The 142,305-nt window shown below is 50.3% G+C and overlaps 1 protein-coding gene across 9 annotated transcripts; it reads right to left on the bottom strand.

Moving 5' to 3' along the window:
- Window positions 1–70,498: 70,498 nt before the first annotated feature.
- Window positions 70,499–133,551, bottom strand: VWA5B1 (von Willebrand factor A domain containing 5B1). 9 transcript variants are annotated; one of them, XR_014807178.1, is made up of 22 exons: window positions 124,838–124,991; window positions 116,359–116,523; window positions 114,454–114,606; window positions 112,365–112,575; window positions 108,895–109,040; window positions 107,909–108,040; window positions 106,682–106,806; window positions 102,952–103,128; window positions 98,678–98,788; window positions 96,748–96,950; window positions 96,160–96,274; window positions 94,293–94,478; window positions 92,015–92,198; window positions 90,995–91,185; window positions 86,466–86,667; window positions 85,680–85,994; window positions 83,592–83,729; window positions 82,210–82,341; window positions 79,046–79,115; window positions 78,415–78,532; window positions 73,959–74,250; window positions 70,499–70,714 (listed from the first exon to the last, which is right to left on the bottom strand). XR_014807178.1 is itself a non-coding variant. In XM_084963138.1 (22 exons), the coding sequence occupies exons 2-21, from the start codon at window positions 116,495–116,497 to the stop codon at window positions 75,065–75,067; spliced, it is 3,126 nt and encodes a 1,041-aa protein (XP_084819264.1). In that variant the 5' UTR covers window positions 116,498–116,523; window positions 133,333–133,551; the 3' UTR covers window positions 73,884–74,250; window positions 75,023–75,064. The 9 variants fall into 9 exon arrangements, 8 of the variants coding, with proteins under 8 accessions (XP_084819267.1, XP_084819264.1, XP_084819262.1 ...); XM_084963138.1 differs by lacking the exons at window positions 70,499–70,714; window positions 124,838–124,991 and adding exons at window positions 75,023–75,142; window positions 133,333–133,551 and having other exon boundaries at window positions 73,884–74,250; XM_084963136.1 differs by lacking the exon at window positions 70,499–70,714 and adding an exon at window positions 75,023–75,183 and having other exon boundaries at window positions 73,884–74,250.
- Between the last annotated feature and the right edge of the window lie 8,754 nt (window positions 133,552–142,305).

Here is a 142,305-nt window from a genome sequence, read left to right as displayed (position 1 = left end):
GTGTTTGTGTGTGTGTGTGTGTGTGTGTGTGTGTGTGTGTGTGTGTGTGTGTGTGTCTGTTTAGGCTCATGCCCGAGGCATAAGGAAGTCCCCAGGCTAGGAGGTGAATCAGAACTGTAGCTGCTGGCCTATGCTGCAGACACAGCAACACCAGATCTGAGCCACATCCATGAACTATGCCACGGCTTGTGGCAATCCTGGATCCTTAACTCACTGAACAAGGCTAGGGATTGAACCCGCATGTACTGCTGAGCCACAGGGGAATTCCCTCAGAATTCTTATCAGGCCCATTGTGAATCCCCCCCAAAGGAGGATATAGCAAGCAGTGTTTCTCAGGCTTGTTTGACCATACAATCCTTTTTATTAAGTGAGATTGTTGAAGAATTTGTGTTTAGAGAACCATATTTGGGGAGATTCTAGGAACACAAGGATTAGCATGGACCAGGGTGATCAGGGAAGGCTTATTGGAGGAGGAGGCACCTCAGTGACATTCAAAGATAGGAGGATTAGGAGAATTAGATGAGAGCAGGGAAGGCATCCCAAAAGTATCACAGGAGAAAGCATTAAATATTGTAGCACATATGCACAGAAAGACTTGTGTAGGTCAAGACTCCACTGGAGACAAGCATCAGAAGTACAATTCAGACTGGTTTAGGCAAAAAGGGAACTTCTTGGTCCATGTAACTGATTTCAGGTGTGGCTGGATCCAGGTGCTTGAACCATGCCTTCGGGGATCTGTATGGACTTTGTTCAAAGACAGTTTCTTTTCTGGGGGAGGGGAGCCTGGCATTTCTAGGCTCACATGCTGCCAGCTGGCAACCTCAGCAGGACGTGAGATGCTTTTGTACAACAGTTTCCACCAAAGTCCCAGGATGGGCTCTCATTGGTTCAGCTTGGGCCATGTGCTCACCGTGGTACCAATCACTGTATCCTAGAAGATTTGGTGCTCTGATTGCCAGATCCTTAGGAATCAAAGCGCCCCAGCCTCTCATTGACAGATGGAGAAACTGGAGGTCAGAGAGGAACAGTGACTTTCTCAAGGTGGCAGAGTAAGCGAATGTCTGAGAGGGATGTTTAGTTCAGGGCTCTGCCTGTTGCAGCTGATGTCTGGGGGCTGCTTAGGTCAGTGTGAACCAAGCAGAATGCCTGCTAACATTTTTTTATTGAGGGCTGTGGTGGTGTCCTGCCTGGAGAAGAGGCTGGAAAGGACAATATTTCCAAGGCCTTGAAGGACCAGACAGGCTGGGGGAGCAGCCCTGTGACTGAGTTGGCTCTTTTCCCTCTTCCTCTGGTTAAATCTTGATCTTCCTTCAGATTTTAGGTCAATGTTCCTTCCTTCCCTTTAAGAAATCTTTCCAAGTGTTTCTTCAAGACAGAACGGGGTCCATCTACTCAGGTCCCCAGAGAGCCACCTTCTTAGGAGGACGTGAGGAAACTGAGATTCAGAGAAAGAAGGGACCCATCAGAGGTCACATGACTGGTAAATGGCAGAGCTGAATTCAATTCAATTCACAATAAATACGCACTGAGCATTTACTGTGGGCCAGGCTCCATGGTTACCATGGATGACAAACCAAACCAGGTCTCCTGCCCTAGAGGTGCTCTCAGAATAGGCAGCGAGACAGACCTGTGACAATGGGCGAGGACAGGGGTCGAGGGAGCTGAGAGTTGGAGCTCCAGACCAAACCTCAGAGGGACATGGAAAGCTCTGGGATGGAGTGATGTCTGAGCTGAGATTTGATGGAAAGATGCCCAAGCCTAGTGCGGTAATCCAATGACTGAATGAATATGCACACCTGCATCTTTTGGGATGTAGGTGTCAGGGGTGTGTGCCTGTGTGTGAGTAGACATTAGAAGGAATAGACCTCCATACACTTGTAACTGATATGATATTGTACAACAACTGTACTTCAACCAAAAATCAAACATCATAAATGAATGGACATCCACTCAGGTGCATGTGATAGTCAAATAGGTGCAAAAAATGCTGCGTATGTAGTTACACACATAAACAGGTGCATTCACAAGACTATGTATATGTGAGTAAAATTATGGATTTACACTCTGCCTAGAAGCACATCTAGGCAGCATTATGTAGTGGAACCGGGCTACCTGTTTGAATCTTGGTTGTGTCATTCGTCGGTCCTGGGCAAGTTAACCTCTTGGTCAGTTCCTTCCTTAATCAAGTGGGGAAGATAATAGTATCTCTCTGACTAGGCTGGGTTCCTTGGAAGCAGAGCCTGAGGCAGGCCTTTGTACACACGTGATTTATTTGGTGGTGGCGGGGGAGAGGGGTACTTGAAAGGGAGTAAGAGGAACAGGATCATGTCGGAGGAGATGCTGAGCTGAGATGGTGGTTCAGCCAAAGTCTAGTCTCAGCCTGATCCCATGGGGAGCTCTGGAACATGAAGGACCCCACAGAGTTGGTCGCCCTTGAGGGGAGGAGGCTGGCTCTGACACGCCAGTAAGGGACAGTGCCACAGCAGCTGGGGCATCAGGGCACCCAGAGCCTTTCTTTCTCAAAATGAAGTCCTGGGGGCCAATGGCATCAGCCTCCTCCTGGAGCTTGTTAGAAATGCCCCAGTCCAGACCTGCTGACTCAGATACTGCAAAAGGATCCCCAGCCCTGGGCACATGAAAGTTCCAGAAACACTGGATAAAACGGCCTCATAGGGTTGTCGTGAGGGTTAAATAAGGTGAAAGCATAGAATGCACTTAAAGAAGCATCTAGTCTTCAGTAGGTGCTATTTTTCTGATTTGCATGATGGTACATTGTGCTTGTATTCTTACCCAGATTCATTTTTTTTGGGTTTTTGTTTTTTTTGTTTTTGTTTTTGTTTTGGTCTTTTAGGGCTGTACTTGCGACATAGGATGTTCCCAGGCTAGTGGTCAAATTGGAGCTACAGCTGCTAGCCTACGCCAGAGCCACAGCAACACCAGATCTGAGCTGTGTCTGTGACATACACCATAACTCATGGCAACGCCGGATCCTTAACCCACTGAGCGAGGCCAGGGATCAAACCTGCAACCTCATGGTTCCTAGTCGGGTTCGTTTCTGCTGCACCATGATGGGAAGTCCCAGATTCTTAATATGTATAAATAAATGAGTGCCAGGAAGAGAGGCTATATAATTTGCAGGATCCAGTATGAAAATGAGATGTAGGCCCCTGTTCAAAAATTCAGTCATGGGATAAAGTCTTAGACCAAGCATGTGCCTCTTGTGACTGCGGGGCACTGGGTGACCACACAGGTGGTGGAAGCCAGCAATCTGGGTGCAGGCCTGTGGGTGTGGATGCACCTGTTTGAGGCCCTGATGATTCTGGGGTTTTCTCTCCACGGTGATTTGGTTTTCTAGATGAGGAAAGCCTGGGTGAGCAGTGCGGAGCTGGGGGATTGAACTCCAATCTCGCATTTCCCTGGTTTGGAAGGGCACCCTGGACCAGCACTGGTATGAGTGTCTGAGCTTGACTTTGGGGAATGGTGGAGAACTCACAGCCCAGAAATGTTCTCTCGCATTTGCACGTGGTGAAGAGACATTTGAGTACATTCCCCCATGAATCCCGGGTCTCCATTCCCAGGGAGCGCTCTCTGCTCGGGAAGGGGTGTGAAATTTAATTTGCACTAATTATCCCAAAGTGAGAGGAGCGGGAAATGAGTTGGCTCTGCACATTCGGCCTCTTCCAGCAGCTCCAATTCCCTGGATGGCAGTTTATTTATGTGCAAGGGGTGGGGGGCGGGGTGGGGGTGCTGTTGCCGAGGCAACGGCAGCTGCTGGGATTTGGGGGTGGCTGGGTGGGGGAGGGAAGCGGGGGAGGGTTGGGGCGGATCCGAGGCACGTGCCCCTCTGATTAAGGGGGGGCCTTCTGCACAGACCCCCTACCCCGCCTTGTCTTTGATGGGGGGAGGGGAGAAGAGGGGGAGGAGAGGGAAGGAATTCCTTCTTGGCGCAGTGGCTGGGCGAGGGCTAAAGCAGCTCTAACCCAGAAGACAGAGGGACTGCCCCAGTCTGGAGGGAGAGAAGGTTTCAGATGTTTCAGTGATTCCCTGGGGCAGGGGTGCCCCTCTGAGGTCCCCAGGGCCTAGGCTGACCTGCGGTGCAGATACCCAGAGAGGTAGCTGGCAGAAGGATCCCTGGAGGGGGGAGAAAGCAGGACTCTGGAGCCAAGGCCAAATGCCACCACTCTCCTCTTGTTCTTGTCCAGTCCTTTCCTCTGCGCCAACTCTCTTCCCTCTCCCCCACTCCCCGTCCCCGCTCTCTCCCAGCCCTTTCCCCCCTCCCCTCCCCCCGTCCTCTTCCCCCGCCCTCCCGTCCTCTCCCCTCCCCCTCTGCCCTCTCCCCCTTCCTCTCTCCCTATAGACACTCTGTCCTTCCACCACTAGAGGGCGCTGCGGCGCCGCGGTCGTCCTGGGTTTATCAGCCTAGGCCTGGCTTGGGGCTCCTTGATGGGGTGGGTGGGACCGGTGAAGAAGCCCCATGGCGACTGGGTAGTCACTAGAGCTGGGCTGATTCTAGCCTGTTTAGAGCCTGGGGCCAGACTGGGCTGCCCTCAAGGACAGAGGCTGTCCCAAAGATCTCCCCCTAACAACGGTCAGGGGAAGGGGTTTTGAGAGCTGGAAGGAAAGAGCCTGGGTTTCCACCCCAGCGCTCTCACCTCTTGGCGTGAGGTGTGACCTGGGGCAAGTGACATCACCTCGTCAAGCTACTGTTGTCTCTTCCATAAAGTGAGGTCAACCAGCCCACTTCAGTAGTGAGGACTGGATAGAATATAACATACAAGAATGCAGGCACAGTAGGTACTCAAATGGGAGCTCGGAAAACTTAAGTGACTTTCTCAAGGTCACATAGGTATCAAATGTCAGATCCAGAATGAGATGCTAAGCTCAGAATCCAGACTTGTCCTCCTCACTGCTAATGGTGTGTGTGGACCTGGTACCACTTTTCCTGGTCGTCATTGCAGCAATAATTGAGTGGCAACTGAGCATCAGGTGGAGAGGGAGAGGGATTCTAAGTTTTCTTTTCTTTTTTTTAAGGGCCACACCTGGCATGTGGAAGTTCCTGGTCTAGGGTCAAATTGGAGCTGCAGCTGCAGGCCTACATCACAGCCACTGCCACGACACTGGATCTGAGCCACCTCTGTGACTAGAGCTTGTGGCAATGCCAGACCCTTAACCCACTGAGCAAGGCTAGGGATTGAACCCACACCTTCACAGAGACAGTGTTGGGTTCTTAACCTGCTGAGCCACAATGGGAACTTCCTACATTTCTTTTAATATACGAACACTGGGAGAAGTGGGTACCTATCAGTCACTCACTCTATAGTGCAAATTAGTAGCATCTTTCCTGGCCCTGAGATTGGGTGTAAGAGGAGAAAGTAATAAGGGAGCATGTGACTAAGGAGGGAGGGTGTCCAGGCTAGGAGTGTTGGTGTGGGCTGCAGGAGGGCCCTGGCACTGGCAGCAAGGAGGGAGGCATCATGGGTAATGCTCTGGTTAAAGAGCTGACCCTGCTCCAAACTTGTTGTGTGACCCCAGCCAGCCCTTTCTCTTGAAGGGTATTGTCTTCTTTTTATACGATAAGGATAGTGGAACCAGGACCTCTTTCAGATTAGGAATTGATGAAGACTCTTTCTCCTGGGAGTTCGATGTGGGGCAGCCATAACTGGCATCAGAGGTCCAAGAGTAGCCCTAGAGTCCTGGTCCACATCTGGGCGAGCCCACATGGAAGTAACCAGGGAGGAGCTGAGCTGTCTAGTGGCTGGGTTGTTGGGGGATCCAGGGGGCTGGACCAGCCTGTTCTGAGCAGCTTCAGGGCCCAGGCTTGTTGAGTTATCCTTATTGCTTTTGATTGCCACTCTTCATCATCTCATGATTAATTTGGGCTTTTACCGTGACCCACCCGGAAGCAAAGACAGAGACTCCTGGAGTAAGCTGGGCTCAAATGTGGCCTCAGTTGCCCTGGGAGGAAGGGGCTGGCCTTTCTCAAACTCCTTCCCTACCTCCTCCCCAGCCTTGGAAAGCCCTGGAGGCAGGGAGAACTAGACTTGGAGACAGAAGCCAGATCTGGGATTTAAGCCCGGCTCACTTTAGCTTTGTAGCTTCAGATAAACTGAGCCTCCCTTTCTTCATCTGGAGTACAGGGGTAATAAACCCATCTGCCCTCCAGGGCCCTTGGAAGGATTACAGGAGGACTCTGTGGAGGTGCCTGGTACACAGTAGGTGTTCAGCAAATGCCAGGGGATTCTGGGTCAGTGCCAGCCCTGCTAGACTTTGACAGTCTCCCTGGCAATGGCCCTGTTTCCTTTAGACCATTACGCAGTCTCTGGAGGATTTGTTCTTGGAGCAGAGGCTTAGATCTGCCAGGCAGTGGGCAGGGTCAGGCAGTGTCTGCAGCCTCAGAACAATGCTGTGTCCCCACTTGTTTCTCTGCTTTGAGGCCAGACCCCAGCCCTAGGCCAAATGTACAAGCTTTCAATTCTGTAAACTCGCATTTTAGGTACCTGGTCTGCTTCCCTTCCCCATCCTGCCTCCAAACTCTCTTTCTCCTGCAGGGTCTGTAAAGGGATGATTTTGACGCCCAGACCAGAGGTTTTTTGTTTTTTTCTTCTTTGGCCGCCCCGAGGCATGCGGAGTTCCTGGGCCAGGGATCAGATCTGAGCCGTAGCTGCCACCTAAGCCGCAGCGGTGGCAATGCTGGATCTTTAACCCACTGTGCCGGGGCAGGGGTCGAACAAGATGCTACCCATCCCTTTGCACCACAGTGGTAACTCTGAGGTTTTATGTTTAAGTCTACAAGTTTTTTTTTTTTTTGTTTTTGTTTTTTTTTTTTGTTGTTGTTGTTGCTATTTCTTGGGCCGCTCCCGTGGCATATGAAGGTTCCCAGGCTAGGGGTTGAATCGGAGCTGTAGCCACCGGCCTACGCCAGAGCCACAGCAACGCGGGATCCGAGCTGCGTCTGCAACCTACACCACAGCTCACGGCAACGCCGGATCTTTAACCCACTGAGCAAGGGCAGGGACCGAACCCGCAACCTCATGGTTCCTAGTCGGATTCATTAACCACTGCGCCACGACGGGAACTCCTAAGTCTACAAGTTTTAATTCCCATCAACATTATGTAAGCATACATTTTAAAGAATCGAACAGTTCTATGAGGCACATGAATAAAAATCGACAGTTCCCTAATCTTACTCCAGTTCCCCCACCCAGAGAGGCAAACATTTTGCTTTCTTTTTGATAGTTATTTTGGTCTTTCTATTCACACTTCTAAATAATAGACATATCACTACTTCTTGAATTTTCTTTTTTTTTTGGTTAGTTTTTTTGACTTTTTGGGGAACAATTTTGAGGTATAGTCCACATGGAAGATAATTTGCCTGTTTCAAGTGTACAATTCAGTGGTTACTGGTATATTCCACTATCGGGTGAGTATCGCCATAATCAATTGTAGAGTATTTTTATCACCTCAAAAAGAAATCCCAGGAGTTCCCGCTCTGGGTGAAGGATCTGACAGCAGTGGCTTAGCTCGCTGCAGAGATGTGGGTCTGTTCCCTGGCTGGACACAGTGGGTTAAGGATCTGGTGTTGCCACAGCTGTGGCATAGGTTCCAGCTGCGGCTTGGATTCGATTCCTGGCCTGGGAACTTCCATATACTGTGGGTGTGGCCAAAAAATTAAAAAAAGAAATTCCATGTCCTTTAGCTGTCACCAGTTGCCACATTGCCTCAAGTCCTCAGCAACCACTCATCTATTTTTTGTTTCTGTATATTTGCTTATTCTGGACATTTCCTGTAAATGGATCATCCAGTATGTGGTCTTTCATGACTGGCTTCTTTCAATTAGTCTAATATTTTCAAGGTTCATTCATGCCGAAACATGTGTCCATCCTTTAATCCCCCCCCCCTTTTTTTTGCTGTGCCGTGGGGATCAAACCTGTATGACAGCAGTGACAATGTTGGAACCTTAAACCACTAGGCCACCAGGGAATTCCATTCCTTTTCATAGCTGAATACTATTCCAGTGGCTAGATATACCACATTTTGTTTATCCATTTATTAGTTGATGAACATTTGGGTTGTTTTTACATTTTGGATATTATGAATAGTGTGATTATGTACAAGTTTTTGTGTGGACGTATATTTTCATTTCTCTTAGGTATGTTGTACCTAGGAGTGAAACTGCCAAATTGTAGGATAACTTTATGTTTAGACTTTTGAGGAACAGCAAGACTGTTTTCCACAGCAAGGTGGCACCATTTTACATTCCCACTAGTAATGTGTGAGATTTCCATTTTCCATATCTTTGTCAACATTTGTTATTATCTGACTCTTTGATTATAGCCAGGTTAAAAAGGCTATCACACTGTAGTTTCCATTTGCATTGCCATGATTGCTAATTTTGTTGATTATAATTTTGTACTTTTTTACAAAATATGGAGAAATATCTATTCAGATCCTTTGCCCAATTTTAATTTGGATTACTTGGTTTTTTAATATTGAGGTGTAAGTTCTTTATATATTCTAGATACAAGTCCCTTATCAGTTGTATAGTTTACAAAGATTTTTCTCCCATTCTGTGAGTTTCTTCACTTTTTTTTTCTTTTTATGGCTGCACTTGCAACGTATGGAAGTTCTTGGGCTAGGGGTGGAACTGGAGCTACAGCTGCAGTCCTGTGCCACAGCCACAGCAATGCTAGATCCAAGATGCATCTGTGATCTGTGACACAGCTTGCAGCAATGCTGGTTTCTTAACCCATTGAGCAAGGCCAGGGATGGAATCTGCATCTTCATGGACACTGTGTTGGGTTCTTAACCCACTGAGCCACAATGGAAACTCTGAAGTACGAAAATTTTTAATAGAAGTCCAATTTATCTATTTTTCTTATTTTTTGGCTGCATCTATAGCATATGGAAGTTCTAGGCCTGGGATCAAACCTGTGTCTCAGCAGTGAACCAAACCAATGCAGAAATAATGCTGGATCCTTAACCCACTGCACCACAGTGGGAACTCCAATTTCTATATACCTGTGAGTATGTTTCTTTTTTGTTATATTCACTATTTTATTTTATTTTTTTAGATTATACATATAAGTGATATACAGTATTTGTCTTTGACTTATTTCACTTAGTATAAAACTCTCTAAATCTAGATGATCATGCAGTTTTTAAAAATTCTATTGATATAATATAGTACATTAATTGATTTTCAGATGTTGTACTGGCATTGCATTCCTGAGATAAATCCCACTTGGTTGTGATGTATACTTCTTTTTATACATTGCAGGATTTTGTTTGCTAGCATTTTCTATAGAATTTTGAATCTGTATGCATAAGAGCTATTGGTCTGTACTGTTCTTTTTATGTGGCGTGTTTATCTGGTTTTGGAATTGGAGTAACACTGGGAACATCTTTATTTCTGCTTCCTTTTTTGAAAGATAGTTTTTCTGGGTATGGGATTCTTGGTTGGCAGTTTTTTCCCCCTTTAAGCACTTTGAATACGTTATCCCAGTGCCTTCTGGTCCCTATTGTGTCTGATGAGAAGTCAGCTGCTAGTTGGATTCCCTTGTAAGTGACGCTTCATTTTTCTCTTCTGTTTTGAAGATTTTCTCCATGTATTTGGCTTTCAGCATTTTTGCTACTTGGCACTTATCCTACTTAGATTTTTTTTGAGCATCTTAAATCTGTAGATTAAAGTTTTTCAACAAATTTGAGAAGTTTTCAGCCATTATTTCTTTCTGCTCATCTGTTTGTCTCCTTTCCTTCTGATACTCCCCTTATACATACATTGATTCACTTAAGAGTGTTCTTCACATCTCTGAGGCTCTTTGTTTTCTTTCATTCTCTTTTCTTGTCTGTTCTTTGGATTCCACAATCCCTAACAATCTGTCTTCAGGTTTGTTAATTTTTTATTCTGCCAGTTCATATTTACTGTTGAGGCTGTCTAGTGAATTTTTCATTTCAGTTACTGTACCTTTCAGCTCCAAAATTTCCATTAAAAACCCCTTCTATTTCTTTATCTTCTCTATTCATGAGATGTTATCAAACCTCTCTTTACTTTTTTAAGAATGATTTTTAGCTCTTTGATCATATTTACAGTAGCTACATTGAGTTCTTTATTAAATCTGACATCCGGTCACCCTCATAGGCAGTTTCTGTTGCTTGTTGTTTTTTTCATGTGTGGATCAAACTTTCTTATGTCTTTGCATGTCCCTTTTTTTTTTTTTTTGAATTTGACTTTTAAAATAGTGGAGCAATTTGGCCTCCTTTGTGGGTATAGTTTTTGAGGTTATTGTTTGATTCTGATCCCAGAAGTGCTCTTATCTGTCTCCTTCACTGATTATTTCTGGTAAACTAGTCAGTTTATGGTTTATTTTGTGTCTCAAATGAATGTACCGGTCTCCTCTTAGTTGTGTAAAATCTCCAAGCAAAGGCTGTGGAGCTGGGGGTGGGACAATGGAATTCTTCTCTCTGGTTGACATCCTGCCTTAGGAGTTGGGCACTTGGTGGAGTGTGGGGTGGCTGTAGCCTTTGATCTTCTCAGCCTGCCTCTCCTAGCATGGAACATCTGCTTTATGAATGAGCCAGGATGAGGGTGATTGGGGTCCAAGTATTTCTCAGCATGCCACTACTAAGGTAGATCCTGCATTCCACTGATGAGGCCGGGAAGAAGAAGGGAGTCCCCAGCTCTGAGCTGTATTTACCTGGAACATAGCCTTTTCAAAAGTAATCTGAGGTAGGAAGAGAAATACTGATATCTTGCCCTTCCTAAGATACTGCAGGCCTCCAACTTGGGGTGAGGAGGAGAGAGAGAATACAGCTAATTGCTGCATTCATCTGGAGTGGAGTTTCCATAATGCTGAGCTGGGAGAGGATAGAGGGGAAGTAAATTATAGTTCAAATACCATAGCTTCTTGCTGTTTTTATGGAGTTTGATTAGGTTTTCTTGAATAAGTGTTTCTTCATTTGCTATATGCCCTTAGAACCATTTCCAGAGTCTTTAAATGGTTCCAGAGACTTAAAATAATTTTCAGCAGTTTCACTGGGGAGCAAGTCTGCAGAACTCTTCACATTGCCATGCCAGAAGTAGAACGCTAGCTATTTGACTTTACACTAAGGAAGATGAGGATTAACTCTCTTTGCTCTCTTCGCGATCCTTACCTCACTCTTCCCATTCCCCTATCTTCCCAGTAATGCTAGGAATATTTCCTTTTCTGTGCAAGTTTTTATTTTCCCCAATTGCCTTTTACAAAAAGTTCTTTGGGACTTCCCATCATGGCTCAGTGGTAGCGAACCTGACTAGGATCCGTGAGGACATGAGTTCAATCCCTGACCTCACTTAGTGGGTTAAGGATCTGGTGTTGCTGTAAGCTGTGGTGTAGGTCTCAGATGCGACTTGGATCTGGCATTGCTGTGGCTGTGGTGTAGGCTGGTGGTTGCAGCTGCAATTCAACTCTTAGCCTAGGAACTTCCATATGCTGCAAGTGCAGCCCTAAAAAGACAAAAATAAAATAAAATGACATGAAATAAAATGTATCTTTGTTTGCTTATACTTATAACTAAACAAACCCAAAACTCTTGGCCAATAGTGTGAATCTCCCCTCAAGACATCTGGATGCATCAGGTTTTCTATCAATTTCATCATCCCAACAAAGTCTTCTAAGGCCTTTTGATCTGCCTTAGGTTGGATGGGTTGCTTTGGATAGTTGGTGCACAGGTGTCATTTTGGGATCCACTGCTATCAGCCTAGAGGACTTCTCTGTCTCTCTCACCTTCCTGCATATTGTGTCTTCCTCTCTTTTGGTTTATTTCTTTGTTTTGGTGGAACACATCCTCTAGTCAATCCTGAGAAAAGATATATGGGATGAAGTTTTTGAGACTTTGTACAACTGAAAATGTCTCATCCTTGATTGGCTGTTAGTCTAGGTATAGAATTCCAGGTTGGAAATTATTTTCCTCCAGAAAATTTGAAGACTTTTCTCTATTGCCTTCTGGCTTCTAATATTACTGGAAGGAGAAAGAAGCTGTTCTCACTCCTTATCTTTTCCTTTTTTTTTTTTGCTTTTTAGGGCTGCACCTGCAGCATATGGAGGTTTCCAGGCTAGGGGTCTAGTTGGAGCTACAGCTACCAGCCTACGCCATAGCCACAGCAATGTGGGATCCAAGCCAAGTCTGCGACCTACACCACAGTTAACAGCAATGCCGGGTCCTTAACCCACTGAGCGAGGCCAGTGATCGAACCCATAACCTCATGGTTCCTAGTCAGATTTGTTTCTGCTGCACCACTACAGGAACTCCTCATTCCTTATCTTTTCAGTCTGGAAGCTCAGAGAATCTTCTCTTAGTTCCCAGAATAGTGCCATTTCAGAACAGTGTGCCTTGGCATGGGTCTATTTTTATTTATTGCACTGGACCTTCTGTGAGTCCTTGAAATCTCAAAAGCTGTTCTTCGGGTCTGTGAAATTTTCTTAAGTTATCTTATTGATGAACCACCCCCAAACACCACCCCCCCCTTTTTTTTCCTATTCTTTCTGGAACTGTTATTCTTTGAAAATGGAACACTTGGACAAGTTCTCTGGTTTTCTTTCTTTTTCTTCCCTATTTTCCTTATCTGTCATCTAGGAAACATAAACCTTATCTTCCAAGTTTTGATTTTTAATTTGTCACCATATTTTAATTTTTTTAAATTTAAAATTTTTTATTTTTTGCCTTTAAAATTTTTCATTGAAGTATAGTTAATTTATGAAGTTGTGTTAATTTCTTCAGTACAACAAATTGATTCAATTATACATATACATATACTTGTTCTTTCTCAGATTCTTTTCCCATATAGGTTATCAGAGAATATTGAGTAGAGTTCCCTGTGCTATACAGCAGGTCCCCATTGACCCATTCCATATACAATGGTGTGTATATGCAAATCCCAAATCCCCATTTTTAGTTTTTAAAAACTTTTAATTTTGTGCTCTTTTAAAAAAATGAGAGTCCTACTTTAATTTCTTATGTCTTTTGTTTCCTTTTTGATGATATTAAGATAAGATTGTTTTTTTCCTTGCCATTCTCTCTTATTTTCAGTTTGGTCTTTTTTTTTTGGTTTATTTTTATCTTTCAGGTTAGAGGCATTCTTTTGATGTCCAGTAAACTTCAGTTATCTGTGCATATAAAAATAGGAAAGTAGGAGCAGGCTGAAAACTGTGAGTACATGGGTAGTTGTTACAGGCTCTGGACATCTTTGAAGGGTGATCTAGCAGGGCTGTTTAGTTGGAAAATTTCCAACATTGGTATCTCTAGGGTTTCTGTAGGTTTTCTCCTTGGTCCATCATGTTCCCCCAGAGAAAGCTCTTCCAGCTGTCTGCCTGGAGGGTGTAATTCTGGCTGCCAGTGTCCTGAGAGCAGAGCAGTGGGAGAGGATTGGGGTCTTGACCTCCAGCCCGCTCATATTCCCTGAATCTCCCTGTCACCAGTGGAGTACCATCCCATGCCCCTAATCTAGAAGCGTCTGGTCTGTGGCAACAGCTTCTAAAAACAGCTCCTCAAAGAATCTTCTTTATTTGAACTGCCCTTCACCCCAACTTCCAGAGGTAGCTGATGTGGCCAGTTCCTTTGGAGATTATTTTTTTCCTGAATCATTTTCCTCAATTGTCCATTTATTTTCCAGCTCCTGAAATTTTGTTGCTGTTTTTTCCTCTCCCATGCTCCCCATCCTGCTGGGCTCATACCTTCAAACATTTAAAGAAAGCCCCTTACTCTTGTTTTAGCATCCAAGAGGTGGGGAGAACCAAAGTAGTTTTGTGTGTCCAATCTGCCCTCTTGCCATGGACATCTTCTCTTCTTCTTGCCTTTCCTGTTGCAGTAAATAGAGACTCTGCACTTTCAGTGGCTGGCATCTACAAATTCCCAGACGAGGGGTAGAATTGGAGCTGCAGCTGTTGGCCTACACCACAGCCACAGCCATGCTGATCCGAGCCGAGTCTGTGGCCTACACCACATGGATAATCTGGCATGGCAATGCTGGGTCCTTAACCCCCTGAGTGGGGCCAGGGATTGAACCTACGTCCTCATGAATACTAGTCAGGTTCGTTACTGCTGAGCCACGACAGGAACTCCCTCTCAGCCAATCTTATGAGCTTTACCTTCAAAATATTTCCAGAATTCACCATGTCCATGGCTACCATCCAGGGCCAAATCACATCGTGTCTCACCTCGACTCTGTAAGAAGGTCCTCACTAACCTCCCTCTTTCTTGTCTTTTCATCCCCTACAGTCTGCTTTCCACAGAGCAAGTTTTTTCTCTGTCGTATCCTGTCACTCCTCTTCCTAAAGCTTTCCTGTGGCTCCCCCGAATAAGAGCTCAAATCCCAAAGAGGCCCACAAGAGGCTGCGTGATCAGGTCCCACACATCTTCCCGCTCACACCGGCTGCTTGGCCATCTTGCTGCATGTGAACCAGCTCCTTCCTTGGCTCTTCCCTTTGCGTGGAGTGCTCTCCCTCTAGAAACCTGCAGGGCTCACTCCCTCACTTCCTGCAGGTCACCCAAGAGCCTTTCCTGACCATTCTACGTAAGAGTCGGTCCCACTATATCCGACTGCTTGTGATGGAACATGATGGAGGATAATGTGAGAAAAAGCATGTATATATATATATAACTGGGTCACTTTGCCGTACAGCAGAAATCGACAGAACACTGTAAATCAACTATAAGAAAAAAAAAGAAAAAAAAAAAAGGTCAGTCCCCCTTTCTCCCTGGGTCCTCTCCATCTTTGTTATCTTACTTTATCTTTCTCTGTAACAACTCTCGAGATCGGACATATTTATATTTCCTTGTTTAGTTATGTATCTCTTATCTTCCCTCTCTAGAATGGATGGCCTTGAAGGCAGGTATTTGGGCTTGTTTTGTTCAGTGCCACCTCCCCTGTATCTAGAACAGTTCCTGGCATATAGTAGGTGTTCAACAAATACGCGTTGCACGCATGCATGACTGAATGCTCGGCCCCAGCCCCCGACTCTGGGACTGACCTTATTCTGGGCAGGAGATCTAAAGCACTCTGGGTCTTCCCTCCATTTATTCATTCATTAATTCATTTATCCTCCAAGCATTATTATTGCTGTTGTGAGTATTAATATTTAACAGCAGGAATTAGCCCCAGCCTGTCTGACTCCAAAGCCCTGGCTCCCAAGCATGCTGCTAAGACAGGCCCTCTGCTAGGTTGGGAGGAGAAGGCTAAGACCCAGAAGGCTAAGAAGTTAGAACAGATCCTGGCCTGAGGCTGCCCGTGCTTATGGGTGTCTCCCTGCTGGATGGGCAGTCCCTTGAGAGGGTCTGGCAAGGTCCAGTTCCAATGATGCTGCCTCATGGAAGCCCCCGGGGACTGCCCAGGGCAGATCAGCTGCTCCTTGCCTGCTCCGCCAGGGTTGTGCACCTCCTTCTATCAAGATGAACATCTGGCTTCTTATAACTGGCTCCATGCTCTGACTACTCTCAACTGTGACCTCTTTTGAGACAGGGGCTGGTCTTGTTCACCTCGGTGTCCTAAGAGCCCAGTGCAAGTCTTGCAGCAGGGGAAGCCCTAAAGGAGTGGAATGAACGAGGCAGACCAGGGAAGTGGTGGAAAGGGGGGCCCGAGTTGTACACCAAACCCTATCCCTCACCAGCTGTGAGTGTGACCTGGGGAACTTCCTCAACTCTCTGGGCCTCAATCTCTTAGCTACCAAATGGGGAGAAAAGTATCCCCCCCAATCCATGAGGATTCAGTGAGTTAATGAATGAAATCGCTTTGCATATTGCCTGCCACAGAGTAGGCATATGATTAGAAATCACTGCTTTTATCTGCAGCCTCCACCCCCAACAGGAGGGACCCTCACCCAACTTCTTTCTGGTGCCCAGGGCCATTGGCTGGGTTCCTGGTCCACCAGATTGGTCCTCTGCCAGTTAGGGATTGGCCTATCTGCACTTGGTTTTTGGCCTCTAAACAGCCCGGCCCTGACACATCATGTCCATGCTTGCTGGCCAAACTGGAGACAGTCGTCCTTGGGGCATCTGAGGCCACCCCTGGTGTAGCAGCAGGGCAGCAGCACTGGAAGAGGAGTGGTACCTGTGGTGCCCACAGGACCAGGGCTGCTGCAGGAGCAAATGCAGGCGGGGGTGTCGGGCAGGGACGGAAGCGACGGGGAGAAGCCTGATTTGGGGGCAGGGGTGTGTGAGGCCTGCATTCAGGATTTGGGGAGGGGGGGATTCTGTATTTTTGTTGTTAAAGGTCAAAAAGGAGTTATCGTCGTGGTGCAGTGGATTAATAATCTGACCGCAGCAGCTTTGGTCACTGCAGAAGCGAGGGTTCCATCCTCAGCCTGGTGCAATGGTTAAAGGATCCGGTGTTGCCATAGCTGCAGCTCGGATTCAATCCTTGGCCCAGGAACATCCACAGGCTGTGGGCAAAAAGAGTTTTCTCTAATCAAGGCATGTGGAATTAAAATGCTAGTCTTTGGCTAGTCATCAACTGCAATTCAAGTCAGGGTCCTTAGGAGTTCCCATTGTGCTCAGCGATAGTGAAACCGAGTAGTATCCATGAGGACCAGGGTTCGATCTCTGGCCACACTCGGTGGGTTAAGGATCCGGCGTTACCATGAGTTGTGGTGTAGGTGGCAGATGCTACTTGGATCTGGCTGTGGCTGTGGCTGTGCCAGGTGGCTACAGCTCCAATTCGACCCCTGGCCTGGGAACTTCCATATGCCATGGGTGCGGCCCTAAAAAGCAAAAAAAAAAAAAAAAGTCAGAGTCCTTCAACTCTTGGAGAGGAGACCCTGTGATTCCTTCTTTGAAGCTTTGAGATACGGGGCTGGGGCCGCAGTGGGCTTTCCGTGGCCTAAGAGACACTCCCAATTATACTCTTCTCCTGTACAGTTGTTAGTTGTTAAATGCCTGACTTTCCTTCAAAAGCATATCAGGGTCAGCTCTATTTTACTTTGTGCCCCCTTTGTGTCCAGAGCAGTGCTTGCAACACGAGAGTAATTATTTTTAGGTTTTTTTTTTTTTTTTTTTTTTTTAGGGTCACACCAGAGGCACATGGGAGTTCCCAGGCTAGGGGTTGAATTGGAGCTGCAGCTGCCGGCCTACACCGAAGCCACAGCAACGTGAGATCCAAGCCACATCTGTGACCTACACCATACCTTGTAGCAACGCTGGATCTTTAACCCACTGAGCAAAGCCAGGGATCAAACCACATCCTCATGTATACTGGCTGGGTTCCTTATCCCTGAGCCGCTATGGGACTGTCAGAGTTATCTTTTTTCCTCAGGTTTTTGAGAAAGAATTGACTTACATCACTGTCTGAGCTTAAGGCGTCCAGCAGGATGCTTTGCTTTACATTAAATTATCTTTTTAATGAGCATTTATACCAATCCTGGAGTGGGTGCTATTGTTTTCCCTATTTAAGGCTGAGGAAATGTGTTCCTCAGAGAGGCTGAAAGGTCCAGCAAGAGGTGGCACAGCTGGGATCTGAACCCCACCCCCGCCCCTGCCGTCATCCGAGAGCTGTTTTATGAACTGTGTCAGCCTCCCTCTGCCTCCTGAGCCAGGGTTTGTTGAATGATGGACAGTGTTGATATGCAGTGATGGGTGGATGGGTTCGAACAGCTGGCTTTTGCCAGCTCCAGATGTTTGTCAGCAACAGGAAGGGAGAGGCTGAGCTGGGGCCAACCCACCTGGGGGCTGAGGTCAGGCTTGGAGATGGACCAGAGATTTAGATGTTCTGCTGGGGACTTAGAGCCCCCCAGGGTCATTTGTAGCCTCCTCTTTGGATGTAGGATCTGGTCCGCAAGGCAGAAGGTTCTCCAGCCTCTGTTCAAGCCCTTCCCATGCTGGAGAAGCACCCTCCTCAGGGATGAATAGCTCGGCTTACTAGGGAACTCCTGCTTTCCAGCCCTTGTTCCTCCCCTAGGAATGTTGTACAATAAACAGAGCTAGAGTGAGGCTTCTTTATATGTTTGTTGAATAAAGAGTATAAAGATACCAGTTAGGCCCTTCAGGAGTTTAGCATGAGCTAATATTTCCACCCCCTTACCTCGTTTTCCCTGTTGTGAGCATCTCACACAACTGTCATATACTTGTCAAAACTAAGAGACCGACATTGGCACGTGACTATCAGCCCCACTCCAGACTTTCTTTGGGCTTCACCGGTTTTTCCATCAGTGTCCTTTTCCTGTTCCAGGACCCCTTCCGGGACCCCCCATGGCCTGTAGTTATCACGTCTCCTCGGTGTCCTTTGGTCTGTGACTGTTTCTCAGCCTTTCCTTGGTATCCATTTCAAGAGTGTTGAGGGGTATGGTCAGAGATTTTACAGAAAGTCCCTTAATCTGGGCTTGTCTGATGGTCTTCACATGATGAGACTGGGTTATGGGCTTTTGGAAAGTGTACCACCGTGGGGACGTGCCCTTCTCATCACATGACGTCAGGGGTACGTGACACCCCACATGACCTCACTGGTGATGGGAACCTTGGCTGCTTGGTTAAGGTGGTGTCCGCCAGGTCTCTCCCCTGTAAGGTAAAGAGATGGCATTTAAGGGCTTACCATGTATCGGACACTGCCATGGGGGTTCACTTGTTTAATCCTCACAGCCAGGCTCAGAAGGAAGATATTCTTCCTGTGTCCATCTTAACATGAGGAAACTGGGGCCCAGAAAGCTAAAGTAACCTGTGCAAGGTTATGTAGCTGCTAAGTCTTGATCCCAACAACCTGGTTCTAGAGCCCACTCCTCCATGTGTCTGCCCTGGTCTGGCCACTCCTATTGGCCACCTGGATTCCTGTAGGGGCCTCTTCTCATTTCCCCTCTGCCCTCGTCTACTACCCCACACCCCTTGGTCCCTCTATTCCATCCAGCCACACTGGCCTCCTTGCTGCCCCATGAACATGCCAGGCATACTCCCACCCCAGGGCCTTTGCACATGCTTCTCCATTGTTCAGAATGCACCGTGTGACTCGGGTGGTTTGCCTGATTTGCCTTCCCTCTTTCAGGACTTTGCTGAAGTGCTGTCTTCTCAGTGAGGTCTTCCTTGATCATCTTTTTAAAAATTCAAACACTACTTCCCAGTACTCTCTAGCCCCCCTGCCTCTGTTTTCTTTTTTTTCTTTCTTTTTTCTTTTCTTGCTTTTTATAACTACACCTGGGGCATATGGAGGTTCTCAGGCTAGGGGTCGATTCAGAGCTGTAGCTGCTGGCCTACGTCACAGCCACAGCAACACAGGATCAGAGCCGCGTCTGTGACCTATACCACAGCTCACAACAATGCTAGATCCTTAACCCACTGAGCAAGGCCAAGAATTGAACCTTTGGCTTCATGGATGCTAGTCAGATTCGTTAACCACTGAGCCATGAAGAGAACTCCCTGTTTTACTTTTTTCCATAGCACTTATTTACATCTCAGCATCTGACATTTTTTTTTGGCCACACCCACACCATATGAAAGTTCCCAGGCCAGGGATCAAGTCCAAGCCACAACTACAACCTATGCTACAGCTTCGGCAATGCTGGATCCTTAACCTGCTGTGACACAGCGGGAACTCCCTGACATTCTTTTTATTTTCCTTGTCCTTGGTTGATTACCTGTTTCCCTCGACTAGAATGTTAAGTCCCATGAGCACAAGAGAATTTGATCTGTCTTGTTCATGGCTGTGTCTTTAGTGCCTAGAATGGTACCTGGCCCAGAGTCGGCTTTTTTAAACATCTGTGTGTGAAGTTACCACGCTCGCTTGGTCCAGGACCTCTCCATCATCATGTCCTTGAGGAGAAGGTCCAACGACAGACTCCCGTGGACTCTTATCAGAGACCTCCTGCAGGCTGACATTGATTCATTCACCAGCATCCCTCAAATTATTTGACAGATTATGGGTCTACTTAACTGTCCAGTGCCTCAGTCCTGACATGTCAGCTTCAAGAAGAGAGAAGGTGGATCTCTTTTGTTTGCTCTTATGAACAAAATATATTTAATACATTGCCTTGCACACTCTAAGTGTTCAATACATGTTCGTTGGAAAAAAAGCAACAAACACACATCGAAAAGAGCTGGCAGGGACAAGGTCTCTTTTGGAACAATCCACACATGATCTTGTTTTCTTATGATGCTTGTCAATTCCCACCGACCCTGCCTGCCCCTACTCCCACCCCCACCCCCAATCTCTGGGGGGAAACAGGGGGTGTTTACATGTAAATATCACGGTGGTGGAAAGGCATGAATAGAGAGAAATCAGGTGATGCTCTTCAGGGGAAGCAGTGAAAATATCATGCCATTTAATGTATTTATGCAAAAATAATTAGCTCTGACCAGAGGCTCTGGGGGAACTGGAGAGAATCCTGGCTTGTGAGTAGGGAAGAGAAAAACAGAGAGATTCCAGCCCTCTTTCTCGGTGGAGGTTATGTGAAAAATGGGCTCCAGGTGCCTTTAAGAATGTTATTTACGGGGGAGTTCCTGTCCTGGCGCAGCAGAAACGAATCCAAGTAGGAACCATGAAGTTTCAGGTTTGATCCCTGGCCCTGCTCAGTGGGTTAAGAATCCGGTGTTGCTGTGAGCTGTGGTGTAGGTCGCAGACATGGCTTGGATCTGGTGTTGCTGTGGCTGTTTTGTAGACCGGCTGCTGTAGCTCCGATTCTACCCCCAGCCTGGGAACCTCCATATGCTGCTGGTGTGGCCCTAAAAGGACAGAAGACAAAAGACACACACACACACACACACACACACACACACACACACACACACACACACACACAAACATACACAAAAGAATGTTATTTATGGGAATTCCCATTGTGGCTCAGTGGTTATGAACCCAACTAGTATCCATGAGGATGCCAGTTCAATCCCTGGCCTCACTCAGTGGGTTGCCATGAGCTGTGGTGTAGTCTGCAGAGGTGGCTCAGATCCCGAGTTGCTGTAGCTGTGGCATAGGCTGGCAGCTGCAGCTCCAGTTTGACCCCTAGCCTGGGAACTTCCATATTCCCTGGGTGTGGCTTTCAAAAGTAAAATAAAATAAAATAGGAGTTCCCGTTGTGGCTCAGTGATTAATGAATCTGACTAGGAACCATGAGGTTGTGGGTTCGATCTGTGGCCTCGCTCACAGGGTTAAGGATCCAGTGTTGCCGTGAGCTGTGGTGTAGGCTGCAGACACGCCTTGGATCCTGTGTTGCTGCGGCTGTGGCGTAGGCCAGCGGCTATAGCTCCGATTAGACCCCTAGCCTGGGAACCTCCATATGCCACGGAAAAGACAAAAAGACAATAAAAATAAAATAAAATAAAATAATAAAATAAAATAAAATAAAATGTTGTTTATTTGGTGCCTACTATGCCCAGGAGCTTTATAGCAGAAGTCTCAATCATTCTGGCAATGGTCATTTCCTCTCTTTTACAGCAGGGGAATCAGAGGCACACAGTGGACCTGTGACTTCCCTAAGGCTGCAGAGCTGGGGACGGGGCAAGAGTCAGAAGGGCCCCAGGCTGTCTGGTTTCCACGGTTCCCCTGCCCTGACCTTATCCGGAGCTGCCCACTCTGTGTTTGGGACCTGCTCTCTCGTGGTTGAGGCAGTCAAGCCCGGAGACGGGGGATGGACTAAATGACCTCCCAGACACCTCCCGCCTGGCCTTCCTCCCCCAGAATCCCTTCTGGATCCTTGATTCCTGACCAGGTGCCTCACCATGTGGCCCAGGAGGTCCCGCATCACTGAGTAAGCTGCGACCCTGGCCAGTGGGGCTGGCACCGCCGACTGAGGCTGGGGACAAGGGAGGGGGAGGGGAGGAAAGCAGAGAGACGCGCGTTCTTGATCTGCACGTGTCAGCCTCGGCTCTGGAAATGAAATGCCTTTTAATTTCATCGTCTGCTTTTCTTTCTTCCCCACTTTGATGCCGTCTGGTGCCAGGAGGCCCTTGGCCACAGGATGTGTGTTTAACAAATCCAATAAAGCCTTTATTTGGCTGGCTGCTTGCTCCCTGGAGCTGGGCTGGCCTGGGAGATGTTATTTCATTCATTGCTTCTTACCTGCGCTCAGGGCAGGGCAGGGACAGCAAGCAGGGTTGGCGGGAAGGCTGGGAGAAAGGGGTGGGGGGCTTGCACTGATCACAAGGGGTGACAAATGGTGCCTGGGGCAGTGTCCCCAGACTTGAGTGCTGGTCCCAGCTCTGCCACTGAGTCTCGGTTTGACCTTAGTCCATCCCTGGACACACTGATCTTCTGTGAGGTGGCAGGATAACTAGGGCAGTGGGTTTCACACTTTTTTAAAGCAGTAAGACCCAATTTCCTTGAGCGGAATGAGCTATGAAAGTCTCCCCTGGTAATGTTCTGGCCCTTGGTTATTGCTTCCCTGATCTGTGTGTGTGTTTTAAGATGGCAGGCTTGGAGTTCTCGTTGTGGCTCAGCAGGTTAAGAACCCAACTAGTATCCATGAGGATGTGGGTTTGATCCCTGGCCTCACCTAGAGGATTAAGGATCTGGTGTTGCTATGAGCTGTGGTGTAGGTTGCAGAGGTGGCTCAGACCTGGTGTGGCTGTGGCTGTGGCTGTGGCTGGCAGCTGCAGCTCTGGCTCAACCCCTAGCCGGGGAATGGTGCAGGTGCAGCCCTAAAAAGCAAAAAATAAAATAAAAATAAAAATAAGGAGTTCCCGTCATGGCGCAGTGGTTAACGAATCCGACTAGGAACCATGAGGTTGCAGGTTCGGTCCCTGTACTTGCTCAGTGGGTTAAGGATCTGGCGTTGCCGTGAGCTGTGGTGTAGGTTGCAGACGTGGCTCGGATCCCGCGTTGCTGTGGCTCTGGTGTAGGCCCGTGGCTATAGCTCCGATTGGACCCCTAGCCTGGGAACCTCCATATGCCGTGGGAGCGGCCTAAGAAATAGCAAAAAGACAAAATAAATAAATAAATAAATAAATGAATGAATAAAAAATAATAAAAAAATAAAAAAGAGGGCAGGCTTGTTTCTGTCTCAGGACCTTTGCACTGATTTTCCTTTGGCATGCGTACCCTTACCCGAGAATGATCTGTGAGCAGCTGGCCCTTCTCTTGTCTTTCAGGAGTTAGCTCAGAGGTTACTCCCTCAGAGAGCCTTCTCACACCAGCTTGTCTAATGACGTCCTGCCCCCCGCCCACGGCTTCTGTACCCGATCCCTATTTTACGGGGTCCTCAGCACTGATCCCTCCTTGATATTTACTTGTGTGTTTCCTTGTTAACATGTCTACGGTCTCTTTTCCCCACTAGCTCCCAGGCTTCACGAGGATAACTTGGCCTCTCTCGCTGCTCTGTTCCTAGCAGCAAACACAGCGAAGATCCTCAATAAATCGCTGATGCCTGGATGAACGAATAAGTGGGTGATTCTCTTCAACAGGTGAAGGGGAGGCTGCTCTGCTTGGGGCAGGTGTGGAGGGCTCGGTTCCCCACCAGCTAGACCATCTCCTGATGACTTTTATCCTCCCACCGTCTTGGAGGTCTCTCCCCGAAAAGCCCACTTTGAAAACCACGTGGATTTGGTTCTCTTTAAGCCTCTGCTAGCAGCTCTGACCCTCCACCACCAACTCTGAAAACGTGGCGCAGCCAAGAAGGGCTGCGGTTTCAGAGGAGGGCAAGGTGAAGGCTGGTTTCAGTTGCCTCTGAGGAGCTGGCCTTAAATTGATTTGGAGATTTAGAGCTGGTGCGGAGGGCCTTTGAGGAGGAGGAAGAGAAGCAGAGGCCAGGGCGTGGGGAGGAGGTGGGGCATGTGAACCAACCAGGTTGGCAGGGTTTAGGGGAGATTAAACAGGAAATGTGGGATGGGGCCAGCTCTCAGAGGGCCTTGAGGCTAAGGGGATGCCCGTACCTGACTCGTGATGTGTGGGAGTTAGTCCTGAAGCTTTGGGCGGGACAGAGGATTCGGCAGGGCCTTGCATGTGGGCTGTAAAAGGGAGAAGGCAGAAATGGAGGCAGGGAGGCTGGGGAGGAGGCTGAGAGATGATGAGGCCCAGGCCTTGGCAGCGGGGATGGAGAGAGGGATGGGATTCAGGAGAGAAGGGGAACTAAGAGTGGAGCTGATTTGGTAGCGGGGGCGGGGAAAGAAGAGGGAAGAGGCTAAGACGGTCTGAAGTTTCCTGGTGGCTTATGGAGATGAGGCTCTGGCCCAGGAATCGTCCAGAAGAACCATGTTGGCAGGGGTGTTGGGGGAGGACTGGGTTTTGGACAGCCCCTTCACCCATCCCAGGCTTTGCAACTCAGCTGCTCCCCACCCCGGGGGGGGGTTGCCTGGGCAAAGAAGAGCCTTTGGGGGAAGATCTGCCGTTTGAACCCTGCCCCTGAGGCCCCAGGATTAATGTGCTAATGGTCACCCAGGCAGAGACTGGGGATGACTCATGTCGACTCATCCTCCTGCAGAGAGCAAGGCTCACCGGGGAATTCACTGAAAGCAATGCCCTTGGGGGGTGGGTGGGGGAGGGGAACTTTGGCAACAACAGCTGGCATGTCCCTAGCACGTCAGTGTTGGTCCGCATTTCCCAAGGGATGAGGACAAGGTCATCTTCTCAACCCCACAGGTCACCCCCTGGCCCTCTTCTCCAACATGAGCCCTGAGCCCACCACAGTCCTCACGGTTCAGACAGCAAAGGGATAAGAATTTAAGGGCAGGAATTACTGTTTGTGGCTTAGTGGAAATGAACCTGACTAGTATCCTGAGGACATGGGTTCCATTCCTGGCCCTGCTCAATGGGTTGAGGATCTGGTGTTGCCGCGAGCTGTGGTGTAGGTCTAACCGAGGCTTGGATCCCAAATTGCTACGGCTGTGGTGTAGGCTGGCAGCTACAGCTCTGATGCGACCTCTAGCCTGGGAACTTTCATATGATGTGGGTATGGCCCTAAAAAAAAAAAAGAAAGAAAGAAAAAAAAAGAAATTAAGGGCATGGTCTATTTAGAGGCATGTGTTAAAGTTTGGGGTTGCTGCCTGGAGAGTGTGCCTAGACGGCCAGAAAGGGAGGGTATCCTTTGGATGTCTAGAGTGAATTCCGGACCTTGGGGAAAATAATCTGGAATTCGAGGACAGACTTCAGAATTCTAGGCTTGTTCCAGAACTCTGGGCTCTGTTCCAGAATTCTCAGGAATGTTTCAGAAGCCTAGGGTGTGTACTGGAATTCTGGGACATATTTCTGGGCTGTTCCCCATCATTCACCTCCTTGGACTTGTCTTATCTGCTGTGATCTGCCTGTACACTGGGTTACAGGGAGGCAGTTGCTATGGCAACAGTAACTGTGGGGTGTATCAACTCCCAGAATTTACTCTGAGAGCCTGTGACATTTTAGCTGGTGGGAAACCGCAGTTAGTTCCCGAGAGCCTGATGAGCAGGGATTCCTGCCAAACCTGTCTTTGTGCTTCCCTCCCCCCCAACCTCAAATAACCTCCCTCTGGGCCCAGGGATCTGGCTGCCCGACACTCCCTTGGGCAAATGAATATTCAAAAGCAGCCAAAAAGTGTATTCAAATCTTATAAACTTCCGCCTGCCTTGCTCCATTTAAATGCAACACCATCTTCTGTTCTGCCCCATTTATCTGCCAGGAAAGTGAAGGGTAATTCCAGGAGCTGAGAATAAGTGCTTTTCTAAGTTGCTTTAACCTCCTAAGTGGGCTAACAGAGAGGTGGGGCTGGGTTTCTTGCTCTATATGTAAATTGGGCCCCTCGGACAAGTCTCCCAGAATCCTAAAATGCTGGAATGCATCTGCTGAAACTGTGGTCCAGGGAGGGGGAGTGACTGCAGATGAGCAACAGAGGCTGAAACTCAGGTTTTCTGGCCCTTGGCTGAGACTCTTCCCAAGAGTCACTGTGCTCTTAACTGGCTTCCCCCCACCTCCACCCCTTGGTGGGGGGGGCGCTACCTGAGTGGGCTCTCTTGCTTGAGTCCTTGTCTCTATCTACAAAATCATAGACAATCATGTATGGTGGACCCTTGAGAATCACCTGAGTTCTATGGATGGGGAAACTGACACCCAGAGGCATCTCTCAAGTGGTTGATCAGTGGCGGAGCAGGGACCGGAATTCAGGCTCCCAATTTGCAGCCCAGAGCCCTTGCTGTCACGCTCACTTCTCCCACCCCATATTATTAATTTATCATTTGTTCATCCATCATCTGTTTATTCATCCATCCAACCATCCATCTATCCATCCATCCATCCATCCATTCATCCATCCATCCATCTATTCATCCACCCATCCATCTATTCATCCACCCAGTTAGTAAGTATCTGCTGAATGTCCTGTACCACCTTGAGTCTGAACAGGACAGGAAGCCCGTGATTGTCTCACCTGGGCCCTCTCTTTAGGATTGCGGCCACTCAGTCCACCCCATCTTATTCTTCTGTTTTACTAGAAAGACGTACTCCTATTTAGACTGAGTTCCCCTCCCTGCCACCCGCCCACTGCCCACACATCAAGCTCCTTCTAGTCTCTGCCCCTTTGCTCCTGATGTCTCTTCTGCCTGGGGCCCCATACCTCACAGTGTACCTGAACACTAAGGTAGCTATTGATACATTACAGTTGGGCAGTGCTGTGATATAAAGAAAATACCACGAGTTGTGGAGTCAGGTTTTAGTGTCACACATGAAATGCTGTGTGATCTTGAGCAAGTTGCTGAACCTCTCTGAACTGCAGAGGTATGTGAGTGGATTTCTGAGATGATGACTCCGAGAATTTTAAAGTGCTGTAGAGACATTTCAGGATCTGTTTTCCTCTGCACTATTTGGGCTTGTGGTCTCGCATGACTGCTGGGCGCTTGGGGGACAGACACTTTCCTCTCCCCGTTCCCAGGACAGTGTCCCAAGGGGCATCTTGCTAGCAGCCTTTTTTTTCTTTTTTTTTTCTTTTTAGGGCCACACCTGCAGCATCTGGAAGCTCCCAGGCTAAGGGTCAATTCAGAGCTGTGGCTGCTGGCCTACACCACAGCCACAGCAATGTAAGCCATGTCTGTGATCTACACTATAGGTCAGGGCAATACCAGATCCTTAACCCACTGAGCAAGGCCAGGGACTGAACCCGCAACCTCATGGTTCCTAGTCGGATTCGTTAACCACTGCGCCACAACGGGACCTCCTAAGCAGCCTTTTCTTTTCAGTCTCTTCTCTGCAGGCGAGATCAAAGGCAGTGGTGGGATATTTTTTCTCCCAAGAAGATGCGATTCCTTGATTGTCTGAGGATGAGCAGAACCTGGACAGGCCTTTGAACATTTCTGAGCGGGTGTGGCTTCCTTGGGGACCGCCTCCTGTCTGCAAAACCCAGAAAGCACTTGGCAGCATCTTGACTCGTGCTCTGTGGGCTCCTGACTTTAATTGTCACCATGTTTCTCTTTCCTGAAGTGCGGATTTAACGCTTCCTGGGGGGGTCTGTGGGAGGAGGTTTATGCCTTAAGCACCCTTTTCACCCCTAGCGATTGATCTGCATTTTCCAGCACTGAGAGGTCTTTCTGTCCCTGTGCTTCCAGGAGACAAACTCAGCCAGTTCCTTCCTCCCTTCGACATAAATCAAAACACATCTGTGTGACATGTGTCGGCCTCGGCATGTGCCCACCACATAGACAGGCCCGGGTGTGCACACAGAGAGGTGCGTATTCACGCAGGGCTGGGCGCCCATAGGCTTGGCAGAGACAGGTGCACAGCGGGTGTCCGCACGCTGAGCCTCTGTGCTTCACTGCATCTCCCTCCCGCCTCTCATCACGGTGTCCACTCGTGGGTAGATTTACACACGTGCTGGCATAGAGAGGGCGGCTCTGCCCTGGGTGTGCATTCACCGTGTGCACCGGCTAGGACACGCACATGCACCTATCTGTGTAAAAATGTTGGCCCGTGTGCGCCCACGTGCCAGAGAGATAATCATGACCGCAGCAGGTTATGCACCATCTGTGCCAGATGCTGTGAACCTTGGGGTATTTACAGCCGAGGCCTGGAAATGACGCTCTGACATACATACATGTGACGGTGTTATTAACCCCATTTCTGTGGATGTAGAACCTGAGGCTCAGGGAGGTTACAGAACTTGCCCAGGTTCCCACAGCGGGGAGGTAGCAGGGCTGGGGATTGAACCCAGGCAAGACTCCACAATCCACACTCATAGCCACTACACAAACTTGGTGCTTAAATTCTGGTTTTGCAGACACCGCAAGGATTAAGCCAGTCTCTAGCCCAGGTTCTCCTTCTCACAGGGGTGTAAGCGCAGGGCAGTTAGTATAGGGTGTCAAAATGGGCATGTGGCATGAAGCTGCCTCCTAGGAGCCACCAGGAGCATTTCTGCTTCTCAGGAGGCCAGCGCCTTGAGGCTCCCAAGCCTAGAGAGATCCCTCGGGCAAGAATTAGAGAGCCAGGAGTTTCTGTTGTGGCTCAGCGGGTTAAGAACCTGACTAGTACCCATGAGGATGCAGGTTCGATCCCTCCTCACTTAGTGGGTTAAGGATCCCGTGTTGCCCCAGCTGCCAGTGTAGTTCCCAGACATGAATCGGATCCCGCATTGCTGTGGCTCTGATGTAGGCCTGCAGCTCTAGTTCCAAATCGATCCCTAGCCTGGGAACTTCCATATGCTGAAGGTGCAGCCCTAAAAACAAAAAACAAAAAACAAAAAACAAGGAAGCAGAGAACCAGGCCACTCCCCTCAGTACTGGGTCTTTCCTGGCAGTCAGGAAGCCCTTGGAGGCCCTTCCCCACTGTAATCCTGTCCCCATCCTTATCTCCTCCTGTTAAGGTCACTTTTTTTTTTTTTTTAGGGCCTCACCTGCGGCATATGGAGGTTCCCAGGCTAGGGGTTGAATTGGGGCTACAGCTGCTGGCCTATGCCACAGCCACAGCAAGGCAGGATCCGGAGCTGCTTCTGTGATGTACACCACAGCTCACGGCAATGCTGGATCCCTGACCCACTGAGTGAGGCCAGGGATGGAACCCCATCCTCATGGATAGTAGTCAGATTTGTTTCCGCTGCGCCACAACAGGAACTCCCTGTTCAGATCCCTTTTGAGGATCGATGCTTTCCGTAGCAATGCACCTGGCCCCATCTGATAGAATTGGGGGCCACTTCCCTGTGCATTTACAGTGTGGCTTGGGAGGTCCCTGGGTCCTACCTCTGGCTCTGCTGCTTCTGAGCTGTGTGACTTTGGGCAAGTTTCTTAACCTCTCTGAGCCTCAGTTGCCTCATCTGTAAAATGAGGATAACACTGACACCTACACCGAGAGTTAATGGGAAGATTCCATGAGTTAATACTTGGAAAGGGCTTAGAATTACGCCTAGCACTCAGCTACTTTCATCATCATCACTGCTGTTCCAGCCCTTCCTGTGCTTGTGCCTTGTTATTCGTCAGCTTTCGTGGGCAGGTGGGTGCTCCCAAAGGGCAGGATCACAACTTATTTCCCCTATTCTAGGGCCTGGCTGGGTCCCGGGGGCATTGTTGGTTCTACTCGAAGTTGATTGCATGTTTGAATGAGGGAGTCTGTTCTTACCTCTGTGGGACCACTGCTCTCCCTGAGTGGGATAAACCCCATCTCTCACTATCCTAGGGGGTGGAGCAAGGCCGCCTGCTCTATGCCAGGGATGCGAAGTAGGGCAGGCCTCCCTAGGGGGGTTGCCGTGGCAACAGGGAAAGTTCTGCTTAGAGGCACAGACTTGCGCGCGTGCACACACACACACACAGTGTTGGTTGGGGGAGGCATGGCAGTGTGGCCTGCCTAGGGTAGAGAGACAGGCTGTTGAAATAGCTTTCAAGTCTCAGTGACTCATCTGTAAAATGGGGACTAAACTCCCAGATCATGATGAGGGTGATATTTAAGGGCATCATTGGTGGGGAAGGCTGTTAAGGACCGTGCCTCTCTGCTGTGACTCTCTTTCCCACCAGCACAGAAGCATCCCAAGAGAAAGGACATTGCTTTATTCACTGACGTACCCCCAACCCCTAAAACACGCCCTGACACATAGAGGCTGCTTGTACGTATTTGCTAAATGAAGAATGAGTCAAATAAGAAGATGGGGGCATCTCACGATCCTGCCCCAACCCAACATCTAGAATTCTAGCAGGCCCTGATGCTGAGCTGTGGTCTACATAGAGACCTCTCAGTGCCGTCCCTGACCTACCCCAGACCCCCACGGGCCCCTGAGTACCACCTCCCACCCTAGATGGGACCTCCGTGTTGGCAGGCAGGGGACTGGGTTCCACCTGGCCCTTGGGAAGATTGTCCTAGATTAGGATTCTTGGACTTGGCTGATGATGGAAGCTTGGGGGTGGAGGGGTGGGAGGTGGTTGTGGTGGATGAATGCAGGTTCCCAGGCCCCTTCCCTGTCTTACGAAACCAGCTCTCCAGGGTGTGGCTCAGCATTCCGGTTGTACCACGCTCCCAGCAGATCCTGGAGACTTTGACTCAGGACACAGCCTCCTGCAGTAGGGGGAGATTTAATGGGTCTCCCTGACCAACACAGGGTCTGGCGTGTCTTGTACACTTGGGGAGACTGAGGTCCAGAGACGGACATGACTTGGCCTGGTCCTAACCCCAGTGCTCCTCTGCCCTATGGGCAAACAACTTCCCCATCAACACTCATGGCTTCTCTTGAGGGCTGCCTATTACAGCTCCAATCCATGCAGCATGGTCCAGACACCAAGCGGCCTGGAGGTAGCAAGTCTACTGCACCAGACAGCCCTGAGTTTGCAGCCTGGCTCTTTGGAGCCTCCTGGGCAAGCGCTTTAACCCTCTCGAACATCTTCCTCTGCAAAATGGGCGTAACACCACCCATTTCACGAAGAGGTGGCTTAGTCAGGCAGTTAAGAGTGTGGACCCAGCAAGATAAAAAAAAAAAAAAAAAAAAAAAGAACAACAACAAAAGAGTACAGCCAGAGTACTGGTTTGAATTCTGGTTCTACCAGGTGGACAGCTGTGTGACCCCAGGCAAATGACTTCACCTCTCTGAGCTTTAGCCTCCTCGTCTGTAAAACGGGGGAGGTGAATCCCAGCTTCGTGGAGGTCCTCGTGAGGATTAAGAGCGTAGGCGCCCATGAAGCACAGAGTTGGGGGCTCAGCTGAAATGAATGCTTTTTAAAAGACAAGACAAGATGGTGGTGACTCAGGGGTCCAGCCTGATCCATGCCGGTGCTGGAGAGAAGCTAGCGAGAAGGCTGGACGTTTTCCAAAGGGCAGTCTGGAGCAGGGGCAGTGGAGGGGAGAGGTGTTTGTTTGAATAGCCAGGGATGCTGAGAGGCCCCTGGTGTCTGTCCATTAGCTGGTTCCTGCTGAGTCGGAGGGAGTCGGAGGCTGGGGAAGTGATGAGCCGTCGCAGCTGTGCAGAACTTTCTCCGCTGAAAAGCAGTTTCCAACTCGTTATCTTAATGCGTCCTCGCAATAACCCTGGTAATTGTTAGCACAGGGATCAGGCTTCCTGTTTCAGATGGAGAGATGAGAGCCCAAGAGGTCTGCTGGCTTGGCCAAGGTCATATAACACAGCAGTGGCTGGAGACAGGAAAGGTGGAGGGTGACAGAGTTTCTCAAGGAGGGTGACAAGCACAGGGGCGTCCTTCCTGACGTCTGTCCAGCTTAACTGCTCCTTGCTGCAGTGCTCTGAGGCCAGATGTCTGACCTCAAATCCTAGCTCTGCTACTTCTTCAGGGTGTGCCTTGAGGATGCCACTTAGCCCCTGTTAGCCTGGCTTCTTCATCTGTCGAATGGGAAGAATAATACTAGCACCTATTCCTCAGGGTTGTTTTGGGAAGTAGACCAGCCAATGTGTGTAAACATGTGCCTCTATCTGAGGCATAACTTTCCTGCTCCCAGAGGTGTGCCCCTAAAGTCACATCACCTGTTGGGGTCTCAGTTTTTTCATCTGCCAAATGGGCACTTATCTGGTGCCAGGCTTTGGGCTAGGTCCCTGTGCATCAGAATCTTATTTAAGACTAGCAGCGACCAATGAGGCCGGTCCATTTGGTCCTCACGTTCTCAGATAAGGCAACCAAGCTGCAGAGAAGTAGATTGATATGTGGGTAGGTACTTGGCCAGTGACCACGATAATCCGACTCAAGCTCAGACCTGAGATTCCAGCCTCCATGGTCCCTAACTGTGCCTGCCTCTAGGTTTTCCTCCAGGGAATTCTTTAGGGCTGCTAAGCTTTCCTGGGACTTTGTACTCTGGGAGCTGGTGCCTCCCTCCCCCCCGTCCCCATGCTGGAGCAGCAAAATCCAGCCTCACCCCTGCAGGCAGTGACCTCCTTCTGTGTCCAGTCCTGGCCTGGGGCTCTGGTCCTAACTGGGCCTTTCCACTTTCCAGGGGCTGGGCGGGGGCCGGGGGAGGCTGGCAGGCCCCAGGCCGTGGTGGGAAGGCCATTAGCTGGCACTGGAGCCTGAGTGCCAGTAATGACCCTATTTTCATATGGACGGTCTCTCCCCACGCTCCAATCTGCTCCCGGAGCTCCCATTCTGGAAAGAAGCAGCAGCAGATTATGTAATGGGAAGCAGGTTATGTAAGGCTGTAGCCGGCCCTGGTGGGATTTGGGGGAACAGAGTGGCCCCACCGCCCCAGCCCCTGCTCCCAGCCCCCAGTGGAAGCTTTGGGAGTCAGGCCAGGTGCCTGTCCACCCTGGGACCCAGACCCGCAGCCAGGACGGGGGCAGAAGGATGAGGCAGTGGGGTGGAATGAGACGCGCTGGTCAGGGATCAGGCCACCCTTGCCTCAGTCCCAGCTCTCTCGTGAGTTAGACAAATCTCTTCCCCTCTCTGGGATGCAGTTTCCTTTTCTGGAAAACTCAGAAGGGGTGGCTTGGGCCATCTCTAAGGGTCCCCCTGGTACTAGGGGTGCTGTTTCTCTCACCCTGGAGCGTGAGGTCCAGATTTCTGGGTTCTGACCCCTGCTGTTGCCAGCTTGCTGCGTTACAAGTGCTCTCTCTGATGTGCCTGTTTGTATAACAGGAAGATGAACTCCACTGCCAGCTTCGTTAGTGCCGGATGTGCCCAGACTTGGGGTTCTGCAGGTGGGCAGCAGAGCGCTGCCAGGACCTCCCATCCCCAACTCTCTCCTTTGTGCCCTGATCGGGTCCCAGCAGAGACCAGCCCCTCCGTATAATCATAAAGGTGACTAGGGAGACAACGACCACTGGGTGATCAGGCCCTGTGCTCAGCCTCCTTTCATGCATGAGCCCATCTAATTCTCACGAGAGCCCTAAGACCTGTGTACCTGCATTATCTCTGTTTTACAGAGAGAGGGGCTGAGGCTCAGAGAAGGCAAGCAAGCTGCCCATGTTCGCACAGCTAGTCAGTGGCCGAGCCAGGATTCGATTCCAGGATTGTCCAGCTCTAGAGCCCCTGACACTGAGTCTGCGCAGAACTAGCCTGGTTCTTTCCGGAGTCCAGAGAACCCGCTATGGCCAGATGGTGTAAACAGCTCTGTTCTGTGGTCTAGGCTCTGAGGAATGTCCATCCCCCTCACCAGCCGCCCCCGGGTCTTTCTGGCTCCCCCCCACCCCCAGTCGTTCCCTTTGTGCCACCCACGGTGGCCACGATGGCATCTGCGAGGTGGGCAGCACAGCCTGCAGGCTGTGTGGGCAGTTGGCACTGAGGGTTCATGGGCACTTGTATTTTTAAACCCCGGCTCTGGCCAGCTTCTGAAGTCAGCTGGGGATGGGGGGTTTTCTTTGGACACCACTCGCCCTGAGTTGGGGGAGGCAGTGCCCTTGGCATTGGGAGGGGCCCTGCTGACACGTGGGGCTCTTACCAGCTGAGAAGGTGCTCAGCACTGGCCAGGGTCTGTGTCCCTTGGGTCCGGGGAGACCCAGGCAGCCTGAGCACATCCTGGGAGCGGCAGGCAGGTGGGAGGCTTGGGTGGAGAAATCCAGGGTGAACAGGAGAGCGGGGGAGGAGGGTGGAACTGGATGTAGGGGGCAGGGCCCTTAAAAACTGAGGTCTCAAGAAGGAAAATAACCAGGTCACACCATGTGTTAGAGGCAGATTCAGGGCTCAGACCCAAAGCTCTTTGGAGTTCCTGTTGTGGTTCAGAGGAAACAAGCCCGACTAGTAGCCATGAGGACGCAGGTTTGATCCCTGGCTGGGCTCAGTGGGTTAAGGATCAGGTGTTGCTGTGAGCTGCATGTAGGCTGCAGACGTGGCTCGGATCCTGCTTTGCTGTGCCTGTGGTGTAGGCCTGCAGCTACAGCTCTGATCAGACCTCTAGCCTGGGAACCTCCATATGCCGCAGGTGCAGCCCTAAAAAGCAGAACAAACAAACAAACAAAAACGAGCTCTAGATTCCCACAAAGGAGCAATTTTGGACCAAATTTTTATCTTGGCTCCCAGGGAAGTTTGGCTCCTGGGGGCTCTGATCCTGGGTAGGGGAGTTGAAACTGCCCTGGAAGTAGATGACAGAGGAGGCCCCGTTCTGGGCCTGCTGAATGCTGCCTTGTTGAAAGTCAGGGCATGGTTTCAGGATCGAGGCCAGATGACAGCGGAAGATGTGACTGGGGAGTGAAGGAGAGTTCGCTACACCCACTGGGCCCCACTGCCCCCCCCTCCCAGCTCCCGACCCCGGTGCTGCCCCTGCTCCTTCCCTTCTGATACTTGGCATCAGCCAATTTCCATGCCCCTGCCCCCTGGCACCAGGAGGGTCTTTCATACCATAGTACAAAGCAGGAGACAGGAGTTCCCGTCATGGCTCAGTGGAAACGAACCTGACTAGCATCCATGGGGACACAAGTTCGATCCTTGGCCTCACTAAGTGGGTTAAGGATCTGGTGTTGCCGTGAACTGTGGTGTGGGTCAGACATGGCTCCAATCTGACGTTGCTGTGGCTGTGGTGTAGGCAGGCAGCTGCAGCTCCAATTTGATGCCTAGCCTGGAAACCTCCGTATGCCGTGGGTGTGCCCCCCACCCCACCAAAAAAAAAGCAGGAAACAGGGCATCAGGAGGCCACGTGCAGGGAAAACAGACAGCGTGAAAAGACCCGGCCCGCATCCTGCTTGGATGCTCTCAAGCTGTGTAACTTTGTCACAGCATCTTTCTGGGCTTCAGTTCCTTCATTTGTCAAATGGGTACAATCATCAGCACGTGCAAAGTACTGGTTTTATGCCAGGTGCTGGACCAAATGCCTTCTTAGGTTATTTTATTCAAGCTTAGCATGACCCATTTTTCAGATGAGAAAACCGAGGCTTAAGGTTAAGTTGCATGTCCAGGATCCCTCAGCCACTAAACAGCAGAACCTGGGCCTGGCTTTAGAACCTGGGCACTTAACCCGGGTGCAGTGCCTCCATCTCGGGTGTCAGGGGCTTGAATGAAAGGCAAGTGGTGACAGAAAGGGATCTGAGAGGACAGCAGGAGGCGAACACAAGCAGCGAGTCTCCTCGTCTTCACTGGCCTCCTAAGGCCGGGTGGGGGCGGGGGGAGGAGGCCCAGACCCATTCCAGGCCTCTCTCCAGATTCGTTCTTACCCACCCTGCCTAAGCCTTTCTCTGCACCCCTGCCGTCAGTGCCAGGCTTCTGAAAACACAAACCCTTGAGACTTTTCCGTGGCCCTTCGCTGCCTCTGGGGAAAGTCTAACCAGCCTAGTTGGCATTCAGGGCCCTTTTGTAATCCAGTCCTTTCCCATTTGGCTCTCGCAGTTCCCTCTGCCATTTTTACATTTTCCACAATCTCCTAGTCCTCTTTTTTTTTTTTTCTTTTTTGTCTTTTTAGGGCCACACCTGTGGCATATGGAGGTTCCCAGGCTAGGGGTCAAATCGATGCTGTAGCTGCTGGCCTGCACCACAGCCACAGCAATGCCAGATCCAAGCCACGTCTGTGACCCACACCACAGTTCACGGCAACGCTGGATCCTTAACCCACTGAGCGAGGCCAAGGATTGAAACTGTGTCCTCATGGATACTAGTCAGATTCATTTCCACTGTGCCCCGAAGGGAACTCCCCCCACTTTTTTTTTTTTTTTTTTAATGGCTGCACCCATGGTATTTGGAAGTTCCCAGGCCAGGGACCAAATCCTAGCTGCAGCTGCTATCTACACCATATTTAACCCACTGTGCTGGGCCAGGGATTGAACCCAACACCTCTTCAGTGACCTGAGCTGCTGCAGTCAGTTTCCTAACCCACTGTGCCACAGTGGGAACTCCCCCCTTTGTCCCTTGAAACCAGCCCAAAGTCACTGGTTCTGAGAAACTTTCTGTGCCTGTCCCTGGAGGGAGGTTACTTCTTCTTGGTGTTCCTGTCACCCTGAGCATGATTCTCATCATCAAGTCTTGTAGTAAGTTGCTCTGTGGCCCCCTCCCCCACTCACCTGACACCATCTGATGATCCCTGGAGAAGAACTCGGAGCTACTTCAAGGTCATGCTGGGCACGGTGAACGTTTGTTGCTGAGTGAATGAATCAAGGGAGTGGATCAGGAAGTTACAGAGGGAGGTAGATCAGAAAAAGTTCTTTTGGGCTAGAAGCCAAGTCTCGAGTTCCAGATCAGCAGGCAGGTGGACTGCCTCCCACTCGCGAAGAGTAGTTCAGGTTGAGAGCTAGTGTCTCAGAGTTGGACAGGTGTGGACTTGTGCTAGGTGACTTTGGACGGAACCTCTTGGAGGCTCTGGTTCCTTGTCTGTGAAATGGGCTAACAGTATGGCTGATGCGAGGATTCAGTATGGGAGTGCCTGGGAAGTGGCTAGAACAGAGCCTAACCTGCAATAGGGTAGGTGCTCAGTGGAAGTTCTCTCTTTTCCTGCTCTCATCCCCATCCTCGTCACTGACAACTTCATGAGCCTCTCCAGCAAAAGCATCCCCCCATCACTATAACCCTCATCACCCCAGCATCGTCTCCATCTAAATATCCTCGTCATCCGCCTCGTCATTATCACCACCATGGCCACCATCATCCCCATCAACAAACCACCACCATCTCCCATATCACCATAACACTATCATCATCACCATCATTCTTTGGGTCTCACTTCTTCTTTCTCAGATACCTGCCCCGGTCCTGGAGATTCTGCAACTATGAAGTGTCAGCCATGGGCCAGGAACCAGGCTAAGGTTTTTCCTTTCTTCATTCTATTTAATTTTCACCCTGAAATAAAAATGCAAATAAAAATCTCTTCTTCCCTGTGGAGGATCTTTACAGATTCTACAACGAGCCCCACTTTACAGATAGATAAACTGAGGCTCAGAGAGGTGAAATAGCTTGCTAAGACCATATTGCAACTAGTAATCAGAGAGCCCCGTTCAAACCTTGGTCTGTGATTTCAGCAACACCAAGCTGTGTGGGGACCCTGATTCAGCAGTCCTTGGAGTTTTCCAGACTTGCCTCCTGCTGCTAGTACTCCCTGCAAAGTATCAGTATGAGTTTTCAGTTCCTTCCTGGGTCTCCTGGGTCCCTCAGAGAAACACCAGCATTTTCACTGAGAGTTCTACTCAGAATCAAGGGAAACTAAATGGGACACGAGCAAAGATGCCAGGAAGCCAGATGAAGATTTGCAGGCTCAGAGTCAGGAAGTCAACTGTTCACAGATCCACTAACCCATCCATTCATCTACATATCCAGGGTTGGGGCCAGATGTGGCAAGTTTTCATACCCAGAGGGGTGAGCCCATGAGAAAGGAGAAGTGGGGAGAGAGTTAACATTTCAGCCATTCATCCATCCATCTACCCACCCATCCATCCATCTACCTATCCATTCCTGTATCCACCCGTGTATCCATGCATCCATCCATAATCCAGGGTTGGGGTCTGACTGCTCATGGTTGATAAATGCCAGCTTAGGACTTTAGACTGAAAGCTACTTTTTGGTGACAGCTGTCAAAGAGGGGAAGTTAATTTGCATGAACAGTCCAAGTGCCTGTAGGAAGTTAATTAGGGCTTAAGCAGGGATAGTCCACAGATCCTGGAGGAAGCGGAGCCCAGGCATTTCAGGAAGAGACCTCTTCACTCCTCATGCCAGTTTTAGAGAAAGATGGGGACCAGATGGGATGCAGCTACTCTCATAAACAAAACACCTGGATTATGTACTTGTTCACCAGTTTCCACTAACTCTAGGGTACAGGGCAGCAGATGGAATGATCTGAATTGGCTGTAATCAAAAATTCTTGAAAGAGAGAGTACCCAGTTAGGCTGTCTGGCATCCCTGTTGCATTTGGGTAACAAATACTTTTTGAATGAATAAACAATCTGGGAGGTGGCGATTTTCAAATGCTCCTGCCTTTCAGTAGAGACCCCAAGTGTCTCCTCAAGGTGAAAGCCAAGACTGGGGCTGTGAGAGGGGTCAGGCCTCTTAGAGGAAGCATCACCTTTCATGTTATCTTTGCGTCTGTGCTCTACCCTCTCCATAGGCTGTGTGCCTGGCTTCTCCGTGTGCCCAGCGTCTGAAACACAGTAGATAATAATGCTTACTTATGGTAAGTAAGTAATGCTTACTTATGTCCATTAATAAGTCCATTAATCAACACCTATCTGTTATGTGCCAGGCAGTGTCCTAGGAACCGAAGGTACAACAGTAGACAAGAGAGATGTTTAGTGTTCAATATATTTAAAAAATATGAGTCCTACATCTTACAGGGCATACGCTACTGCTGTTTTTCCCTGAAGGCCTGTGCCAAGTGGTACTTGCAGGTGCCGGTGGGTGATTATGTCTTGGAGCCAAGGCCAGGTGGTTGTTTCTGGGGGAAAAAGGTGAAAAGAGGGGACTACCTATTGAGGAGTCAAATTGGTGGAAAATTGTAAGGGTTGTTTATTGAGCATCATACATGCCGATATATGGGGTAACTCCCTGAGGTTTCTACCCCAGGAAATAGCTTTGTTTTTTTGATTTTAGGGCCACACCTGAGGCACATGGAAGTTCCCAGGCTAGGGATCAAATTGGAGCTGCAGCTGCCTGCCTACACCACAGGCACAGCAACACCAGATCCTTAACCCACTGAGTGAAGCCAGGGACTAAACCCTTGTCCTCATGGATACTAGTCGGGTTTGTTTCCACTGAGCCACAACAGGAACTCCCCATGTGGCTTATTTTTTGATCCCCCACCTCCTGGGTCGGACAGGGAGCTCAGGCATGGCAGTCAGAGTCACTGTGACCGGTTCAAGCAGCTGAACCAAGGGGCTCAGGAGAAGCATCTGAGGGTAGTTCAGTGTTACTGAAAGCATGGTCGGCAGATGGCAGCACCACATTCCCGGACCCCTGCCCCAACCCCCCCGAATCAGGAATCTGCTCCCACAAGCCCTCCAGCTGACACTTGTGCAGTTAAGAATTGGGACCTTGAAGCTAAACTGCCTGAGTGGGGGCTAGGATTCCAGCTCTGCCACTCTCAACTATGGACAAGTTATATAAGCTTTCTGTGCCTCAGTTTCCTCATCTGTGAAATGGAAATAATGGGTCGGACACTTTTGAGGACTCAATTTTGGAATATACAAGTGGACTCCGGCTTGTGACTAGTTGCTGGAAGCTTTCCTGTCACTGTTATCGCTCAGGAACAGGCATGAGCTTGATGGGACCCAGTCCTGCCTGGTGAGCATCTGCCCTGAGACCTTTGCTGATGCCATTAGGAAAAGTCTCTGTCGATATGGGATGTTAGCCTGCAGCTGCTGGTGACAGCTCACCGCCTCCTGGGGAGAGCTGCCTGGGAAGAAAGCAGCAAAAGAGAAAGCTCAAGGGAGCGGGGTCCCTGAGGACATTTGGGGAGCACGCAGTCCATGTCTAAAGCCACTGGATTTGTCAGTCTCACGAGCTAATGCGTTTCCTTTTGGCTTTAGCCACTTGGAGTCGGGCTCCTGTCCTCAAACATGAAGACCTCTTGCCAAGTGTCTAATCGACCCAAATGTTTTACAAAGAAGTGAGTTCAAGGCCAGACAGTGAGTTGGGTCAGTACTCCGACATCTGACCCCCAGTCTAGCATCTCTTTCTGGCTGTCCCGTCCCAACAGGGCATCTCTAGGCATCACCCCTCAATGCTTGGGCCTCTCTGGTGGGCACGTGTGTAGGAAGTGCCCTGACGTTTCTCTGCCAGGCATCACCATTGGCCTGAGAAGGGTGTCAGAGATTCCGGAGATAGCTCTGCACCGGTCATCTTTACCATGGGCCTGGGCACGTTAGCCATGTGGGAACTTTTTCGATGAATGCTTTGGCCTTTCCAAGTCAAGGAGATCTTCCCTCTGCAGGTCTGCTCATTGGTGATGCCAAAGCCCCAAGCCTGGAGATGGGCTGAGGTCAGAGGCGCAGGATGGGCAGTGGCTGTGCCCATCTCCTTCCTTCCTTATTCGAGGTGTGGGGTGGGCCAGAGGCCATTTTTTGCCTTAGCTTCCCTGGCCAGTGTGCCTCTGCATCCTGCTTCTGCCCCCAGCCTGATGAGGCTCTCTTCTGCCCTCAGCAGTCACCCCCATGGGTCTCCCTTGATCGTGCCCTCCTCCCCTCCATTCCCAGCCTTCCCCTGTCTCTCGGTTTCAAGTTCTCACCATCTCCTCATCTCCCCAGTTCTGCCAGTCTCTGTCTCCCTGTGTCCCTCAGCTTCATCAAATCGCCCCAGCCTCCTTTAACTGCCTCCCAGCCTCCTCAGCTCACCCCCCCCTTGCCCCGGGGTCCCCATGATCCCCGGCTTTTCCCTCCTCTCAGGGCTCTCCTGATCTTGCCATCCTCTCTGAATCTCCCTCCCTCCTGCCTCAGGCAGCAGCTCCACACCTGTCTCCCCCTCCTCCCTCTCTTTCCTCCAGGTGGCCCACTGCCAGTTGGGTACCAGTTGGGTTGCCATGGGAACCACTGAGCTGCTTAGGAAGCTGCCATAGATCTAATCACGGCTGTGAGGTTTTAAGGAACAGCTCAGTTTCTGCACGAAAGACAGTGCTGACAGCCGATTAGCCTGATGCCATGGAGGGGGGAGGAGAAGGGGAAGCAGGAGCTGTGGAAAAAGGCAGCCAAGGCAGGGCCAGGCTTCCGGAGCACCTGGGGGCAGGAGGCTGGGTCCACCCAGGCCACACTGCACTGTCCGACGCCCCACTGGCATCCTCAGACCTGGGATTTTCCTGAAGGGATCACGGATGCTCCATTTATTCACCCATGGCTCACATCCACTCACCAAGGTGTTCCCTTCTTCTGGTCAGGTGCTCCCAGGGCCTTTCCAGCACAGTGGGAGAGACAGATTCTTACACAGGAAGGTTCTTCCAGGGGGCTGGGCTCTGCTGGAGGGCCTCTGGGAGCCAGGAGAGAGCGGAGGGGGGCAGGGGGGCATGCCGAGTGGGCATAGAGAGGGGCCTAAGGGGTGGCCTTCACGGGGATCCTGGAGTCTCAAGGAGGAACAGGGATGTGTCAGCTAAGCACAATTTCTGTCTCTGAGAATGGGCCATGGGATCTGCTTGAGTGATGCTGTGAGGAGCTGCTACCTACTGTCTGAGCCATTTCCATGGTGGTTCCTGCAGAGCAGACCCCTTACAGCTGTGCCAAAGATGGGTGGCCAGTGAGGAGGACCCCACTCCTGAAAAAAAATGGCAGCTGTTGGTTGGTCCCTTGAGAACAGACCCTTCTTAACAGCTGTGCCAAGCATGGGTGGCCAGGGAGGTGACCCCATTCCTGGAAAAAGAACCCCAAATTCCCCACACCCACGACCTGGGAGGTTGAGGGTCTGTGTGTGGGGAGGGCAGGAGGGGAGGGGGGTTATTTAGGGGGAGATATTCCCACCTGCAAAGTCCCCCAGCCCCTTTAGTTGTGTAGCCAACAGGGCTGCGTCAGAGCTTTATAGCCAGAAGGGCCTGCCAGCTTGGGCTAGTCTCAGATGGCTCTCCCTGTTACCAGGCTTTTCATCTCTCTCATCCAAGCCAGAGACTGTGTTTGCACATAATTTGCATACATTTGCATGTGGTGAAAGCAGGGCCCAGCCTAACATGGAAAAACACATTTTTCTCACTAGGGTGTTTGCAGCCTGAACTAGACAGAGCTCAGGTGTGCAGAGACCAGGCCTAGAAAATTCTTCTCTCCTTTGGTGCTTGAGCCTGGGGCATCACGTTCTGCTCCCATCCTCCTCCCACTGTGGTGCTTGGACCCCAAGTCAGCAGGTGGGAAGGTGTCCAGCAGGGAGCCTGGGTTCTCCCGGTTCTGAATCAGCCTCATACTTGGCTGTGTGACTTCACAAGCCTCTTTTCCTCTCAGTGTCTCCACCTGCCATCAGGTTACAGAAGATGGAGAAGTGGAGGGTGTGTCCCCGAAAAATTGTCACATCCTCCATTCATTCATCATTTGATTCTACTCATTGTATGCTTACAATGTGTCAATGCCCTCGATTCCGAAATGAACAAAGTCTGCCTTTGCAGAGTTTCAGGGAGTCTGGCATTATTCAAATGACTGCACAAATAAATGTACAATTGCCACTGTGGTAAGTGCTGTACTTTAGAGACACACGTGGTGCTTTATGGGAACGTGGAGTTAGTCGGCAAAGTCATAGAAGACTTCCTGGAGGAAGTGTCCTTCAGGTGAATGGTTAAATGTAAGATGTTATTTAGGTAAAGAGGGGCCAAAGAGACTTCTGAGCCTTCCAAGCCTTCCAAGGAGAAGAAAAAGCATGTGCAAAGGCCCTGGGGTGGGAAGGAGCAGAGTGAGTGTGCAGGAGGGAGAGGAAGGTGCTGTGTCTGAGTGAGAGGGGTATGAAGTGAAAATAGACAGAAAGGTGGGGCAACCCCCCCCCCCCAGGGCCTTTCTGACCCATTAGGGAAGGTCATCCTTTATTCTAAGAGCAATAGAATCATTAAGCAAGGAAGTGACATAGTCAGGTCTGCATTTTACAAAGATAGCCTGGCCTATGCTATGAAGAATGAGTAGAGTGAAAGCAGGAACACTGGTCAGAAGGCTAAGGGATGTCCAGGTGAGAGGAAGCAGGGGCTGGGGTTAGGTCATGAAGGTGGGGATGGAGAGAAGAAAAAGAAGCTGTGAGACCATCAGGTGGTACCCTAGACATAGCTTGTTGTTTGATGGGGTGTAGGGACCCAGGGTGGAGGCAGGGTATTGACAATGACCTCTGGATTTCTAAACAGGCAGTGAGCCATTGACCAAAGAGGTAGACATGGAGCTGGGAGAAGCCCAGGTCTGGGGATGAAGAGCAGGATTTGAGTCATGAGCCTATTGAGTCTGCATTGCCTTTGAGACACCCAGAGGGTCTGGAGGTCAGGGCAGATGTGGATAGGGGGTGTTATGTCCTCCCAGCCCCCAGCCCCAATAGGAGGGACCCTCAGAACTCCTCTGCATCTAGCACCTTCCAGAAGCTGTTGCAGGAAGGGGGACCCCTTCCAGGGCCTGAGAAAGGGCTCTTGTCTAACACTTGGAAATGAATTGTCCGAGGAGACACACATGCTGACAAAGCAAGAAAGTTTGTTGGGAAGGGGTGCCTGGGTGGAGAGCAGCAGGGGAAGGGAACCCAGGAGAATGGCTCTGCCACGGGGCTCAAAGTCTCAGCTTTTATGGGTATGGGGTTAGTTTCCGGGTTGGCCCTGGCCAATCGTCTTGCTTGGCGTGTACTTATTCTGACTCAGGGTCCTTCTTGGTGGCTCACACATCTCTCGGCCAAGATGGGTTCCAGCGCCAAGGATCCTGGGAGGTTGGTTGTCTCTTCCCTCCTATCGGCCCCTCCCACATCCTCCCAGTCAGTCTTCAAGGTGGCACCATGTTCCTTATCAGGGCCTCCTGTTGTGAGACCGCTCATGCAAGTGGCTATTGCCACGCTTGGCCAAGGTGGGCAGTTTTGGTCAGTGGTCCCCCAACAAAGCCACCAACCTCATCTATCTCTAGATCAGTATTTTAGGCTTATTTCAAACCCCAGGGTAGAGAGAGCATTGAGGAATGTGATAAGCATCTTAACCTTGCATCTTCCCCATATGAGGAAGGAAGTTTTGAACCCTAAGCCAGCACCTGCAAAGGAATTCCAGGCTCGTTCCAGGAGTGGTACACATTCTGGAGGACATGGCTTGGATGAAAAAATTTTATGGTCCCGGGGATCTTCTGAAGGTGTGGGGATGGAGGGGCAGAATATTTGAAATCAGGACAATCTTAGAACACTGGGGCTGTGTGGCTTTACCCCAGAAGACAAGAAAGGGAAAAGAAAAGAGGAGCTATTATTTCGGAACATCTACGGGATGCCAGACCCCAGGATCTTTTTTCATTTTTATTTTTTAGATAGTGTCATACTATTTTCTTCTCATGAAAGTGAGGTAGGTCTTAATCAACCCATTTTACAGATGAAAAAGGCTCAGAGAGGCTAGATAACGTGCTCCAAGTTGCACAGATAGTATGGCTTGGAGCTGGAGTTCCAACCCAGGCTTGTGCTTTTCCCCCATCAGCTATATCTGAAAGTGGAGCTTTTATCTGAAGCCCAGGAGGGTTTGGCTTTCCTTTCCTTTCCCCTTCCTCCCTCCTTCCCTTCCCTTCCCTTCCTTCCTTCCTTCCTTCCTTCCTTCCTTCCTTCCTTCCTTCCTTTCTTTCTTTCTTTCTTTCGTTCTTTCCTTCTTTCCTTCTTTCCTTCTTTCTTTCTTTCTTCCCTCCCTCCCTCTGTTCGTTCATATTTTTAAGGCCACAGCTGTGGCATATGGAAGTTCCCAGGGTAGGGGTCAAATCAGAGCTACAGCTGCCAGCCTATACCACAGCCACAGCAACTCAGGATCCAAGGCGCATCTTTGGCCTATGCTGCAACTTGCAGCAACGCTGGATCCTTAACCTACTGAACAAGGCCAGGAATCAAACCCACATACTCATGGATACTAGTCAGGTTCTTAACCCACTGAGACTTTCTTGAGGACCAGGTGTCAGGAGGATATGGAGACACACTTCCTCACACCCTTCCCTGCAGGAGCCCAGAGCTCAGCTGTGGGCTGTTTTGGGGTCTCAACTGTTTTGCCCCCCTGTCCAGGAGTCTGCACGGGCTCTCACCCCTCACTAAGTGGTCTTGCTTCCCCTTCCCGGCAGGAACTTTCACCCCAGCACCCTTGCTCTGCTCACTGTCCTCTGGGAATGCCCCATGCTTTCTCACCCCCATGCTGTGGTCTCACCGTGACTCCCTTTAAAAAGCTGGGTCTGCCCAAGCCCCACCCACCGCATCCCAGGCCCTGGCACACTCCTCCTTGTCCTTGGATACTCAGCCCACGGGCCTCTTCTGAACCCTCCCTGATTCTCTGGGCAGAGCTGAGGTCCTCCCTCTCCTGGGCCAGGATACCTAAGAGCCCAAGGCCAGGTTCAAATCCTGACTCCTCCACTTAGGAGTTCTGTGACTTAGGGCAAGAGCTTAAGCTCTGGGGTCGGGGTCCCAGTCTTCTCCTCTATGAAGTGGGGATCCTAAGGGTCCTGACTTGACATGCTCATGGTAAGATTAACTACATGAGATGATGGAAGTAAGACCTTTAGCCCAGCGCTTGGCTCATAGTGAGCCCTCAGTGAGAGATGCTCATTGTATGGCCAGGGATCCACTCTTTTGTGCTTTTATGTGCTTGTCTGGCTTCTCTACCAGGCTGGGAACTGTTTGAGGACTGAGCCTTTTTCAAAAAGTATTCCCAGGCCTGATACATACTTGGTGTTCAGTGGACATTTGTTGAATAAATGGACAGATTCTAGCGTCTGTTTTCTGTGTATCTTGCTTCCCTTCCCTGCACCTGGCTTTTTAAGGTAACACTTGGGTTTCATGGTCAGTTTTGTCCTTTGCAGAGCCCAGCCTATACACGCAGGCCTCGGCTAAGGTCTGTGCTTTATTTCGTAATCAGCCCTTCCCCAGACAAACGGAATCCAACCTCTGATCCACACAGGCAGCAGCCGTCCTCTTGGGTGTAATGAATACATATTTCTTATTGCCCACGTGTCTCGCCTTCCCTGCTGAGTGCTGTATGAAATGGCTGTTCAGCAGCTCAAGTGCACAAATATCCCCTTCAAAATTATTACATTCACCTTTTGTTGGCAGAACATGCCATCCGAAACACCCAACCTCGTATCGACTGTGGGTGTACGCTTTCTGCTTCCGCCTCAATAGCAGTGCTGGAGGCCAAAAGGCTTGTCAGAGTTCCAAGTGCCTGCTCTGCCAAGTACTGGCTGCACTCAGGGGGCCAGTGGGGCAGCTGATTCTGGGTAACCTGAACTGACACGAGCAAGGCTGTCGTCACTGCCATATTTTCATTGTTTTCATCATTGACACCACCACCACCACCACTAACTACCATTACTATCATCACCACCATCACCACCACCACCACCAACCACAATTACTACCACCATCACCATCACCACCATCACTAACTACCATTACTACCACTACCACTAACTAACCATTACTCCCACCACCACCACCATCACTACTGTCACCACCACCACTGTCACCAACACCACCAACCACAATTACTATCACCATAACCATCACCACCATCACTAACTACCATTACTACCACCACCACCACCATCACCGTCACCACCATCACTACCATTACTACCAACACCGTCACCACCATCACCACCACCACCAACCACAATTACTACCACCATCACCATCACCACCATCACTAACTACCATTATTACCACTACCACTAACTAACCATTACTCCCACCACCACCACCATCACCACCATCACCACCACCACCACCTCACCAACACCACTACCATTACTACCACAACGGCCAGGAATATTGCCGCCATCACTACCACCATCACCACTACCACCACCTTCACCACGACTATCACCACCCTTACTCTGCCATCACCTCCAGCACCACCGATTTTGCCACCCCGATCACCACCGCCATCCATACAACCACTGTCATCACCACCATTATCACTATTGCCACCATCACCACCACCGTCACTACCACAATTACCAATCCTATTAACTGTCAACATTTATTGAGAACGTTATCTGTGATAGACTTAGAGCTAAACACCTTATGTACATAATTTTATTGGATCCTCAAAAAGACCCTGTAGGTAGATGCATTTTTTAATTTTCATCTTACAGATGAGAAAGCTGAACTCAGAGAGGTTAAGAAACGTGTCTGACATCACACAGCCAGGAGCGGCAAAGTGGTTTTATTTTGTTTTTTGTTTTGTTTTTAAGAACTCAAGTCAACAGATAGTTAATCAGTGTCCATTGGTACATAGGATACAGGGTCTCTTATTACCAGGGACACAAAAGCAAGGGTGCTTCCTGACTAGGAGGTATCTTTACAGCTCTCTCAGGAAGACTGGACACACAATTGATACAAAGCAGACAAAAGGTGTGTCTTAGGGAACACAGACAAATCACCGGGTGGGCCATGGGAAAGGAAGATATTATATGGTTAAGACCCCTGCCTAAAGGCGCTGCCCTATGACCAATGCTTTGATAAAAGCTTCCTAGGAGTTTTGGTCACTTAAGAACCTCGAGGTCTTTATGACTGGCCCTAGGCGTGTGGCCAGCTCAGGGGACATCTTGGCTGTCTCTCAAATTCCACTTGGCGAAGCCCTGGGCCAATGTCTCTTGCTGCTCTAAGCTCACCAGGATCCCACCTTCGTTTCCAGCCTGAAGGGATTTAGCCGCCCCCTTGTCGGTGGAGAAAACAGAAGCCCTGAGAAGGGAAGGGCCTTCGTGAAGGCTCAGAGTGAACCTCCTTTTCTGTCAAGTTCCCTGACAGCTCAGACGCTCTGTGAGGACTCTGTGGACTTTAAGTTCACCAAGAATGAAAGGGGCAGCGCCCACAGGAAGAGGTCTTTCCTCCTCGGCTGGTTTATGCAGCCAGTGGTGGGGGTTCCCCACTCAGTCCCTTCCAATCCGACCTCGGCACATGCTGGCTGGGCCTGGGGGAAGGAGGCTGAGGGCTCTTTGTCCTATCAGTCCTGCAGGGGCTCATATTGCCCCTGGCTGACCAGGAGTCCTTCCCTTGGAGAAGGAAGGTTCCAGAGCTCGTGGTGTGGTCTCCAGATCCCTCATCAGAAGAAAAGGTGAGCAGCACCTCAGTCTGGGGTTCCTTCCTGGAGTGGCAGCCTGACCCCTTCTCCTGAGAGACTGGAGCAGTCCAGAGAGAGAGCAGAAGGGATTTCAAGGGGTGGGGTCTGCGTAATTACTGTATCGCCCCCAATCTATCTGCTTTTTGCCCGTCTCCCTGCCAGGAGACTACAGTAAAGCTGCCTTGAATGTTGCCTTGGGTCTAAGACTGTTTCTTTGACTTCGACTCATGCTAAGGTTGATTTGAAGGAGGAGGCAGGATGGCTTGGGCTTTGTCTTTTGTTTTGTTTTTTGTTTTTTTGGGGGCCGCACCTGCAGCATATGGAAGTTCCCAGGCTAGGGGTCAAATTGGAGCTGCAGCTGCCAGCCTACACCGTAGCCACAGCAATGCCAGATCTGAGCCACATCTGTGACCTATGCCGCAGAGGCAACGTCAGATTTTTAACCCACTGAGCGAGGCCAGGGATTGAACCCCCATCCTCAGGGACATTATGTTGGGTTCTTAACCTGCTGACAGGAACTCCAAGGACGAACTGGGCTTGAAAAAGGTTACTTTTGATTCCTTCATTTGCTCAGGCAACAAATAATTTCCAATGTCCCATGAAGCATCAGGCACTGGGCTGGGAGTGGGGTCCAGCCATGAGGGCGAAGTAGAAGCCGTCTTTGCCCTCATGGGGAGACAGACACAACTCCCTCCAATAGTTATGAATGGAAATGAAATAATAGTTTTAAGCTTCAGGCCCCAAAGCAGGAAGTGCTAAAACAAACAAACAAACAAACAAACAAAAAAGAAAAAAAAAAAAAACAAAAACCCAAAACCATGAAACAGAGAACTAGGAGTTGGGGCTTCCTTGAGGACATAATGACCAGTCATTATTTTACAGACTGGGCACCTGAGGCACAGGAAGATTGAGTAAATAGCCCAATATACACAACTAGTAAGTAGCGGATAGGGATTTGTTGTTCGTTTGTTTGTTTTTTAGGGCCACACTCCAGGGATATGAAGGTTCCCAGGCTAGGGGTCGAACTGGAGCTACAGCTGCTGGCTTACACCACATCCACAGCAATGCAGGATCCGAGCTGCATCTGCAACCTACACCAGAGCTCACAGCAATGCTGGATCCTTAACCCGCTGAGTGAGGCCAGGAATCAAACCTGCATCCTCATAGATCCTAGTCAGATTCGTTTCCACTGAGCCACGACAGAAACTCTGGGATAGGGATTTGAACCCAGGTCCTCTGGCTTTGGAATCCAGCATTTTAATCCATTTTATTCCCAATGTTTCTGGTGGATGAGCAGGTTTAACAAGGCAAGGATGGGTGGGCAGGGGGATAAGAGTGAGTTCTGGGCAGACGGGACAGAGCTGTGTGGAAAGTATCTGGAGGTATAAAGTGTGAAGAGTATTCCAGGAGCCAGTCAATGTCCAGGGCAGCTGGCATGAGGGGGACGAGTGGCAGGAGGGCTGGGGTGAGATGTGCAGGACCAGACTACCTAGGGCCTAGTAGGAGCATTAGGGTTTGGGTCAGGGTCCCCATAGACTGAGCCCCATGGGGCAGGGTCTGTGTTTCCTTCACCCATGAATCCCCAGCTCTGAGTGCACTGCCTGGCACAGAGTGGGAGATGGTGAATGGTGGAATGGTTGACTGAATAAGATCTCCCCTCGCTCCAGCCCCACCCAGCTTGCTTCCTTAGTTCCTACTGTCCATCAAAATCCCCAGGGATCTTGTTAAAAATATAAACGCTGGATCTCCAGCCCTGAAAAACCCAGTTTAGTCATTCTTGGCTGGACCTTCGGGTCTGTATTTTCAACATGCTCTCCAGGTGCTTCTGATGTCACCTGGCTGTCCCCCGGGCACCAAGGAAGTTCCTGGTTCAGCTTGTAATGGGCAGCATGGAGACCAGGGTTCTGTCCTGCAGACACGTGGTGGAGACACACCTTGAAGTCACTGCCTCCCACTGCAGTCTTTATTTACAGCACCCTGGACAGAAACATTCTTGGGAGAGGGTCTTCCCATGACCAGCAGCCCCCTCTTCCTGCAGAAAAAGAGATGTCAGCTCCTGGACAGAGCCTGACCACTCCACCACCTGAGAACCTGGACTGGATCATTGTTGACCTTGAGTTTTAGGGCAGGGCTGGGGGAAATGTGGTCCCCACCGGCCCCCGCAGCTGGCACCTGGAGGCCCTGGGAGGATGCTCCACCTGAAGGATGCACGCGAGAAAACATGGCCCTTCAAAACCACTTGGGCTTACTTTCCAGCCAGAAAACCTGCTTTATCCCCAGTGGTACAGGGCAGCCTATGCGACAGAGGTTCCTTACCTTTGTGGGCAGCAGAGGAGTACCACATATGCCCTGAGGCTGCAGGAATGGGCTTCATCCGTCACCCGTCAGGAGTGGCTGGCACCTCTGAGAACCACTGAGCTGAGGTTTATCATGGTCAAGAGGCGAGAACTATCCAGGTCTGGATTCAAGTCCTAGCTCTTCCACTAACTAGCTGTGTGTGTGACACCAGGCAAGTCACATCATACTCTGAGCCTCAGCTTCCCTGTTGTACAGAGGACAGTGCTGAGCAAAGTGCGTGGCCTGTAGCGAGTCACATGAGAAGCATCATTGGCTCACCATCTGGCCATGCTCTCACTTGAGGCCACCCCGGGTCGGTTCCTCCTCCCTTGCCTTTGCACGCCTTGTTCTCTGCCTAGAGGTCTTGCCCTGCTTTGTCTGCTGGACAAAAAGTTCTCATCCTTCTGCATGGCAGGCACCTCTCAGCGAAGCCTTCCCAGGCACTCCCGGGCTGGTCAGTCCAGTGGTCTGGAGTGATGGGGTTGTAAGGGTCAGTGTCCTCGAGGATTCAGGCCGTGTTTTGTTCTTTTGTGCTCCCAGTGCCCAGCACAGGACTCAGCACAAAACAGGAGCAAAAGGAATATCACTTAAATAGACAGAAGAGGAATTAAAGATAGGAATGAGTTGGAGTTCCCTGGTGGCTGAGCCGGTTAAGGACCCAACATTGTCTCCGTGTGGATGCAGGTTGGATCCCTGACCTTGCTCAGTGTGTTAAGGATCTGGTGTTGCTGTGAGCTGTGGTGTAGGTTGCAGATGTGGCTCAGATCTGGTCTTGCTGTTGCTGTGGCATAGGCCTCAGCTGTAGCTCTGATTCAGCCCCTAGACTGGGAGCCTCCATCTGCCTCAGGTGCGGCTTTAAAAAAAAAAGAAAAAAGAAAAGGAATGAATTGGAATTCCCTGGTGGCTCAGTGTGTTAAGGACCTGGTGTTATCACTGCTGCAGCATGGGTTTGATCCCTGGCCCAGGATTTGCATGCTGCAGGTCCAACCCTCCAAAATAGGAATGATTTAATGAGCAAAGGAAGGAATGAAGGAAAGAAAAGAGGAGGAAAAAAAGGAAGAGAGAAAAAAGAAAAAATCAAGGAAAAGAAGGAAGGACAGAAGAGAAGAAAACAAAAGGAAAACAGAAGAAATGAGAGCAAAAGAAGGCAGGGAGGGAGGATGGATTTCAGGCTCCTGTCCCTCGGGGGCCCCCTTCTTCCCAACCCCTCAGTGCTGACACCTCTCCCCTGCCTGTTTTCAGCAGAGATCTTCAGTTGCCTCTGGCTCCTGCAAAATATTCATTGTTCTCTTGCCTGCTCTGCTCTGTCTCTCCCTGCCTCTTAGGTGCCAAAAGTGGCGGAATTATCAGAGATAAAACACGTCTGTCACCAGGCATGGTGGGTGGGGTGCTGCTACCGGCTGATTCATCGGAAGATGCTCCTCTCCCCGGGATCAGGGTGCAGGGGCTGACTCGGCCCGACTCTTCTCCCCAGATGACCCAGAGAAAGTGGAAAAGGCTATAAAAAGGGATAACTCCTGGAACTGAAGAATTCCTGGGATCAAGAATCCTTGGCCAAGGGGTGGACCCCAGCCCACGGGGCTGGAAGGGGCTGGGGAGTGGTCCAGCCTTGGCGGGGGGTGGAGGGGGCCTGGGGGGAGCATGAACCCAGCTGGCCATCCTGGAGGAACCCCATGGGGGTGGCTGGTGTCTTGGAATGTGCTGGTGCCGAGGGCAGGGGACAGACTCTGCAAATGGGGCTGGACACGGGGCTGAGAGAGCAGGAGAGAGTTAAGACTGCAGGCTTCATGGCAGAGGCCAAGATTCCGAAAGGCCTCTGAGGCCTCAGCCACCCAATGTCTGAGCCGATGGCCACGGGCAATCAGCTAATTGATGCTGTTACTGCACACCTACTATGTGCCAGGTCCTATGCTAGGAGCTCTAGGTGCCTTGTCTCATTGCATCTTCACACTAGTGCCATCCCCAGGTGAGGAGACCCTGGCACAGAGGTCAAGGAAATCATCAGGCCTGTGGCTAGAGAACATCAGAGTCAGGATTTGAACCTAGAGCTGTCACATTCTGTTGCCTCCCTGTTAAGGCCCACTTTAATAGTGACTTATTAATCTTTCGAGAACATAATAATACATGCTAGCTGTAGAGATTTGGAAAGTAGAATTCAAGAAATAAAATAGGAGTTCCCGTCGTGGCGCAATGGTTAACGAATCTGACTAGGAACCATGAGGTTGCGGGTTCGGTCCCTGCCCTTGCTCAGTGGGTTAACGATCCGGTGTTGCCGTGAGCTGTGGTGTAGGTCGCAGACGCGGCTCAGATCCTGCATTGCTGTGGCTCTGGCGTAGGCTGGCAGCTACAGCTCCGATTAGACACCTAGCCTGGGAACCTCCATAAGCCACGGCAGCGGCCCAAGAAAAGGCAAAAAAAGACAAAAAAAAAAAAAAAAAAAAAAAAAGAAAGAAATAAAATAGAGGAGTTCCCACTGTGACGCACTGGGTTAAGTATCCGACTGCAGTGGCTGCAGCTGCTGTGGAGGTGTGGGTTCAATCTCCAGTCAGGTGCAGTGGGTTAAAGAATCTGGCGTGCCACAGCTGCAGGGTAGGCTGCAGCTGCTGCTTGGGTTCATATACCTGGCCTGGGAACTTCCATGTTCTGTGGGTGTGGCTATAAGATTAAAAAAAGAAAAAAGTAAAATAGAATTTGCTCCAAACAAAAAAATTTTTTTCTGTGTCTTAAAAAAAAAAATCAACATGTAAGGATAACCTGACCCCCTTGCTGTACAGTGGGAAAAAAAAAAGAAAAAAAAATCATACAAGGAGTTCCTATTGTGGCTCAGCAGGTGAAGAGTCCAACTAGTATCCATGAGTATTCAGGTTCGATTCCTGGCAGCTGTAGCTCTGATTTGACCCCTAGCCTGGGAACTTCCACATGCCATAGGTGTGGCCATAAAAAAGCAAAAAAAAAAAAAAAATTCATACAACACACACCACTTGGTGTGTTGTTTTTCTTAACATTAGCGCATAAGCAATTTCTCATGTGAGTAAAAACTCAGTAAGCATAATTGTTAATGACTGTCGCTATATTCTGGTTGGGGACGTGCACCCTGATTTCCTTAGCCATTCCTTGCTCAGTGGGTTAACGATCTGGTGTTGCTGGATGGCCTCTTAAGTCTTCTCTATTGTAAGTAGCATAGTGATACATTTCTTTGTGTTCAAGCTTTCTCTGTGCTTTAGATGATTTTCTGAGCATAGATTTCTGGAAGGGGAATTCCCGAATCAAAGGAAGGGATTCTTTTAGGGACGGGTAGTTGGGAAGAGGACCAAAGGTTTTTGGCAGCTCCAGAGAGGGTGGTTTCTTTCTAAGAGAAACCAACTCATGAGAGAAATTGGTTCCCTTTGGATGAACATGTTTCTGATTTCTGGCTGTGGGAGTTAGAACTGAAACAGAGCTTTTTTTTTCTTTTTAAAGTGTAGTTGATTTACAATGTTGTGCCAATTTCTGCTGTATAGCAAAGTGACCCAGTCATACACACACACACACAGACACATGCTCTTTTTGTCTTTCCATCCCCCATCCTGTTCTATCCCGAGACTGGACACAGTTCCCTGTGCTGTACAGCAGGACCCCATTGCCCACCCATTCTAAAGGTAATAGTTTGTATCTACCAATCCCAAACTTCCAGTCCATCCCACTCCCTCCCCCCTCCCCCTTGGCAACCACAAGTCTGTTCTCCATGTCTGGGAGCCTGTGAAACAGAGCTTTGGATGATACCCTGGGGACAGTTTTTGTCACCCTCTCCTGGGAGCTGGTAGGTGGGTGTTGGCGAGAACTTCACGCAATCGCCTAGCTATGGGAGGCATCTACCAATTTAGGGATCCTGGGGATCATCTCATCTAGCCCTCCCCACACTCATGTGGGTGTGCATTTGACAGGTGGGACAGCTGAGTGTTAGCAAGGACAGGTAATTTGTCAGAGTCACTTTGCTTGATGGTGAGTTTGGGGTGTCCAGAAGCGGGGCCCCTGACTTCCAGTCTGTTGCTCTTTCCACGATGTCAGCTGCTTCTCATTTTAAAATTCCAGGTCATATAATTCTATGAGCCGAGTATAATGAGTAACAATCTCTGGTGCCATGGTTACCGTGGCAACATTGGCCCTGAATTTCCTCCCAGAGATGCCTTGGGCTGTGAGAGGCCTAAGGCTGGGGTGGGGGCTGACCTGGATGGGGCTGGAGTCCACCAGCATCTCAAGCCACTGAGGTGACATCACCTGATGCCCTCAAGGAAGCCACTGGGGCTGGGCCCTGAGCGGGGACTGTCACCAATGATGCTCTAATTTGGTGCTGATGCTCTGAGTGAGAAGAGAAGAGAAGCAGGATCTGTGTTTCAACTTTTTTTTTTTTAAAGACAAAGATGAGAGGCACAGCTGAGTCCTAGAGCTCATTGAGCCACCTAAGCAGGGAGGAGCTGCTGGAGAGAAACTGCGGCAGGTCCTTTTGAAGTCCCAGGGAGAGAGCAAGGGAGCAGAGATGCCCGGCAGTGGTGGGTGATAAGCAGGCTGGTTTGCTCTGGAGAAACTACACAGAAAAGTGCCTGGAGAGAGGGCTAGGCCCAGATTGGGATTCTGTGGAGGGGAGGGGTGCCAAGATGTAGTTCCGAAGCTCCTGGGTAGGACCAGCTCCAGATCCTGCTCCCCAGGGCTCCTCAGAGCACTGCCCAGAGAGGCCAGCTCGCACCTGGGATGTGGAGAAGGGAGGTGCTCTCATGGGGAAAAATAAGGGAAAGGGGGGGCTTAGGAGGAAGTGGGGGAGGACCCCAGGTACAGGAGCCTAGGGGAGGAGGTCTTTTTCTGCTTCCCTCTTTTCTCCCCTCTTCGTCCGTCTCCATCTCGCTCTCCCCTACGTCCTTTCCTTTCTTCCTTTTCTTGCCATCATTCTTTCTCCTCTGTCCCCTTCTTTCTCTCTCCATCTCCTCTATTTTTCCTTCCCTCCCTTCTCCAGCCACTCTCCTCTTCCTCCCCTTTCCCTTGCCACTGTTTGCTCAGGGAATTAAAACATCAGCCCAAAGCCAGCAAGACTGAAAGGGAAAAATCTACTGCTAAAATTTTCCAAAGCTAAATAGACATGCATTTCCCAAACAGTGGCCTCTGAACGGCAGACCCTCCAGGTGAGAGATGCAGCTCGGTGATATGGTTACAGTACAGATTCTGGAGCTGTCTGCCTACGTTCAAATCCCGGTTCTGAAACGGGAACCCTCCTACACTGATGGTGGGAATGTAAATTGGTAAAACTACTATGGAAAACAGTATGGAGGTGCCTCAAAAAACTGAAAATAGAACTACCATACGATCCAGCAGTCCCACTCCTGGGCATCTATCTGGAGAAAACCATAATTCAAAAAGATACATGCCCCCCAATATTCATTGCAGCACTGTCACAATAGCTAAGACAACCTAAATGTGCATTGACAGAGGTCTGGATAAAGAAGATGTGGTATATACATATGTATATGAATATATATATGTGTGTTTATATACAAGTGGATAATTTTATGTTACATATTATATTTTGCTTAAGAAACTTGTCTGTCACACTTTATTGGGAAAAACAACCATATTTTACTTCCTGTAGGAGCAAAAAAATGCTCCTACACCCACACACATATACGTATATATATGTATACGCACAGACACACACAAAATAGAATTATTCAGCCATTACAAAGAATGAAATAATGCCATTTGCAGCAACATGAGTGGACCTAGAGATGATTACACCAAGTGAAGTAAGTCTGACAAAGACAAATATCATAGGATACACTTATATGTGGAATCCAAAAAGAATACAAATGCACTTATTTGCAAAACAGAAACAGACTCACGGACTTTGAAAACAGACTTATGGTTATCAAAGGGGACAAGTGGCGGAGAGGGCTAGATTGGGGGTTGGGGACTGGCATATGCACACTGTGGGAGATGAAATGACTGGCCAACAGGAGACGGCTGTACAGCACAGGGACCTCTACCCAGTATTCTGTGATAATCTGTATGGGAAAATAATCTGTAAAAGAATGCATGTGTGTATAGATAACACTGAATCACTGTGTTGTAGAGCAGAAACCATCACACCTTGTAAATCAGCCATAATTCAATACAACTTAAACAAACAAACACCCCCCCCCAAGCCCCAAATCCTTGCTCTATAGCACACCCGCCATGTGACCTTGGAGAAGTATACCATCCCTCTGTGCCTCAGTTTCCCATTATGCAAAGTGGTAATAATAATAATAACACTTGCTTCAGAGGTTGTTATGAAGAATAAATGCCTTCAAATGGAAAGATCTCAGAGGAGTGCTCGGTGCACAGTAAGTGCCATACAACTGTTAGCTATTCCTATAGTGTTCCATGAAAGAAATTCTGAGAGGAGTTCCTGCCATGGCTCAGTGGTTAACAAATCCAACTAGGAACCATGAGGTTGAGGGTTCAATCCCTGGCCTTGCTCAGTGGGTTGAGGTCCCAGCATTGCCATGAGCTGTGGTGTATATAGGTCGAAGACAGTTTGGATCTGGCATTGCTGTGGCTGTGGCTGTGGCTGGCAGCTACATCTCTGATTAGACCCCTAGCCTGGGAACCTCCATATGCCATGGAAATGGCCCTAAAAAAGGCAAAAAGACAAAAAAAAAGAAAGAAAGAAAGAAAGAAAGAAATTCTGAGAAACCCTGGGTATTTCTCCCCTATTATCTTGGAAATAATCAAAACACAATAGTGCATTAGAGGCCCCAGAAGTCCTAGAGCAAAGAGATCTGTTTGCCACATTTATGCATCTCTAAGTACTCCCCCTTTGTTCTTTACAAGCACCAAACCTGATCTTTTAGGACACACCCACTTTTGGAGGTCATAGAAAAACGGGTTTGGAATTGCTCACTGTTTTGAGACCATGGTGAGTGAGGCAGTGGGAGGAGGCATCAGCTGAGTCCTCAAGGAGATCTGAAGTCAAACCCCAGCTTTACCCGACCAGCCACAGGGCTCAGGACATGTCACAGTTGGCTCCAGAGAGGGGAAGCGACTTGCCCAAGGCTGGACTGTTAGCTCGAGGGAAACCCAAGACTCATACAGAGAACTCCCTGCCCAGGACGCCTCTACTTCCCTCCTCCCTCCTCCCTCATTGTCAAGTGGAAGTGGGAGATCGTTTCTGGTGGGGAGAGGGTCTCCCTCATCGTTGAAACTGCTCTTCTCTCCTCTGCCCCATGTCCACTAGCTTTTTACACCCTGCAAGGCTTGGGCTGCAGGGGCCATAAAGAACCAATGACACTTTCCTCCTCACCAGGGAGAGGGATGAGGTGAGAAGTCCCCCCTCTTCTCCCCACCAAAAAAATGTAGAAGAGCTAAACTCCTCCCACAGGCAGGGTGACCAGGCACTTTTTTAAATTATTATTACTCAATGAATTTATTACATTTGTAGCTGTACAATGATCATCACAATCCTGTTTTATAGGATTTCCATCCCACACCCCCAGCACATCCCCCACCCCCCAAACTGTCTCCTCTGGAAACCCTAAGTTTTTCAAAATCTGTGAGTCAGTATCCTGTGCTGCAAAGAAGTTCATTGTGTCCTTTTTTCAGATTCCACATGTCAGTGTTAGCATTTGATGTTGGTGTCTCATTGTCTGACTGACTTCACTTAGTGTGATAATTTCTAGGTCCATCCATGTTGCTAAAAATGCCGTTATTTCAGTCCTTTTAATGGACCAGGCACTTTTGAGAGAGCCATCGTGTGCACCCCTGTCCCTGGTGCTGAAACATGGCTGGCACCTGGGCAGGGGTTCCCAACTTCAAACCTGGCTGGGTTGGCTGTTGCAAAATCTCTGGGGAGAGCCCATCCCAGGCTTTGCATCTCACTTCTTGGATCAAAACCTCCTGGGATCAGTGCCCAACTTCTGTACATTTGAAAATCTTCCAAGGGGTGGTTTGGGATCCCACTTCTGTGTGGAATATCTTTGTATCCCAAACCTAGCCCACCTCTCTCATGGATCATCTGTTTTCAGTGACATTGTTTTCTGATTTTTCTTAAGAAGTTTGTAAGTTTGATAGTCTCACAGAAGAACAAATATTTTATATGTTTCATACTATTGGAGCAGATTTTATGGGTGGATGACAGTTCTATTATTTTTATAGCAGTAGCAATGTTTTTCTACGCGGGGAGCTTGAGGATGCATATCCCCTCCTGAGCCAATATTTGTGGTCCTCTGAGGTCCACTCCATTCTCCCCCTCTGCCTTCAGGCCTGGAGAGTTAGGGCACTGGATTAGTTTTAATTACTCTCATGTGCTCTGTGTCTCCACATTGCACTGATCCAGGCAGAGATGAGATGCCTTTATTGTGGTATCTAGTCTTTCAGATACTTCTCTTTCCCTCCGAGACCTCAAGAAAAATCCTCAGTGAAGAAATAGTCACATTGGACATTCTACCAAGACAGATGCCAGTAGGATGGGGCCAGAGAGCTCCAGTGGCCTCTGACAACCCCCTTGGGCTCTAATGCTGTGAGAGGGGTGGGCTGGACCTTTGCAGGCTGCATCGCCCTCCTACCTGATTTCTAGATTCCAGAGCAGCAGGCTTTGAGGCTGTGAGGAGGTGCACACAGTGGTCACAAGCACAGTCTTTAGGGGTTGCACCTGGGCTCAAAGGCTGGTTCTGCCTTTTGCTAGTTGTGTGATCTTGAGCAAGCTGCTCCCACTTCCTGGGCCTCAGTAGCCTGATGTATAAAATATGAACAGCACTCTCTCTGCCTCGCTAAGGCTGATGAAGAGATCATAGGAGAAAATGGACATCAAAATGTCAACCTATGAGCCACCATAAATTATTAAAATCATACAAATGAATCTCTACCTAGATGATGGCTGTAAACTTAAGGAAGGTATTTTCTTTTATTATGATATTCTTTTGTCTTGTTTTTTGCTTTTTAGGGTTGCACCCTTGGCACCTGGAGGTTCCCAGGCTAGGGGTCCAATCGGAGCTACTGCTGCTGGCCTATGCCACAGCCACAGCCACACCAGATCTGAGCCTCTTCTGTGACCTACCCCATAGCTCACAGCAATGCCAGATCCTTAACCCACTGAGTGAAGCCAGGGATTGAACCTGTGTCTTCATGAGATTTAGGGCACTGGATTCAAACTAATCCAGTGCCCTAAATCTCCAGGTCTGAAGGCAGAGGGAGAGAATGGAGTGGACTTTAGAAGACCACAAATATTGGATCAGGAGGGGCTATGCATCCTCAAGCTCCCTGAGTAGGAAAACATTGCTACTGCTATAAAAATAGTATAGTCGGATTTGCTAACCGCTGAGCCATGACGGGAACTCCCATTGTTATGATATTCTTGATGTCTTGAAAACTACTTCTTTCCCCTTCCTCTGGAGATCAAGTTCTAAGAGAGAAGTTGAAGACAGATGTTTGGGGTCATAGAAGGTCAAGGTTATATCCAGAGCATACTTTTGGTCATTGTCCCTTCTAAGGCATCTTTTGAGGTGCCTCTAAAAAGCAGTCCAATCCAGAGGAAGAAAGGAAACTGTCCCGGGGTCAGAGGTCGCTGAGTCTTCCCAGGCCTTGTACCAGGGTGAGCCTGGGGCTGCTCAGGCCTTAGGGTTGACTTGAGGGAGCAGAACCAAAGGTCATGAACAGGGGGCCCCTCTGGCCCCTTTGTGCAGATGGGAAAATGTAGGCCCATGCGAGTCAGGTGAATTTTTTTTTCTTTTCTAGGCCACAGAGTTAGTTGGCAGCAGAATCAATGGAAAGAATGAAATTTCCTTTCATGGTGCTACATGGCCTCTTGGGCACAGAGAAAAAATTCCAGTCACTGCTTCTGCCCAGAGCGAAAAAAGAAGAGACTTGAGGGGCTGTGGGTTAATTTCTGGGAAGATGGACTGGGTTGGTTCCTTGTGGCCCCAGGGGAAAGCAGTAAAGCTTAGGTGTTAGGAACATAGAATGTGGACATTGGACCGGCTGAAGGATGAGTTCTGACTCCGCTATTCACCACTGCTAGGAGCTTGGCTTTGGAGGGGCTCGGCTTCTTCACCTGAAGGCTAATGGCACTAATGGGAATCGCTGCCTCAGTGATGCTGGGATTCAATAAGACAGCTGGTGGTGACACGTATGATGACACACTTCACTCCTTTTACAAGTCGTACTTCAGTTCTGCGTCTATGCACCTGCTAAGATGCTGAGCAAGAAAGGGAAGAGGTCACAGCACAGTCAGAAAGAGCCAAGATGGAATGTACGATTGTATGTGCTATGACTTCCAGTGATGGAAGGAACTGCCTGTGTGAAGCAAACTCTCCATTGAAAGAGGTGAGCAAGCCCCTGGTGTGGGCACCCCCAAGGGGACCCGAGCATCTGCAGGAGAAATGGACCAGCGCCTCTGCCGTGCCACGATGGCCACTCTCCCCCTGCTCAATTCCCGGTTCTTGCTCACCAGGGGCCTCTGTTTTCCAAAGCAGCAAGCAGCCTGCATGGTAATTACTTTTGGACTTATTAAGCATAATTATCCCCTAATCGCATACAACCAGTAATTACTGTGGCTGTTACCAGGGGCCTACCCAGGCAGTACCAGTACCGCCTGCAGCCCTGGGGTCCAACACCCAGCTGGGGCCTGAGGTGGAACTGGTGCTTCCTGCCACAGGCTTGGGGGGCTTGGCTGAGACGAGGCTGCTGCATTTCCCACTGGTGCTCCTCCAGCGTGGGCTGGTGGGCTGGTGGGCGCTGGCCCAGACATGCCAGCCCCAGGGCCTTCCTTCTAAGCACCCTCCACCCTGTTCTGTTTGCCCAGGCTGCCCTGCCTCCACCCATCCTTCCTCTCCTCCTGGGACTCTCTTTCTCTCCTCTTTTCTCCCCCTTCCTTTGCTCCAACCAACTACCCTCCCTTCTTTCCTTCCTTCAAATAGTTTTGAGTCTTTTTTACTTTCCTGGCACTATTCAAGGGACTGGAGATACAGCGGTGCGGGAAAGGGACAAAAATCCATGCTTTCATGGAGTTCACTTCCTATTGGGAAGAGCAGGAACAGGAGAGGTGAGTTAGATAGTACATCCTAAGGAGTTGAGCTTTAGGGAGGAATAAAGCAAAATGATGGACAGGAGGAGGTTTTTCTTTGGGAGGGGAGAAAAATTCACAATTTTAATTGAACAAAGTCTTGAAGGAGGTGAGGGCTAAACTATGATGCTATGTGGGGAAAGACTGTTTCAGGAGGAGGGAACAGCTAGGGCGAAGGCCCTAAGGTGGGAGCAGGCTTGGCGTGTTTGCCGCACAGCAGGGAGGCCAGGTTGGCCAGACCAGAGCAAGGGGAGAGAAGTGGGGGAGGCTGGCTTGGCCAGAAAAAGGAGATGGAGGGTAAATTTCTCAGGGCCTGGTGAACAATTTTAAAGAGGTCAAATCGCAGTTCCCATCGTGCCTCAGTGGTAGGGAACTTGACTGGTATCCATGAGGATTCAGGTTCGATCCCTGGCCTTGTTCAGTGGATTAAGGATCTGGCGTTGCGTGAGTCGCAGACACCGCTTGGATCCCGTTGCTGCAGCTATAGTGTAGGCTGGCAGCGGCAGCTCTGATTTGACCTCTAGCCTGGGCCCATCCATATCCTGCAAGTGTGACCCTATAAAAGCAAAAATATTTTAAATAATTAAAAAAAAATAGGATGTCAACTTTTCCTCAGAATGAACCATCTGAGCAGAGGAGTGGCCTAATCCGACTTGTATTTCTCTAATTCTACAGAGAGCCTCTAGGGGTAGGGAGTGGGGTGGGGGGGAATCCAATGAAGAGAAGCTCTGACTTCTTGGGAGAGAAACAGTGGGAGTTTGGGCTAACATGGAGGCCTGGCACTGGGAGGCATGGAAAGATTTCAGAAACATTTTCTTTCTTTTTTTTTTTTTTTGGTCCTTTTACCTTTTCTTTTTCTTTTCTTTTTTTTTTTTGTCTTTTTTGTCTTTTTGTCTTTTGTTGTTGTTGTTGTTATTTCCTGGGCCGCTCCGGCAGCATATGGAGGTTCCCAGGCTAGGGGTTGAATCGGAGCTGTAGCCACCGGCCTACGCCAGAGCCACTGCAACGCAGGATCCGAGCCGCTTCTGCAACCTACACCACAGCTCACGGCAACGCCGGATCGTTAACCCACTGAGCAAGGCCAGGGACCGAACCCGCAACCTCATGGTTCCTAGTCGGATTCGTTAACCACTGCGCCACGACGGGAACTCCCCTTTTACCTTTTCTAGGACCTCTCCTGTGGTATATGAAGGTTCCCAGACTAGGGGTCCAATCTGAGCTGTAGCCGCCAGCCTACACCAGAGCCACAGCAACGCGGCATCAGAGCCGCATCTGTGACCTACACTACAGCTCACGGCAATGCTGGATCCTTAACCCACTGAGCAAGGCCAGGGATCGAACCCTCACCCACATGGTTCCTAGTCAGATTCCTTAACCACTGAGCCACGATGGGAACTCCAGAAACATTTTCAAGGTGGAGAGGATGGAATTCCCTCAAGGGCTAGATATGAGGTATGAGGGAGAGGCAAGAATGACTCCGAGACTTTTGGTCTCAGCAGCTGAAAGGGGGGAGCTGCCCCTTGCCAAGTGGGGAAGACTGGGGGTGGGGGGAGCAGAATTCAGAAGGGAGGTCTGATGTTGGGTCCTGGGCATATGCCGAGGTCTGGACAGCCAAGAGCGGGTTAGTCAGTGACTCAGAGGAGACAGGTCTGGCTGGGGCCTCCACACACGGATGGTAATTAAAGCATCCAGATCTGATGCGCTCAGCTAGTGAGCGAGGACAGGTAAGAAGAGGCCCTGGATCTGAGAGCGAGGGCTGCCCAGGGCTAAGGGACCGAAGCAGCGGGGAAGCGGTGACCAGAGAGGAGGAGGAAAGGCCCAGGGAAGAAAGCCTTCCAGCAGGAGGCAGGACCTCTTCCTTCCACCCCTTTGGGCACGAGATTCTGCCTCTGGCACTCCTCTCCTGTCTCTGCTCCCTTTTCTTCCCCTTATCTTTTTTCCTCTGTGCCTCCGCTTTTGACATCTTTCTCAGTGTCATTCTCTCCCCTGGGCCCCTTCGCCGGCCTCTCCCTTCCCTCCTCCCTGCTCAGCCCCTGGTCACGGGTGGAGGCCCCTGGGGCACCGGGATGCCCACGCCCCCAACCCCGGCAGCCGCCGGCACGTGCCAATCTCTCCGCGTCTCCGAACCAAATCACGGGCCCCGTGCTGCGCCTCCTGCCCGCATAATGCGCTCTAATATTTATTTACATGCCTTTCAGACTATTATTTATTAAGGTATCGCTGCCAACTGTGCGCGGGCTAATTGCTCTTAATGTGCCCCCTCCTGGTTCCCAAGGCGACGTCTTTGTGGCAGCGGAGTCAGCGCTGCTGGAGCAGGGACCGAGGACCCGCGCGCGGAGGGTGCCGGGAGTGCAGGTGCCCGCGCAGGGTAGGGGCGCGGGGGCCGCGGGGACCGCGGGAGGTGCCTGGTGGAGGCGCCGGGGTGTTCAGGGAGCGCGCAGTTGAAGAGTTGGGGGCGCGAAGAGCGCGGGATGGGGCCCCAGAGGCACGGGGCCAGAGCGTGCCCGGAGATTTGGAGTCTTGGAGTTGGGGTGGGGGAATCCCTGAGCGAGGAGGGCAGTGGGGGGACCCCTCTCGGGGTCTTGGAGCAGGTAGAGGGACTTTGCGCGCGAGGCCGGATGGGAGTGAGGTTTGGAGCTGCCGCGCTTGGACCTTGCGCGGATCGCCCGGCTGTGGGCGGACAGATAGACGACCGTCGAGTCTCCGGGGGGGGCCTTGCCCACTCCCCGCGTGGGCGGCAGCCTCGCCTCGCCTGCTTCTCCCGACGTCAGCAGCAGCCGCCGGAGCCGGAGGCAGCGGTTTAATTGGCAGGATTTGGGGTTAAGGACAGATGTGATTTGGAGGCTGGGCGCGCGGGGGCGCGGGCGGGGGAGGTGCTGGTCGGAGCGGGGAGGCGAGCGCGCAAAACCCTGAGAGAGACCCGGGCTGGGCGCCCCTGGAGAGAGGAGACAGGACAGGCCTGGGCGACGCCGATTGGGAGAGAGAAGCAGTTGAAAAGGGACAGAAAATACAGCTGGGCAGAAACCGGCGAGATGGAGGCTGGAGAGACAGCCGGGCGAGGGGCGCTGCCAGGCTGGCTTCTGTCCTCTGCCAGGTGGAGGCGCTTCCCCTTTTTTGTCTGGAAACCTCCCCCCCCACCTCCCTGCGTCAGCACAGCCCCATCCCAAGCAGCAGGCTTCATGGGGGCGGGGGGAGGGGTAACTTGGGGACATTTATTTGATTTTATTACTGGTACTGGGGGTACATTGTGTGTCGATTCCTCGGCCTTGTTGGTGTCACCCTGAAAGTTGTCTCCCAGATGGAATTGAAGTTTAATAAAACCCAGAGTTCTGTGCCGCCCGTCCCCGCCCCCACCCCCACCCCCACCCCTAAATAAAGATCGTTTTAAAGCGGCTTTGCAGGGACCCTCTTGTGAGCTGCGTTGGGCCAGTTGCTTTTCTCCTGCGAACGCTGCTGAGATAAGTATGGTGATTTTCCAGATGGGAGAATGGCTCTGAGAGGTGAAGTGACTCTCAGAGCTAGAGACAGGCAGAGGCTGGATGGAGAGGCCCAGCCCAGAAGCTCACGTTTTTTCCACTATCCAGGGCCAAAACCTGTGATGGATGGTGGCTGTAATTTCATCAGGCCTTTAGCCCTGGGGGATGTTGCTGTGGTGGCCGCAGAGCCTTCTGGAACTGGATCCAGTCGATCTGCCTGGTTGGTGGTTGCTGGAGACTCTGGGCTTGCTGTGTGCTCTGTACGTTCCCCAGGTGGCCAGAGCTTTTTCCATCCCTGCTCCCGATGTTGCCCTGCTGGACGCTGCCACCTGAAAGCTGGGAGCCTTGTGGCCCAAGGGCCGTGTCCTCAGGGGACCTGACTCAACCCCAGGGGGGCTGCAGGTGGGATGGGGGCGACCCCCAACATCCTTTCATCCTGGAACATTCTGGAGTCTGGAATCAGGATGTTAAACACTCCAGCCTCAGAGGTGGCGGGAACCTTGGGAGGTATTCAGTCCATCACACGGATTTAACAGAGGGGGAAAATGAGGCCCAGAGAGAGGAAGGGACCTGCCCAGGGGACACAATCTGTCTTTGTGAAATGACCTCTGCCTTGACTGAGTGATTGCTCCGAGGTATGGATGGGCCCTCCCCCATCTTATTTCATCATCGGGGGTCTGGGCTTTACTACAATAGGGGGAGGGCGGCAAGATTTGTTTTCTGTGCCCCCTGCCTTTCTTCCAGCCCTTGTCCCCCCCCCCCACCCAGTGCTCTCTGCAGCCCTAGGTCTCCTCTTCCCCAGCCTAGCTGTCTAGCTTGTGGGTATCGCCTCTCCAAAGCCACCTGTCTCTAGTCCTCACCTACACACACATATTAGCCCAGGAGCCTTTTGCCTTAGAGTAGCTGTAATGTGGGATCTTTAGACCCAGCAAGGGCAGGTTTGGGGGGACCCGAGTGGCCTTTTGGTCTAGCCCCTGTTCCTCCCTGGATCTCAGTGTTTCCATCTGTAAAGTGGGGGTAGGATGGACATGGAGGTTCCTAAGCACCCTTTCCAGCTGTGGCATCTCAGGCCTGCCCATAGGAGGAGCAGATGGGACCTGGGTGCCAGGCCAGGGTCCCCCCTGCTGCTTCTCCTCCTTGGGGCAGGAGTAGGGGTAGGTCATGGGGAAAAAAATAGTGGAGAAAAGGCAGAGATCTCTGGGGCCCAGTAAGTGGTGTGTGAGCACAGACAGGCAGGACAATTTGTCAGCCATTCTTCTCCTGAGCCTCCTGGTCCCTGGCTGCCTTCCTGGGGAAGAACAGAAAGAGCTGGGCTGCATGTGCCTTCTGGGCACAGTGTGGGGAGCGGTGGGCTTAGTGGACAAAGGGGCGGCGAGCCTGCCATCCCAGGACTGAACATGGAAACGCAGTTCCTCCTCGTGGAGAAATGAAACCCTGTGTAACACTCCCCTCCCCTACTCCGCACGGTGAGCCCAGCCCTGCGGGCCACCTGGCACCCGGTGGAACTGGGGGAGTTCACAGATGCAGTGACGGAAGGAAGGAAGGAAAGTCTTGAAATTAAGAGGCCTGGTCCTGGAGTTGGAGAAACCTGGGTTTGGATCCTGTCCCAATAATTTCTGACTGGGTGACCTTGAGCAGATTAGTGCATGTCTCTGAACTTGGGCTTCCTCATCTGTAACACCCAAATGATACGTCCTAGAGTTTCAGGGAGCAAATAGGATGAAGCAATGGGAAGGCCTTAGAATCACGTCTGACATCTAGGGACTCCTCCCCACCCCCCGTTCGAATTTCTGATTATTTTCACTAAAGAGAAAATGACTGGGTCACCCTCTGACCTTGCACTTCAGCCTGCATTTACTCAGCTTCTAGGATGTCCAGGCCCCGCAGGGGGCCTAGAGGTGATTGAGGCCCGGCCTCTCCTCTCAGGCTGCTTGCAGTCCGAGAGGAGAGACATCTGGCCACACAACCTCGAAATACTGCTGAAGTTTCTGTGCTCAGAACAGCTGTTACCTGGAATACAAAGGGCTGTGGGAGAAGTCAGGTTTGCCCTTGGGGCAGGGGGCTGCAGTTCAGGGAAGGCTTCCTGGGGGAGGTGGGCTTCAGCTCTGAAGGAGTTTGCTGGTGGTAAACCTCTATCATAGGCAGAGAAAACATGGCAGATGTGAATGGCGTGTTTGGGGAACACTTAGGAATCCAGTTTCTGCTCCTGTGTCACTTTCCCAGCAAGCCTCCTCTAACTGCGCAAGGATAAATAGCATCCTTCCCACCCTGCTCTTCTCTTCCCCCTAATACGGCTCCCTTTTTCTGCCCCACCCCCCTTTTTTTCCTTTAAATTTTATGGCTGCACTCACAGCACATGGACATTCCTGAGCCAGGAACTGAATCTGAGCTGCAGCTGCAACCTATGTCATAGCCATAGCAATGCCAGATCCTTAACCCACTGTGCTGGGCTGGGGATCAAACCTGTACCTCTGCAGCAACTGGAGCTGCTGCAGTCAGATTCTTAACCCACTGTACCATGACAGGAACACCCTCTGCCTCACCTTTGGCCCTAATATATATGTACTTGCTTTTGTGGGTTTTTTTTTGGTCTGTCTCTTTCCACTAAACATCAGCCCCATGAGCACAGTGTTAAGGTGCTTTCCAAGGAAGTGTTATGCTCCCCCTTCCCAAGAAAAAAAGGTATGCGTAGGAGTTCCCGTCGTGGCGCAGTGGTTAACAAACCCAACTAATAACCAAGAGGTTGTGGGTTCTATCCCTGGCCTTGCTCAGTGGGTTAAGGATCCAGCATTGCCATGAGCTGTGGTAGGTCATAGATGTAGCTTGGATTTGGCGTTGCTGTGGCTGTGGCGTAGGCCGGCAGCTGTAGCTCCAATTAGACCCCTAGCCTGGGAACCTCCACATGCCGCTGCATAGGTTGAATTCCTAACACCTAGAACCTCAGAATGAGACCATAGTTGGAGATTGGCTCTTTTTAGGGGTGAAGTTAAAATGAGGTCATTATGGTGGGCCCTGATCCTATATGACTGGTGTCCTCAGTAAAAGGGGAAATTTGGAGACAGGCATGTGTACAAAGAGGCTGCCATGTGAGAATGGGGGTTATGTTTCCATAAGCCATGGAACCAGCAGAAGCTAGGAGGAACAGTTCTCCCCTTGCCCTCAGAAGGAATCAACCCTGCCGATACCTTGATATTGGACTTCTAGCCTCTGGGACTGAGACCATACATTTCTGCTATTTAAGTTCCTGGACTGTGGGGCTCTGTGAGGGCAGCCCGACCGAGCAGGTGGATATAGGCAGAGACTTTTCTGTTCATTGCTGTGTCTCCAGTCTAGAATAGTCTAGTAGGCAACACAATTCATGGCTCTTGAGTGGTTGAAGCTTGGTTGTGACACGGGCCAGATCTTGGATGAGCGTGCACGTGGCAGAGAGGACCTGCAGGAGCACGGAGGAGGGGCTGTGTAGACGGGGGATGGGATGGTCTCTTCAGTTCCTTCCAAGTCTCACCTGCTCCCCTTTCTGCTCTTCTTACCAAAGGGGTGATCTGCCTGATCAAATTCCCTCTTTCTCTTGCCCAGTGTGCAAAGCTCATGGAACTTGGGTGCATCTCAAATCCACCCTGCCTCTTGGGGGAATGAGGAAGAGACTGTCCCCAGCCCCATCACTGTCAGTGAACAGAGTCCTCAAAAACGTGGTGCAGGAGCTACACTAGATTGCCCCAGATAAGGCACAGTCCGATGGAGGAGACAGAGCCCTGTTTGGGAAGAGCCCGGGGCTGATTGAGGAGATAAGATCTGTGGCCTTGGAGAGCACCCAGTCTGATGTGGCTACAAAGCCTCTGTCCTGGGAGAGACCTGAGTGTAATCCAGAGCTCCTAGTCTGATGGCAGAGGCCGAATACCCTAACAAAATATCCCGTAAGAAGCTGCTGCTGGGAGGCCTGGGAAGGCTTCCTGAAAGAAGTGGGTTTGCACAGAGTTTGGGGGAAGGAGGAGGTTCCCTATGGTGGGGAGGAGGAGGAGTTGGCAGAGCAGGGAGGGACCAAGCCATCATCTGTCCTTTCCAGCCCCAGGTGAGCGAGCCTGGGATCTGGACACACGGGTGAATACGTGACCAGCACAGCCTTTCAGTGGGCTTCCTAGCCATCACGAATCACCCATTTTTAGGAGAGAAAAAAAGACTGTTGACAGGGAACAGGAATAGCTTCTAAAGCCTCCCTTCATCCCTGCTGCTCCTCTTTTCCCAAATGTTGTCTCTGCAGGCCTGGGGTCTGGAAGGCAGAGCATGCCCACAGCGCCCTCTGCTGGACAATATCAGAACACGCTCTGCCTTTCAAGGCATTTGTGCAGGCAGCCCCTGGTTTCATGCCCTGGGGAGGAGATTCTGTAGCCAGGAATGAAGGATAGACAGGCCCTGGGCCAGTGTTTGGGAGGGACTATATCTGCAACCTGGAGGATCTTGGAGCTTAAGAGTAGTGTATGGGTGGGGGTTAGTTTGCTTGGGGTGACTGAGGGAGCCGTCATAGATAACTGGCCCCCCAGATCTTACCGAGGGCTCAGGACCTGGGGTGACCATTGTCCTGAGTATCCAGGACCCCTCCTCCACCCCAGGGAGGCCCCCCGCCCAGCAGATTACCTACGTCTCATGATTTGTAGGGGACACGTGTCCCTTTCATCCTCCCGACCCAGGACCTGGTGGCTGGACTTGGGGTGGGTAATCTGGATGCTCCCAGACTTCGGTCCCCAGGAGGGAGCGAAGGTTTCAAGATTCTAGATGATGCTTGGGGTGGGAATGAGGGCAAGCGTGTTGGGTGGCAGAAGAAGAGAGCTTGGCAGAGCTGGGCTGGAACCCTACGTCGTATTTTCTCCCCTTTTCACACCAGGATAAAGATTAATTGAGCTCAAGGGAGCGTAGGTTTCCCAGGGGGACCAGTAGTGCCTTGGAGGGGACAGAGGACTCAGGAGGCCCAGAGACCCAGTGGCCTCACTTCATTCTGTCAGATCCAGAGTCCCTGCTTTTCTGAGCATTTCTTTCCCCCTTTCTTTGGCTGCCCTGCAGCATATGAAATTCCCAGGCCAAGGATCAAATTTGAGCTGCAGTGGAGACCTGCACTGCAGCTCTGGCAACACCAAATCCTTAACCCATTCTGCTGGGCCGGGGATGGAACCTGAGTCCCAGCACCGCAGAGATGCCTGCTGATCTGTGGCGCCACAGCAAGAACTCCTCCAGAGCAGGTTTTTCATGGCCAGGAGACACTTACTGCCACCCCAGCAGGACGTGCACGCACAAGTGTGTTTGTGTGTGTGTGTGTGTGTTTGCATGTGCTTTTGCAGGATGTGCAACGGGAGAAGAGGACAAAACAGCAAGTTGCAAGTTTCTTACAAAGGTGGAGGCAGTGGCCAGCTCATGTAAAGTCAGTGAGGTGCTAAAGGGAGCGTGGAGGTCTGGTGGGGATCAGAGGAAAGACTTGTCTACCTTAGTGAAAGCCGAGACCCGGCTGAAAATCACCCCCAAGGGCAGCCTGTGAGCAGTATTTCTGCTGACCATTTAATCTCAGCCTGTTGGCTCCTGGAATTGTCTCCATTAGGGGCTGTTAGCACGCTGTGCCGATGCTTTTGGCCTATTAGGAATTCCTGTTTGAGTCAACTGTTCTCCCTGAACGCTGCAAAGGGATGATTGATTTTGAGGAAACAAGGCAAGCTGCTAAAGGATTTCCGAATGAGCCTTATCCTGTTTGTGTGGATTCCAAGACAAAATGGTGGCGGGTGACAATTTTCAAAGAAATATATTTTGTGGGATCATTAATGGCTTCTGAGAAAAATCTGAAATGGACAAAGCAGTGCTGCAGAGATATTGCCGCAATGCCTGGATGTATCCTCTCAGCGCAATTCAGTTCAAGTGCACAGGGGCTGGACACCTGCCAACAGCTGTCCTTTGCCAGGCAGCTTTCTCCAGCTTCAGAAGTTAGCTTGGCTGGTGCACCTGTGGCCAAGCAGAAGTGTCAAGGAATTAATGCCCCTGGGAGGGTCCTTTAACCTGTGTCTGCGTCAGGCTGGTGCACCCCCCACCCTATTCCTTGCCTGTGAGCTTTGAGATGTGTTGTCTGTTCTGGTTCCTAGAGTCCTCACTGCCCAGGGGAGTGAGGGGCCACACCCATGGTACAGCCTTGTTGGTGACACTCTCTTCCTGGATGACCTTTGTGTACATTTCACCTCCTCGCCTGCCTACAGCGTTTCCTAGAACCACGCGAATACGCTCTTTGCACTGAATCCTTATCTCAGGCTCTGCTTCTGGGGAAGCTACTGTGACCAACTTGTCCGGATTTTCCTGCAGTGCTCCCAATTTCCAGACTCCAAGTCCCACATCCTGGGCCATCCCCCTCAAGTCCCAGGCAAGCCGGGGGACAGTCAGTCATCCAAGGGAGAGCCCAAACCAGGACAGATGTCACCACATCAAGTGAGGCAAAGAGATCTCTGAACCCCTGGTTTGAAAGCCAAGCACTGGCTTTGAGAACACAAGAGGAGACACGAGTATAATTTTGTCATATCGTCGGGATCAACAATTTTTATGAGCCAAAAGCCTCTAAGAGAACAGTAGCCACCATTTACAGAGAAGCCATTCCTTTGAAACAGGCACAGTCATACAGCCCCAGGGTATGATTTGCTGATTACTGATGGATGTTAGACAGCTGATGTCCAGGGTTCCACAAGGTCTGCAGAACTGGCTACTGGGCAGAAAGGTGACGTGTATTCCAAAAACAGGAAGTGCCACAGGCACCGTGGAGGCTGTTACAGGGGAGCAGGCAAAGGGATAGGATAGCACGTTGTAGGCACTTGAGGCTCTGAGGGGGACAAGCACCGGCCATGCCACTTGAGCTAAAGCCACCTGGGCAAAGAGTGAAACTAGACGGCGGGTGTGCCCATATTCACCACAGTGAGACGAGGCGCTTTGCCTTGGGAAGCGGCTGTAAGCTCCAGATAGCTGGCTCTGAGCCAAGGAGATTTGCAGCATGAACAGGAGAAATCCCACTTTGTCAGGTCACCTGGGAGGCAGTGCTGTTGAGAGGCTGGGGGCCGGGTGAATGCATGGGTTGGGGCTGGAGCCCACAGTGGGTGCTGGAGGCCTGGCCAGGAGAGGCTGCCAAGCTCCTGACCTTGGGAGAGATCTCTGTGGATCAGATCATCCAGCTGCAAAATGCCGCACACGCCCCTGCGCTGGTTATTTTTACACTGGCGCTGCGGAGTGTGCTACAGCTGAAGAATGTGCCCATTTTTTGTTGTGGATTTCTCTAGGCCCTGCTAGATGGGTGGGGGGTAAAAGACCTTCCAAATGCCATGGCAGTGAACTTGCAACCTATCTCCTGGGGTGGCAGAGCCCTTCTCTTTCCCTTCCCAGGGTCCTAGCAATGCAGAATGCATTCGTGCCTGGGGACCACTGGGTTCCAAGATGCAAGAGGCAGCATTTGGACCTCGCAAGGGCAGATGCTAGAGTGTCACATAAGTTCCAGCCAGGCAGGTGAATGGGGTGACCATTCCCCAGGGTAGGCTGCACAGGGATCAGGGGAGACCCCCCTCCAAATAAGGGTAGGAGCTAACAAGGGCAAGTTAGGATTTAGAGGAAACTTCCAGAGGTCTTTTCTGATGGATGTCCCACATGAACAGCTAGAAGGGAAGAAGAGGAAACCTTGCTTTCTCAAACATCCGAGGAGCAGGTGGAAACCCACCAGCAGCTACTCCATCATCAGTCACAGCATGGTTCAAGAGCAGTGGAGGACAGTAGATGCTATTTGTTTGGTCCACAGGCAAAGGGCAGGTTGGGAAAACGCACGTGCTGGCTGGAAACGGAGGCTACTTATTTACAAGTCGGGTGTAAGCCTTCCTGCGTGTGGGGTCCTGGGATCCCAGTTTTCCTGAGATCTGGAGTTGGTCCCTCACAGACAAAGAGAGCGGGCTCTGCCTCTGAGCGTTGCAGCAGGCTGGACCCTTGGGGCACTTTGTTGCAGGGACCCACCCTGCCCCTCCCTGGCTGCAGCTGTTAGTTTTACTCAAGTTCAGGGCCAAGGTACCTGAGGCCACACCCACAGATGGGAGGACCACAGGGTGGGGTGTGGCCAGCCAAGACACGCCCACCCAGAAGGCAGAGTAGTGGAAAAATGGTTCAAGGAGCAGACATCCTTCACATGCTTCTCGCCAAGCTCCAAAAAGAACAGAAACATCACCTAACACATTCACTACACTGCCTGGCGTACAGGCGCTCAAAAAAGGCTTTTTTTTCCTCTTTGTTTTTGGCCGCCCCAAGACATAGAGAGTTCCCCAGCCAGGGATCAAATCTGAGGTGCAGTTGCGACCTACGCCGCAGCAGGAACTACTCAGTAAAGGCTTTTTTTTTTTTTTTTTTCCTTCTTTCTTTCTGGGGCCACACCTGCAGCCTATGAAGTTTCCATGCCAGGGGTGGAATCAGAGCTGCAGTTGTCGGCCCACGCCACAGCCACAGCCACACCAGATTCAGCTGCATCTGTGACCTACACTGCAGCTTGCAGGAACATTGAATCCCTAGCCCACTGAGGGGGGCCAGGGATCGAACCTGTATCCTCATGGACACTAGTTGGGTTCTCAATCGACTGAGCCACAGCAGGAACTCCAGCTTTCTGAATGTGAGTGCCCAAAGAACCTGAAGGAAATCAGACCAGCATTTTCCCAATGGAATAACCTGGGAAAAGACTTTCTAAATCACCTCCTAGACACTGACAATGCACGTTTACATCCTCCTGACTTCAAGAAATCTGTCTTCCTAGTGTTTCCCCAACATATTTGACCTCTGGACAGTTTCTCATGAATTGCTAATGTATATCTCAACCAAGGAACAGCGCTGGAAATGCTGATCTAGTGTCATCTCGTCCTTTTACAAAAGATGAAATGGGGCCCAGAGAAAGCATGCAACTTGCCAAAAGTCACACAGCATACTAGTGGTGGAATTTAGACCAGCACTGAAATTCCCCAGCTCTCAGCTCAGTACTCTTTCCAATAAAGGCCAGGCTTTGTGGGAGAGTGCTATAAAGCATCTGTACCCTCCTGTGCATCCAGGCAGGGCACAAACATCCATCTGCATGACCTAGAAAGCAAGGGCTAGGTTAGCAAAGAATCCAGATTAATCCAAATCAATTCTGGTTGCAGGGGCTTCAGTTCACCTTTGGAACCACTTTAGCTTCAATGCATGTGCTAGTTACCTAAGATTCTTCTCTCTCCTTTAAAGCAAGTCCCTTTGGTTCTCAGCTTGGCAGTTCTGGAGGCAGATTCTTGAAACTGCATGTTCTTTTAATACCGCTGAAGTTCTTTTAAAAAATGTCCCTTATCCAGATGTCCCCCAAAGCCCTTGGTTTATCTGAAATCAGGAGGATTTGTTTCTCTGCCTCTCTGGGTGCTGGGCAGGGGAACCAGGGTGAAGTCAGCAACTTGCTTGTGCATCTAAGTTGTCCATGGTTCCAGAAGCTGCTACCAGGGCAGGGTCTGAGGTGGCTCCTTGGAGAAAGGGGTTGCGATTACTGCCCTGCTAGGTTTCTCAGTTCCTCCTTCCAGGGCTCTTGGTAGCACTGGTTTTACACTGGGCAGGTGCTGGACCACCTGAGCCCCGGTCATTATCCACAGAGCTTGGAGACCCCGAATCAGGTTAAGCAGGAGGCTGGCCAGCCCAGTCCAACCTGGTCATGTTAGGAGGAGGAAAGAGGCCCAGAAGGCACATGGCACTTGTTCAAGGTCACAGAGACAATCAGAGCAAGTCCATGGTCACTGAGAGGGAGACCTCTCAGAGGCAGAGAATCTGGGAATATCAGAGCAGAGGGAATGCCCCGCTTCAGGGCACCTAGAGAGGGGAACTCACTTGCCCAAACTAGTGCCAGGCATTTCAACTCTTGGCTTGACAGTATTTCCATTCGTGGTGGCACAGGGGAGGACCATGGTCTAGCATAAAAGCCTCAAGCCCTCATCCTTCTTGGTCAGGTAACCGCCTGGCTGGATTCCTCCCCAGATAGTGGGACTGAACAGAACAGTCAGCCAAGCTGATGGGACTTGATATAAAGTCTCCGGCCCTTCCCCTCCCTGGGGGATGGAGCACAGCCTCAGAAGGCTGGTGAGCTGAAAGCCCCTCCTGGGAGATTTTGCAGCACAGCAGCAGGGCAGGGCCAGGCTTTGCTGGGGGTGGGTGGTGTTTGGTGAGGGATACCACATCCTGGCGGGGCTGCCTTTTCTCCACACCCAATGCGTGTTCAGCTGACAATCCCCTTCTCTCACTCACCCCCTGCTGAAGACTGGCCATTTCTTGAGTCTTCATGCGGCCTCATGAAGGTGTTTGATCCATGGGGTCCTCCAGATCTCCCCAAAGGGGAACATCTGGCAGGGGCTTCGTGCCAGGGCCCTGGGGCCAGAAAGGACCCCTTGATGAGAAGAGGTTAAGACCTTGGAGAGGGGGTTGGGGGAGGGTGTGGATTCAGCCTGGGGTCCGAAGCCGATGGGCTTCCTCCATGAGGTCCAGACCCACCTCCAGGGGAGTCTGCTGGGCAGAGGTGACTGGGCCCCAGTTACTTGGGAATCTGAGGCTGGGACACACCTATCCCCACAAGGCACACAAGGTGGGCCTGAGATAGGGACGTCCCCAGGAGCTCGCAGCTTTGAAGCTTCAAAATTCAACTCATTGACTAAATCACGGCGCCCAGCTCAAGCTGCCATCCCCAAATGCACTGCAGCCAAGGGTGGTTCTCTGTTGCAGAGACACGCCACCCACCCGGCCCCAGTGTGCAGGAGAGGGCCCCCACTATCCCAGAATGCAGCTGACACAGGGTGTCTCTCTAGCCCCTCAACACAAGACAGAGTTTGCATTATGCAATTCCTGACAGCTTGTAAATTACTTAAGGTGTCCTCTGGTTTCTTCACTGACTTTTGTGACCATGTCTCTTCTTTGGGGGACTATTTTTTAACAGATTGCGGCTTAGTTCTAATGTCTCGGCTTGCAGGGTGCCTCCTCTTGTCCTGCCTACCTCCTCTTCTTAGACAGAAGTCGCAAATCGTGTCCAGAACCCCACCAATACATACGAAGGGTTTCCAAGCCAAAGGGAAAGTTCCCCGGGTGAGTCCTGCAAAGTGCTGGGCAAGTTGGCTCTCCAGGCAGTTCGGAAGAGGGATTTAGAGTCCTGGACTGTCACCATGGAGGCAAGAGCCTAGCCCACAATGCAGCTGGCAGAGGTGGTTTCCCCCTGCCTAGATGCAAGCTTGCACGTGGGGTTGCTTTCAGGCTTGGGGTCGGCTCATCCATCCTTTATCTGCGGCGGGCACTGCTCAGGTGATCCTCCTCCAGAGAGAACTCGGGCTTAAACTGCATTCTCTCTCCCACCCCACAGGGGCAGTGAATCCCTCAGCTCCCTGGATGTCCAGGCAGAAAGGAACCTTTGAACGTTCTAGAGCTCTAGTTCCTCACCTCACCAGTTATTATACAGGTGGGGAGGCGGAGGCCCAGAAGGGAGGGAAGGTACTGGCCTAACGTGGCAGTTAGGTGGTAGCCAAGTTGCATTGAGCCCAGGCCTCCTGATTCCAATCCAGGGCTCTTTCTAGCAAGCGGTGTATTGGCTACAGTTTCCAGGGGTTCCCTCCCTCTCCCCCTGCCCTGCCCGCCTCCTTCCCGCACTACACATAATTCGGGTGATAGCAGAGCATATTGAACTCCAGGTTCTCGTCCCAGTGTCGCAGGAGCACGAACAGCTGGCGGGCGGCAGCCTTGAGCGTGCCCCGCGTGCGGCCCTCGGGCACCTCCTGTTGCTCCAGCCACGAGCTGGCCTTGGCCGCCACCAGCTCCCACTCAACAAAGTAGGAGGCAGAGCTGTGCTCCAGCCAAGCCAGTGCCACCACTGTGGCCCACAGCTTCCCCGTGTGCTCTGTCATAGCCCCAGGCTCCCAGCCCGGCTTGCCCTCAGCCAGAGGCTCTGGGGAGCAGCTGTCACAGGAGGAGTGCCGAGGTGAGCGGCTGGTGCATATCTGAGGACCTGGGCACTGGCGGGTGGTGAGGGACACTCGGTGGCAGGTGAAGGGCGAGGTCCACTTGAGCTTCTCCATGGGGATGCCGATGGCCTCGCAGAAGGCTTGGTCGAGCAGGAAGGCTCCCGAGGCCAGCTGCAGAGACACCTGTGTGTGGGGCAGCCCCTCAGTGGGCCTCAGACTTTCTCGCCCGTGGAGCCCCAGGCCGTGCCAAAGTCTGGGTGCACACAACCCGCCCGTTCATCTCGCCAACTTGCCCCACCTACCTAGGGACCACGGGGTACACAGCCCAGCTGAGCATTGCCATGCTCTGTCCCATTGGTACTTTGCTGATAACTGCCCAAGCCCATCTCAACATCTTCTCTCCAAACCAGCCTCCTGTCCTGGGCAGGTGGGCCTGGATCAGCCACTGGGACTCTCCAGGGCCATCCAGCGGACTCTGGGTGGCTCGCCAACCCCATCTTCCCCCCACACCAGTCAGTTTCCAAGTCCTAAAAGGTCCACTTGCTGAACAGCTCTGCAATCCACCACCTGCCACTTCATGTCGTTGCTGCCTCTCCTTTCCTCCCTTGCCCTCCCCCCATCTTTCCTGCACCCTGAGGGGTCTCTGTAAGGCCATGTCCCTCTTCGAAGGCCATCAGCTCAGCGGTTTCCATTTTTTTCTCCTAGAATAAATCCAAGCTCTGATTTCCAAAGTGCTAATTCATCCTTGACTCTTCCTTCCCCCACCTCATTCTCAAGCCCCTAAGCTTGCCCTCCTTTCTAAGCTACTGGCCACAACTCCTCACCTCTTCAGGTCTTGACTTACCTATTACATTCCTTAAGAAGTCCTGCTTCATTCCTCCATGACCTCAAGCCTCCCCCCCCCATTCCCCTCCCACGCCCTACAGCCCCGCCCTGTGGACTTGACCTGTCACAATGCCCGACCATCAGAATTGCCTGATTCCTTAGGGATGTCCCAACTAGACACTTAGTGCCTGAGTTCAGCGACTATGTTCACCTAGTTCAAGGTTGTCTTGCAGGGTCTACCACTGTTCCTGGCTCAACACATCCTTGCGGATTCAATCCATGCCCTCTGCTCTGTGGTCCAGGATATTTGGAAACCTACAGCGACACGGACCACCTACAGTGACAGGGACTGGAGCTGGACAGTGAAGCTCAAACCATGTCCTTCTAGCACCTCCTGATCCCTAGCCCCATGGGGCCCCAGCTGGGGCAGGGCCAGGCTCCCTTGCTCCTCAATTCAGAGACACCGGCTCCCGGCCTGGGCTTCTCACCCCGCCCTGCATGCTGGAGCTTCTTCAGAACCACTTGCTAAACTCAGTGCATGTCCCCAGGGTGTTCAGTTCACTCACTTGTGAGTCATTTCAAGGATTATTTTTATGTGCTGAAACACACACACATAGGTGGCAGAATAGACGGCAAAATTCCCGTGAATTTTTAAAGCAAAGACAGCAGATGCAAAGAATTTTTGTGGTGCTGGTGCTGGCTTCTGATAATACGCCTGGACCCGGGGTGGGTGGGTGGGGGGTCCTCAGGCCGACCTCCTCTGCCCTGCAGGCTAAGTGGGAAGGTCTAGGTCCTCTTCCCTTTGGGGAGGGGGAGGGGTGGGCGGCCCCCTGGCTGAGTCAGGGGCAGAGGTCGGGGGTCTGGGGCACTCACCAGCGGGATGTAGTCGAAGCTCTGGCTCCCGGAGGCTGACTCTGGAGCCTTGGTCAGTGGCTTGCCCAGGAAGCCCTTGGCTGCTCTCGTCAGCAGCCTGGACTTGTTGAGATTCAGCCTGTGTGGGTGGAGCCGAGAAAGAGGGGCCACTGCTGCCTCGGTAGTGTCCCTGGTTAGTGCCCCCCCACCTCCCAAGCCCACTCAGGAGCCTCCCAAAGTCAGGGCCAGAGGGATCTGACAGGTGGCCTCCTTCAACCCCCTCATTGGACAGCTGGAAAAACTAAGCCCCGGGGGAGGTCACTTCCCCTGGGGGCATGTACAGAGTTAGCAGCAGCCTGGGCAAGGAGTGTGGCAGGGGTCTTTTGGGGACCCTCTTTGATAGCATGTTCTTGTTGAACCCAGTGGTTGGACAGCCTCAGGCCAGCCCTCCTGGAGGACTTGCATTTGCAGAGAGGCCCATGGGAGAACCATCATGTGACACCTGGAGACAGTGGTGCTTCCAGGCAGGGGGCCCTTCCTGATGCCCTTCAGGTGGCTCATTTTTGTGTAAATGTCCCACTGGGCCTGCCTTTGGCCTTCTGAGCCAGGAATCGTGGCGGTGGGGCAAATTCTCTACGGAAATCCCACATACCTGGATCCAAAGAGTGTCTCTGAGGCTTTCAAAGAAGAAAGGGAATTGGTGGCCAGACCATGCAGGGGACCTGGAGAGGCACAGAATGACAATTAGGGCCTGAGAGATGACTCTGTCCAACTGCTCACTGCCTGGCTGGGGAAACAGAGGCCCAGAGAGGGGCAGGGCTTGCCAACATCCCTGGGGATCTGAGCTAATGGTTAGGCTGCAAGGCTGTTTCTGACCCCGTTTATAAGGAGAGGGATGAAATATGTTGAGTGTAAAGAAGCAGGCCTGGAGTTCCCGTTTTGGCTCAGTGGGTTAAGAACCAACTAGTATCCATGAAGAGGGGGGTTCGATCCCTGGCCTGGCTCCGCAGGTTAAGGTTAGGGCGTTGCCACAAGCTGTGGCATAGGTTGCAGATGTGGCTCAGATCCCGCGTTGCTGTGGCTGTGGCTGTGGCGTAGGCCGGCAGCTGTAGCCCTGATTCAGCCCCTAGCCTGGGAACTTCCATATTGGGAAGCCTGATTCCTGGCCTGCCTCTGTCACCAACTTGCTGTGTGACCTGGGGCAAGTCACTTCACCTCTCTGAGTCTCAGTTTCCTCATCTTTAAAGTTGGGGATACTCCTATTTATCTCGCATGGGGCTGTTTTGAGGAATAAATGAACCACCAAGGACTTCGTTGGGTGAAGACACTCTCCTGGCCCAAAGATAAATCACTGTTTTAATTAGAGAGAGAGCTGGTGACCATCCGCTCAGCTGCAGGAGGCGTGTACTTCTCACGGCCTGGGGTCGTGTTCTCCCTGAAGGGCACAGTGGGGTTTTCCTCCAGGTCTACAACAGAGGAAGCCAGTGAGACCCCAGCTGCCCAGCCTGGTCCCTCGACTTCTCACCCCACTTCCCCCGCCCCGCCCTACCCGAGGAGAGTGCTGGTCTGAATCCACAGTACCTGGAAAAGGGCTGGGAGAGCAAGGTCAGGGTTCCCATCTGCTTGGATGGGCCTCCATCTCCCAAAGACACTACCAGGCTCCAACATAAGAGCTGGACACGGAGTTCCCGTCGTGCCTCAGCGGTTAGCAACCCCGATTAGCATCCATGAGGATGCGGGTTTGATCCCTGGCCTCACTCAGTGGGTTAAGGATCCAGCATTGCTGCAAGCTGTGGTGTAGGTCACAGACACGGCTTGGATCCCGAGTTGCTGTGGCTGCAGCGTAGGCTGGTGGCTACAGCTCCGCTTCGACCCCTAGCCTGGGAACCTCCATATGCCACAGGTGTCTAAAAAAACAAAAAGGCCAAAAAATAAATAAACAAATAAGGAAGAGTTGGCCATGCCTGGGTTCACTTCCTCACTCCCCCAGGGACTAGCTGGCCCTGGGGAAAGTTACCTCCTTTATAAGTTTCAGTTGCAAGTTGGGGTAGTACTGATCTGTGTTGTTGTAAAGATTAAATGAGATCTACACAGACGGTACTTAGTGCCTGGCCCAAGGTAAGGGCTCAATAAATCCCAGAGTTACAGACCCAGCAGGGAATCGGGAGCAGGTAGGGACCTGAGGGTTGGGGCTGGGGGTGGAGGAAGAGACAGGTTCATGCCAGTTTTCCAGGAGGCACCAGAACATGGCAGCCACCTGTCTGAGGGCTCCAAGCCTCAAGTTCCCCATCTGCCAAGTGGGGATAATAATTGCACATAGTTTGTTCAAAATGTGTCACTGGGGTGGTTATTCTTCTGATTATTATTTCTAGGACTGGAGAGTGATGGGCAATACACCGTAAAGGAACGATCCAAATTATGGCAAGAGCTTCATGCACAGATATGTTCCACAAAGCCTGGCTCCCCTCTGAGACCATCAGTAGCTCTGTGAGGGCAAGAGGCTCCGTTTATCACTGGGCACTCTGGGGACAGCACAACCTGTGACTGAACCAGTGACTGAATGACAGAGGCAGCCAGCAGGCAAAGGGTATGGTGGTTAATGAACCTCATGGCCTCTGGAGCCAGACACAGCCTGGCTCTGCCATGCATTTGCTGTGTGACCTTGTGTAAATCACTCGACCTCTCTGAGCCTCAGTTTCCTCATCTCTTGATATGGAAAATAAGAGAAACTCTCTCAGATGGGTGTGAGGAGTCATAGATAATTAAAGTGGTGCTGGCATATAGAAGACTCTCCGTGAGTGTTAGCCAGTGTCATCTCTGGGGAGGGAAAGGGCTTGGGACAGACTAAGAGTTTAGACATCACATACACTGGGTGTGAATCAGAGACAACTGAAAAGAAGGAATGTGTGGTTCTGATGGAAATCATGGCCCACCAAGAGCTGGGCTATGGAGAAGGGAAAAGATAGACCAGAAGTTTCCTCTAGACTGAGAGCCTAGTCTGGCTCGGGGCTAAGGCAGGTTCCCCTTGGGTTTGGAGGCTCTGGGGGACCAAGGAGTTGGCAGAACTCCTTAATTCTGAAGAGATCTTCCTAGAGATTTCCATACCCACCACCACGGTCCCTTTTTTTAAAGCCATCAATGTCTGTGAGCACTTTCTAATCCCTCAGGTAAGACACTGCTGTGATCTGGGTGTCAGGGCTAGGGGCCAGGTGGGACCTCTGATGTCCTTTCCATGCACGGAAGAAGGCAGGAGACCCTCGTGGTACATCTGAGGGCGTGTAGGAAGGGGTTAGGACTAGTGCAGCAGTTAGGCTGTCTTTAGCAGGACAAAATGTCACCAAATGGTCAAGGCATGGGTCTTCAAGGACCCAAGATGCAGGCACAATGAAATCAGATGAAGGTGGAGAGGAAGATTTTGTGAATCCTGGAAGAAGCACTGGGACCCAAACAGATGGAATTGCTTCTTTGCTTTTTCCCTATTTATTAGGTTTCCTGGCCTTTGGTGCTTGGGAGGACTCAGAGGTTTGAGGCAAGGAACAGCCATAGGGACCGGTGGACCTTGAAAGGGGAGAGGTGGGGAATGGTGTGGACACATGGTGGGGGATGGTGTGGGCTGCCCTCTGGCTCCTGGTGGCTCTCCCAGCAAAGATATCTTCATGCCTATCTCAGGCCTCAGAGAGTCCAGGAAGCCTGGCCTTGTTCTAGCCCCATAAGGCCCAGAGTGAAAATCAGGGAGAGGCCTCTGGGGGCCTCGGACATGAGAGCGCAGTGACTCAGGGGCCCAGGCTTCAGAACATACCCCAGGCGGCTTCTTACTTAGGTTCTGAAATCTGCCATCTTCTGCTGCTGAGTCTTCCCCCAGCATGGTCTGGGACCGTCCGAAACCAGCAGAAGTGCCCCTCCACTGTTGGGTCAGGACCCGAGAGCTGGCCATCCGCGATGCAGCACCTTCACAAGGAGGGGAGAAGGGCTCAGCCCCTGCCTCTGCTTCCCCACCCAAAAAATAAAGGTAATAGTACCTTCTCTATAGAACTGTCTTGAAGATGAAATAATTTAACGTGTATAAGAGGGGAGGAGAGGCTCTTAGAAGCAGGGATGGGGGCAGATCAAGCAGGGGGTGGAGACCTGGGCTATGCCTATGTGTGCGTGTGTGCGCGTGCCTGCCTAAAGGGCTTTCTCATTGGCTGTTATGATGGTGATGGTCCCTGCCGTGGGCTACCTGCTGCTATTAAAACAAAATGATGGAAAGATACTTCCCACACCCATAGTTTTTAAGATATAGCACATCCTGGTATGATCCATTTAGTGCAAAATGAACTGTCTTTTGATTTCTCTACATGTGGATACCTGCAGAGAGAAGTCTGGAAGGATGGTCACACCAAGGAGGTAATTAGTGCTCATTTCTGGATGACTGTCAGTTCTAGTCACGTTTATTTGTTTTACATCTTTCTATATTTTCTATTTTTATTTGTTTTTTTTAATTGAAGGATAGCTGATTTACAATGTTGTCTTAATTTCAGGTGTACAGTAAAGTGATTCAGTCTATCTATGTATGTATGTATCTATCTATCTCTCTTTTTTAGATTCTTTTCCCTTATAGGTTAACTACAAAATACTGAGTATAGTTCCCTGTGCTATACAGTAAGCCCTTGCTGGTTATGTATTTTATATACAGTAGTGTGTGTCTGTTAATCCCAAACTCCTAATACCCCCCTAGGCACCCCCCCCCCCACTACTTTCCCCTTTGGTAGCCATGCATTTGTTTTCTATGTCTGTCGGTCAATTTCTGTTTTGTAAATAAGTTCATTTGTATCTTTAAAAAAAAAAAAAGATTTCACCTATAAGCGATATCCTATGATATCTTCATGAGCTTCACTTAGTATGAAAATCTCTAGGTTCATCCACGTCTTTCAGTATTTTAGAATTTTCTATAGTGAGCATATACCAATTGGAGAAACACAGTAAAGGCATATTCATTTAGCGGACAAAAGGAAGTGGGATGGTCTCACAGCCCTCTGCAGAGCAGGGGGACAGGGACTCGGGTGCCCGCCCCCCAGACAAACCATCTGCCAGGGCCTTTCAGCTTCTAGGCCCTTCCCTGCACCCCTTCCTGCAGGTCTGTGCTCCTCTGTATCCTAGTCCCCCTCCTCCCGCCCCCTTGGGGGCTGCTCGGCTCCCTGGCTGTGCACCTGCCTTACCAGAGTTGGGGTAGCCCACCACGGTGGGCAGGTAACAGCTCTTGCTGATGTCCACAGGCACGAAGGCTGTGAACTTACTGATGACATTGCAGGCCTTGCTGGTGTGGACAGCATTCACCTGGTAGCGGCGGCTGGACCCTGTGGAGGGAGAAGCTGGGGTCACTGTGTAGACTCGGAAAGTCCTCCCTGAGCTGGAAGTTCTGGAAGCTGGAAGGAGGGCTAGATCGGTGGCCCCATCTTTGAAATTAAATGAGTCCTTAAAGTTATCAACTTGCCATCAAGGAGATTAAAAAAAAACCAAAACAACTCTCAAGATTATTAGCCTCGGGAGTTCCCGTCGTGGCTCAGTGGTTAGCAAATCTGACTAGGAACCATGAGGTTGTGGGTTCGATCCCTGGCCTCACTCAGTGGGTTAAGGATCCGGCATTGCCGTGAGCTGTGGTGTAGGTTGCAGACGCTGCTCGGATCCCACGTTGCTGTGGCTACGGTGTAGACCAGCGGCTACAGCTCCGATTAGACCCCTAGCCTGGGAACCTCAATATGCTGCGGGTGCAGCCCTGGAAAAGACAAAAAAAAAAAAAAAGTTTATTAGCCTCCACCATCATTTCATAAAATAAGGACATTTTAATATAAAAGAGGCAAGACCTCAAGAACAAAAATGACAGTTACTTTCCTTAAATAACTTTAGTGTTATTTAAAAGAAAAAACACACAGACATTGAAAAACTTATGGTCTCCGGAGGAGACAGTTTGGGGGATGGGGGGATGTGCTTGGGTTGTGGGATGGAAATCCTGTGAAATTGGATTGTTATGATCATTATACAACTAAAAAAAAAAAAAAAAAGAAGAAGAAGAAAAGAAAAAAATAAAAAACAACTCAAATCTCTGTGTTGCCTATATTTTCTATTTTCATTTTGCAGCTGTCTGACGAGAATCTTACTGCAGGATTTCACAGATCTCCTGGCTGCATGGGGACCATTGGTCTGGCCCTTGGGGACAATCTTACAGAGACAACCAGAGAGGGATAGTGGGGAGCACAGGGTCACAGAGCAAGTTAGGAATGGACCTGAGATCAGGACTCAGGATGGTCTGACCCTAAAGCCCAGGCGCTTCCCACTGAGCAGGTAACCAATCTCCCTGGCATGAAGAGTGGACAAATGTCTTGTAAACCGTAAGATGAAGTGCTCATGGGAAGAAAAAATAATCTGTACGAAAATACAAATAATATCAAATAAAAACAATATCATATTACTGTACAAATAAAGCACAAACTATAACAAAGACTAGAAATTTTCTCTATTTATATCTATATCTCTCTGTTCTGCAAGTGCACTCCATCAAGATCCCAGGAATCCCTTTCTTAGGAAAGCTTGCCCCAATTCCTGAACTAAACTAGCCTCCCTGTCATCCCTGTTATACACTTTCTTGGATTCCTGTCTTTCTTTTTAATAGCACTTAGGACAAATGCCCTCACTGGTCCTCGCTCAATAAGTGACATATTGATGGGTGACTGAGCGGACCGGTTAGATCTAGGGGGTTCTGTGGGAAGGCAGGTGTGGTCCCAGCGAAGCAAGACTGGTGGAATAGGGAGGCCCCCACGGTTCTGTCTTCGGAGCCCTACAGGGGCGCTGCACAGAGAAGGCCTGGGAAGTGGGGAGGAGTGAGGGACCTGTAGCAGAGGGAAGGAGGGAGGAGAGGAGGGGACGGGTCAAAGGGTGGGCGTGGAGGGGTGAAGGAGCCCAGGGCTGGAGGAGAGAGGCTCTTTGAGGCGGGGGATGGGGGCAGATCAAGCAGGGGGTGGAGCCCTGGTGTGTGTGTGTGTGTGTGTGTGTGTGTGTGTGTGTTTATTGGGAGAGGGGGCCACTGGGGTAAAGGGAGGCACCTGGAGGCCACGATGGGGAGGGAGGCTGGAGCGCCTTGGAGCTTTAGGGTCAGACCATCCTGAGTCCCGATCTCAGGTTCTGGGGAGGGAAAGGCAGCGGGGAGAAGGAAGGGGTTGTAGCCAGTGGAGGAGGGCGGTCCCTGGGGGAAGGAAGCGGGAGGGGCATGGGGCGGGGCTACGAGGAGGAGGCGGGGCCGCGGCGCTCACCTTGCTCGATGTCGCCCTCGCGCTCCGCCAGCTGTTCGAAGTCGCGGATGATGGCGCGGGCCGCCAGGTGGTGGAAGGTCTCGCTCCACAGGTCGGCCTCTCGAGCGCTACCCTTCTCGGGGCCGGGAGGCCCCAGCTCAAAGCTCACCTCCCACTGCAAACGTTGGCTGTCGCGCAGGCCCTTGACCACAGCCTTGCCCCTCACAGGGCCTGGGGTGGCAGGCCTGCTGGGACTGGCCTGCTCTTCAGACTCGGCCAGGGGCTCCCAGTCCGAGGATGTCTCCGTCTCGAAGGAGGAGAGGTGATGGGACGGCTCTGCAGGGGGGCGGAAGGACAGTCTGAGCTGAAGGACAGCGGTCCCATCCTCAGGGGACATCATCCCTCCCCAGGACGCAGACACGCCTAAGCAAGGACAGTCGCCCACGCTCCGCCCCCAGGGAACACAAAACTCTTTTCTTAGGAGAGCAGGATTGGCCTGGGCTTGTCCCCTAGAGTAGGGTGGACCCACCTCTCAGGAACCCAGTATCTAAGGGGCCAGATTGGGGGGGGGGGGCGCTCACACACGGCAGGGAGGACAGAGCCTCACAGGCAGCCCATAGGACAGGTTGATTGGGAAAGAGGGGTTGGTGAGGGACTCTGGGATGGCTCCTCTGCCACAGCAGGTGCCCCCTATCCAGACACAAAAGCAGGTGCAGGCATCTGCCCTCCACCTGTCATCTGAAGCTAGGCTACAACCTAGGATTCCTCCCTGTCCCCAGTCAGGTCTTGGACCCTGAGGGCACTTACCCGGGTCCCCAGGGCTGCGGCTGTCTGAGGCAGGCTTGAGGCTGGACCCCAGATCCAGCTCTTTCAGGGGGCTCCAGATCTGGGTCTCTTGGCCAGAGGCTAGGAAAGGCTGGCAGCCTTGGGGCAGCAGAGAGGGCCTGCGGGCCCCTGGACCCCGGAGTTTGGGGCCCTGGCTCAGGTCCGCCCCACTGTTCAGCAAGGGCTAAGAAAGCAAGAGAAAGGGGAGGAGGCTGAGCTCCTGGTGGCTGCCCCCCTTCCCTCCACCCCCAGCCTTGGATCTTTCCCCAGGTACCCCAGCGCGCCTCCCGGAGAATTGCCCGGGCAATACCCACGGACACGTGACCCACCCACGCTCCACTACCCGTGAGAAACATCAACACAGATAATCCCAAACCATGGATAAAGTCCAAACCTCAGAAAACCATGGAAAATCACATACCATGGATAATATTCTAAACCCACTTTTTTTTTTTTTGGCTATAAAGATTAAAACTTTGTGTGTATGTTTGGTTATAATGATCAACTTTTCCCCTTATGTTTTCTCATATGTCATGCTTAAAAATTCTTTCCCAGTAAAAACAAATTCGTTCTAGGATTTTTGTGATTTTATTTTTGTTTGTTTAAATCTTCGATTCACAAAAAATTTATTTTGGTGTAAGAAAAGAAAAAACAGACTTTTCCTGATTTTCTGAAGAGTACAAATGTCAACACCAGTTACTGAATACAGTTCGTTCATGGAGTCCCTGTGTTTATCAATTCTTCACCTCTATCCAACAAAGCTGTCATGTACATTTGGTTTTATTTCTGGACTTTCTGTTCTGTTTTGAGGATTTAATCTGTCTCACGCTAGTGCAAAGCACTTCAAAAGGCAAGGAATAAACTGGGAAATATATCTGCATGACAAAGATCATTTTCAAGAAAATGCTCTAATAAATCACTGGGGCAGAGGAGCAGGGAGATAAACTCAATAGAGTAATGGGTTAAGAGCATCTGCAGGCAGTTCATAGAAAAAAATATTCTTTAAGCCTATAAAAAAATGCTCAGTCTCACGAGCACTGGTCTGAATTGAAATAAGATTCAGATGATTTTTTCCATCTTCCAGATTGGCAAATATTTCAACGTTTGATGACACCCATAGTTGTCATTGAGGAGACAGAGTTTCTCATAGACAGTTGATGGGACTCTGAGCTGATGCACACTGTGGGAGAACAATTTAGCAATGTGCTATCAACATTAAAAATGAACAAGTTCCTGGGAGTTCCCGTCATGGCGCAGTGGTTTAACGAATCCGACTAGGAACCATGAGGTTGAGGGTTCGATCCCTGGCCTTGCTCAGTGGGTTAAGGATCTGGCGTTGCCATGAGCTGTGGTGTAGGTCGCAGACGCGGCTCGGATCCCGCATTGCTGTGGCTCTGGTGTAGGCCAGCGGCTACAGCTCTGATTAGACCTCCATATGCCGCAGGAGCAGCTCAAGAAAAGGCAACAAGACCCCCCCCCAAAAAAAATGAACAAGTTCCTTTGACCCAGTGATTCTCCTTTTAGGAATATAATTCTGTGGTAATACACAAGGAGGCAAATATCCCTGTGCACATATTGTATATGTATCGTAATACTGTTTGTGAAAGTGAAAATCTGGAATTGTGTCCATCAATAGGGGCTGGTAAATATGTTGTGGTACATCCATGCAATGGAACCTACAAAGACCGAAATGAAAGAGGCAGCTTTTTCTATCCTGATATGGGAAGATGTCCAAGATAGCATTTATTTTAAAAAAGTCAATTGCAACTGCTCTGTATTTTGATTGTGATGTTACATGACTACATGCGTTGGTCATAACTCAGAGCTGTTCACCAAAAAGAGTAGTTTCATTGCATATAAAGAGTGAATTTAAAAGACCTTTAACAGAGTTTCTGTTGTGGCTCAGTAGGTTAAGAACCTGACAGAGTGTGTCTGTGAGGATGCGCTTTAATCCCTGGCCTCACCCAGTGGGTTAAGGATTCAGTGTTGCCACAAGCTGTGGCATGGTTCACAGATGTGACTCAGATCTGGTGTTGCTAAGGCTGCGGCATAGGCTAGCAGCTGAGGCTCTGATTTGACCCTTAGCCCAGGAACTTTTATATGGCATGGGTGTGGCTGTAAAGAGGGATGGCAAAAATAAAAAGACGTTTAAGGGGTGCCCTTGTGGCACAGCAGGTTAAGGATCTGGTGTTATCACTGCAGCAGCTCGAGTTGCTGCCATGGTGTGGGTTCATCCCTGGCCGAGGAACTTCCACATGCCAAGGGTACATTAAAAAAAAAAAAAAAAAAAAAAAAAAGACATCTAAAAAGTAAATTGAGGAGTTCCCTGGTGGCCTAGTGGTTAAGGATTTGGCATTGTCACTGCTCTGGCTGTGGTTTGATTCCTGGCCTGGGAACTTCTGCATACTGTGGGCATGGCCCCCCAAAAAGTAAATTGGGGAACAGTTTGTAAATGTGATTATTCAAAATATGCGTGTGTTGCCTAAGTGTGTTTTTGAGTGTCTGCTGGATTTTCTGGAAGGAAACATGCAAAACAATTGGGTTGGGGCCCGGAGGAAGGGGGCTTTTATTGTTATTTTATATTCAGCTGAACTGTTTAAGAGTTTTTATTGAGAATCCCGAATATAATTTACTTTTGTAATTAAAGAATATCAAATTAGTTAAAAATAAATTTTGTGCCTGGAAGGAGGAGGGAATGGGTGAGTAAAGGCACTTATAAGGTATAACAGAGAAAAAATGCCTCTTAGTTTTTAGACTAAGAGTTAACCACGAGGTCTTTTTCATCTGTCAAGGGCTTACTGGGAAGAGGACCATGCCTCCCTATCTGATGGGGGCTCCTTGGAACCCCCTGGAGACCGTCTCCTTCCTATTTCCTCTGGGCCTGAGGTTCTGAGGATGGTACAAGGGTATGAGACACAAAAGGAATTGGTCCCTCTTAGGATGGCCTTATTGGGAACAGGTGTCCATCCAAGGCTGCTGGGTCCCAGGGCATCCCTAACCCCTTTACCCCTTTAAATGGATTCCCCCCACCCTTGCCCCATCATCACCACCACACTGAGAAACAGATGATGCTGCTACAGTTTCCATAGCAACAGATGAGTCTAAAATTCAGCCCCCTTCACCCAACCATAGGCTGCAAGGAGTGTGTACCTGTGTATGGGTGTGCATACGTGAGCATTCATACAAGTGTGTTGGGAAGAATCAGATTGTGGAAGAAGCTGAGCAGGGGATGGGGAGAGATGACCAAAGATGGGCCAGAAATAAGCAGGAGAGAGGAGAAGCCAAGCTGCCCAGAGTTCTCACCAAGTAGAGTTGCATTTAAAGGACACCTATTGTATACCTGGTGCTTCACCAAGTACCTCATTTCTTATTAGTTGATGCCTTTAAGAATCCTCCACCTACATCTGTTGATGGTTGTTAGCTCAGTCATCTAACAAACTATTCATAGACTAAGAAACTGGGTCTCATAGAGGCTAAGAAATACGCCAGGGGAGCAGAGTCTGCTTGACTCCAAGGTCAGTGCCTTCCAACTGCATTGAGTGTCTAAGCACAGAGAAGAGCCTTCGGTGACAACGTGGCAATGTCTCCATTGTTGGGAAGCAGAGGGGGCTTATGTGTATGTGGAGGTTGGGGGGGTGGGGGTTATGGATGGGAGAGGCAGAGTGAAAGCTTGTTTTTACGGAACTGTAGACTCACAATAACAAAGCCCATTCTTAAGAAAATGGGACATAGCAAACAGATAATAGCAAACACCCATTTGATTGAGAACAGTATTTCTCGACCTGGTGATTTTGCCCCCGTCCCATGGGGACATTTGGCAGTGTTTGCAGACATTTTTGGTTGTCTTGATTGGGGATGGTAGTGTTACTGGCATCCAGTGGATAGAGGCCAGGGATGTTGCTCAAAATTCTATAAGGCACAGGACAGCCCCCTACAGCAAAGAATGACCATATCAAAAGTGGCTGTGAAACTGGTCCAAGTCGACATTGGATGGCTGACTCTGCTGTAGCCCTAACTTGAAGACGATCTCTGCCCTGGGTAAAACTCTTGGGATTTTCAGAAGGTGCTGAAGGTGGTAGAGAGGAGAAAGCAAGGGCTTTTGCAGGCAGGAGGTCCTAGGTTGCAATCTCCTGACTGGCTATGTGACCCTAGGTAAGTTACTTTAACTCTCTGATCCTCAATTTCCACATGTGTGCAGAGTGGGGGTTGTGAGGCCCCACATTTCCACCTTTGCAAGGGGTGCTGTAAAATCAAATGATAGTGTAGATGGCGGTGCATCTTGCCAAATGGGGAGTTCTATGAGCAGAGACTGGGTGATGTCACTGACCAATGGGTATTATTATTAGGAAGATGTCATTGGATGTCAGGCAGATGAAGATCCAGAAAAAGGAGAAAGACTGAATTCACTTCAGTGTAAGTTTTGGTCAAGCCCCATCCTTGTGGTTGAAGCAGGAGACATAGCTCTCCTCCAGCCATGCTCCTCCCAACTCGAATGTGCCCTGCTTGGGTACCTGCAAATCAATTTGCCACCGCGGAGCATCCAGGCTGGTCTTGTTGGTGAGGTCTTGGAGCTTGGCTTTTCGCAGTGGGTATCTCCTGGCAGCCGTTGTGGGGTCACTGGCCGTGGGGGCCCTTGGGGAGGGCTTGTGGTTGGTGATCTGGTTGGTGCTGTACGCCCGCCGTCGCTGGGAGAGGACTAGACCTGAGCAGGAGTGGTGACAGGGAAGCCATCAGAGTGGAGGACAGTGGGGAAAGAGAGGGGCTAGCATACCCCTTTCCTGCTTGGAAACTTGAGTTTTCCACTGCTTGCCTACTGAAATATGTGCTTCACTTCTCCTGGAATTCAAAGCCTTGCCTAACCAAGCCCTAACCTATCTACCCAGCTACTCTCATTTCTACTCGTTTTTCAAGGTGCTCCAAACATACCAGATGATTAACCAGTTGTGTATGTGTTTTCCAGGTGTCATACCTACATGTCTTTGCTCAAGTAGTTTCTGCTGCCTGGAATCTCCTCTCAATGCCCTCATTATATCTTTGTTAATATCCTCTACTAGATGTGCCCTTTCCTGAGATCCCCATGGTTTGTTAACCTTTCCTGTGGTCCATGTCACTCTACTTTCTGGCAGAGTTAAGGTCAACTGTATCTCCCTCACTAGATGGAAAGCTTCTGAAGGATAGGTGTCATGTTTCAATTATCTTTGCTTCCCACACTGCGCTCAGTACCTACTCTTAGTAGGTGATCAGTAAATACCCTCTGAATGGAAACTGACACCATAAAGAAGTTTTGGAGGAAGACAGATCTAGACTTACCTGTACTCTCTTTCAAGTTTCCTGAGCTTAGCCAAGTTGCTAGAATTCACCAAGTCTTAATTTCCTCATCTGTACCAATGATAAAATAGTGCCCACCTCCACAGCTGCTAACCATTCAATGAGAATGAATAAAGTGCTTAGGACATAGTAAGTGCTTAGTAAAATGTAGCAATCATGGCCTCCTTGGAAAAGGAAGTGAAAAGAAATGGCAGCAGACTAACCAGGATTGATGGTGGGGTCTCCACTGGATGGCTGGGTGTCTTTGGCTTGCCTCAGGCTGAAGGGTGCCCCCAAGCTCTTGGCACAATCTCCACTGTCTGGGCTGGGCCCCTCATCTTGTGAGTGGTAGAAGACAGAGCTGCCAGACTCCTGAGAGTGTAGCATGCTGTATCGTCTTCTCTTGTCCTGGAGGGAGAGAGATAAAAGAGGGCTTGGACTTGGGCTACTTGTAGGAAGGATGTCCAAAGGGCAGCAAGACGCATGAGAGGAGATGGTAGAGGTTCCACACTTGAAGAACTGGAATAATAGGAAAGTTTTTTTGCTTGCTTGGGGAATTTAGGGAGACTTCTGTTTAAAGGATGGTGAATGGAAGTGATTTTTCTGTATCATTACGTTGTTTATATTGTGAATTATATATTAAACTTAAAAAATGTAATTCTAAATGCTACTGCTGTCTCCAAATAGATAAGCAAAATTAGAAACATGAATCATCTGTCCCTTTCATTCCGTTCTCCATGATATAAACATATATAAAAATATAAGGGCTTTTGGGGGTCGTCTTACAAAAACTGAACCATACTACTGACATTTATCAGTAGCTGGAATTTTGCACTTAAAACATTTTGGAAATCTTTCATATCAACTCATTTAAACATGCAATATGCTACCACACCTTATTGTTAAGCATTCTCTTCATGGCTGCTTAGCTTTTGCCACCATAAAAATGCTATGCTCAATCCTTGGACATAAATCTATTGCATCACTTTTATTTTTGGTGTTTGATTCTTAGAAGATTCTTCTGGGTTGAAAAGTTATATAGTTCTAATTTCATTATTATTTCTAGATTGCCTCCCAGAAGGGCAAGTCATGTTTTCACCCTTTACCCAACAACTCTACTAGTAGCAGGAGAAAGCATTGCCAGTTTCATGGGTAAGAGAATGGATTTGATAGTCCCTGCTAGTAGTACGGTCTGTGGATGATCTGCTAGCTCCCAGACCCCCAAGAAAGGCCTAAACTATGCACAGTCCTGACCAGCATTGGCTGAGCATTTTCCCTCTGCAGCTGAACATTCTACTCTCCAAAACACATTTACCACTACTGACCATGGTTCTTAGAGATGCCATAAAAATTCCAAAATCTGGACATTTCAAATGAAATGTTAACTTATCTTGAAAGCTTGGAGAAACATTCCTGTGTGGTAAGTTTGTTAGAGCTGAGGAAGGGCCGACCATTTAGACAGGGTATGTGCTGTCCAGTTTACTATATTTCTCACCTCTCCTCTCTATGAACTCAGTGGCAATGGCTATCCCTCATGTTTGCCCTTTTAATTTTTTTTTTTGTCTTTTTGCTATTTCTTGGGCTGCTCCCGCGGCATATGGAGGTTCCCAGGCTAGGGGTCTAATCGGAGCTGTAGCTACCGGCCTACGCCAGAGCCACAGCAACACGGGATCCGAGCCGCGTCTGCAACCTACACCACAGCTCACGGCAACACCGGATCATTAACCCACTGAGCAAGGGCAGGGACCGAACCCGCAACCTCATGGTTCCTAGTCGGATTTGTTAACCACTGCACCACGACGGGAACTCCTGCCCTTTTAATTTTTATAAGCTATTTCATCCCTCTAGGCAAAGAGTTTGTGATTCTTGCTTCAAAAAAAAAAAAAAAAAAAAAAAACAACAAGACGACAGATTCTTCAAAGGGGAGCGAAGAGACTAAAGAGGAAGATAGATGAGAAAACAGCTTCTTGGGTAATCTTCTACATTTTAGCATGAATTCTACCTCCCTTTGAGAAGTTGCTTGCTTTCATCCCACTTCTGCCACCCCATACGAGGGATTTACACATATTAAAAAATAAAGCACAAATTCATCTAAGGAAACATGACTTGGCTAGAGTGTTTGGGGAAAGAAACCTGAGTAAAGTTGTTCTGAACTGAATTGTTCATCAAAATCACTTAGGGGAGATTATGTAAAATGCAGGTTCCTAGGCCTTATGCTTAGAGATTTTTCCGTTCAGTAAACCTAGGGATTTGCATTTTAAACATGTTTCCCAAGTTCTTCTGTTGCAGAGGATCTTGAGAACCACATATTGAGAAGGTAGCATTTACCCAAGCAGTGTCACCATGACCAAATGGCCATGGCCTGACAACTATACCCTACAACATAAACACAGATGCAATTGGTTCCTAGACGCCATGAATAAATAGTCTTTCCAGCCAAGTGTGGCTTTGTGGGCAGAGTTCTGTACCCCCACTGACCCATGGAATTTCTAAAATACTTACGGTTCTGGGATTGGAGATGTATAAGGAAGCATCACAGACAATGCCATACCCCACCAACCGTTCTCCAGGGAAGAGGGAGCTGGAGCTGACAGGTGAGATCAGGACCTCAGTGGTTTCAGGGAAGACCCACTCCACAGTCACATCACTCAGGACTGGAGCCATGGCCTTCTTCAGGGATTTGACCATCTGTTGGGCAGGGTAAGAACACAAGTTGGGGGGATGTGTGACCAGGGATACGTACAGAGGAAGAGCATGAAGACCAATGTGGGTGCGAGCATGAGGGAATGTAGCAAGAGAGAAGTGACAACAGGCCTTGAGATGGCTTGTTCAGGAGTGAATATGCCTCTGAGCTTCTTAGACTATTGGAATGTCAGAGTTGGAGTAGATCTTCACTGCTTCTAAGTGTAGTATGTATGTATGTATGAATGTATTTATTTATTTTATCTATGTATCTATGTATCTATCTATCAATTTTTTGGGGGGCCACACTCATGGATGTGGTAATTCCCTGGCTAGGGATCAAATCCATGCCACAGCCGTGACCCAAGCCACAGCAGTGACAATGCCAGATCCTTAACCACTAGGCCACCAGTGAACTCCCAAACATACCATTTTATAAATGAGAAAAATCTAAGACTCAGAGTAGAGCTGAGATGAGCCCGGGGCACACAGAAAGTTTGTGTTAAAACATAGACTGAGCAGTGATCTTAAGCAAATCAACTTGTCTTCCTGGACCACAGCTTCCCCTTCTGTTAAAGGGAGCTAGTAATCTCAACTCTCAGTGTAGTTAGGAGGATTATCCGGGATACTGCAATTAAAGTATCTACCCCATGATAGGTGTTCAATAAATGACAGCTAGTTTAACATTTAGACAGTGGTTGAAGTTTCCTCTAACATACTGCAAAGCTGGAGAAAAATGATTTGGAAATTGTGGCAGCCATAGAGGTGTCCCTTTGAAAAATCTCAATCCCCTTTGTCTCAATCTCCCTTTAAGAAAGACTGTGCTCTTTGGCTGCAAAGAATGCAGTTAGATAATAATCTCTATGTACAATGCTTCAACTTTCAAATAAAACAAAACAAAACAAAACAAAAAAACACCTCTCTCTGGAAGCTCCCAGGCGACAAATGAGCATGGCAGGGATATTAGTGCCCGGACTTTCCACCCAACATATACCACCGAATGGGCAATTCTTGCTTCAGCGATTTCTGTTGGGTTTGTTGAGACCTTGCCAGAACTGCACTTCAGTCTGAGGTTCTCCCTGCCCAATTCTGCTGCTCTCCTCTTTCACAAGAGTTGCATTTGCACACAGACTAAAGAGTTTTCCTTCCTCTTTCTTCCTCTTTCCCTTTCACAGATTTTATCCCTCAATAAACCTCTTGCATTCTTAACTTCAGCTCTGTCCCTTGTCTCCAGAGGATCTGGACCGACACAAGGATTTTCTAAGGGTTGGATTATTTGTGCCAATTATGCAGGAAATGGAGAGAAGATTCTAATTATCTTGATTTCTGGGCCCTTTAGATTCTTCTGAGGTGTCATTTGTCATCATCAGGAAGATGGCCAGAGATGAGCCCAAACACAACTCATAGCCACAGAGGCAGTGACTACTTCAGGAGTCCCAATCCTGCCCAGCCCATGGGTGAAGCATATGATCCAGGGGCTGGAGACCAGGGCATCTGGTGTCCTGTCCCAGCTCCAGAAATAGCCCACCATGTGGCCTCCACCTTTGATTCTCACTGGGATGCAGTGTGGCCTAGTGGAGGGCTCAGGCTTGGGGTGAAATCCCAGCTCCCCTCACCAAGTTGCTGTATGACCAATCTGTGCTCCTGAGGTTCCAGCACCATAAAAGACTGAAGCCATTCTGCCTACCTTGGGTTGCAGCCGCTCCCCCTCCACCAGGAACTCAGCACTGCCCTTGGACACGGTTGCCAGCCCTTTCACCAGTCTGTGGCAGACGTTGGGGCCAATTCCAAAGCTATAGCACCTGGAGGAAAGGGAGGAGAGAGGCTGCTACTTCCTAGCCTCTCTGCTATTTTTGTCCCCTGATGGGGAAAGGGGCAGATTGTGATCCAGCAGAGCTATCCCAGAGCTGGCTGAAGCTTCAAGCAGAGGGTGAGAGAGAAGGAAGAGGGCCATCAATGGGCACTCACATACACATGTGGACAGCCCATAAAGTCCAACCCCAGCACAGAGTCAAAGCAGCAGGATGGACTTCCTCTGCCTAGGTTGCTCTTTGGGACCTGAATGTGGAGGTATGGCCAACTCATCCCTCCTGAACCACTGTGGGAAAGGTAAACTTTGAAATCAGTCACACCACCCTGGAAACAAACACTGTAGGAATTGTGGGTCTTCTCCTCTCTTTCTGGCATTTTCTACATTGCCTCTGTTCTGGCGCACCCTGCCCTGGGCAGCCCAGAATAACCTAACCGAGCCCTAAGACCTGTTGTTGGTGCCCACCTGGTGGAGAAGGCGTGGTTTCGCACCAGCTCCAGCACTTTCCCGGTGTTGTGGACGGCACCATCTGTGATCAGGAAGAGAAGCCTGGGGTGGCCTTGGAGCACTGGCTGCCGGATGATCCACTTGAGTGGGGAGAGGATGTTGGTGCCACCCATGTCGGCTCGCATCTTCTGGATGTTATCACAGGCCATGGCCAAGCTCTCCTGCAGAGAAGGGCCATGGGCAGGGAGATGGTCCCCAGGGTCATTATATGGCGTGGAAGCTCTAAGCCCCTTGGAGGATGAGTCCTTTGGTTCCCTCAATCTTAGTTCGGCCTCACTGGGGTTGAATCATGTTCCTAATTTCATATCTGCCCCATGCACAGGAGGAATAGGTGGCCATTTTTTGGTGCAATTCTGCCCAATAATTCCACCAAATGATGCCCCAAATGCCACCATTCATGGTAGGTTAACTTACTGCTGGCCTTTCTTTGTTCCTCTTTAAAAATCAAACACCCCTGGAAAATGCAGCCCATCCAGCCCTAACTGCTCGGCATGAAAGTGAGGCAGGAGGTGTGGTGGTAAGAACATTAGACTAGAAATCTTAAGACTTGAGTCCTAGCCTGATTGTGACACTAAATCACTATGATAGTTTGAGGAAAACATATCCCCAATCTGGGCTTCAGATTTCCTCCCTCTTGGACCATCACTGTGAAACCCAATTGGCCAAAGATTCCTGGCACTGGATGGATGTCATGGTAGCAAGGACAGATGTTCCCTGGACATCAGATGTTCTGCCCATGAAGATTCTTTTCTAACGTCCACACTTAGAGTAATGGCATATATCAAAAGTCTTACAATGTAGAGGTATTTTTTGAACGAGTAAGAGTAGAAATTTATCCAGAGGGAATCATTAGGGGGATATATGCAAAATCTCTGCTGTGAAGATTACTAAATAGAAAAAAAAATAGTGACAATCTAAATGTGCAACTGTTAAGGGTTTAGTTAAATAAGTTGCTGTCTATCTGTGTAGTGAAATACTAGGCAGCTATTAAAATTACACTGCAGATTAATACTTACTGGCATGGACATATGCTCATGATAGGCTGTTTTGTTAGAAAAATAGGTTACAGAGAATATGGAAGGTCTAATCCTATCTTTATTGAAAATGTGTGTAAATGCTTAGGACAAGGAGGCATTTATACTAAGCTCTTAACAGTAGTTTTTCTTATTTTTTTTCTGACTGATGTGATCATGGGAAATTTTCAAATTTTTCATTTTGATTATCTAGATTTAAAAATCATGGGAAAATCAATATATAGTATTTCTGTATTTTAAAAATCCATAAATACATTTTCTAATTGAGAAGTGGCTCCTGTATTCTTCCTCCCTCCCTTCCTTCCTTCCTCCAACCCTCCCTCCCTTCCTCCCTCCCTTCCTTCTTGTTCCGAAATCTGGGTATGATGTTCCAAGTTTAAACATGCTCCTGGGGCCACAGTCCTCTTGTTCCAAATTGTACCTTGAGCTGTGTGAGTGTCCTTCTTAGCTTACTTGCCCACCTATTCACTCTTCTACCCCTTACTATCCACTCTTTTCCCTCAACCTTGTATGAGTCTATCATTCTGCTGAGACAAAGGCTTCAGCGAGTGGGAGACCTAAGCTATATCCTCTCCCTACCCCTTCCCTGTACCTCCTCCCTGTGTCCACCCATAGCTTAACCCACATGTTCTTTATTCTAAGGAAGAGGGAGGTCAGAAGACTGCTTCATGGAGATAGCCTCCCTTTGGTTCTCTGCTCCTGGCATGTAAGTTCTATACAGGTGTCCAGGTTCTCTACAGGTGCATCGGCTCTTTGAGGGCAGACCTTTGTGTTACCTCCTCTTTACTTTTCTTTCCTTGCCTCTGCTCCTCACCACCCAACCCCTCCTGGTCCCAGCCATGCCCCCTTCTTACCTCACTGTAGGTCTGACTGGAAGGGAAGAGGGTCTTAAATGTGGATCCAAACCAAATGACATTGAAGAGGCAGGCTGGCATGAGGCTCTTAAGAGCCACCAGCATGGCATCCTGACAGGTAAGAAGAGACATTTGAGGAATAAGGAAGGAGTTATTACTTAGGTACCACACCGTAGTGTTCTTATACCAGCCCAGAAGCAGGCTCCAACTGGACCTTTCACCCCCTGTCTGCACCCAACATCACTTTCTCCCCCAGATCAAGAAATTCTCTGGTGCTGACCAGAGGCGGCACCAAAGCCCTCATCATAAAATTCGTCATCCGTGTAGCAAGTCTGAGTTCTCCAAGCCATTCTATTATAGTTTGCCAGTTTCCATTTCACCTCCTGCTGACCCTGAGAGGTAAGGAGAGCAGGCAGCACCCAGTCCTTCCACCCAAACAAAACTGATATCTAAGGGAGACATGTGGCTGGCTCTAGGTCACACGGGTGAAGGAGCAGGCTTCTGGCTCATATCCAGGGCCTTTTGCATCAGAATCATCCCCCCCCTGTCATGAACTAGAGACGTATCTCTTAGGAACAGTCTCTTTAGCTCATGTTTGTTGAATATCTTGGATATGCTTTATGTGCATTACCTAACATAATCTTCACAATAACCCTTGGAGGAAAGCACAGTATTATCCCCATTTTATTCAAGAAAAAAACCGAAACACAGAGAGGTGGAGTGATATGTTTGTGAGCATCCCGATAGTAGGTAGTGGAGCCATGACTCAGATATGTGGCACTTTTGCCTTCAAAGTCTGTGAATTTTAGAGTCTTAACCTATTTAAATTTCCAAAGTCAGGAGACCTTGATAAAGGTACATTCTAAAAAATAATGACAGAGGGAAAGTGGAGGAGCTGACAAGAGGGAAAATATGATACTGATGCTGATACAATGCAATGATAAATACCAAGAAATTATTATGTACCAAACATTGTGCTGAGCACTTTATATTAATTATCTCATTTAATCCCTATAACATGTATAATAGCATAGTGGTTAAGAAGACAGGCTTGGAAGTTAAACATATCTGGGTCTCAGTCTCACCTTTAGCATTGCAAACTTGACCTTGGACTAGCTAGCGATGTCACTCTTCTGAGCCTTAGCCTGGCATATAGTAAACATTCAGTAAATGCTTATGATTACCAGCCCCTTGAGATACACATTAATATCCATACTTCTATTTTGCAGATAAGGAAACTGAGGCTCAGAGGGTTAAGGAATTGTACTGGATTATAAAAACTAAGAATAGGACTGAGGCTTTCAAAACATCGCTCCAAGATCTTTATTCATGTCGGCTCTGCCTTGGCACAGAGCTCAGGATTGAGGGGCTTTCTCTCATCCCCAGAGAATTTATTGATGGCACCCCAGGGATCTCAGCATAGCTTCAGGGAAACAAACTGTTATACTCCAAAATCTGCAAGGAAGCAGCTGCAAGTATATCCTGGCAACTTTCACACCATATGGCCTTCTAAGCTCCACAGACCTGCTGCCCCTCTTCCATCCCCCTCAGTAAACATTAACAATAATGTTCTGTCCATATCCTTTCGTTGCTTCTGTCAATATATGTATTTTTTCTTCAAAAGAAGTCAATATCTGTTTATTTTTTCATTAGCCACTAATGTGTACTGCTGCTAGCAGGAAACTCTGCTGATCCATACAGATTGTCTCTGCTCACACCTATTAGAATTTTTAAAGCCATGTTTTTGGCAGCCAGTGGCAGCTGAAGAATGAGACCAGCTGCAGGAAATTAAATTGGCTGAACTTTCTCCTTTGGCATGGATGTTTGGATTTCTATTCTCTCCTGCCTCCCTAAGCCTAGTTTTTCCTAAAACTTCAACCTAATGCATCACCTAAGGACTCAAGCAACCCCTCCCTCCATGGCCTCATTGTCACTGGGGAAAGGGGTGTGCGGTCTGAGTAGTTTCTGTGACTTTCTCTAAAAGGGGCATGTTTAGCACAATGGAGTGTGCCGTGCAAAGGCATTTGTGAAGGGATGACCTTGAGATCAGCCAGCTAACCTGGAAAAGAATGCAGTAAGACTAAGGGGGAAGGGACTGAGATGTGAGCCACAGAAAGTTATTGTAGAGGTTGGAAAGGTCTTTGATTCAGGAACTGGATTTCCATTCATAAACCAACTCCAATTCATGGGCAGTAACCACCTGAAGCACCAATCTGAGAAGGACATAGAGATTGAATCCAGGATCAGGGTGGAAAAAAAATGTTGTGGTCAGTTATTGATGTCTGTCTGGGCTTGGAAGAGGGAACAGAAGGATGTGTGACATATGTTTGCTCTCTCTGAATTAATCCCTCCTTCTCTTTTTGCAAAAAGAATAAATGAAGCCCAGAGTTGAGAATCAACTTGTCCAAAACCACATAGCAAGTCAGTGGCAGAATTGACCCTAGAATAAAGGCATTGTTCTTCCCACAGAGCCATGCAGCAGCAATGACAATTAGAGAAGAAAAATTTTCTCAGTGGAAGAGTCTGTATAATTCCCCATCAATAATGTAAGGAAAAAGAGCATTGAATCAAGATCCAGAAGGCTCAGATTCCAGGACTAGCTCTGTGATGTTGGGAAGAAATCTTTGTCTCTCGAGGACTCAGTTTCCTTACCTGGAAAATGGCAGGGAAAATGAATCAAATGCTCTCTAAGAGAAATGTTTTAGGTTTATGATCCCATGATACTTTAGAGTAACTGGAGAGATGTCTTCCAAATTGGTGTACAGCTGTGGAATGGAATACACACAGCCACACATGCCTGGAGCATGATTCAGCACTCCAGCACTATGGACAGCTCCCTCATTTCAATGCTTGCCTTTGATGGTGGGCAGGCGTGGGGAAAATGTATCAACCAGTCTTCCACCCCAGTGTCAAGAGGCATCAGACAGGAACTTGGGTCTCATATATGACTGCTCTGTTACATTTCAAGATCACACCCAGTCATAGCAAGGCTGAGGAAATAGCTGGTATCACAGATCCCTCCTAACCCATTCCCTCCTTGCTGATCCTGTTGCCCTGGAAACAAGTTTGCTAGAGGGAGGGATAAAATTTCAGGTGACAGCAGAGCCCTATCCTTATTCCCTCATCCTTTGTTCTTTTGAGCTATGATCCTTTACTCAGTCCAATAAACAGTGACTGGGGGCTTTCCATGTATAAACACAGAGGTAGGCACCATGGAGAGAGGTGGATGAGAAAGATCTGGTCCTTTCCTTTAATGAGGGGATAACTCCAGAGGAGAAGACAGACATCTGCACAACTGAAAATACAAGAAAGAGTTGGATAATGCCATAAACGAGGCAAATAATCTCCTGAAGGAGACAGAATGCTTCTGGATGTGTGTGTATGTGCGTGTGCGTGTGCGTGTGTGTGTGTGTTGGTGGTGCTGGGGTTATCACTCTTTCTTCTACACTCCTTCAGAACACTCCAAAGCATCCAGATTGTGCTCCCAGGAATGTTTGGTTAATAGGACTGTGCCCTATACTTGTCTGTGAGCTCCTTGAGGACAGGAACTATGTTTATAAGCTGCTGAATTTCTAGATAGCTAAGCACAGGGCTTTGCACATATTAGGCATTCGAAAAAAAAAAATGAACCAAATCATTTATACTGGGTTTTACACATTTCTTCATGGCAGGGGGTATGTTCAATGAATCTCCAATGTCATGCAGGAGAAACAGTCGGACAGATATGGGTTTAATTTTAGATCATGACCTTGGGTATGTTACTGAAACTCTCAAGGCGGGTTTTCCCATTTGGAAAATGGTGACAAAAGCACTGACCTCATAGGATTATTACCTAGATTAAACACCAAGCTGTGCATTAAGTAGCTGAAAAGTGTCTGACCCATAGGAAGCCCTCAGAAAATGTTAGTTTCCTTCCTCTCTTCTCTGTATCCTTCTTCACTTAGTACCTAGGGAGGTGTTTCAGCCAGAGCAGGCACACAACAAAGGCATGTAGAATGCCAAGGGAAGTCACTCCTGACTTCATCCCTTGTAAACAGGCAATGATTAACCTCTGGTCATAGCACTTCAGGGGTTTATCTTGGGAACAAGTTAAGTTTGGGGGTCTCTGTTTAAACTGATATAAAAAATTTGTTTGTCATTTCTCTTAGCCATGGGTGGAAATGGAACCAGGAAGTGGTTCCGGTGTGGAAGGAGGGATGCTTGGAATAGAAAATGCTGAGAAGCCAATTACCCTGGAGCCCTAGATCCCAAGGGAAGGGTCCTATCAGAGGTACCTTGACCCTGTGGATGCTGGTCCCACTCATGCTTCCACTCCTGTCGATGAGGAAGATAAACTCTCCATGGGTCTTTCTCAGGTTGGGCTGGACTGACTGGAGGTCAGGACAGAAGTTGAGCATGATGACAGAATGGTGGGGAATGTCCTTGTGGAGGCGTTTCCGGATTATTTCTGTCTGGAGGAGAAAGGAAAACTCTCATTTGGGCATTCACAGGGTCCAGAGCTGGGGGCTCAGACTGGCTCCCCATCACCCTCTAATCTTTGTCAGGATCACACTCATCCTCTGCGTGAAAGACTTCCAGGTTGACCCTACCTGGCTTCTCAGCTAGACGTTCACAGGATGCAATAGCAGCATGGGCTTTGGAGGCAGAAAGATCTAGGTTTGAATCCCAGCTCTGTCATGGTCCAGCCATGTGATCTTGGGCAAGTCCCTCCTCTGGGTCTGTTCCTTCATTTGTAAAACAGGGCAAATAATGTCTACTTCTGAGGGTGGTTCTGAGGATGAGCTAGTATGCAAAAGGGAAGGCTCTGGCACACACGCAGGCCCTCAGTTGAATAGTGGTTTCTTTTCCTTTCACACCCAGTGGATAATTCATTCCCTGGCTCATCTTGGCTGTGAACTTGCTTTCTCTGGCTTACCGAGTCTCTCCCACTGAGAACTTCCTACTCATGCTTTAAATTTTACCTCTTTGGAAAGACTTCCCCAGTCTTCCCAGTGGACTTAATGACTTTTTTCCTCATCCATGAAATGAGAGCAAGAGTACATCCCTCACCGAGTTACACGGAAGAAATGCAATGCTGGTGAGGCCCACTATCCAGCAGAGAGAGCGTCTCTAAACAGCACCCATCATGCTATTTCTATTTGTCGTGGGACCCAGGCACTTCTCACAGTGCCAGTTTTTGCTCATTTGTCCGTCTCCCCTCTGGCTTGTGTACTACTTGAAGGCAGGCCATGCTTGAGCCTCTTGCATCTCCAGGGCTTAACATAAAGCTTGGTACAGAGCTGGATTCAGTAAATATCAACAGAAGGCCAGCACCATTGTTCTCTGTCACTTCCTGTGTTCTCTTAGCTGGCCTTGTCACGATGCTGCTGAAATGTACTCGACTCTCATGATTGCTCTGCACCAAATCTCACTTCCTCCATCCTCACTCTGCTGTCCTCTCTCTCCACCCTGATTTCCTTTGTCTCGCTCTCTGTGTGTACATGTTTCTCTTTGTCTGCTTCTCAGTTTCTGTCTATTTGGGTCCCTTCCCCAATTCAATGGATAACGTCCTCGTCTACCCAGGTGTTCAAACAAAAGACCTAGAAGTTGTCCTTGATTCCTCTCTTTTCCTCACCCCCCACATCTCGTCCCCTAGGAGAGGATTGCCAGTTCTGTAGGTAAAATGCATTCTGAACTTGTCTTCTTCCGTCACCCCTGCGATCACTCAAGTGCAGGACAGTACCATCTCTTGCCTGGATCTTTGCAATAGCCTCTCCCTGGCCTCTTCCCTCTACTTTTATCTCCTTATGGTCCACTCAACAGAGATCAGATAGTGTGATCATTCTTGTTATTCTCTTGCTTAAGCAATAACGTCCCCTAATACCTTGAACCGGGGCTCATGAAGTCCCTTATGGACTAACCTCTGCCATCTCATGTTTGCCTTACATTTCAGCCACATTGGGCATCTTTCTGTTTTCCAACACATCATCATTATTCTGCCTCCAGTTCTTTGCACATTCTTCCAGTGCTTGACAATCCACCAGGTCTCATTCTCAGACAGGCTTTCTCTAAACACCTGGCTAAACAGCATGCAGTGCTCAACACTCGTTATCATATCATCCTATGTTATGTCATCCACAGTCCCCAGCTCTCTTCAAACTGATTTTGCTCATATGTTTCATTCTTGTCTCTTTCCCTGTGCTGGTGAATATAAGCTCCATGAGGAAAGGAAGCTATTTTCACTGTTGTCTCCCCAGTGCCTAGAACAGAGCCTGACACCTCCTGGGCACTTAGTGTTTGTTGAGTGAATAACTGAGAGGATGACTCTGTATGGGTGTTTTGGTCTGCTGCTGACCTGTGTGCATCATTTTTTTTTCAGTCTCTCTGTCTCTATTTGTCTCTGCTTCTCTCTGTATCTCCATCTCTTGCACTCAGTGTATCCCTCTGTGTCACTTGCCCCCTCTTTCCTAATCATGGTTTTTGACAGCTCATCCCACCCACCCCTCCTGTTCGATGCCTCTGGATGCCTGTCTTCCTTCCTGGCGAGGGACTGAGCTCTCCATCCCATAGGGAGCTCCTTTGCCAAAAGCCACTGCCCAGCCTGGCTCTCTTAATGACAGAGCCCAAGGCAGCAACGGCCACATCTGGAAGTGACAGGAGCCTGATTTTTGCCTCTACAAGAGGTGGCGTGGGGGCTCTGGATTCTGTGCTGTCTCCTTGAGCTGCCATTATCCAATTACAATAAACTCATCACTTCTTAACAGTTGTGAGTTGATGGCTGTCATCCCTGGAGCTCATGAGAATACAGGGTATTTGCATAACCAACCCAAGGTGGCAAATTAATTCTCATTTGCTTCAGCGGTCCCAGGGCTAATTGATCTAAGGCTTGGCAGGCAGGCCTGGGAGGCTCACGGCAGACTCCCCTTGTCCACATGCTGCAGTTCTAAGAGCTCAGGGCATCCTGGCACTGCCACCCCCACTCCAGCCTTTTATCCCAACTGACTCCTCTAGGTGAGGGGGTACCTCTGAGAGGGCAGGGGTTTCCAGTGGGGTCTCTAATGTAGGGATGGGCATTGAGCCACATGTACCTTCCCTTCCCTGTCTTCCCCATCCCCCATCAAGCAGGAGCCTTGTGGGATCTCTGTCGAAGGGAATGACATTAGCTGTAAGCTGTTTCTGCATTCCTATAGGTTCTGGTGCCATCGTCCTCTGCCAGTGAGGTCGGCAGAAATGAGAGGGCCCCTTAAATCCAGCATAACTGTCCCCCAAGAGCAAGGCTAAGTCCTTAGCCTCATTGTCGCCAAAGCCAGCTCCCTTTTCCCAGCTCACCAGTTATTTTGGGTGCTAAATCTGAGTTTTCTCATCTAAAAAGGGAACACAATAAAAAGAAGTATGGCATGATTCTTAAGCCTACCTTGGCATTCAGGACTCAGCTTGGTATGCAGAGCCGTGAGCAGGAGGGAGATGCTGGGGTGGCCCAGCATCCTCCTACCCCCTTGCCCACCTCCAGGCCCCTACTGATGGCTCCCTTATCATTAGCCTCATGGGGGAAGGGCGGGTAGAGGGAAATCTCTTTCTCAGGCTTTTCCTGTTCTGCCTTTATTCTTTACCTATTGGCAAGCAAGGATCCCAAAGGAAGGAAGAGCAAGAGACCCATTCAACAGGTGGGAAAAGGGAGACCTAGGAGTAGAGATGGAGCCGGGAGGGCACCCAGCAGCTGTAGGGTTCGTGGTGCCTCTTGGGGGGTGTGGATTAGGCTGGAGAACACCAAGGTTGTTTCTGCCACCAGCCTAGAATTCTGCCTGGCTCCGGCACCTTAATGGCACTAGGAGAAGGTGACCTAGCAGGAGGCAGGGTGACCCCTGCACCTGGGAAGTCCACTGAGGGAACCATTGAGAAGGATCTGCCACCAGCTTGCTCACCCCCAGCCCCTGCTTCCAATGAGGCTCAGTCTCCTCATTGGTCCAGGGAAGACCAATGCCACCCCATTTCTGCCACCCATGATGCTGCTTCAGCCACCCTCACCTTTCTCTCTGCACTGCTGTTCTTCTTCATTCCTTTAATGAAATCTGTTCTTCCCTTCAAATGCTGGTCAAACTCTCCCAGGGTCATGTCCCCTTTCTCCATCAAGACATGTGGCATGTGGGGCTCTGCAGAGATGAGATCAACTCTTGGGGTTTGTTGGTGTGTGAGGGTGATGCCGGGGGTCTTCAGCAGAGGGGCAGGTCTTCACAGTGGGAGGACTCCCAGTTGGAAGCTGGGGATGGAGTCCCTGGCTGCTGGAAGTAGTGTAGGGCCATAAGAAGACCCCTTAGCTGGGAGGTAGGGCAGCCTAATGGCTGTGGGGGATTCACTGCCCCTCCCTGGGTCCCAGTTTAACCGATCTGTAAAATGGGAGTGGTTCTGGGCTCTGATCTTTTCACATCTTGACATTCTATGGATTCGTTTCAAATAATTTTTAAAAATTAAAGCATTGTTGATTTACAATGTTCTGTCAATTTCTGCTGTACAACAAAGTGACCCAGTCATCCACATATATATATATATATATATACACACACACATTTTTTCCTCATATTATCTTCTATCATGTTCTATCACAAGTGATTGGATATGGTTCCCTGTGCAATACAGCAGGCATATGGATTTTTTTTTTTCCTTAAGCTGTACCTGCGGCATATGAAAGTTCCCCAGCTAGAGGTCAAATCAGAACAGTAGCTGCCAGTCTATGCCACCACTACAGCAATGCTGGATCAGAGCTGCATCTGTGAGCTGCAGCTTGTGGCAATGCCTGATCCTTAACCCACTGAGTGAGGTCAGGGGTCCAACCTGCATCCTCATGGACACTATGTCATGTTCTTAACCTGCTCAACCACATCGGGAACTCCTTTATTATTATTATTATTTTTAATTGTATGGCTTCTTAAAGAGACGAAAGCTCCCTGATGGTTTGGAGCTGCTAGGGTCTCACTGAGCTTAGGGTTCGAAAATCCTCTGGTGGGCTGCCCTGAAGGCAAATTGTACCAATGGGTTGATGAGATGCTGGGGCCTCAGGAGATGGAATGGGCAGGAGACACTGAATCCTGCCAGTTAAAGCTAAGCTTCCCAAGGGGAAAGCAGCCGGCCTTCTCTCCTCTGCCACATGCCTCTACCCTCTCACTGGCCTCTGGGCGGGGTCCACATGTCTGCGCCCCCGGGTTTAGCACCTCCTCCCTCCCACAGGCACCCGGGGGCCCGCCTGGTGCAGGGTACCGCTGGGGTGGATGAGGATCTCCACTGGGCGGTCGAAGGTGTGCCTGTTGGCCAAGGTGATGAGGACACTCTTGGCAGAGCGGGCGGACGGGGCGGCGTCGGCTCGTATCTCGTGGGTGGGGCTCTCCACCCCTGAGTGGCACAGAAAAGCAGAAGAGGCTTAGGAGTCCCCAGAGGGAGAGGGGCTTGGTGGGGGACCCTGAGACCCAGGCCAGAGATGACTGGCCCTCCAGCCCCATTAGTGGCTCCTGACCTGCTGTGTAAAACCACAGGCAGGCCCCCTCCCTTTCCTCCTCTGCCAAATGAGGGCTTAGATGGATCATGTCAAGTGGCCTTTCCTGACCTGACCTCAGGATGCAGTGGGGGTCAAAGAAGTGGCTTCTCACAGGGCACAGAATGCTAGAGGTCCACGCTCACTCGGCGGGCACTCCTCCTGGGCGGGAATGCCATGTTGCGCTGAGAGGACACTCGTGGACAAGAAACCACATCCTAGTGTCCTTTTATAAGCTTGACCGGGTGGGGGAGGAGAGCCATCAGAGCTGTGGCTGCCTGTTAGCATCATCTGGGAGCTTTTAAATGTCTGGGGTGCCCAGGACTCACCCCAGACCAACGTCATCAGATGCTCTGGGGTGGGATCCAGGCGGCAGGGCTTGGAAAGCTCCCCGGGGGATTCTGCTATGCAAGGGGTACCAGGAAGCAGCTCTGTGGCTGTGGCCTTGAGGACCATGGACTGCCACGCCCCCTTGGACATTTCCCCCAGGAAGCCACTGAGGTGGGGGTAGGGAGAGCCTTGAAACCTGTCCTTGGGAGGTCTCCTCCTGGACAACAGGTTGGGGAGCAGGAAACAGGGGGGCCGTAAGGCTTCATGAGCTTTAGACTGCCCTCCATCCGGGCTGGCCAGAGTCTCCGCCCTCCCCTGCTGTCCCCACCCTGGGACCCCAGATCTTCTCTCCAGCCCCACCTGGGTCTGGGTGGCTCCCACTCACCTGCCAGCAGGCATGGCCCTCGGATCTCCAGCTGGAAGTTGAACTCGTATTCCATGGGATTGGACACGTCGGTGTCCAGGAAGGTCGACAGGCACAATTTGTTCCAGGAGTCCAGGGCCCGGGAGCCAAAGCAATGCCTGTCTTTGCTGGGAGGGGGACCAAGAAGAGGAGAGGAAGAAAAGGCGGGGTGGGGTGTAGTCAGGGCCGAGGCAGAGGGCCAGCCGGCACGAGAAGACGGGGGAAAACGGGGAGTCCCAAGCAGCCTGGGCACCTCTGTAGCCCAACCGGAAGGAAGGATGTGGGGATTCCTTCTACCCCAGAGCCTCGCCTTCCCTCTCAGCCTGACTGCAGGGAGATCCCGGATTGAGACCTAAGGTATCAGGCCCACGGCGTCACGGCATTCACCCTCACTGCTCTCACCTCACCCTGGAAGGGGGCATCAGGGCCCCCATCTCCTCCATCTCCTGGGTGGGGAAACCAAGGCTCAGTAAGATGAGGCTGCCAAGCCTAAGTTCCCACTGTCCAGACCCGGCAGAGCACGCGTCCTCACCCGGGTCTGGCTGGCTTGGCCATGAAACCGTTTGCACTGTGTCACACCACTTCTGAAATCCCTGCCCTGTTCTGCAAGCTGGGAACCCTGGCAGAAGCCACTTCTCCGCTGAGTCTTGGTTTTCTCATCCATGAAATGGGGATAAGAGGGATACAGGTGCCTTGCGTGAACACTGAGCAAAGGGTCACCTGCTGAGCGCTTACATTTCTGTCTCTCGTTTGTGTCCTCCCTCATGTATCTCAGATTCCCCGCCCCTGCACGGGCGCAACATCTGAGGTCTGCAGTTCATGTCCTGGACAGGCACAGTGTCTTGTAAAACAGCCAGTGACATTTGGTTGAAAAGATTGCATTGTATTAGAAATTTCATCAATTGCTTCCCTTTTTTTCTACGCAACACTGTTTTTATTTTTCTATTTTTATGTTTTGCCTTTTTTAGGGCCACATCCACAGCATAGGGAGGTTCCCAGGCTAGGGGTTGAATCCGAGCTGTAGCTGCCCACCTATGCCTACGCCACAGCAATGCCAGATCCAAGCCTCGTCTGTGACCTATACCACAGCTCATGGCAACGCCCAATCCTTAACCCACTGAGCGAGGTCAGGGGTCAAACCTGCATCCTGATGGATGCTAGTCAAATTCATTTCCACTGAGCCATGATGGGAACTCCCAGTGCTGTTTTTAAGCTCTGTCCAAGTGGCTGTCTGCAGACCCCAGATTTTTGCTGCTGATGTGGTGTGGCTTGGGGACATCTGTTATTTTGTACTTATCTGTTCCTGCTTCAACCTCCCTGTGTCCACAGATATCACTACCATGAATATCCTCGTCCATGTCCCCTTTTTGGTCTATGGAAGGATTTCTCTGGGATCCCTAGGTCAAAGGGCACACACTGAATAGTGCCAAATTGCTTTCCAGGGTGGCTGGGCCAGTTTCCACTTCCCCCAGCAGTGAATGAGAGTTTCCTTCTCTCCTCATCTTCACTAACACTGGGTATTATCTTTTTTCCTTATTTTTCTCAAGTCGCTTTATCTGAGCTACTTTGAGATCCATGAGAATTTGAGGCAGGCTTCTCCCCAGAGCATCTCTGTTAACTCTGTCTGCTGAAATGAGCTGGAATAAGCTTATCGGGGCCACCTCAGTGGCTCTGGGACCCCTCAGGCCTCTTGTTCCCTGACCCACCGAAGTCCTGAATGTCCTGCCTCTCAAAGGCACCAGGCTTGGTGGCTACAGCAGTATTTACAAAGATGAGACACTAACTGATGTTACCTGGCCTGAGACTGGATGGTGCCACCAGCTTCTCCTGTTGTGCCAGCAGTATCTTCCCTCTAGACTTCGAGGCCCTACCTGGTCTGACTCTTCACCACCTACCGACCTCTCTCCTTCCCCCTCCTACTCTGCTGCAGTCACAGTAGCCTTCTTGCTCCTCTGCAAGCACACCAAGCCCTTTGCTGCCTCAGGGCCTTTGCACTTACTGCCCTCTCTGCCCCCCTACTCAGAAGATTCTTCCTCCAGAATAGTTCCCTGGCTTGCTCCTTTCAATTGGATCAGGCCTCAAATGTTGCCTAAGCCCTAACTATCCTAGCTGAAATAGCACCCGCCCTGTCCTGTCCCCTTCTAGCCTCTATAGCATTTATCTTCACAGAGCTCATACTACACATTTATGGGCTTCTATCATTTTCTTCTTCTTCTTTTTGCTGCCATACCTGTGGCATATAGAATTTTCCAGGCCAGGGAACAAATCAGAGCTGCACCTGAGGCCCAAGCCACAGCCACGGCAACACAGGATTCAAGCCTTGTGTATGACCTACACAGTAGCTCTTGGCAATGCAGGATTCTTAACCCAGTGAGCAAGGCCAGGGATCAAACCTACATCCTCATGGACACTATGTCAGGTTCTTAGCCGGCTGAGCCACAGTAGGAACTCCTGGGCTCCTTTCTTTAATGTCTGCCTCCCCCCAGTAGAACACTAGCCCCACGAGGGCAGAGACTTTGTCTGTCTAGTTTCCTGCTGTATTCCTAGCACCCAAAATGGTGCCAGGCCCACGGCAGGTGTTTGATTACTATCTGTGGCGTGACCGAGGCGTGCCCTTCAGGCTGACCCCACGTGGGAGGCTGCCGTAACCCCTCCCTACCACTCAGCCTGAGGTCAGTACTTTAACTGGTGGTGTCCAGGAGTTTGCTGACACTGTCCTCTGAGTCCCAGTGGGCACGTGCCCCCAGCTGTCCCCAGAGCCCTATTGAGGTATGTATGAAACTGTTGTTACGTAGGGTACATCTCCCCAGATCCCAACTTGGCTCAGAGTCAGGATGAGAACTGGGGTTGGGGGTAAATGTCAAGGGTTATTTTTCTACTAATTTGGGGCTAATAGTCTGTGGAATAGTTTACTCTTTTTTTTTTTTTTTTTTTTTTTTTTTTTTTTGGCTGTGCCCATGCATGTGGAAGTTCCCGGGCCAGGAATTGAACCCAAGCCACAGCAGTGACAATGCTGGATGCTTTACTGCTAGACTACCAGGGAACTCCCTAGATTTTTTTTCTCTTTTTAGGGCCTTACTTGTGGCATACGGAAGTTCCCAGGATAGGTGTAGAAATGGAGCCACAGCTGCGGGCCTGCGTCACAGCCACAGCAACGCCAGATCTGAGCGGTATCTGTAACCTACACCACAGCTCGTGGCAACACCGATCCTTAACCCACTGAGGGAGGCCAGGGATCGAACCTGCACCCTCATGGATCCTTAACCCACCAAGCCACAGTGGGAATACCTCAATGAAAGTCTTAAGTGCTCTAAAAGTGAGCAGGAGAGGGGTGGTTATTGAGCTCAGCCTGACCCCCATCCCCCACCTCCCCCCCCCACACCCCTGCTTCCCGTGCCCAACACCCTGCCTCCCACCGGGTCTCCAGGCTTGAATGGGCAGGGGCTCCTCACCCTTGGGTTGGTTGGCTGGAGGGACTGGTGCAGAACTGGGGCACAGTCGGGGCACAGACGGCAGGCAGCAGGACCCTCACGGCCCCGCTGGGCAGCGTCTGGAGCTCCGAGGACGTGCTCAGGAAGATGGTGACGTTCTCCAGAGGGGCGATGGTCCCCAGGTTGACCACGAACAGGATCCGCTCCAAATCCTCGTCCAGAGCCACCTTTCCTGATGGGCAGGGAGGAGGGGTGACGGAAACCCCCATTGGCAAAATGTCTCCTACATGCCAGGCCGGGGCTCCAGGACTGTGCCTGTTACCTGTCATCTCCCTAAGCCCACTGTGTGTGAGGTTAGAGCAGCCCATTTTGCTGATGGGAAAACAGAGGCTTAGTGTGGGGGTGCACTTGCTCGGCTTATGCAATGAATAACTCATTTATCGAGCCAAAATCTGAACCTATGGGGGTCTGATTCCAGGCCTGTGTATGTTCCACTGTACCTGCAGGGAATGGGAGACTGGGACCCACAATCCCTCCACAAAGAGGGTCACATCTCCATCCGCAGATTCCGCTTCCCCCCCAGAATCACTTTCGAGCATCCCCTGCCCCTCCGAGTTCACGCCCTCTCCTTTCAGCTGAAAGGCCCATCCCTCAGTCCTTCTTAGCTCATCTTACCCACCCATCCAACCCCTCCCTCCACGAAAAACTCCCCGGTCCTATCTGGTCCCTTCTTTTCCTCCTCTGACATTATCTGGACCCCTTTGGGCACAGCCGCTTTCACGCTCCTACCATGGTCACTCCCAGCCATTTCCAGTTCTTCTTCCGGGCTGGGAGAAGTCCTAAAATCTTGGGGGGCAACTTTGCATCGTACACATTGGGAGTATTCATTAAAAGGTACTCGAACATCTCAATGAGCAGGTGAACAAATTTCACCTCCATCTCTGATTCAATGGTTGGAATCTCTTATATCATGTGATCCTTGGTCTGGGCTCAAGCCTTGGTTCTGCCACTAACATGCTGTGCAACCTTAGGCTGGTCACTCACCTTCTCTGAGCCTCAGTACCCTCAATAGCAGGCATTAACAGTCATGTTTTGAGTACTTGCTGTTACCAGGGACCATGATAAGTATTCCGCACGCATGCTTTTTGTTGAGATTTGTATGTATAGATTATTAGTTACATTTTACAAATGAGGTTTAATTTCTTTCTTTCTTTTTTTTTTTTTTTGTCTTTTTGCCTTTTCTAGGGCCGCTCCTGCGGCATACAGAGGTTCCCAGGCTAGGGGTCGAATGGGAGCTGTAGCCACTGGCCTGCACTAGAGCCACAGCAACGCGGGATCCGAGCTGCGTCTGCAACTTACACCACAGCTCACGGCAATGCCAGATCCTTAACCCGCTGAGCAAGGCCAGGGATTGAACCCGCAACCTCATGGTTCCTAGTTGGATTCGTTAATCACTGCACCACAACGGGAACTCCGAGGTTTAATTTCTTATCTAAGCTCCTACTGCTTGCGAGCATCCAGATGGAGAGTCAAACCCTGCTGTGACTCATTCTACAACCTCTGAGCTTAAATGGCATGCTTTTCTGTTCTTTAGAGATACCTTAAAAATCCTTCTAGGAATTCCCATTGTGGCTCAGCAGGTTAAGAATCCCACGTTGTCTCTGTGAGGATGAGGGTGCGATCCCTGGCCTTGCTCAGTGGGTTAAGGATCTGGCATCGCCACAAGGTGCAGCGTGGGTTGCAGAGGCGGCTTGGATCTGGTGTTGTGGCTGTGCTGTAGGCCTGCAGCTGCAGCTGCAGCTCCGATTTGACCCCTAGTCTGAGATCTTCCATATGCTGCAGGTGTGGCAGCAAAAAAAAAAGAAAAAAAAATTCTTTGGTTGCCTCCTTTGATCCTTGCCACTCTTTCTAGGTGAGAACAGAGACAATTACATCTATTTTACAGACATTAAGGTGAGGTTCAAGAGAGGTTAATTACTGACCCACAATCACACAGGATTCCTGACTCTTAGCGTAATGCTCTCTCTACACTATCCCACTGCTGCCCTTATGGTCCATCTGAGACTCCAGCCATACCCAGGTGCTGCCACAGCCCTTCTGGCCTTCTTACCTGTGACCGTTGATGCTCGGAGGCCAGCGGCATCGAAGCGGCCACTCTCCATCTTGGCTTTGTCCTTGATCTGAACTGTCACGACACGGTCGGCAATGACGGCCTCGAAGCCGATCACCGTGGTATACTCATCCAGGGGGTATACAAAGAGGCCTGCCGGAGCAGGGCCCAGCATCATGGGGGGCCCCAGCCCCACTCTGCATGCCCCACCTGTGGGCAGGGATCCTTGCCCCGGGCCTGCCATCTGAGTGGATGGATGATACTCACTGCCACTCCAGGGTGGACTCGGGCGGGGCCCTCCTGGCTCTGGGGCTGGGTAGGGGTAACTACAGGCTCTGTGTGAACTGTGGGGTGGCTGGAAAGGGACGGCCGCTCTCTTGTCCCCGCCGACTCTTACTCTGCCGGCCTGTGAGGCTGGCGCGGCTGGGGTTTCAGCTTTTTCCAGCGAGAGTGGAAATCTGGATTTTTTCTGTGACCTGTTGTGTGGGCCTAAGAAGATACCTCTGTGCAGTGGTTTGCCCAAGAGCTGGGGCTTTGAAAGACTAGGACTAGGGTTCTAATCTGGGCTCGCCCCATCCCAGCCTGGTGACCTTGGATAAGAGATTTAACGTCTCTAAGCCTCGCAGCCTCATCTGTAAAGTGGGGATAAGAGAACCAAACTCAGGGTCATTATGAAAATTGAAAAAACCACCACATCCTAAGCTAGGTCCCCCATAGTGTGTGCCCTGCATTTCTCCATCTCAGTGCTTCTCAAACCTTAAAGCTCACAAATCACCTTAGAGTCTGGTTAAAATGCGGATCCTGATCTAGCAGTTCAGGGGCAGGGCCTGAAAGTCTGCATTCCTAACCAGCCCTGATGGTGCTGATGGCAGGGGAACCACACTCAGAGGTTCAAGGTCATGCTTCCTTTCACCTGCCCACCAACATGGAGATTGGACCGTGGTGCCTGGCGCATGGTGAATCCCCCCCAGACCCCAGGTCCCCATCCCTCTGAGCCTCCATTTCCTCATCTCTAAAATGGGGGGGGCTGGTTCTTTCTGCACATGGAAAGCTAAAGGGCTGTCTGAAAGCTGTTCAGTTATTTAGTCTCATTTTAAGCCACCCTCTCCAGGTTTCCTCAAACACAGGGACAGGGTCATTTGCTCTGCCCAGGAGATTTCTGCAGGGAGGGATTTCCCTTGCAGGTGTCTTGGTGGGGAACTGAAATGGCTTCAGAAGCTCGGATCAGGCTGGAGAGTGGTGCCCTGAGACATGAAGTCTGGGGGTTAGGAGGCCCCCATTACTGTGGGTGAGAAGGGATCCTAACTCTAACAAGCCTTTACACTGAACCCTCTGGGCCGGCCTTCCTGTGACTCCCTTTCTTAGGTGCAAAGAGAGGAGTGTAATTTACAAACAACGCCTGGCTGCTCCTCACTGATGATTCATATTTGAAGACTGTTTTCCATTCCACGCTGCCCTTCCTCGTGCATTACCTCATCTGCTCCTCCCGCACACCCTGGCATCCAGACAGGCGCAGGAACATCCTGATGTGGAGAAGGACAGCGGCTTCCTCAAGGTCACAGAGACGAGAGCCATGCCTAGGACTGGGAGCTCCTGGCTCCCGCTGAGTCCGAACGCCTCTCCTACTTGGAGGCTCCTTGGGGAAATCGGGGGCCTGACTGTTGGAGCCAGGTGGGCGTGTCTTGTGGAATGTCAATAGGGCTGGGGCAGTGGGCTGGGGCTGAGCCCCAACCTGGGTTTGAATCCTGACCTGGCTTGCTAGAGCTTTAAGACCTACAGGGCAGAAATGGTATTTCTATTTTGCAGATGAGGAAACTGAGGCCTGGAGATGTCCATACAGGTCAGGGAAGGGATTCAACGTGGAGGAAGGGGTGGCCCTAGAGAAGCCCCAACAAGGGTCCTTACCCTGGAAGGGCTGGGCTTCCAGGTTGCCATAGGTGAGGGAGGCAGTGAGACCCAAGGCGTAACCACTGACGAAGGAGGTGACATCGGACGCGGTGAGGGGCAGGGCCGCCCCTGTGACCTGGTTCAGCAGACCGGGCATCTTGATGGTTGCTCAACCTTCAGGGCCTGCAAGAGACCGAGAAGGCGGGAAGTGGGGAGAGGCGCCCCCATCCCTCCCCAGCTCAGTTTTCCCACTTTAGCCCCCATAGAGGGTCAGAGTGTCATTCTCTTCATTTCTGCCACGTGCTTCCCACTGAGTGACCCAGGGTGACTCTCTGCCACCCCTCAGAAGAAGAGCGATAATTCCATTTCTTTCCATTTTGCAGGAGAGAAACGGAGGCCTGAAGACACGTGACCTGTCCGGAGTGGCATGGCAGGTGGGAGCACAGGCAGGGCTAGAGCCCAGGTGGGCTCACGTCCAACCTGGCGTTCTCCCCAAGGACAGTGCTCTCCCAGCTCCCGAGGGAGTCCAAGGCTGTGGGCTCTGATCCCGTCCCTTTGTCTGTCCTGTCACCTCTGAGCCTTAGATGCCTCCTCTGCTGAATGAGAAGATGAGAAGACTGGAAAAGCTCACCAAGTCCCTCATTCACTGACCTCAGTGAGTCTAACCCACTAGAGTTGACACTCAGGATGTGAGGGAAGTGACAAAATAATGACGGGAAGGGAGCCACCATTCCTCCAAAAGCCTGGGAGCCATTCTTGGGACCTCTCCCCCTCCCCCACCATCCCACACCTAATCTAGTGGCAAAGATCATGATTTATGCATGTCTTTCCTCTTCTGCCCCCAGCACCCTCCTCCCAGCCACTGCCACACCCCTGGACCGCAGATCCTAACTAGCCTCTTGAGTCTACTCCTCACCCTCCCCAACCCCCCAACCCCATTCTCTACCCAGTGACCAGAATAAACAGACCAACACACAGATTGGACAGGTCTCCATCACCCCATCACCCTGTCTCACCCACCAGTGGTTTCCCATTACTTCTAGGATAGAGACCAAAACCCTTAAAGACTTTGGCCTAGGGCCCTGTGTAGTCCAGCCTTGGGGCCCCTCCAGCTGTCCCCATGTTCCCAAACACATTTTGTTTCCATTCCATCTCTCGGGTGTGTCCTGGGCTCTTGTCCACCTTTGTACTTGCCACGCTTACCCCATGACCTGTTGTAAACTAGTGACTTCCTTCAGTGTCAACGCAGGGTCCCCTTTGCAGGGAAGCGTGCCCAGCATCCTTTATCTGCCTCTCACCGAGCCAAGCTTCTCTCCCTGAGTCCTCTCATTAGTATGTGGGGATGCGTCCTGTTCCTTTACTTTATTCACATCCATCATCCCCTTTGGCGTGCATGCTCCTGGACCCCTTGTCTAGTTTTGCTTCCCATTGCATCCTCAGCGCTGATTGAATCAAGAAAAGAATGGATGACGGTCATCATTCCAACACCAAAAACTTCGGAGCCCTTCTCAGGGCCGGGTATTGATTCTCAGTATCGATTCTCAGGGCTGGGTATCGACTCTCCCAGGTGATCACTTGCCTTTGCGCATTGGGGTGCGAGTGAGAAGCAAAGTCAAACAAAGGATGTGAAATGCAAGTCTGAGATTCTTTCTGGGTCTTCTCTCACCAGTGCACGTGCCAGGCACAGCGGGTAGCCGGTTGCCATGTATTTGCAAGGCTGTCCAATGAGTGCTGACTTCCCTGCCTTGTCTCTGAGAAGGAAACTCTTCGCTTCTCTGTCCTCCTCGTGTCCCCAAGCTGGGATCCTCAGGTGCTCCCACCCTCCCACCAGTCCAGCAGTGTTTTTTTAATTATGTTCTCCCCGTGGCTCCGGCCCAGACAGCTCTCAGGCCAGGCTTATCTGCAGCGGACTGACTGACAGCAGGAGGCAGATAAGCCAGGAGGCAGCGGCTGTATTCCCAGCTGGCTTCTCTCAGGAATTCTCTGTCTCAGGGGCCTGAGCAAAGCATGGCAGCTCCCAGGGGCAGAGCAAGATGGTGGAGCTCATTTCCTGACAGAACCTCATCTGCTGCCATCCACTCTCCCGCCCTCTTCCTCACTCACTCCTGTTCAGAGTGCTGACTGGGAACTAGCCTCCAGATGCATGGCGAACTTGGACTTCAGCTTCGGTTCATCTTCGAGTGGATGATGCCAAGGGCATCTCAACCAACCCAGTTGTCCCACATTGTCCCTATGCCTCCCCTGGCTTTCTGGGGCCACCCCTCACCCAGGGGGTGGGGCTTGGGTGAGTGACGTTTGTAACACTGGCAGATACACTCAGAACTAACCCTAAGAGCATCAGCCCTCTTAGGAAGAATAAACTTGAAATTCTGTGGGGCCTAATTCATGCATATCCTTCATCAATTTATCCAATATTGATAAGCACCTACTGTATTCCAGACCCTGAATTAACCACTGGGGATACACAGGTCAGACACAGCTCCATCCCTAAGTAACTTACAATCCAGAAGCAGAAGAGTTGGGGAGCAGGGGAAGATAATAGAAATAGAAGCTGGAATTTGTTGAAAATTGAAAAGGTGCCAGGCACACATACATTCTCATTTAATCCTCAACCTTATAAAGAGTATTGTTTTGCAGGAGAGGACATAGAAGCCTCAGAGAGATGTGTACGCCCTTGCATATGAGTTCGGGCTGCCTGAAGGATGTGCAGTCACCATGGGCACACACGTGGGGCTTTCTCCTGGAGAAGCCCAGGGAGTCCCTGTAAATGATGAGGACCAGACAACCAACACTGAGCATCCGTCCTCCACCCATGCCAACCTGGGCCTCCAGTGGGCATCAGGCCACAAGAAAGAGCCAGGAGGGACCTACTAGGGGGGAAGCTACCAGCGTCTTCCCCAGGACGGTGCGAAAAGCCAGGTTTGGCCTCAAGAACAGTGCGGGGTGAACAGGTCAGAGGTGGTGACAGGGGATGGTCTTAATGCATCAAGGTCAATAATTACTTAGCGTTTATTCTCCTTCCCTCCTTCCTCACTGGCCAAACCATTTGTCTTTGCCCAGATCCTTAACTCTGGGGATATAGAATCTGACAAATGGACCGGGGAGGTGTGAGAAAACAGAAAAGGCAGTGAATGGGCTGGGAGAAGGGATGGGCAGGGCCACGAGACCTTAGAACAGCTGCTGGGAGAATGGAGGGTGGGAAGGGGATGTGGGCAGGAAAGAGGATTTCTAAGAAGGGCTACTCTGAGTGATAAGCTGGGTCCCATTTAAAATTCTTCAAGGAGGACTAGGAAAGCTTCAAATTATGCGGGATGTTGTACTGTGTTTCTTTGAATGAGATGTTGTGCTGAACCTGAGCCTGGAGGTGTCTTTGCAGGTTATAGGAGGTTCCCCGAGTGATGGTTAAATATGAAGACTGCTCCCTGATGGTCTAGAACTCATAAATCCCAAATGATCATTGTCCTTATGCCAGGCCTCTTTGGAGCCAGACAAATCTAGGTTTGAATCCCAGTGGATAAGGAACTGCCTCACCCTGCATGAGTCACCTTAATCCCTGGATATTCAGTCCCTCGTTTATAAAACCAGAGGACTGGAGGGGCCAGTAGCTCCCGTCTCAATGTACTGTAAGATGAAATTGAATAATGTGTATAAAGTACCCAGCACAGTGTCTGGCACATAGTAGATGCTTAGTAAATATTTGTAAGTATGATGAATGAATGAATGAATGAATGAATGCCAGCAGTTTCCGAAGGACACTAGCCTATAGTGATCACCTAGATGCTGGGGAGAGAGTGGGGAACAAGGCAGATGTCATATAAATGAATGGGAGAGACAGCTGTTACATAAAGCTGGAAGCCCACAGATTCAAAACCTGACTCCTTGTCACCTCAATGGCTGCCTTCCTCTTGTTCCCCTACAATCTCTTTCCAGGGGGGCCATCAGAAAAATCCTTTGAAAACGTGGATCTAGTCGTATGGTGCTATAGTTCAAACCCCTGCCAGCTCCCCACATTCCTCCAGACCCCCTGATCTAGGCCCCATCCCGTTTCCTTTCTGATCTTCCCATTGGTGACTATGCAAGCTCTTCTCCTGCTGTAGAGCTTTTGCACTGGCTATTCCACTTCCAGAAGGCTTTTCCCCTCGCTACCCATGTGGCTCGCTTTCTCACTCCTTCCAAGTCTTTGCTCAGATGGTACCTTCTCAGGGAGGCCTATCCTTAATACTGCATTCACACTTGCAACCTGTTTTCCCATCTTCACTTTGAGTCCCTCATCTGCTGTTTTATTTTTCCCATAGCATTTGTTACTAACATACTCAATGTAAAGCATTAATCATGTTTATTGCTTATCATCTGTCTCCCTTCCACAAGGGCAAGGATTTGGGGCCCGTTTTTCTCACTGATACATCCCAAATGCCTCAAATCGTGCTTGCGCTATTAGTAGGTGGTGAATAAATATTGTTGGATGAATGAGTCAATTGACGTGTATAATCACAGCACAGAGCTGGCCATTTCTGGGTTTCCCATTTTTCCAGCTAAGGGAGAGAAGTCCTCTGGCCATCAGGCCCAGGGCATCGCATCAGGGAAGATGTTGGAGTGAAATTCATCATTTAGGTCTTGGTCCCAGTGTCTATGAGTCGGGGCTCTAGATACACCTTCCCCGCCAGCCCGGAAGTCCCACCCACCTTTGAAGAGAGCATCTGTCCATATGGGATGTTCTGTTCTTCTGTGCCCCGGAGCCAGCCCCGGCCATCTTCCTCCTCACCAAACCTCCCTGTGCCTTCTGCAACCACCACTAGATTCCGTGTTCTTGCCTGAGGACCTGCTTCCCCTCCTTCTAGGAGGGGCTGCTTATTCCTTCAACCCCTCGGGTTGGGAGGCTGATGTCATTTGGCTACACCCCACCCCCATCTTCAAGGTCCCAAACACATCCTCCTTTTAGCCAACACTTGGCCCCTGGCTCCTGGCTTTCCTGCTCCCCAAACCCTGTCATCATCCGGGATGAATTTAGCCTCCATGGGAACACTGCACCTGACTGCCCGAGCTTGTGTCACCCAAATCCAAAATCTCAGTCATCTTTGCTGTCCCTCCAGCTCAGCCTCCCATTTTCACTCATTCCTTGAACTTGAGATGCCATCCATGGTACCTCCATCTTCAAAACCTGAGTCACTCAGGCACTGAGATCGCTCTTAAAATTGCAACCTCTCCACGTTTCCTAGCTCTGTTTTCTTGTTTGTTTTTCCTGGGCAGTTATCACGATCTCATAGACTGTATATTCTGCTTGTATATCCTATTTAACATGTCCCCTAAACTCTCTAGATAGAGTATAAGCCCCACTGAGGGCAAGGATTTTTGTTTGTTTCTTTTTTTGGCATATGGAGTTCCCCAGGGCAGGGATCAGATCTGAGCCACAGCTGCGACCTAAGCTGCAGCTGCAGTAACCCTGGATCCTTTAACCCATTGTCCCGGGCCAGGATCAAACCTGCATCCTGGTGCTGCAGAGACGCCACCGATCCCGTTGTGCCAGAGTGGGAACAAGGATTTTATTTTAATTTGTTGGCCACTATATCTGCCACCCATAGAATAATACTGGGCTATAGTAGTGACTCAGTAAATATTTGTCGAATGATGAAACATCATTCCAAGTGCTTAGAGACTCTTACTACCCATGTACCATGGATGAAAACACCAAAGCTCAGAGAGGTGAGGTTAACTTAATCCAAGGCCACTCAGCCAGTAGATGATGGGGCTGGGACTTAACCCAAACAGAAGGACCATAGAGCCCATGTCCTTAACCATGAAGCTACACTGCCTCCTGCATTAAGCTTCTCCCCAGACCTTGACACTTCTGCCCAAATGCTCTCCCGAAATCTTTGCTCTCCATCCCCACTGCCACTACTTCATTGCTCTGTCCAGAAGCATCACTACCAGCTTCTACCTGTCCCTTGGCCTCCAGGCTGTTTCCCTTCTGATCTCCTCCGTCTCCCTGTATGAGCACACACACACACATACACACACACACGTGCACACATGTGTGCAAGCTTCCTTTCCCCTGAGCTTAATGGCTTCCCATTTGCTTTTGTCCAACAGGGCAGGTTAAACTCCTAGCATGACATTCAAGCCTCTTCCTCATCGGGTGCCCATCTCTGTCCAGTGTTGCCTCCTGCCATGTTCACTCTGCTCCAAACACATTGACCTTCTCACAATGCCCATCCTATGCTGGAGCCTGTAGTTGCCTTCTTCTCTGCCTTTCAAAGTCTTATTCACCACTCAAGACCTGGTTCCAATGTCACCTCTACCATGAAGCCTTCCCTGATATCCCAGCCCATCAGACAATACTCTCCTCAGGGCCTCCACAGCCTTTTGGCACTTGTCTGCCACATGGCACATCACAAAGCTCTGTAACAGCCCATCTGGAACGACTGGACTCCTCCCAGGGCTGTGAGCTCTGTAAGATCTGGGGAGGGTGGTGGTGCACCTCCTCCTTTGCCTGGGTCCCAGCTCCCTGCAAGGGCTCAGGGCGCAGGAGGGATTCTCAATGGAGGCATATACCAGGGTCTAGGGCTTTGCAATCATCGCTAAGGTCACACACACCCTCATGTTACAGGTGGGGAAACTGAGGGGGGACGCCTGGAAGGCAGGATCACCTAGCAGGTGTCAGGCTTGCTGAGAGAGGAAGCAGCCCTCTCCAAAGCCTTCCCTCCCCCCCGCTGCTTCCTGGTCCATACTGAGCACAGGAGAGGGTGAGGTAGGGAAGGAGGGAGAAAGGGAGGGAGGGATGGTGAGGAGGAGGGAGGACCGGGACCCTGGTGAACGAGGGCCATGAGCCTTGGGGACTCTGGACTCATCCTGCTCTGATGCCTCTCAAGGAGCAGCTGTGATCCTGACTGCACCGTGAACTCCACCGATCTCCATCCACTCTCCAGGCTCCAGAGAGGCTTCTGGGGAAGCCTATGGCCTGGGCCCCAGGTTGTCCTGGAACAGCCTGGGGTGCAGGGTTCCAAGCTGAGGACAGAGGCTGGGCTGACAGGTGCCTGCGGCATGCGCAGTGTGACTTGATTTAGATGCCACATGGGAAGGATGTCCAGGTGGGGAACAAGGAGAAGCATGCTGGGCCCACCTGTCCTAGGCTGTCCTTGCAGTGGTGGAGACCGCCTTCCTGAATAAGTGGTCTTGGGGTCAAGGAGCAGGGCCTCATGCCTCCCTTGCCAGGGGATATTTGCTTTTCAAAAAGAGATTGGAAACAGAGAAATCTGCTTGTGGGGTAGCAGCTTGGTCCCAGCATGCGGCTAGAGTCCCTGGATGGCCACTTCCTTGTAACCTTGGGCCAATTACTCAGCCAGGCTCTGCCATGTACATACTGTGTGACCTTGAGAAATTCCTTAACGTCTTTGTGCCTTAGGTTCCGCATCTGTAAAATGGGACCATAATGGTACCCACCTCCTAGGAAATTGGGAGCATAAAAGAGAGAATGCTTTGAGTTCCCCTTGTAGCTCAGTGGTAACAAACCCATTAAATATCCATGAGGATGCAGGTTCGATCCCTGACCTCACTCAGTGGGTCAAGGATCCAGCATTGCCATGAACTGTGGTGTAGGTTGCCAGTGTGGCTTGGATCCTGTGTTGCTGTGGCTGTAGCATAGACCTGCAGCTATAGCTCCAATTCGACCCTAGCCTGGGAACTTCCATATGCTGCAGATGTGGCCCTAAAAATACGAAAAAAGAAAGAGAGAGAGAAAGAATGCTTGTCCTGAGAGTGGGCAGTAAGCAGTTGTGTCCCAACGAGGCCGGGGGCTTCTGTCCTCTGCCCTCCTGGGTTGGGCTGACCCCTGAGCAAGACCGCCAAGCTGGGAAGGTCCTTGAGTCTCTGCCCAGGTGCCCGCCCCAGAAACTCCTGTGTTTGAGCAGGAAAGGGGCTGTGGGGTTTTGGAGAATTTTGTGCCCTAACTACGTTTTGACTTTGTTCATCTTCAGCCCACACCTTATCATGGAATGTTCCATTACAACCCCTCACCTTCTCCTCCTACCCCCATGTAGCCTGATGCGAACCCTGACACAGGTTACTTCAGCCACAAGCCCCTATAATACCTACTACCACCACCCCCAACCCCGGGAAGCCTGAGACTTCTCTCAGTGTTCCTGGCCATTTGCTGGTCAATAAACCTACTTGAAGCCTCAACGCTCCAGATCCCCTGACTCTATTTATTTCAGCTCCGAACCCCCAGCGCTTTCTCGCTCTAACACTCTGATTTGGCCCTTGGAGCTGAAATCTGCCCCATCTCCTTTTACTCTCAGGTCATTTTTTGTCTCAAAGGCAGCCTGGCTGGCTGCCTTCTTCCACCAGCCATTCTGGAGGCTTCTCCCCCTCACCCTGGTCAGACCTCCCCCAGCTGGTGTCCACAGAATCAGAGCTCCCCGGCTGAGTAGTTTCAGCTGGGCCTGGGTGAGAGGCAGAGGGTGAGTCCACCAAGCACCTCTGGCCTTGCCCCCTGCCCACTCACCTGGGGCCAGGGAGCCTCATCCTTTTCCCCATCGTGGATGCTTCTAGGGAGTCCATGCTTTCCTGCCCTCACTGGGAGCCTGTCTGCCAAGGAACCTCCCACCCACAGCCCAACACTGACACTCCCATCAAAGGTGGGCTCTCTGAATTGGATCGGATTGTCCCAAGCTTCTAGAATTCTGGGCTCTCGAATTCTGATCTCCTTCCTCTAAACCTCCCCACCTCAAGTTCAAATCCAGCCGACAGGGGTAAACAGATCCATGCCTCTGATTCTCCTCCCCCCGCTTTTTCACCCCATGCTCCAACCAGTTTTTCAGACCCCTGGCTATTCCTCCAAACAAACCTGACTTTTCCTGCTTCATGTCTCCTCTGATACTGCTGGTTCTGCCTGGGATGCCATCCCCACCCCAACCCCCTCCTCCAGAGGAGATCTGCCCATTCCTAAAGGCCCAACTCAAGGGCTATCACCTCCATGAAGGCTTCTCTGGGTCCTGTGCTGAAGAAGATGCCTCCCCATCCCCACCCCCACCCCCAGCACAACCTGCACCTGTCCCTTTAGCCATCTCGTTATCCGTGTGTGTTGTGAGTCCTTTCAACAAATGTGCCAGGCACTGTAGCATACAGGTGAACAGGCAGACAAGGACTCTGCCCCAGGCAAGGGCTCCACTCACCCCGGCTGGGGGGCTGTCAGCTCCTAGGACTCAAGGCAAGACCCCTCCCTCCTCAAAGTCTGGCTCCTCGTGGGGCTCAACAAGGAACTCAATGAATGAACAGCTCCATTTGTGCGTTAAATGAATGAGCAGGTCAATGAATGATGGAGATGGATGTATCAGCGGGGGGGAAGAGGCTTTGGCTGTGGGTTCATTTGAAGATTTGTAGAGGAAATCCCTCTCTTTCAGCCTAAAGCCTGTAGGATTCCATCCCAGAGACAGCTGCAGGCTCCCTTTGGGTGGGGAGCTGGGGGGACAAACAGGACAGAAAATGCACAGCTCAGTGCCTCTGCCACCCAAGGGACCTGGAGTGCCGCCAGGCCGGACATCCAGGACAGTCAGCCCTGTGCATGGCTGAGGTGCAAGCCGCCCACACCTCCTGAGGCTTCTGGCTAAGAAGCTGTGTCTGGACCCACTGAAGGAGGGAGAAAGAGGTACCGCCAGATTCAAAAACCCCAGGTCTTGAGGGTTGTCAGTAGGGCTACTGAGAAGAGTCTGCTGTATGACCTCAGGAGTGAGTAGTTTATTTATTTATTTTTTAAAATTTTCAGACATTTTCTTTGTAGGGCTGCACCTGCAGCATATTAGGCACTGTGCCCAGCCTGCAGTAACGGCTCCTCAAATCTGGATGGTGTGAATGACTCAGCTAGGGGGTCGGGGTTGAGCTGCATGAACAAAATAAGACAGACTTTTATTATTTTGTTTATTTTCTTTGTCTTTTTAGGGCTGCACCCATGGCATATGAAAGTTCCTGGGCTAGGGGTCGAATCAGAGCTGCAGCTGCTGGCCTACACCACAGCCACAGCAATGCCAGATCTGAACGGCATCTGCAACCTACACCACAGCTTGTGGCAGTGCTGCATCCTTCACCCACTGAGCGAGGCCAGGGATCAAACCCGCCTCCTCACGGAGACTATGTCAGGTTCTTAACCCACTGAGCCACGATGGGAACTCCAAGGCTGACTTTTAAAGTGAGTGGGCAGCTTTGGCTTGTGTGAGGAAAGATGGGCTGAAGGGCAAAGTTGGTCGGGGCCAGAACTCCCAACAGGCTTTGAAGAATCTCTTAGAAAGGGGATGGATAGTCTTAGAAAAGGCTTCAGAGTTCAAAGAACTGAAACAATAGAATTAAAAGCAGCGAGGAGGTTCTAGTCTCTGACCAACTCACCCTCTCAAGTCCACCACTGAGCCTTAAAAAAATGATAAAGAGCATCCATGCCTCATATGGAGTAGTTTATAATCCAAGCATGTTCACATCCAAGAATTCATTGCGGGGCGGGGGGGGGGAAATAAAGATTATTATACTCATTTGAAGGATCATGGGACTAAGGCTCAGAGGGGAAGTAGCACAACAGAACTGGAGCTCCTACGGCTGAGCTTTCTCTGTGCTATGGACTGAATGCCTCCCCCTTAAATTCATATTTTAAAGTGCTCATTCCCAAGGTGATGGTGCTGGGAGGTGAGGACCTTCGGGGTGACTAGATTTAGATGAGGTCATGAGGGTAGATGGGATTCTCCAAGAAGAGGAAGAAAGCAGTGCTCTCTTTCTCCATCCTGTGAGCACACAGCAAGAGGGTGCCCAGCTGTCTATAAACCAGGAAGAAGTTCCTTCCCAAGAACTTGACCCTATTGGTCCCCTGATCTTGGACTTCCAGCCTCCAGAACTATGAGAAGTAAATTGTTGTCACACAGTTTATGGCATTTTTGTTATAGCAGCACAAGCCAAAACCCAATTGAAACCAACCTGCTGCTTTGCTAAGCTGGATCTTGAGTGTGGCAGAAGGCAGCTCTGCTGGCCACCAGGTATTTGGATGTGCTAATCAGAGCTAGTGGCCAAGGTTGGGGGCTAAGAGTCTCAAAAGGATCCAACCCAAGATAACCTTTCTTTCCCCCCAATTGCCTGTGAACATCCTCCTAAAGGCTATGACACTCCCTCTCTTGGAGAAGCCAGGGTGCGATCTTCCCGCTACTGGGCAGATCTTACTGGTTCTCCTCCTCTGGGCACCTGGCAGGCTGCACGTCCCTGCCCCTGTGTGTCTTGCTTCAGCCAATGAACTGAGTGGAAGTGGAGGGAATCACTTCCAAGTGGAAGCTGCAAAATCCAGTGTGTAATTGGCCACGTCTTGTTCCCCACCATGGTGGTCACGGGACATTTGTCCACGAGGAGCCTCTATTATCCTGGACCTAAAAGTGACTGCATTCTGTAACAAGGTGCATGACCCCAGGCTATATGGCAGAAGCAAGAATGAAAACATTGCTGATTTTGAACTCCGATGTAACCTAATCTAACTTAGTGAGTTGAGCCCTGAGCAAATACGGTCCCAGGGACAGAAGCCACGCTATGGGGAAGGGAGTGAAAGGTGAGGGAAGGGAAGGGAGGCCAGCGAGTCCACCAGAATATAAGCCATGAAGGCAGAGATTTTGTAGACAGCTGTTTCAGTGCCTAGAAAAATGTCTGGCAATCGACAGGTGCTCATTAAATGTTGACTAAATGAGGGAATGCCCTAAGGTGAGGCTGGCAATGCAGAAGCAAGAGACTTGAAAAGCAAAGTATATGGCTCTTAAAGGGATAGTCATTCACTCACTCATTCACTCATTTATAATTTTACAGATATTAAATGCCAGTCATATAAGGTCTCCATATTTCTCCAATAATTGGGCCAGGAAGAGGCCAAGTAATCCACTTAAGATAAGGGACCAAAATTTCATACGGTGGAAATGGTGAGTGAAAAAAATTTCAACTGGGATTTTACTTTGAGAAATGAAACTAAAAATATGAAAACAAGCTCTTGCATTACCAAAATAAGATTGTAAGTATAACCACATGCTAAAATTATCAATGAACAGAGAACAAATCAAGTATTGATTGGGTTTAGGGTGGTCGTTTTTTTGGAACTAATATATGTTAGCCTCCAAATATCATTTGAGATCACTGATATGTGGAGTCTAATTAAAATGATACAAAAGAACTTATTCCCAAGACAGAAACAGACTCAACGATTTTGGAGCCAAACTTATGGTTACCAAAGGGGAAACGTTGTGGGGTGGGATGGATTGGGAGGCTGCAATTGGTGTATACACACTACCATACACAAAATCGATCGAGAACAAGGACCTTCTATGTAGCTTGAGGACATCTATTTAATACTCTGTGATGGCCTATATGGGGAAAGAATCTGGAAAAGAATGGATATACATGTATATGTAAGGCTGATTCGTTTTGTTGTCCAGCGGAAACGAACACAACATTGTAGGTCCCCTATGCGCCGATAAAATTTATTAATAAAAGATACCACAAACTAGTAAGAAAAATCATATGCTAGCATAATGGGACAATTTTCCATGTCATCCTTCACTGTCACAATGTCATGATTAAATTTCCTAGCCTGACTTCGCTGGGGCCACGTTCCTCCTCTTGTGTTGTTAGCTGGCTTACCTCTGCCGGGGACTCATTTGCCTGGGATTTTGTGTGGGATTAGAAGTGTCCTCCATCATCCCCTTTGATGGGCTTCATTAAAACCCACACCTTTCTCAGGACTGCAGTTCCACCCTGCAATCGGTTGGCCATCATATGGTCAACAACCAAAGAGAACATGATGGACACAGATTGGAGTGATGAGTAGGGACTGACGTTTGTGTTGAGCAAGGAGAGATGTTCATGGAGGGACTACTTTGTGAGTGGTGGGTTCATGAACATTTTTCTATTATGGCTTTGTTTTTAACCTTCAGCCTCACCTTTGTGGGGTCTCAGACCCCTGCATGGGGTCTGCATGAGCAAACCTGGTAGACCCATCCCCTGCCCTCCAGCTACTCTCATGTGTGGCCCCATTCAAGGCTGTACTGGGAGCGTCCACTCCAGCTGCCCACCCTGACCCTGTGTCTCTTACCATCTCCAGCATGGTACCCATGGAAGGAACCACTGTCCTGGGTCCAACAGTTTGATCCCTAGTGTAGTTGTAGAAAGAGAGAGAAGAGCTTTGTACTGAGGCCACCTGGGAACGTTCACAATATATCATCCAGCAAAAGGTTTTCTTTTTTTCTTTCTTTTTTTTCCTTTTTATGGCTGCTCCTGCAGCATATGGAAGTTCCCGGGCTAAGGGTCGAAACAGAGGTGCAGCTTCAAGCCTAAGCCACAGCTTGTGGCAACACCAGATCCTTAACCTACTGAGCAAGGCCAGGGATTGAACCTGCAACCTCATGGATACTAGTTGGTTTCCTTACCACCAAGCCACAATGGGAACTCCTTATCCTGTGTTCTTGAATAAGTGGAATATTTGTTTCCCAGACCTCCCCTCTCCCCAACTCCATGTCTTTGCTACGTGCTTCCCTCAATGCAGAGCACCACTGTGTCACCTGTGTGTTTCTAAACCTACTTACCCTCCCGGTCCTTTCAAGTTCCATCTCCTCCTTTAAGCCTTTCCTGGTTCCTTCATCTGGTGTGATTTTTTTTCCCTCCTCTGAGCCCCTAGGACGCAGCCTCACTCAGCCATATCTGGCAGAGATACTCACTATCCATGGAGTGGTCCTAACATCTCTTCTAAAGGATGACACAAGGCCATTCTCTTGTCCATTTCTCTGGGGATCACACACTCAGGAACTATCTGATGGACCTGCCAACTCTCTGATTTCATTTCTGGTGAAATGCTTTGCTATTTGCTATGTGACCTTACGCCAAACTCTTTGACCTCTCCAAGACTCGGTTTCATCATCTGTAAAATGGGGATGACATAAAATACCATGGAGAAGGTACCTGGTAAGGGACTGTCACAAGGCAGAGAGGATACTAGGTCCTGGTCCCTTCCCTCCAGCCACCCCTTCTCTGTTTCTTTTGTTGGCTCATCCCTCAGGGCCAGGACTAAAATGATGCAAGTGATGGGTCATTGGAGGCAGAACGTCCTCAAGGTCCAATCTCAAGCCTTTCTTCTCTGCTCTCTCCCAAACCACTTGACCCATGCCCTGCTCCAAGGTATGAACAGAGGACACCCAGCTCCTCTATCCAGCCTGGCCCTCACCTCTGGGCTTCAGATTCTTATAAGCCTCCTCAGCATTCTCTTCACGGCTAGCTAGAAGAGATCTCAAATCTAAGAGCTCTTGTCACAGGTGCTGCTTTGTATCATCTTGGGTCATTAATTAATATTGGTTTCTCCACTTGAGATTGCAATGCCCAACACAGCGCCTGGTGTAAAGTGGGCATCCAGTGATGAGTGATTTCATTCCGTTCCCTCTTTCCATCCTAGGCTGTTCTGTTCATTCCACTTGACTTGCTACCAGTCCCCCCAAAATCTCCTGCCCTTCCCAACCTTGCCTGTACTTATACCTCCAGCCATGTAGGAAACTCCTCTACTCTTCTTTATCCACCCAGATAGCCACCTCCTTCCATTGCTTCCTCCAGGTTCCCACGGCAACATCACCTCCTCCAGGAAGCCTTCTCATCCCCACACCAAACACCCCTAATGCCAGCCCCTTCTCCCAGAGGGTTTCATGGGTCAGCCATTCTGCCAGCCTGGTAACCCCAGGGAGCACAGGTTAGGGAAAGGTTCCTGCTGGATCTTCATGAGGCGATGTCCAGTGGGTACATGCTCTTAAAGGGGTTTAATGAGGTGAAAAGATGTGCTCACCCCTGGTGACTTGGAGCCATATTTTGTCCAACGATAACAATGGGCTGTCCCAATGCCCCAAGAGAAGTCTGTGACTTATTTATGGTGACCCTCTGCTTGGCATGGCCTGAGCTCCTTCCCAGTCTGGCTGGACTGGAAATGCCCATGAGATCACAAGAAACCTAAGTCAGCTCTCTTAGTTGGAGGGAGTCAACCGAGAGGTGATAAGAGATACCCACTCCCCCAGCAGAAAGGAGAATTTGAACCTGAGCAGAAGCCCAAGGCCAGGGTCCTGGAGGAATAGCCGACCTGGAACCTCTGGGTGCCCCTTCCACTGTCCCCATTAGCTCAGGGCTGTCCTTTTCCCCCATGGACCATAATCAGCACCATATGTCTGGTAAGGGGAAACCAGCCAGTGAGCACAGGAGCTGTGAGGGAAACTGGGAGGGACAGAAACGCGACTCTTCCCTCTGGGCCCAGGACCACTTTACTAGCGGCCCCTCCACCAGGCAGCAAACTGATGGCCAATGGCTGGAGTTTTATCTGGCCCAGATTTGGGGCTGGTCCCCCATAGACTCTGAGTCACCGAAGGCTGGGGAAGACGCTCAGCACCCCAGCCTCCCCCAGCCCAGGGTCCTTGGCCCAGCTCATGTCAGAAGATGAGTGGGATCTGCAGGGCACCCTCAGGGCACAGTGCCCACCTCCTCTTGGGCCCTGGGTCATCACCTGGAGTTGGGGCTGAACTGGAAACAGTAGAAGCACTGTCCCTGGGGGGCAAGACTAACCAGGGCTGGGTGACCAAGTACTTACTGCAGGCAGGCCTCGGCGATCCTAGCTACAACCTCTGAGTCAAGTTCAACCCACAACTACCTGCATGTGAACATGCACGCCCCACACTCTTCAGTCCCTGCACACCAGCAGACACAGGGCATCCCATGTGTGTATCCAAAACACGTCAGCACATTTACATATGCACCACGCCCCCCCCCTTACCAACACAGGGGGCTCACTCCCTACACTTCACACCTTCCAGTGTCACATGGTGCCCCTTAGCGCACATTCCCCCCACCCCCATGACCCTATTCCCATGTGCTTGGACCCCAACTCCCCATTTCCAGCTAACCAAGGGAGCCTCCGTGCCCTCTGGCCTCCTCCCTGAGCAGTGCCCTCTGAGCTCTGCCCAGATCCCTGAGTCAGGAGAACCCAGGGAACAGGCTTCTATGCCTGCAGAGGGGAGGGGGGGGTGTGCTGCCTCCCCTTAAGTCTTCAAAAAGAGAGAAAGGAAGAAAGGAAGTAACAAGAGAGACAGGAATGTGTCGGCAGCAGCAGCTCATGGAGAGAAGATGGGGAGGGGGAAGCTTCTGGCCCCCACTCCCCAGGCCCCACCAAGCCTCCATCAGCGCTGCGGGGCAGGCAGGGCAGAGGGAGCATCAGGCTGGGACTGTTGGCGCTGCTGTGGGAGCTGTTATGACGGGACTTCCAGCGGGGGCTTGAGTGTCAGCAGACGCCACTGCTGCGAACAGGTGCCAGGTCCTCCCCTTCCTCCCCTCGCTTCCCCACCTTCCACCCGGCCCAAGGACCCCATCTCCCCCTGGAGCCCCGCTTACCTGGTGGAAACCCTGGGCGCGGGGCTCTGAGAAGGGCACCCTCTCAGCTGGCGACTGGCTTTGAGGACAGTCACATGCCTGCCCGGCACCCGGAGGGCAGCGGGCGGGAGCTCGGCAGCCAGGGAAAGACAGCCCACAGAGCTCCTGATGGCCAGGGGGCCCCAGAGGACAGACGAGAGACTCTGGGGGTCAGGGAGATGGTGGAACAGGTGTCAAGGATGATGAGGGAGGGAGGAGTGGCCGGGGGGCGGGGGAGGAGAGTCAGAGGAGAGAGAGACGCATGGGGAGAGGGAGATGCAGAGACACTAGAAAAAAAGAACTAGACACAGAGAGCTCCAGAAAGAGGGAGAGAGAGGGGAGGGTGGAGGGAGGGAGGGGGGAGAGGGAGAGAGAGATGTGAGGAGCAACATGTGGCAGTGAGATCGAGCATCCTGAGCCCTGTGTTCAGCGGATCCCCCCACCGCCCCGACGAGTGCAAGCACACAATGTACACACGGACGATGTACGCACACACGCTCACACACACACCCAGGACTGCACGGATGAAGAGGGCTTCAGCCTCACACCAGCTGGACTAACCCTTACCTTGTCCCAGAAGCAACACGTGTCCAGGCAAACACTCCCTTTGTCCGCAGTCCTGGCAGATGCCTCCCTACACCCAGAGCTGCTGGAGGGGGCGCCCAAGGCAGGGCTCCAGGGCCAGGCCCAGCACCTGGGGGCCCCTGGCAGCTGGCTTGATCAATGCCCCCCACATTGCGATGGCTGTTTAGGTGGCCTGCGGGAAGCAGAGCCATTTGTTTTGTCAGATCGTAACCATGACAATCACCCTGCTGGAGCTGCCCCCCTCCCCCCTCCCTCCCCCTTTCTTCGGAGCACAGGAGGCCACTTAGCAGCCTCTGCTAATTCCTGCCAGGGCTGAGGGAGAGGGCCTGGATGGCCAGGACAGGCCTCTGGGTAGCCCCTCCCCAGAGAACGAGACTGCCTCCAAGGGAGTCAGCACTAGACAGGGCCTGCCTGGGCCCTGGGGCCCCGCTGCCTGAGACCAGATCCAAGCTGGCCTCTTCTACATTTCCTTGCACCCCAGCAAGTCCATTTTAGGCCCAAGTGATATAAGCTGTCAGTCCACCCCTCTGTGGTCATGATGCAGCCAGCCAAGAGAATGCCTTTGGTTACCATGGTGGCCACAGGCACATCATCTGCCAAGAGCTTTGCCATGCCTGTCCAGCCTTAGAGTTCTGAGCCATTACCTGCTGTCCATGGTCACACCAAAGCCCCAAGGGAAATTTCTAGGCTTTTCGATGAGCTCTAGGAGGCATCAGACTGGAGACCTGGGACCTTAGTACAAAGTTGGATGATCCAGGGTTGGAAGCTTATCGTGATTAAGGGCAAGCAGATTTGGAAAACAAGAGTTCTGCCAGGTGAGACTGAAACCTAACTTTGGGGTCTGGAGTTGAAGGAGCCACAGCTCAGAAAGTGGATACCCCTGAAGTCCAGGGTAGAGCTAGCAATTCACACACCTACGCTTCTCGTTTCTTCCTTATAAACACCTAGGGACAAGGGCGTTATCCCAATTTTATAGAGAAACTGTGGATCAGAGAGATGAAGTGTTTTACTCAAGGCCACAGAGCTAAGAGGTGATAGAGTAGGGATTCCAACTCCTGATGGTCAGATTTCAGTGCCTGAGAACTTTCCATTATACCCCATCAGCCTTTTATAGTCATCAGTGTGTGCCAGGCACTTGCAAGCAAGTCCTGGAAGAGATGCATGCTCACTTGTTCTATACCAAATGCTGGGAGGTAGACGCTATGCTCCTCATTTCAAAAATGAGTGTAGAGGATTTCCCATTGTGGTGCAATGCAAACAAATCCAACTAGTATGCATGAGGATGCAGGTTCGATCCTTGCCTTCACTCAGTGGGTCAGGGATCCAGTGTTGCTGTGAGCTGGATGGCAGATGTGGCTTGGATCCAGTGTTGCTATGGTGTAGGCGTAAGCCAGTAGCTGCAGCTCAGATTTGACCCCTAGCCTGGGAACTTCCATATGCCATGGGTGTGGCCATAAAAAGCAAACAAAACAAAACAAAACAAAACAAAACAAAAAAACCAACAGCTCTGAGAGGTGAAGCAATTTGCCCAAGGTCACACAGAAGAGCCAAATTTCAAGGCCAAGTCTGACTCCACTCTGCCTATTTCACCAGATATCAAGCTATATCTAGGGCAGATGAACTGTCCCTTTTCTGGACACTCTCCATAAGGAAGAGTGGTGTCTGAGGGTGGGTAGATGCCACGGAGTAAGAAAGGTGAGGAGGGAGCAGAGATGTTAGGTACAGGAGCTCCCGGCCAGGATAATAGATGACATGTGATCTCAACCAGAAGTCTGAGAATTGATGTTTCCACTGTTAGAGAGTCATATCTTAGGATCCTCCAGGGCTTTAGGTAAGTCCCAGCAGACCTCCGTTAAATGACCACCTGAAACCTTGGTAGATATCATTGCAGGTGTTGGCCAGCTGGGAGAGAAGCCCCAGGAGAGAATATTGGAGGACAGTCTGGAGGGAGGGATTGGGGGAGGGGGTTCTGCCAGGGAAGAGGGAATGGAGGAGGGGTGGAGAGTAAGGGGAGCTAGCCTGTGGGCAAACAAAATTCTCTGAGTGGGTCTTTTGGCCCCGGGATTGCCTCTGAATACCTGCTGGAGTGTGGCATCAGTCATGGGTAGGAAATGATGGCTTGGGGGATGGAATGCCACTTTGCATAATGGGGGCTAACCAAGACATAAGGCAAAATTCACACCTGTTTGAAAACAATGATCAGACAAGATGAGCCAGGCTTTGGGTGCAGGGCTTAAAGAAGGGGATGATGAGCAAGACTCAGAGTCCAGGAACTTGGTCAGTTGGGAAGAGGCACCAGGGTTCCCAACCAGCTTTTGGTCCACTCAGAAGTCCCCTAAAGCCTTTCCACATACAGTATCTTGTTTCATCCTCACAGCCACCAGTGCAGTGGGCAGAATCAACCTCGCTCTAGAAGGGCTGGGAGACTGAGGTGGAGCAGGGACATCACTGGCACCTTCAGGGCCTTTTGAGTCACTTTTCAGCTCAGAGAGTCCCAGTTATGGGACTGGGGTTTAAGGGGGTGGCCACTTAGAAGTCCAAGCCTTCCCACCCTCAAGGTGTCCAAAGTGTGATTCTGAGCCCCCGTGAAGTTCAAAATCTCTGTCCTAAAGAGGCTCCCTCTCCACCATTCAGCTTCTATAGCCCCTGGTCACCCTTTCTACTCGGCCATCCCAAGCCTGACATTTGCATTTTAGGACCAAAGTTCTCTGGGAATCCAAGTCAGCCTGGTTTTGTGGCTACAGGAAAGGGGCAGGAGACAGGGGATCTGAGATGTGACCCGGGAGGGTAGAGAAGGCTGCCAGCATGGAGTTACTCTCTGGAGCTGTCTCTGCTTGAAATCTTCATGGCTTCCTTACCCATTGTACTGGTTCCCCAGGGCTTGCTGTGACAAATGACCACAAACTGGGTGTCTTCAAAGAAAAGACATTTATTTTCCCACAGTTTCAGAGGCTACAAGTCTGAAATCAAAGTATCCTCAGGGCCACAGTCCCTCTGAAGCTTCCAGGGACGAATCCTTCTTTGCTGCCTCCAGATTCTGGGGGTTGCCACAATCCTTGGCGTTCCCAGCCTTGTAATTACATCTCCAATCTCTAACTCTGTCTCCACACAGCCATCTTTCCTGTGTGTGTCCATGTTTTTGACGTGTCTATCTCCAAATCTCCCCCTCCTTTTCTTATAAAAACACCAGCCACTGATTAGAGCCCACTAAACTTGATTTCTTCTGCCAAGACCCTATTGCAAAGAAGGTCATGTTCACAAACCAGGAGTTAGGACTTGAAAATATCTTTGGGGCGGGGGTTGGGGGACACGATTCAACTCACAAAACCCATTTAGAAGGAAATCAAGAAGGACATGGGACAGCCATGGCTCCCAGAGGCCAGTCCTCTGGACTTCCAGAAGTTTGGAGAAGAGAGGAAAGCAAGTGGCAGCCTAGTATGGTGGGAAATGTGGATTGTGGGGCCAGATTGTCTGGGTAGAACCCTGACTGTGATTCCCTGGCTGTGGGTCCTTGGGGAAATTACTTAGCCTCTCTGTGCCTCAGTCTCCCTGCTGTAAAAGAGAGATGACTTGAAGTGTTGTTGTGATAATTAAATGAGTCTTTGCAAAGCCTTTAAGATAGCCGGGCACTTAGCAAGCATCATACGAGTGTTTGTTAACACTAAATGTCCTCCAGACCAATGCTACAGATGACATCCCCCAGGTCACCCAGTTGGGCCAGCCAGGGCCACTCCTGCTTCCTTCCTCAGGGTTACCCTTGGGGGAGATTAAACCTTCTTCCCATTTGTTGTGCAGGGGGAGAAATCGGGTCTGGGGGGGCAGCCAGAGAGGAGAACGTGTGTGCAGAGGGGAAGGGGGGATCCCCGTGAGGCTGAGAGTGGATTCCTCTCGCCCCCAACACACACCTCTTTTCCCACCCACCCCTCTGTTTGCAGGATTGAAGCAGTTGTTCAACTGTTCCTGCCCACACGGAGGAAAACAAGTCTCCAGAATGTGTAATCAACACAGTCTGAGTGAGAAAGGGAAGCTAATCTTCCAGGAGGCACGCGCGGGGGCCCAGGGCAGGGCTGGCAAAGAGACCAGGGAAGGTCTGGGTGGGACACGGGGCTGGCGGGTCAGTTATTTCCCTAGAACGTTTTGTGCAGGGTGAGTGGACTGCACAGAAATTGCATCTGAGATGATCCGTGTCTCAGGCTCAATTCTTGATGGAGCTTTCAGGTCCAGGGGGGAACAGATCCAAGGTGAGGTGACATGTGCTCCATTCTTGGCAAAAGTCTTATGAACTCTCTTTCTCTCTTCCCAGCTGTCATCTGGTCCAGAAACTAGCTTGAATGACCCAGGTCTTCACCCCTCCCTATGCCATGGGACTTGGCTGTTCTTCCTCCAAAAAACTGGACTATATCTCCCATCCCTTCACATTAGGCTCAGCACCATGACTTACCCAATGGGATGTTGGTGGGTATGACATAAAAGCTTGTAAAGTGCTTGCCTGACTGGGCTTGTTCTCTTGTACTTCTGCCCTCATTGCCATGAGAAGAGCATGCCCACTCGTGCTAGGAACATGAGGGACACAGAGCAGGACCAAACTGCCCCCCAGCAAGCCCAGCTGAGATCAGACAACAGCAGATGTACACGCATGTCCAGCCAAGCCTAGCTGAGCCTAGACAGGATCAACCAACTCTTAGCTGATCTGGACTCCATGACTTGTTTTAAATCACTGAGTTTGGAGTGGTTTGGTTTGCAGCATTTTCTGGCAATAACTGCCTGATAAGCCACCACTTATAGACTTCACCTTCCTGATGTTTTTTGAATACCCCCCCTCCCCATCACCCCTGCCCAGTACCAACTTCCTAACAGCTTCCTACCTGGGCTTACTGTCTTGGGCATCGTGTGCTCCCCTCCATTACCTCTGCTGGAGCCAGATCTTGTGATATCCAATGACGTCTCTACCTGTTACCCCCCCTTCTCAACTCATGCTAAGACCTTTCAATGACTCTCGCATGGCTTTTAGGAAAAAGTTCCCCTTTTTGGCTTAGCATTCAAGGTCCTTTATGATCTGCTCCTGCCCAGTCCCCCTACGTGGGCCCTTCCTCCAGCCATGTAGAACTACTTGTGGTTCCCTGGACCTCAAGTTATTTCATAGCTCAGGTATTTTACCACTCTTGATCCTCCATCTGGAAGGTGCCTTTTCCCTTCTCCATCTAGTTCTCTTCCACCTGTCCTGCAAAGGAGATCTGAAGCATCTGGAAGTCATCTCCTTCAGACAATCTAACCATCCTAGTTAGATAACCTGACTGAAAGGCCGCAGTTCCCATGCCCAGCACAGCAGGTGCTCAACTAACATCATATTGGATGAATAATAGAGTGAGGGGATGAACAAATGCCCTCCTCTCTCAAGGTAAGGATCATATCTAACAGATACCCGTATTTCCAGAATCTAAGGCTGATCCTGACATGTTTATGACAGGGCTTCTTAAATATTTGTTGAATAAGTGAATAAATGAGCACAGGACCCTAGGATGTCCATGTCCCATGAGACATGGTAAGCTTCCCCTCTCCTTGCCAGAGAAGGTGGAGGTGGGAGAGGGGGCCTTGGCATCTGGCATGCCAGTGCAGGGGTTGTGGGAGCCATCTCCTCAGAGTCCCGGCAGGAAGACTTACCTTGTCTATAGAGGGTTTAAAAACCACACAACTGATCAAATAAGTTTGAACTTTGTTATCACCGGGCATGAGGAAGTCAAAACAAGGTCATGATCAGAAAGTCCTCCCCACTGAGCAGACCCCTCTCTCCGTCTGCCTCTGCCTTGGTGTCCTGCCATAGGCAAGATACCTTCTCTTCAGGCCAATGCTCATCATCCCCACAAGAGTCTGCCCCATTGGAGGATGTCCTTGGAGAGGCAGGGCAGCTGCATCTCTGGTGAGTCCAGCCTGGGTTACAAAGTATCACAGCCTTGGTGGAATGCACCCTAGTTGGTGTCAGATGCCAGGAAGCCAGGGGATGCAGAGCTGGAAGGTAGCAAAGTCAGAAATGGTACCAAGGTCTGTGGGTTTCTAGAACTGGGCATCTTCACTTCTCCCAGGTCCTGTCTCCAGCTGGCCCTCAAGTTTGGTCTCCTCCTGCCCACTGCTGGCCATCTTGGGTTTGATTGAGGACCCAGCACATGCTGAGGGCAGGACCAGGTCAGCCTGGAGGACAGGCTGGTTCACTTTCAGCAGTGAGAACCTTGGGAAAGAGGTTAGCCCTGACTTTGGGAACCAGTCTTCACTCAGCCACCTAGCACTTACCTAAATAATGATGGTTGACACTGGTTCCCTGGGGATTGAACCTCTGAATTGGAAGACTATCCATGCTTGGTCCCATCACTTGCTATTTGTGGGGACCACTTCTCCATTCCGAGGCTTGATTCTCCTATCTCTAGAGTGGGGATGGTAATTCCTATCTCCCCCCTGCCCTGTGAATGGTGACTCTATCCACCTTCACCCCAACCCCTCCCCACCCCACCTCACCTGTGCAGCCAGCTATGTGGACATTCTCTCCAACTCTGCTGCCATGACCATTACCAAACTGCACTCATCTTCCTCCAGGAAGCCTGCAATAGCCTCCAGGCCCTTTCAATCTATTCTCCATGCAGCAGTCAGAGTGAACCTTGCAAAGCATTCTTCCCTCTTCTCTTAGTTAACACTTCTACTTCTTCAGACATCAGCTCAGGCATCACTTCCTCAGGGGACCCTTGAGGCCAAATCCGCCAATTATAGGTTCTCCTTTCTCCTAGTACCTGTCCTTTGTAGATTTTATAGAACCTGTCACGAGTGTATCTTAACATTTTGTTATGGGATTGCTGGATGAAGGTCTTTCTTCCTTACAATGCTAGCCTGATGAGAGTTGTTACCTTATCTCTTTGGTAACTGTATCTGCCATGCCTAGCATGGTGCCTGGCACCAAGTAGGCACCCAGTAAATACTTGTTTTAACAAAGAGGTGAAATAAAATTAAACTATTAATGGAAAGACTATTATCAAAAATATAAATCCTAGGTACCCACTTGGAATTATTATTATTCCCACTTCACAGATGAGGAAATGGGTGGTCAGAAAAGGGGAGAAACTTAACCAAGTCTCCTGCTTAGTGGCAAAGCCAGGGCTGGAACCCAGACATAGTCCCTGACAGAGGGAGGGGCTTGATCCCTGCTTGCTGAGCTCAAGTGGGTTCTGCCTACACCGTTCTTGCAAGTCTGCTGCATGCTGCCTCTCTGGGGAGGTGGGCTACCTGGAGTTTGAAGATGATGGCTCATAGGGATGGACGCAGGCAGGAGATGGTTGCTGTGCCATCTGGGGCCTGTTTCTTATTCATGATCTGTTACCATACATGGTGCCTTGGTACAAACAAATAGGCTGCAACAGCTCCTGGCTTCAAAACCATCCTGGGGCAGGAACACAGCCCATCTGGCAAACCACCCCCCACCCCATCCCCACTTCCCTGTGCAGTTCATTGTGGCACGGAAGGGGAGGGGACTGGGGGAAGAGGCGTCTGGCTCAGAACAGGTGGCTGCTTGAAAGCACTTGGAAGGAGGCAAGGGAGGGCTGCTCAGGGGACAGAGAAGGGCTGAATCTCTGAAGCCGTCATCTTGTAGCATTCTTCCAGCTCTTTAACAACAGACACATCGCAAAGAGGGAAAGGAAGCAAATAAAGAAAATAAATTCTTTCAAGTATGGCCAGGAGCGTTTTCTTATGTTTCTTGCCCTTTCATCTCTCAGCCTTCTCTCACCCACTCTCCCGCCCCAGGAGAAGAGACTAATGCATTTCTAGTCCCTGAAATCTGCAGGCCAGCCTGGGATACTTGGTGAGGATGTGGAAGACCTACAATGAACCTGGCCCTGTGCCAAAGGCTTTCACACAGTTTCACATCATCCTCAGAACAGCCCTGAGAAGATTTTTGCTATTGTTTAATTTGGATTCAACAAATATTTGAGTGTCTCCTCCATCAGACATGAGGTCCATAATGAAGACAAACATAAACCTACTATCATGAATCCCACATTCTATATCCATGAGACCATGAAAGATTTAATGTTAGAAAGGGGAGAATTTGAGTAATACAGCACAGCAGTGGTGCCTTGGATTGGGAAGTCAGGGGAGGCTTCTCTGAGGAGGTGACATCTGATCTAAAGCTTGAAGGATGAGGAGGATTCCAGCTGTTGAAAGAATGGGGCCAAGGAGGAGCAGAGATAGAGAGGGCAGCAGATGAGAAGGGTGGGAAGGGATGCTGTGGACCCAAGGAAGAGAGGAGATGAGACTGGCTGGAGCAAAGCAAGGGAGACCCACAGAAAGGAGAGGGGAAGAGGGAGGGGATGAGGGACCAGTACAGGTTCCTGTGGAGGGCAGTGGACTCTCCCATTGTACAAAGGGGTTAAGAAGGGGAAAACGATGCTTTCATTCACATTTTGCAAGCTCAGATTGGCTACTGTGTAGTGAATGGATTCAAGTGGGGCAAGCTGGGAGAACGTCAGTGGGAAGCTATTACAGTAACAGAAGTCCAAGTTGGTGGCAGCAGTGGTGGTGATGGAGGTGGTGGGGAGCAGTGGATGGATTGAGTGTGAGGGTCAAGGGTAGGGAGAATCAAGGGTGCTTCCTAGGTTACAGGTTTGTGCAATTAGATGGGTGATGGTGCCATTTATAGAGGTAGCAAGGCAGAATAATAATTCAGGTAGTTAGTGTAGGAATGTGGGCTTCGCTATATTCTCTGATTAATGTCCATGGTTTAAGATTTTTAAGAACTAATCAAGACAAACAGGCCTTGCTTGTTCAGAGATTTAACTATTGAAAGTACATTTGTTTTACGTCAAGGTGGGCATTAACCCCTGACCTATACATTTGACTGTTAGCAAAAGAATGTAGGGTGGTGACTCTAAGTCTAGGGGGAAGAAGAACAAAAGGTCCATAAAACTCATGGAGCAT

The sequence above is a fragment of the Sus scrofa genome, chromosome 6, assembly GCF_054392235.1.
Source record: "Sus scrofa isolate SSC_HxYL_T2T_F1_AM1 chromosome 6, Sscrofa_HxYL_maternal_Yorkshire_Landrace_v2.0, whole genome shotgun sequence".
In the NCBI taxonomy this organism is placed as follows: domain Eukaryota; kingdom Metazoa; phylum Chordata; class Mammalia; order Artiodactyla; family Suidae; genus Sus; species Sus scrofa.
Note: the sequence above shows the minus strand (reverse complement) of the source record. Positions and strands in the feature narration are given on the sequence as shown.

What these genes read in the sequence shown, in the direction of transcription:
- VWA5B1 (XM_084963135.1), bottom strand. Translation starts at nt 116,497, where the DNA reads ATGCCCGGTCTGCTGAACCAGGTCACAGGGGCGGCCCTGCCCCTCACC. An exon ending in CCGAGCATCAACGGTCACAG is followed by an intron (nt 112,576 to 114,453) that starts GTAAGAAGGCCA and finishes CCTGCCCATCAG; the next exon opens with GAAAGGTGGCTCTGGACGAG. An exon ending in AGGGCCATGCCTGCTGGCAG is followed by an intron (nt 108,041 to 108,894) that starts GTGAGTGGGAGC and finishes TGTGCCACTCAG; the next exon opens with GGGTGGAGAGCCCCACCCAC.